Here is a 129,035-nt window from a genome sequence, read left to right on the forward strand (position 1 = left end):
TTGGGTACTAACCAATCAGAGAAGAGTTAGGGTTGAAAGTTAGGGTTGAAAGTTAGGGTTGAAAGTTAGGGTTGAAAGTTAGGATTATTTTTCTATTTTTGTTTGGCCCAGGGTTATAGGGGAATACGAAAATTTAGGTATGTGACTCATTTGGGTACTAACCAATCAGAGAAGAGTTAGGGTTGAAAGTTAGGGTTGAAAGTTAGGGTTGAAAGTTAGGGTTGACACTTAGGATTATTTTTCTATTTTTGTTTGGCCCAGGGTTATAGGGGAATACGAAAATTTAGGTATGTGACTCATTTGGGTACTAACCAATCAGAGAAGAGTTAGGGTTGAAAGTTAGGGTTGAAAGTTAGGGTTGAAAGTTAGGGTTGAAAGTTAGGGTTGACACTTAGGATTATTTTTCTATTTTTGTTTGGCCCAGGGTTATAGGGGAATACGAAAATTTAGGTATGTGACTCATTTGGGTAATAACCAATCAGAGAAGAGTTAGGGTTGAAAGTTAGGGTTGAAAGTTAGGGTTGAAAGTTAGGGTTGAAAGTTAGGGTTGAAAGTTAGGGTTGACACTTAGGATTATTTTTCTATTTTTGTTTGGCCCAGGGTTATAGGGGAATACGAAAATTTAGGTATGTGACTCATTTGGGTACTAACCAATCAGAGAAGAGTTAGGGTTGAAAGTTAGGGTTGAAAGTTAGGGTTGAAAGTTAGGGTTGAAAGTTAGGGTTGACACTTAGGATTATTTTTCGATTTTTGTTTGGCCCAGGGTTATAGGGGAATACGAAAATTTAGGTATGTGACTCATTTGGGTACTAACCAATCAGAGAAGAGTTAGGGTTGAAAGTTAGGGTTGAAAGTTAGGGTTGAAAGTTAGGGTTGAAAGTTAGGGTTGACACTTAGGATTATTTTTCTATTTTTGTTTGGCCCAGGGTTATAGGGGAATACGAAAATTTAGGTATGTGACTCATTTGGGTACTAACCAATCAGAGAAGAGTTAGGGTTGAAAGTTAGGGTTGAAAGTTAGGGTTGAAAGTTAGGGTTGAAAGTTAGGATTATTTTTCTATTTTTGTTTGGCCCAGGGTTATAGGGGAATACGAAAATTTAGGTATGTGACTCATTTGGGTACTAACCAATCAGAGAAGAGTTAGGGTTGAAAGTTAGGGTTGAAAGTTAGGGTTGAAAGTTAGGGTTGAAAGTTAGGGTTGAAAGTTAGGGTTGACACTTAGGATTATTTTTCTATTTTTGTTTGGCCCAGGGTTATAGGGGAATACGAAAATTTAGGTATGTGACTCATTTGGGTACTAACCAATCAGAGAAGAGTTAGGGTTGAAAGTTAGGGTTGAAAGTTAGGGTTAGGGTTAGGGTTAGGGTTAGGGTTAGGGTTAGGGTTAGGGTTAGGGTTATAGGGGAATACGAAAATTTAGGTATGTGACTCATTTGGGTTAGGGTTAGGGTTAGGGTTAGGGTTAGGGTTAGGGTTAGGGTTAGGGTTAGGGTTATAGGGGAATACGAAAATTTAGGTATGTGACTCATTTGGGTACTAACCAATCAGAGAAGAGTTAGGGTTGAAAGTTAGGGTTGAAAGTTAGGGTTGAAAGTTAGGGTTGAATGTTAGGGTTGAATGTTAGGGTTGAAAGTTAGGGTTAGGGTTAGGGTTAGGGTTAGGGTTAGGGTTAGGGTTATAGGGGAATACGAAAATTTAGGTATGTGACTCATTTGGGTACTAACCAATCAGAGAAGAGTTAGGGTTGAAAGTTAGGGTTGAAAGTTAGGGTTGAAAGTTAGGGTTGAAAGTTAGGTTTGAAAGTTAGGGTTGACACTTAGGATTATTTTTCTATTTTTGTTTGGCCCAGGGTTAGGGTTATAGGGGAATACGAAAATTTAGGTATGTGACTCATTTGGGTACTAACCAATCAGAGAAGAGTTAGGGTTGAAAGTTAGGGTTGAAAGTTAGGGTTGAAAGTTAGGGTTGACACTTAGGATTATTTTTCTATTTTTGTTTGGCCCAGGGTTATAGGGGAATACGAAAATTTAGGTATGTGACTCATTTGGGTACTAACCAATCAGAGAAGAGTTAGGGTTGAAAGTTAGGGTTGAAAGTTAGGGTTGAAAGTTAGGGTTGACACTTAGGATTATTTTTCTATTTTTGTTTGGCCCAGGGTTATAGGGGAATACGAAAATTTAGGTATGTGACTCATTTGGGTACTAACCAATCAGAGAAGAGTTAGGGTTGAAAGTTAGGGTTGAAAGTTAGGGTTGAAAGTTAGGGTTGACACTTAGGATTATTTTTCTATTTTTGTTTGGCCCAGGGTTATAGGGGAATACGAAAATTTAGGTATGTGACTCATTTGGGTACTAACCAATCAGAGAAGAGTTAGGGTTGAAAGTTAGGGTTGAAAGTTAGGGTTGAAAGTTAGGGTTGAAAGTTAGGGTTGACACTTAGGATTATTTTTCTATTTTTGTTTGGCCCAGGGTTATAGGGGAATACGAAAATTTAGGTATGTGACTCATTTGGGTACTAACCAATCAGAGAAGAGTTAGGGTTGAAAGTTAGGGTTGAAAGTTAGGGTTGAAAGTTAGGGTTGAAAGTTAGGGTTGACACTTAGGATTATTTTTCTATTTTTGTTTGGCCCAGGGTTATAGGGGAATACGAAAATTTAGGGTTAGGGTTAGGGTTAGGGTTAGGGTTAGGGTTAGGGTTAGGGTTATAGGGGAATACGAAAATTTAGGTATGTGACTCATTTGGGTACTAACCAATCAGAGAAGAGTTAGGGTTGAAAGTTAGGGTTGAAAGTTAGGGTTGAAAGTTAGGGTTGAAAGTTAGGATTATTTTTCTATTTTTGTTTGGCCCAGGGTTATAGGGGAATACGAAAATTTAGGTATGTGACTCATTTGGGTACTAACCAATCAGAGAAGAGTTAGGGTTGAAAGTTAGGGTTGAAAGTTAGGGTTGAAAGTTAGGGTTGAAAGTTAGGATTATTTTTCTATTTTTGTTTGGCCCAGGGTTATAGGGGAATACGAAAATTTAGGTATGTGACTCATTTGGGTACTAACCAATCAGAGAAGAGTTAGGGTTGAAAGTTAGGGTTGAAAGTTAGGGTTGAAAGTTAGGGTTGAAAGTTAGGATTATTTTTCTATTTTTGTTTGGCCCAGGGTTATAGGGGAATACGAAAATTTAGGTATGTGACTCATTTGGGTACTAACCAATCAGAGAAGAGTTAGGGTTGAAAGTTAGGGTTGAAAGTTAGGGTTGAAAGTTAGGGTTGAAAGTTAGGGTTGAAAGTTAGGGTTGAAAGTTAGGGTTGAAAGTTAGGGTTGACACTTAGGATTATTTTTCTATTTTTGTTTGGCCCAGGGTTATAGGGGAATACGAAAATTTAGGTATGTGACTCATTTGGGTACTAACCAATCAGAGAAGAGTTAGGGTTGAAAGTTAGGGTTGAAAGTTAGGGTTGAAAGTTAGGGTTGACACTTAGGATTATTTTTCTATTTTTGTTTGGCCCAGGGTTATAGGGGAATATGAAAATTTAGGTATGTGACTCATTTGGGTACTAACCAATCAGAGAAGAGTTAGGGTTGAAAGTTAGGGTTGAAAGTTAGGGTTGAAAGTTAGGGTTGAAAGTTAGGATTATTAGGGTTAGGGTTAGGGTTAGGGTTAGGGTTAGGGTATTAGGGTTAGGGTTAGGGTATTAGGGTTAGGGTTAGGGTTAGGGTTAGGGTATTAGGGTTAGGGTTAGGGTATTAGGGTTAGGGTTAGGGTATTAGGGTTAGGGTTAGGGTTAGGGTTAGGGTTAGGGTTAGGGTTAGGGTTAGGGTTAGGGTTATAGGGGAATACGAAAATTTAGGTATGTGACTCATTTGGGTACTAACCAATCAGAGAAGAGTTAAGGTTGAAAGTTAGGGTTGAATGTTAGGGTTAGGGTTAGGGTTAGGGTTAGGGTTAGGGTTATAGGGGAATACGAAAATTTAGGTATGTGACTCATTTGGGTACTAACCAATCAGAGAAGAGTTAGGGTTGAAAGTTAGGGTTGAAAGTTAGGGTTGAAAGTTAGGGTTGAAAGTTAGGGTTGAAAGTTAGGGTTGACACTTAGGATTATTTTTCTATTTTTGTTTGGCCCAGGGTTATAGGGGAATACGAAAATTTAGGTATGTGACTCATTTGGGTAATAACCAATCAGAGAAGAGTTAGGGTTGAAAGTTAGGGTTGAAAGTTAGGGTTGAAAGTTAGGGTTGAAAGTTAGGGTTGAAAGTTAGGGTTGACACTTAGGATTATTTTTCTATTTTTGTTTGGCCCAGGGTTATAGGGGAATACGAAAATTTAGGTATGTGACTCATTTGGGTACTAACCAATCAGAGAAGAGTTAGGGTTGAAAGTTAGGGTTGAAAGTTAGGGTTGAAAGTTAGGGTTGAAAGTTAGGGTTGACACTTAGGATTATTTTTCTATTTTTGTTTGTCCCAGGGTTATAGGGGAATACGAAAATTTAGGTATGTGACTCATTTGGGTACTAACCAATCAGAGAAGAGTTAGGGTTGAAAGTTAGGGTTGAAAGTTAGGGTTGAAAGTTAGGGTTGAATGTTAGGGTTGAATGTTAGGGTTGAAAGTTAGGGTTAGGGTTAGGGTTAGGGTTAGGGTTATAGGGGAATACGAAAATTTAGGTATGTGACTCATTTGGGTACTAACCAATCAGAGAAGAGTTAGGGTTGAAAGTTAGGGTTGAAAGTTAGGGTTGAAAGTTAGGGTTGAAAGTTAGGGTTGACACTTAGGATTATTTTTCTATTTTTGTTTGGCCCAGGGTTAGGGTTATAGGGGAATACGAAAATTTAGGTATGTGACTCATTTGGGTACTAACCAATCAGAGAAGAGTTAGGGTTGAAAGTTAGGGTTGAAAGTTAGGGTTGAAAGTTAGGGTTGACACTTAGGATTATTTTTCTATTTTTGTTTGGCCCAGGGTTATAGGGGAATACGAAAATTTAGGTATGTGACTCATTTGGGTACTAACCAATCAGAGAAGAGTTAGGGTTGAAAGTTAGGGTTGAAAGTTAGGGTTGAAAGTTAGGGTTGAAAGTTAGGGTTGACACTTAGGATTATTTTTCTATTTTTGTTTGGCCCAGGGTTATAGGGGAATACGAAAATTTAGGTATGTGACTCATTTGGGTACTAACCAATCAGAGAAGAGTTAGGGTTGAAAGTTAGGGTTGAAAGTTAGGGTTGAAAGTTAGGGTTGAAAGTTAGGGTTGACACTTAGGATTATTTTTCTATTTTTGTTTGGCCCAGGGTTATAGGGGAATACGAAAATTTAGGTATGTGACTCATTTGGGTACTAACCAATCAGAGAAGAGTTAGGGTTGAAAGTTAGGGTTGAAAGTTAGGGTTAGGGTTAGGGTTAGGGTTAGGGTTAGGGTTAGGGTTAGGGTTAGGGTTATAGGGGAATACGAAAATTTAGGTATGTGACTCATTTGGGTTAGGGTTAGGGTTAGGGTTAGGGTTAGGGTTAGGGTTAGGGTTAGGGTTAGGGTTAGGGTTAGGGTTAGGGTTAGGGTTAGGGTTAGGGTTAGGGTTAGGGTTAGGGTTAGGGTTAGGGTTAGGGTTAGGGTTAGGGTTAGGGTTAGGGTTAGGGTTAGGGTTAGGGTTAGGGTTAGGGTTAGGGTTAGGGTTAGGGTTAGGGTTAGGGTTAGGGTTAGGGTTAGGGTTAGGGTTAGGGTTAGGGTTAGGGTTAGGGTTAGGGTTAGGGTTAGGGTTAGGGTTAGGGTTAGGGTTAGGGTTAGGGTTAGGGTTAGGGTTAGGGTTAGGGTTAGGGTTAGGGTTAGGGTTAGGGTTAGGGTTAGGGTTAGGGTTAGGGTTAGGGTTAGGGTTAGGGTTAGGGTTAGGGTTAGGGTTAGGGTTAGGGTTAGGGTTAGGGTTAGGGTTAGGGTTAGGGTTAGGGTTAGGGTTAGGGTTAGGGTTAGGGTTAGGGTTAGGGTTAGGGTTAGGGTTAGGGTTAGGGTTAGGGTTAGGGTTAGGGTTAGGGTTAGGGTTAGGGTTAGGGTTAGGGTTAGGGTTAGGGTTAGGGTTAGGGTTAGGGTTAGGGTTAGGGTTAGGGTTAGGGTTAGGGTTAGGGTTAGGGTTAGGGTTAGGGTTAGGGTTAGGGTTAGGGTTAGGGTTAGGGTTAGGGTTAGGGTTAGGGTTAGGGTTAGGGTTAGGGTTAGGGTTAGGGTTAGGGTTAGGGTTAGGGTTAGGGTTAGGGTTAGGGTTAGGGTTAGGGTTAGGGTTAGGGTTAGGGTTAGGGTTAGGGTTAGGGTTAGGGTTAGGGTTAGGGTTAGGGTTAGGGTTAGGGTTAGGGTTAGGGTTAGGGTTAGGGTTAGGGTTAGGGTTAGGGTTAGGGTTAGGGTTAGGGTTAGGGTTAGGGTTAGGGTTAGGGTTAGGGTTAGGGTTAGGGTTAGGGTTAGGGTTAGGGTTAGGGTTAGGGTTAGGGTTAGGGTTAGGGTTAGGGTTAGGGTTAGGGTTAGGGTTAGGGTTAGGGTTAGGGTTAGGGTTAGGGTTAGGGTTAGGGTTAGGGTTAGGGTTAGGGTTAGGGTTAGGGTTAGGGTTAGGGTTAGGGTTAGGGTTAGGGTTAGGGTTAGGGTTAGGGTTAGGGTTAGGGTTAGGGTTAGGGTTAGGGTTAGGGTTAGGGTTAGGGTTAGGGTTAGGGTTAGGGTTAGGGTTAGGGTTAGGGTTAGGGTTAGGGTTAGGGTTAGGGTTAGGGTTAGGGTTAGGGTTAGGGTTAGGGTTAGGGTTAGGGTTAGGGTTAGGGTTAGGGTTAGGGTTAGGGTTAGGGTTAGGGTTAGGGTTAGGGTTAGGGTTAGGGTTAGGGTTAGGGTTAGGGTTAGGGTTAGGGTTAGGGTTAGGGTTAGGGTTAGGGTTAGGGTTAGGGTTAGGGTTAGGGTTAGGGTTAGGGTTAGGGTTAGGGTTAGGGTTAGGGTTAGGGTTAGGGTTAGGGTTAGGGTTAGGGTTAGGGTTAGGGTTAGGGTTAGGGTTAGGGTTAGGGTTAGGGTTAGGGTTAGGGTTAGGGTTAGGGTTAGGGTTAGGGTTAGGGTTAGGGTTAGGGTTAGGGTTAGGGTTAGGGTTAGGGTTAGGGTTAGGGTTAGGGTTAGGGTTAGGGTTAGGGTTAGGGTTAGGGTTAGGGTTAGGGTTAGGGTTAGGGTTAGGGTTAGGGTTAGGGTTAGGGTTAGGGTTAGGGTTAGGGTTAGGGTTAGGGTTAGGGTTAGGGTTAGGGTTAGGGTTAGGGTTAGGGTTAGGGTTAGGGTTAGGGTTAGGGTTAGGGTTAGGGTTAGGGTTAGGGTTAGGGTTAGGGTTAGGGTTAGGGTTAGGGTTAGGGTTAGGGTTAGGGTTAGGGTTAGGGTTAGGGTTAGGGTTAGGGTTAGGGTTAGGGTTAGGGTTAGGGTTAGGGTTAGGGTTAGGGTTAGGGTTAGGGTTAGGGTTAGGGTTAGGGTTAGGGTTAGGGTTAGGGTTAGGGTTAGGGTTAGGGTTAGGGTTAGGGTTAGGGTTAGGGTTAGGGTTAGGGTTAGGGTTAGGGTTAGGGTTAGGGTTAGGGTTAGGGTTAGGGTTAGGGTTAGGGTTAGGGTTAGGGTTAGGGTTAGGGTTAGGGTTAGGGTTAGGGTTAGGGTTAGGGTTAGGGTTAGGGTTAGGGTTAGGGTTAGGGTTAGGGTTAGGGTTAGGGTTAGGGTTAGGGTTAGGGTTAGGGTTAGGGTTAGGGTTAGGGTTAGGGTTAGGGTTAGGGTTATAGGGGAATACGAAAATTTAGGTATGTGACTCATTTGGGTACTAACCAATCAGAGAAGAGTTAGGGTTGAAAGTTAGGGTTGAAAGTTAGGGTTGAAAGTTAGGGTTGAAAGTTAGGGTTGAAGGTTAGGGTTAGGGTTAGGGTTAGGGTTAGGGTTAGGGTTAGGGTTAGGGTTAGGGTTATAGGGGAATACGAAAATTTAGGTATGTGACTCATTTGGGTACTAACCAATCAGAGAAGAGTTAGGGTTGAAAGTTAGGGTTGAAAGTTAGGGTTGAAAGTTAGGGTTGAAAGTTAGGGTTGACACTTAGGATTATTTTTCTATTTTTGTTTGGCCCAGGGTTATAGGGGAATACGAAAATTTAGGTATGTGACTCATTTGGGTACTAACCAATCAGAGAAGAGTTAGGGTTGAAAGTTAGGGTTGAAAGTTAGGGTTGAAAGTTAGGGTTGAAAGTTAGGGTTGAAAGTTAGGGTTGAAAGTTAGGGTTGACACTTAGGATTATTTGTCTATTTTTGTTTGGCACAGGGTTATAGGGGAATACGAAAATTTAGGTATGTGACTCATTTGGGTACTAACCAATCAGAGAAGAGTTAGGGTTGAAAGTTAGGGTTGAAAGTTAGGGTTGAAAGTTAGGGTTGAAAGTTAGGGTTGAAAGTTAGGATTATTTTTAGGGTTAGGGTTAGGGTTAGGGTTATAGGGGAATACGAAAATTTAGGGTTAGGGTTAGGGTTAGGGTTAGGGTTAGGGTTAGGGTTAGGGTTAGGGTTAGGGTTAGGGTTATAGGGGAATACGAAAATTTAGGTATGTGACTCATTTGGGTACTAACCAATCAGAGAAGAGTTAGGGTTGAAAGTTAGGGTTGAAAGTTAGGGTTGAAAGTTAGGGTTGAAAGTTAGGGTTGAAAGTTAGGGTTGACACTTAGGGTTAGGGTTAGGGTTAGGGTTAGGGTTAGGGTTAGGGTTAGGGTTAGGGTTAGGGTTAGGGTTAGGGTTAGGGTTAGGGTTAGGGTTAGGGTTAGGGTTAGGGTTAGGGTTAGGGTTAGGGTTAGGGTTAGGGTTAGGGTTAGGGTTAGGGTTAGGGTTAGGGTTAGGGTTAGGGTTAGGGTTAGGGTTAGGGTTAGGGTTAGGGTTAGGGTTAGGGTTAGGGTTAGGGTTAGGGTTAGGGTTAGGGTTAGGGTTAGGGTTAGGGTTAGGGTTAGGGTTAGGGTTAGGGTTAGGGTTAGGGTTAGGGTTAGGGTTAGGGTTAGGGTTAGGGTTAGGGTTAGGGTTAGGGTTAGGGTTAGGGTTAGGGTTAGGGTTAGGGTTAGGGTTAGGGTTAGGGTTAGGGTTAGGGTTAGGGTTAGGGTTAGGGTTAGGGTTAGGGTTAGGGTTAGGGTTAGGGTTAGGGTTAGGGTTAGGGTTAGGGTTAGGGTTAGGGTTAGGGTTAGGGTTAGGGTTAGGGTTAGGGTTAGGGTTAGGGTTAGGGTTAGGGTTAGGGTTAGGGTTAGGGTTAGGGTTAGGGTTAGGGTTAGGGTTAGGGTTAGGGTTAGGGTTAGGGTTAGGGTTAGGGTTAGGGTTAGGGTTAGGGTTAGGGTTAGGGTTAGGGTTAGGGTTAGGGTTAGGGTTAGGGTTAGGGTTAGGGTTAGGGTTAGGGTTAGGGTTAGGGTTAGGGTTAGGGTTAGGGTTAGGGTTAGGGTTAGGGTTAGGGTTAGGGTTAGGGTTAGGGTTAGGGTTAGGGTTAGGGTTAGGGTTAGGGTTAGGGTTAGGGTTAGGGTTAGGGTTAGGGTTAGGGTTAGGGTTAGGGTTAGGGTTAGGGTTAGGGTTAGGGTTAGGGTTAGGGTTAGGGTTAGGGTTAGGGTTAGGGTTAGGGTTAGGGTTAGGGTTAGGGTTAGGGTTAGGGTTAGGGTTAGGGTTAGGGTTAGGGTTAGGGTTAGGGTTAGGGTTAGGGTTAGGGTTAGGGTTAGGGTTAGGGTTAGGGTTAGGGTTAGGGTTAGGGTTAGGGTTAGGGTTAGGGTTAGGGTTAGGGTTAGGGTTAGGGTTAGGGTTAGGGTTAGGGTTAGGGTTAGGGTTAGGGTTAGGGTTAGGGTTAGGGTTAGGGTTAGGGTTAGGGTTAGGGTTAGGGTTAGGGTTAGGGTTAGGGTTAGGGTTAGGGTTAGGGTTAGGGTTAGGGTTAGGGTTAGGGTTAGGGTTAGGGTTAGGGTTAGGGTTAGGGTTAGGGTTAGGGTTAGGGTTAGGGTTAGGGTTAGGGTTAGGGTTAGGGTTAGGGTTAGGGTTAGGGTTAGGGTTAGGGTTAGGGTTAGGGTTAGGGTTAGGGTTAGGGTTAGGGTTAGGGTTAGGGTTAGGGTTAGGGTTATAGGGGAATACGAAAATTTAGGTATGTGACTCATTTGGGTACTAACCAATCAGAGAAGAGTTAGGGTTGAAAGTTAGGGTTGAAAGTTAGGGTTGAAAGTTAGGGTTGAAAGTTAGGGTTGAAAGTTAGGGTTGAAAGTTAGGGTTGAAAGCTAGGGTTGACACTTAGGATTATTTTTCTATTTTTGTTTGGCCCAGGGTTATAGGGGAATACGAAAATTTAGGTATGTGACTCATTTGGGTACTAACCAATCAGAGAAGAGTTAGGGTTGAAAGTTAGGGTTGAAAGTTAGGGTTGAAAGTTAGGGTTGACACTTAGGATTATTTTTCTATTTTTGTTTGGCCCAGGGTAATAGGGGAATACGAAAATTTAGGTATGTGACTCATTTGGGTACTAACCAATCAGAGAAGAGTTAGGGTTGAAAGTTAGGGTTGAAAGTTAGGGTTAGGGTTAGGGTTAGGGTTAGGGTTAGGGTTAGGGTTAGGGTTAGGGTTAGGGTTAGGGTTAGGGTTAGGGTTAGGGTTAGGGTTAGGGTTAGGGTTAGGGTTAGGGTTAGGGTTAGGGTTAGGGTTAGGGTTAGGGTTAGGGTTAGGGTTAGGGTTAGGGTTAGGGTTAGGGTTAGGGTTAGGGTTAGGGTTAGGGTTAGGGTTAGGGTTATAGGGGAATACGAAAATTTAGGTATGTGACTCATTTGGGTACTAACCAATCAGAGAAGAGTTAGGGTTGAAAGTTAGGGTTGAAAGTTAGGGTTGAAAGTTAGGGTTGACACTTAGGATTATTTTTCTATTTTTGTTTGGCCCAGGGTAATAGGGGAATACGAAAATTTAGGTATGTGACTCATTTGGGTACTAACCAATCAGAGAAGAGTTAGGGTTGAAAGTTAGGGTTGAAAGTTAGGGTTGAAAGTTAGGGTTGAAAGTTAGGGTTGAAAGTTAGGGTTGAAAGTTAGGGTTGACACTTAGGATTATTTTTCTATTTTTGTTTGGCCCAGGGTTATAGGGGAATACGAAAATTTAGGTATGTGACTCATTTGGGTACTAACCAATCAGAGAAGAGTTAGGGTTGAAAGTTAGGGTTGAAAGTTAGGGTTGAAAGTTAGGGTTGAAAGTTAGGGTTGACACTTAGGATTATTTTTCTATTTTTGTTTGGCCCAGGGTTATAGGGGAATACGAAAATTTAGGTATGTGACTCGTTAGGGTTAGGGTTAGGGTTAGGGTTAGGGTTAGGGTTAGGGTTAGGGTTAGGGTTAGGGTTAGGGTTAGGGTTAGGGTTAGGGTTAGGGTTAGGGTTAGGGTTAGGGTTAGGGTTAGGGTTAGGGTTAGGGTTAGGGTTAGGGTTAGGGTTAGGGTTAGGGTTAGGGTTAGGGTTAGGGTTAGGGTTAGGGTTAGGGTTAGGGTTAGGGTTAGGGTTAGGGTTAGGGTTAGGGTTAGGGTTAGGGTTAGGGTTAGGGTTAGGGTTAGGGTTAGGGTTAGGGTTAGGGTTAGGGTTAGGGTTAGGGTTAGGGTTAGGGTTAGGGTTAGGGTTAGGGTTAGGGTTAGGGTTAGGGTTAGGGTTAGGGTTAGGGTTAGGGTTAGGGTTAGGGTTAGGGTTAGGGTTAGGGTTAGGGTTAGGGTTAGGGTTAGGGTTAGGGTTAGGGTTAGGGTTAGGGTTATAGGGGAATACGAAAATTTAGGTATGTGACTCATTTGGGTACTAACCAATCAGAGAAGAGTTAGGGTTGAAAGTTAGGGTTGAAAGTTAGGGTTGAAAGTTAGGGTTGACACTTAGGATTATTTTTCTATTTTTGTTTGGCCCAGGGTTATAGGGGAATACGAAAATTTAGGTATGTGACTCATTTGGGTACTAACCAATCAGAGAAGAGTTAGGGTTGAAAGTTAGGGTTGAAAGTTAGGGTTGAAAGTTAGGGTTGAAAGTTAGGGTTGACACTTAGGATTATTTTTCTATTTTTGTTTGGCCCAGGGTTATAGGGGAATACGAAAATTTAGGTATGTGACTCATTTGGGTACTAACCAATCAGAGAAGAGTTAGGGTTGAAAGTTAGGGTTGAAAGTTAGGGTTGAAAGTTAGGGTTGAAAGTTAGGGTTGAAAGTTAGGGTTGAAAGTTAGGGTTGAAAGTTAGGGTTGACACTTAGGATTATTTTTCTATTTTTGTTTGGCCCAGGGTTATAGGGGAATACGAAAATTTAGGTATGTGACTCATTTGGGTACTAACCAATCAGAGAAGAGTTAGGGTTGAAAGTTAGGGTTGAAAGTTAGGGTTGAAAGTTAGGGTTGAAAGTTAGGGTTGAAAGTTAGGGTTGACACTTAGGATTATTTGTCTATTTTTGTTTGGCCCAGGGTTATAGGGGAATACGAAAATTTAGGTATGTGACTCATTTGGGTACTAACCAATCAGAGAAGAGTTAGGGTTGAAAGTTAGGGTTGAAAGTTAGGGTTGAAAGTTAGGGTTGACACTTAGGATTATTTTTCTATTTTTGTTTGGCCCAGGGTTATAGGGGAATACGAAAATTTAGGTATGTGACTCATTTGGGTACTAACCAATCAGAGAAGAGTTAGGGTTGAAAGTTAGGGTTGAAAGTTAGGGTTGAAAGTTAGGGTTGAAAGTTAGGGTTGACACTTAGGATTATTTTTCTATTTTTGTTTGGCCCAGGGTTATAGGGGAATACGAAAATTTAGGTATGTGACTCATTTGGGTACTAACCAATCAGAGAAGAGTTAGGGTTGAAAGTTAGGGTTGAAAGTTAGGGTTGAAAGTTAGGGTTGAAAGTTAGGGTTGAAAGTTAGGGTTAGGGTTAGGGTTAGGGTTAGGGTTATAGGGGAATACGAAAATTTAGGTATGTGACTCATTTGGGTACTAACCAATCAGAGAAGAGTTAGGGTTGAAAGTTAGGGTTGAAAGTTAGGGTTGAAAGTTAGGGTTGGGGTTAGGGTTAGGGTTAGGGTTATAGGGGAATACGAAAATGTAGGTATGTGACTCATTTGGGTACTAACCAATCAGAGAAGAGTTAGGGTTGAAAGTTAGGGTTGAAAGTTAGGGTTGAAAGTTAGGGTTGAAAGTTAGGGTTGAAAGTTAGGGTTGAAAGTTAGGGTTGACACTTAGGATTATTTTTCTATTTTTGTTTGGCCCAGGGTTATAGGGGAATACGAAAATTTAGGTATGTGACTCATTTGGGTACTAACCAATCAGAGAAGAGTTAGGGTTGAAAGTTAGGGTTGAAAGTTAGGGTTGAAAGTTAGAGTTGACACTTAGGATTATTTTTCTATTTTTGTTTGGCCCAGGGTTATAGGGGAATACGAAAATTTAGGTATGTGACTCATTTGGGTACTAACCAATCAGAGAAGAGTTAGGGTTGAAAGTTAGGGTTGAAAGTTAGGGTTGAAAGTTAGGGTTGACACTTTGGATTATTTTTCTATTTTTATTTGGCCCAGGGTTATAGGGGAATACGAAAATTTAGGTATGTGACTCATTTGGGTACTAACCAATCAGAGAAGAGTTAGGGTTGAAAGTTAGGGTTGAAAGTTAGGGTTGAAAGTTAGGGTTGACACTTAGGATTCTTTTTCTATTTTTGTTTGGCCCAGGGTTATAGGGGAATACGAAAATTTAGGTATGTGACTAATTTGGGTACTAACCAATCAGAGAAGAGTTAGGGTTGAAAGTTAGGGTTGAAAGTTAGGGTTGAAAGTTAGGGTTGACACTTAGGATTATTTTTCTATTTTTGTTTGGCCCAGGGTTATAGGGGAATACGAAAATTTAGGTATGTGACTCATTTGGGTACTAACCAATCAGAGAAGAGTTAGGGTTGAAAGTTAGGGTTGAAAGTTAGGGTTGAAAGTTAGGGTTGAAAGTTAGGGTTGACACTTAGGATTATATTTCGATTTTTGTTTGGCCCAGGGTTATAGGGGAATACGAAAATTTAGGTATGTGACTCATTTGGGTACTAACCAATCAGAGAAGAGTTAGGGTTGAAAGTTAGGGTTGAAAGTTAGGGTTGAAAGTTAGGGTTGAAAGTTAGGGTTGAAAGTTAGGATTATTTTTCTATTTTTGTTTGGCCCAGGGTTATAGGGGAATACGAAAATTTAGGTATGTGACTCATTTGGGTACTAACCAATCAGAGAAGAGTTAGGGTTGAAAGTTAGGGTTGAAAGTTAGGGTTGAAAGTTAGGGTTGACACTTAGGATTATTTTTCTATTTTTGTTTGGCCCAGGGTTATAGGGGAATACGAAAATTTAGGTATGTGACTCATTTGGGTACTAACCAATCAGAGAAGAGTTAGGGTTGAAAGTTAGGGTTGAAAGTTAGGGTTGAAAGTTAGGGTTGAAAGTTAGGGTTGACACTTAGGATTATTTTTCTGTTTTTGTTTGGCCCAGGGTTATAGGGGAATACGAAAATTTAGGTATGTGACTCATTTGGGTACTAACCAATCAGAGAAGAGTTAGGGTTGAAAGTTTGGGTTGAAAGTTAGGGTTGAAAGTTAGGGTTGACACTTAGGATTATTTTTCTATTTTTGTTTGGCCCAGGGTTATAGGGGAATACGAAAATTTAGGTATGTGACTCATTTGGGTACTAACCAATCAGAGAAGAGTTAGGGTTGAAAGTTAGGGTTGAAAGTTAGGGTTGAAAGTTAGGGTTGAAAGTTAGGGTTGAAAGTTAGGATTATTTTTCTATTTTTGTTTGGCCCAGGGTTATAGGGGAATACGAAAATTTAGGTATGTGACTCATTTGGGTACTAACCAATCAGAGAAGAGTTAGGGTTGAAAGTTAGGGTTGAAAGTTAGGGTTGAAAGTTAGGGTTGAAAGTTAGGGTTGAAAGTTAGGATTATTTTTCTATTTTTGTTTGGCCCAGGGTTATAGGGGAATACGAAAATTTAGGTATGTGACTCATTTGGGTACTAACCAATCAGAGAAGAGTTAGGGTTGAAAGTTAGGGTTGAAAGTTAGGGTTGAAAGTTAGGGTTGAAAGTTAGGGTTGAAAGTTAGGGTTGACACAGGATTATTTTTCTATTTTTGTTTGGCCCAGGGTTATAGGGGAATACGAACATTTAGGTATGTGACTCATTTGGGTACTAACCAATCAGAGAAGAGTTAGGGTTGAAAGTTAGGGTTGAAAGTTAGGGTTGAAAGTTAGGGTTGAAAGTTAGGGTTGAAAGTTAGGGTTGAAAGTTAGGGTTGACACTTAGGATTATTTTTCTATTTTTGTTTGGCCCAGGGTTATAGGGGAATACGAAAATTTAGGTATGGGTTAGGGTTAGGGTTAGGGTTAGGGTTAGGGTTAGGGTTATAGGGGAATACGAAAATTTAGGTATGTGACTCACTTGGGTACTAACCAATCAGAGAAGAGTTAGGGTTGAAAGTTAGGGTTGAAAGTTAGGGTTGAAAGTTAGGGTTGAAAGTTAGGGTTGAAAGTTAGGGTTGAAAGTTAGGGTTGACACTTAGGATTATTTTTCTATTTTTGTTTGGGTTAGGGTTAGGGTTAGGGTTAGGGTTAGGGTTAGGGTTATAGGGGAATACGAAAATTTAGGTATGTGACTCATTTGGGTACTAACCAATCAGAGAAGAGTTAGGGTTGAAAGTTAGGGTTAGGGTTAGGGTTAGGGTTAGGGTTAGGGTTATAGGGGAATACGAAAATTTAGGTATGTGACTCATTTGGGTACTAACCAATCAGAGAAGAGTTAGGGTTGAAAGTTAGGGTTGAAAGTTAGGGTTGAAAGTTAGGGTTGAAAGTTAGGGTTGACAGTTAGGATTATTTTTCTATTTTTGTTTGGCCCAGGGTTATAGGGGAATACGAAAATTTAGGTATGTGACTCATTTGGGTACTAACCAATCAGAGAAGAGTTAGGGTTGAAAGTTAGGGTTGAAAGTTAGGGTTGAAAGTTAGGGTTGAAAGTTAGGGTTGAAAGTTAGGATTATTTTTCTATTTTTGTTTGGCCCAGGGTTAGGGTTAGGGTTAGGGTTAGGGTTAGGGTTAGGGTTATAGGGGAATACGAAAATTTAGGTATGTGACTCATTTGGGTACTAACCAATCAGAGAAGAGTTAGGGTTGAAAGTTAGGGTTGAAAGTTAGGGTTGAAAGTTAGGGTTGAAAGTTAGGGTTGACACTTAGGATTATTTTTCTATTTTTGTTTGGCCCAGGGTTATAGGGGAATACGAAAATTTAGGTATGTGACTCATTTGGGTACTAACCAATCAGAGAAGAGTTAGGGTTGAAAGTTAGGGTTGAAAGTTAGGGTTGAAAGTTAGGGTTGACACTTAGGATTATTTTTCTATTTTTGTTTGGCCCAGGGTTATAGGGGAATACGAAAATTTAGGTATGTGACTCATTTGGGTACTAACCAATCAGAGAAGAGTTAGGGTTGAAAGTTAGGGTTGAAAGTTAGGGTTGAAAGTTAGGGTTGAAAGTTAGGGTTGACACTTAGGATTATTTTTCTATTTTTGTTTGGCCCAGGGTTATAGGGGAATACGAAAATTTAGGTATGTGACTCATTTGGGTACTAACCAATCAGAGAAGAGTTAGGGTTGAAAGTTAGGGTTGAAAGTTAGGGTTGAAAGTTAGGGTTGAAAGTTAGGGTTGAAAGTTAGGGTTGAAAGTTACGGTTGAAAGTTAGGGTTGACACTTAGGATTCTTTTTCTATTTTTGTTTGGCCCAGGGTTATAGGGGAATACGAAAATTTAGGTATGTGACTCATTTGGGTACTAACCAATCAGAGAAGAGTTAGGGTTGAAAGTTAGGGTTGAAAGTTAGGGTTGAAAGTTAGGGTTGAAAGTTAGGGTTGAAAGTTAGGGTTGACACTTAGGATTATTTGTCTATTTTTGTTTGGCCCAGGGTTATAGGGGAATACGAAAATTTAGGTATGTGACTCATTTGGGTACTAACCAATCAGAGAAGAGTTAGGGTTGAAAGTTAGGGTTGAAAGTTAGGGTTGAAAGTTAGGGTTGACACTTAGGATTATTTTTCTATTTTTGTTTGGCCCAGGGTTATAGGGGAATACGAAAATTTAGGTATGTGACTCATTTGGGTACTAACCAATCAGAGAAGAGTTAGGGTTGAAAGTTAGGGTTGAAAGTTAGGGTTGAAAGTTAGGGTTGAAAGTTAGGGTTGACACTTAGGATTATTTTTCTATTTTTGTTTGGCCCAGGGTTATAGGGGAATACGAAAATTTAGGTATGTGACTCATTTGGGTACTAACCAATCAGAGAAGAGTTAGGGTTGAAAGTTAGGGTTGAAAGTTAGGGTTGAAAGTTAGGGTTGAAAGTTAGGGTTGAAAGTTAGGGTTAGGGTTAGGGTTAGGGTTAGGGTTATAGGGGAATACGAAAATTTAGGTATGTGACTCATTTGGGTACTAACCAATCAGAGAAGAGTTAGGGTTGAAAGTTAGGGTTGAAAGTTAGGGTTGAAAGTTAGGGTTGGGGTTAGGGTTAGGGTTAGGGTTATAGGGGAATACGAAAATGTAGGTATGTGACTCATTTGGGTACTAACCAATCAGAGAAGAGTTAGGGTTGAAAGTTAGGGTTGAAAGTTAGGGTTGAAAGTTAGGGTTGAAAGTTAGGGTTGAAAGTTAGGGTTGAAAGTTAGGGTTGACACTTAGGATTATTTTTCTATTTTTGTTTGGCCCAGGGTTATAGGGGAATACGAAAATTTAGGTATGTGACTCATTTGGGTACTAACCAATCAGAGAAGAGTTAGGGTTGAAAGTTAGGGTTGAAAGTTAGGGTTGAAAGTTAGAGTTGACACTTAGGATTATTTTTCTATTTTTGTTTGGCCCAGGGTTATAGGGGAATACGAAAATTTAGGTATGTGACTCATTTGGGTACTAACCAATCAGAGAAGAGTTAGGGTTGAAAGTTAGGGTTGAAAGTTAGGGTTGAAAGTTAGGGTTGACACTTTGGATTATTTTTCTATTTTTATTTGGCCCAGGGTTATAGGGGAATACGAAAATTTAGGTATGTGACTCATTTGGGTACTAACCAATCAGAGAAGAGTTAGGGTTGAAAGTTAGGGTTGAAAGTTAGGGTTGAAAGTTAGGGTTGACACTTAGGATTCTTTTTCTATTTTTGTTTGGCCCAGGGTTATAGGGGAATACGAAAATTTAGGTATGTGACTAATTTGGGTACTAACCAATCAGAGAAGAGTTAGGGTTGAAAGTTAGGGTTGAAAGTTAGGGTTGAAAGTTAGGGTTGACACTTAGGATTATTTTTCTATTTTTGTTTGGCCCAGGGTTATAGGGGAATACGAAAATTTAGGTATGTGACTCATTTGGGTACTAACCAATCAGAGAAGAGTTAGGGTTGAAAGTTAGGGTTGAAAGTTAGGGTTGAAAGTTAGGGTTGAAAGTTAGGGTTGACACTTAGGATTATATTTCGATTTTTGTTTGGCCCAGGGTTATAGGGGAATACGAAAATTTAGGTATGTGACTCATTTGGGTACTAACCAATCAGAGAAGAGTTAGGGTTGAAAGTTAGGGTTGAAAGTTAGGGTTGAAAGTTAGGGTTGAAAGTTAGGGTTGAAAGTTAGGATTATTTTTCTATTTTTGTTTGGCCCAGGGTTATAGGGGAATACGAAAATTTAGGTATGTGACTCATTTGGGTACTAACCAATCAGAGAAGAGTTAGGGTTGAAAGTTAGGGTTGAAAGTTAGGGTTGAAAGTTAGGGTTGACACTTAGGATTATTTTTCTATTTTTGTTTGGCCCAGGGTTATAGGGGAATACGAAAATTTAGGTATGTGACTCATTTGGGTACTAACCAATCAGAGAAGAGTTAGGGTTGAAAGTTAGGGTTGAAAGTTAGGGTTGAAAGTTAGGGTTGAAAGTTAGGGTTGACACTTAGGATTATTTTTCTATTTTTGTTTGGCCCAGGGTTATAGGGGAATACGAAAATTTAGGTATGTGACTCATTTGGGTACTAACCAATCAGAGAAGAGTTAGGGTTGAAAGTTAGGGTTGAAAGTTAGGGTTGAAAGTTAGGGTTGACACTTAGGATTATTTTTCGATTTTTGTTTGGCCCAGGGTTATAGGGGAATACGAAAATTTAGGTATGTGACTCATTTGGGTACTAACCAATCAGAGAAGAGTTAGGGTTGAAAGTTAGGGTTGAAAGTTAGGGTTGAAAGTTAGGGTTGAAAGTTAGGGTTGAAAGTTAGGATTATTTTTCTATTTTTGTTTGGCCCAGGGTTATAGGGGAATACGAAAATTTAGGTATGTGACTCATTTGGGTACTAACCAATCAGAGAAGAGTTAGGGTTGAAAGTTAGGGTGGAAAGTTAGGGTTGAAAGTTAGGGTTGAAAGTTAGGGTTGAAAGTTAGGGTTAGGGTTAGGGTTAGGGTTAGGGTTATAGGGGAATACGAAAATTTAGGTATGTGACTCATTTGGGTACTAACCAATCAGAGAAGAGTTAGGGTTGAAAGTTAGGGTTGAAAGTTAGGGTTGAAAGTTAGGGTTGAAAGTTAGGGTTGAAAGTTAGGGTTGACACTTAGGATTATTTTTCTATTTTTGTTTGGCCCAGGGTTATAGGGGAATACGAAAATTTAGGTATGTGACTCATTTGGGTACTAACCAATCAGAGAAGGGTTAGGGTTAGGGTTAGGGTTAGGGTTAGGGTTAGGGTTAGGGTTAGGGTTAGGGTTAGGGTTATAGGGGAATACGAAAATTTAGGTATGTGACTCATTTGGGTACTAACCAATCAGAGAAGAGTTAGGGTTGAAAGTTAGGGTTGAAAGTTAGGGTTGAAAGTTAGGGTTGAAAGTTAGGGTTGACACTTAGGATTATTTTTCTATTTTTGTTTGGCCCAGGGTTATAGGGGAATACGAAAATTTAGGTATGTGACTCATTTGGGTACTAACCAATCAGAGAAGAGTTAGGGTTGAAAGTTAGGGTTTAAAGTTAGGTTTGAAAGTTAGGGTTGAAAGTTAGGGTTGAAAGTTAGGATTATTTTTCTATTTTTGTTTGGCCCAGGGTTATAGGGGAATACGAAAATTTAGGTATGTGACTCATTTGGGTACTAACCAATCAGAGAAGAGTTAGGGTTGAAAGTTAGGGTTGAAAGTTAGGGTTGAAAGTTAGGGTTGAAAGTTAGGGTTGACACTTAGGATTATTTTTCTATTTTTGTTTGGCCCAGGGTTATAGGGGAATACGAAAATTTAGGTATGTGACTCATTTGGGTACTAACCAATCAGAGAAGAGTTAGGGTTGAAAGTTAGGGTTGAAAGTTAGGGTTGAAAGTTAGGGTTGAAAGTTAGGGTTGAAAGTTAGGGTTGACACTTAGGATTATTTTTCTATTTTTGTTTGGCCCAGGGTTATAGGGGAATACGAAAATTTAGGTATGTGACTCATTTGGGTACTAACCAATCAGAGAAGAGTTAGGGTTGAAAGTTAGGGTTGAAAGTTAGGGTTGAAAGTTAGGGTTGAAAGTTAGGGTTGACACTTAGGATTATTTTTCTATTTTTGTTTGGCCCAGGGTTATAGGGGAATACGAAAATTTAGGTATGTGACTCATTTGGGTACTAACCAATCAGAGAAGAGTTAGGGTTGAAAGTTAGGGTTGAAAGTTAGGGTTGAAAGTTAGGGTTGACACTTAGGATTATTTTTCTATTTTTGTTTGGCCCAGGGTTATAGGGGAATACGAAAATTTAGGTATGTGACTCATTTGGGTACTAACCAATCAGAGAAGAGTTAGGGTTGAAAGTTAGGGTTGAAAGTTAGGGTTGAAAGTTAGGGTTGAAAGTTAGGGTTGACACTTAGGATTATTTTTCTATTTTTGTTTGGCCCAGGGTTATAGGGGAATACGAAAATTTAGGTATGTGACTCATTTGGGTACTAACCAATCAGAGAAAAGTTAGGGTTGAAAGTTAGGGTTGAAAGTTAGGGTTAGGGTTAGGGTTAGGGTTAGGGTTAGGGTTATAGGGGAATACGAAAATTTAGGTATGTGACTCATTTGGGTACTAACCAATCAGAGAAGAGTTAGGGTTGAAAGTTAGGGTTGAAAGTTAGGGTTGAAAGTTAGGAATGACAATTAGGATTATTTTTCTATTTTTGTTTGGCCCAGGGTTAAAGGGGAATACGAAAATTTAGGTATGTGACTCATTTGGGTACTAACCAATCAGAGAAGAGTTAGGGTTGAAAGTTAGGGTTGAAAGTTAGGGTTGAAAGTTAGGGTTGAAAGTTAGGGTTGAAAGTTAGGGTTGAAAGTTAGGGTTGAAAGTTAGGGTTGACACTTAGGATTATTTTTCTATTTTTGTTTGGCCCAGGGTTATAGGGGAATACGAAAATTTAGGTATGTGACTCATTTGGGTACTAACCAATCAGAGAAGAGTTAGGGTTGAAAGTTAGGGTTGAAAGTTAGGGTTGAAAGTTAGGGTTGAAAGTTAGGGTTGAAAGTTAGGGTTGACACTTAGGATTATTTTTCTATTTTTGTTTGGCCCAGGGTTATAGGGGAATACGAAAATTTAGGTATGTGACTCATTTGGGTACTAACCAATCAGAGAAGAGTTAGGGTTGAAAGTTAGGGTTGAAAGTTAGGGTTGAAAGTTAGGGTTGAAAGTTAGGGTTGACACTTAGGATTATTTTTCTATTTTTGTTTGGCCCAGGGTTATAGGGGAATACGAAAATTTAGGTATGTGACTCATTTGGGTACTAACCAATCAGAGAAGAGTTAGGGTTGAAAGTTAGGGTTGAAAGTTAGGGTTGAAAGTTAGGGTTGAAAGTTAGGATTATTTTTCTATTTTTGTTTGGCCCAGGGTTATAGGGGAATACGAAAATTTAGGTATGTGACTCATTTGGGTACTAACCAATCAGAGAAGAGTTAGGGTTGAAAGTTAGGGTTGAAAGTTAGGGTTGAAAGTTAGGGTTGAAAGTTAGGGTTGACACTTAGGATTATTTTTCTATTTTTGTTTGGCCCAGGGTTATAGGGGAATACGAAAATTTAGGTATGTGACTCATTTGGGTACTAACCAATCAGAGAAGAGTTAGGGTTGAAAGTTAGGGTTGAAAGTTAGGGTTGAATGTTAGGGTTGAAAGTTAGGGTTGAAAGTTAGGGTTGACACTTAGGATTATTTTTCTATTTTTGTTTGGCCCAGGGTTATAGGGGAATACGAAAATTTAGGTATGTGACTCATTTGGGTACTAACCAATCAGAGAAGAGTTAGGGTTGAAAGTTAGGGTTGAAAGTTAGGGTTGAAAGTTAGGGTTGAAAGTTAGGGTTGAAAGTTAGGGTTAGGGTTAGGGTTAGGGTTAGGGTTATAGGGGAATACGAAAATTTAGGTATGTGACTCATTTGGGTACTAACCAATCAGAGAAGAGTTATGGTTGAAAGTTAGGGTTGAAAGTTAGGGTTGAAAGTTAGGGTTGGGGTTAGGGTTAGGGTTAGGGTTATAGGGGAATACGAAAATGTAGGTATGTGACTCATTTGGGTACTAACCAATCAGAGAAGAGTTAGGGTTGAAAGTTAGGGTTGAAAGTTAGGGTTGAAAGTTAGGGTTGAAAGTTAGGGTTGAAAGTTAGGGTTGAAAGTTAGGGTTGACACTTAGGATTATTTTTCTATTTTTGTTTGGCCCAGGGTTATAGGGGAATACGAAAATTTAGGTATGTGACTCATTTGGGTACTAACCAATCAGAGAAGAGTTAGGGTTGAAAGTTAGGGTTGAAAGTTAGGGTTGAAAGTTAGAGTTGACACTTAGGATTATTTTTCTATTTTTGTTTGGCCCAGGGTTATAGGGGAATACGAAAATTTAGGTATGTGACTCATTTGGGTACTAACCAATCAGAGAAGAGTTAGGGTTGAAAGTTAGGGTTGAAAGTTAGGGTTGAAAGTTAGGGTTGACACTTTGGATTATTTTTCTATTTTTATTTGGCCCAGGGTTATAGGGGAATACGAAAATTTAGGTATGTGACTCATTTGGGTACTAACCAATCAGAGAAGAGTTAGGGTTGAAAGTTAGGGTTGAAAGTTAGGGTTGAAAGTTAGGGTTGACACTTAGGATTCTTTTTCTATTTTTGTTTGGCCCAGGGTTATAGGGGAATACGAAAATTTAGGTATGTGACTAATTTGGGTACTAACCAATCAGAGAAGAGTTAGGGTTGAAAGTTAGGGTTGAAAGTTAGGGTTGAAAGTTAGGGTTGACACTTAGGATTATTTTTCTATTTTTGTTTGGCCCAGGGTTATAGGGGAATACGAAAATTTAGGTATGTGACTCATTTGGGTACTAACCAATCAGAGAAGAGTTAGGGTTGAAAGTTAGGGTTGAAAGTTAGGGTTGAAAGTTAGGGTTGAAAGTTAGGGTTGACACTTAGGATTATATTTCGATTTTTGTTTGGCCCAGGGTTATAGGGGAATACGAAAATTTAGGTATGTGACTCATTTGGGTACTAACCAATCAGAGAAGAGTTAGGGTTGAAAGTTAGGGTTGAAAGTTAGGGTTGAAAGTTAGGGTTGAAAGTTAGGGTTGAAAGTTAGGATTATTTTTCTATTTTTGTTTGGCCCAGGGTTATAGGGGAATACGAAAATTTAGGTATGTGACTCATTTGGGTACTAACCAATCAGAGAAGAGTTAGGGTTGAAAGTTAGGGTTGAAAGTTAGGGTTGAAAGTTAGGGTTGACACTTAGGATTATTTTTCTATTTTTGTTTGGCCCAGGGTTATAGGGGAATACGAAAATTTAGGTATGTGACTCATTTGGGTACTAACCAATCAGAGAAGAGTTAGGGTTGAAAGTTAGGGTTGAAAGTTAGGGTTGAAAGTTAGGGTTGAAAGTTAGGGTTGACACTTAGGATTATTTTTCTATTTTTGTTTGGCCCAGGGTTATAGGGGAATACGAAAATTTAGGTATGTGACTCATTTGGGTACTAACCAATCAGAGAAAAGTTAGGGTTGAAAGTTAGGGTTGAAAGTTAGGGTTGAAAGTTAGGGTTGACACTTAGGATTATTTTTCTATTTTTGTTTGGCCCAGGGTTATAGGGGAATACGAAAATTTAGGTATGTGACTCATTTGGGTACTAACCAATCAGAGAAGAGTTAGGGTTCAAAGTTAGGGTGGAAAGTTAGGGTTGAAAGTTAGGGTTGAAAGTTAGGGTTAGGGTTAGGGTTAGGGTTAGGGTTATAGGGGAATACGAAAATTTAGGTATGTGACTCATTTGGGTACTAACCAATCAGAGAAGAGTTAGGGTTGAAAGTTAGGGTTAGGGTTAGGGTTAGGGTTAGGGTTAGGGTTAGGGTTAGGGTTAGGGTTAGGGTTAGGGTTAGGGTTAGGGTTAGGGTTAGGGTTAGGGTTAGGGTTAGGGTTAGGGTTAGGGTTAGGGTTAGGGTTAGGGTTAGGGTTAGGGTTAGGGTTAGGGTTAGGGTTATAGGGGAATACGAAAATTTAGGTATGTGACTCATTTGGGTACTAACCAATCAGAGAAGAGTTAGGGTTGAAAGTTAGGGTTGAAAGTTAGGGTTGAAAGTTAGGGTTGAAAGTTAGGGTTGAAAGTTAGGGTTGACACTTAGGATTATTTTTCTATTTTTGTTTGGCCCAGGGTTATAGGGGAATACGAAAATTTAGGTATGTGACTCATTTGGGTACTAACCAATCAGAGAAGAGTTAGGGTTGAAAGTTAGGGTTGAAAGTTAGGGTTGAAAGTTAGGGTTGAAAGTTAGGATTATTTTTCTATTTTTGTTTGGCCCAGGGTTATAGGGGAATACGAAAATTTAGGGTTAGGGTTAGGGTTAGGGTTAGGGTTATAGGGGAATACGAAAATTTAGGTATGTGACTCATTTGGGTACTAACCAATCAGAGAAGAGTTAGGGTTGAAAGTTAGGGTTGAAAGTTAGGGTTGAAAGTTAGGGTTGAAAGTTAGGGTTGACACTTAGGATTATTTTTCTATTTTTGTTTGGCCCAGGGTTATAGGGGAATACGAAAATTTAGGTATGTGACTCATTTGGGTACTAACCAATCAGAGAAGAGTTAGGGTTGAAAGTTAGGGTTGAAAGTTAGGGTTGAAAGTTAGGGTTGAAAGTTAGGGTTGAAAGTTAGGGTTGACACTTAGGATTATTTTTCTATTTTTGTTTGGCCCAGGGTTATAGGGGAATACGAAAATTTAGGTATGTGACTCATTTGGGTACTAACCAATCAGAGAAGAGTTAGGGTTGAAAGTTAGGGTTGAAAGTTAGGGTTGAAAGTTAGGGTTGACACTTAGGATTATTTTTCTATTTTTGTTTGGCCCAGGGTTATAGGGGAATACGAAAATTTAGGTATGTGACTCATTTGGGTACTAACCAATCAGAGAAGAGTTAGGGTTGAAAGTTAGGGTTAGGGTTAGGGTTAGGGTTAGGGTTAGGGTTAGGGTTAGGGTTAGGGTTAGGGTTAGGGTTAGGGTTATAGGGGAATACGAAAATTTAGGTATGTGACTCATTTGGGTACTAACCAATCAGAGAAGAGTTAGGGTTGAAAGTTAGGGTTGAAAGTTAGGGTTGAAAGTTAGGGTTGAAAGTTAGGGTTGAAAGTTAGGGTTGACACTTAGGATTATTTTTCTATTTTTGTTTGGCCCAGGGTTATAGGGGAATACGAAAATTTAGGTATGTGACTCATTTGGGTACTAACCAATCAGAGAAGAGTTAGGGTTGAAAGTTAGGGTTGAAAGTTAGGGTTGAAAGTTAGGGTTGAAAGTTAGGGTTGAAAGTTAGGGTTGACACTTAGGATTATTTTTCTATTTTTGTTTGGCCCAGGGTTATAGGGGAATATGAAAATTTAGGTATGTGACTCATTTGGGTACTAACCAATCAGAGAAGAGTTAGGGTTGAAAGTTAGGGTTGAAAGTTAGGGTTGAAAGTTAGGGTTGAAAGTTAGGGTTGACACTTAGGATTATTTTTCTATTTTTGTTTGGCCCAGGTTTATAGGGGAATATGAAAATTTAGGTATGTGACTCATTTGGGTACTAACCAATCAGAGAAGAGTTAGGGTTGAAAGTTAGGGTTGAAAGTTAGGGTTGAAAGTTAGGGTTGAAAGTTAGGGTTGAAAGTTAGGATTATTTTTCTATTTTTGTTTGGCCCAGGGTGATAGGGGAATACGAAAATTTAGGTATGTGACTCATTTGGGTACTAACCAATCAGAGAAGAGTTAGGGTTGAAAGTTAGAGTTGAAAGTTAGGGTTGAAAGTTAGGGTTGAAAGTTAGGGTTGACACTTAGGATTATTTTTCTATTTTTGTTTGGCCCAGGGTTATAGGGGAATACGAAAATTTAGGTATGTGACTCATTTGGGTACTAACCAATCAGAGAAGAGTTAGGGTTGAAAGTTAGGGTTGAAAGTTAGGGTTGAAAGTTAGGGTTGAAAGTTAGGGTTGACACTTAGGATTATTTTTCTATTTTTGTTTGGCCCAGGGTTATAGGGGAATACGAAAATTTAGGTATGTGACTCATTTGGGTACTAACCAATCAGAGAAGAGTTAGGGTTGAAAGTTAGGGTTGAAAGTTAGGGTTGAAAGTTAGGGTTGAAAGTTAGGGTTGACACTTAGGATTATTTTTCTATTTTTGTTTGGCCCAGGGTTATAGGGGAATACGAAAATTTAGGTATGTGACTCATTTGGGTACTAACCAATCAGAGAAGAGTTAGGGTTGAAAGTTAGGGTTGAAAGTTAGGGTTGAAAGTTAGGGTTGAAAGTTAGGGTTGAAAGTTAGGGTTGAAAGTTAGGGTTGAAAGTTAGGGTTGACACTTAGGATTATTTTTCTATTTTTGTTTGGCCCAGGGTTATAGGGGAATACGAAAATTTAGGTATGTGACTCATTTGGGTACTAACCAATCAGAGAAGAGTTAGGGTTGAAAGTTAGGGTTGAAAGTTAGGGTTGAAAGTTAGGGTTGAAAGTTAGGGTTGACACTTAGGATTATTTTTCTATTTTTGTTTGGCCCAGGGTTATAGGGGAATACGAAAATTTAGGTATGTGACTCATTTGGGTACTAACCAATCAGAGAAGAGTTAGGGTTGAAAGTTAGGGTTGAAAGTTAGGGTTGAAAGTTAGGGTTGAAAGTTAGGGTTGAAAGTTAGGGTTGACACTTAGGATTATTTTTCTATTTTTGTTTGGCCCAGGGTTATAGGGGAATACGAAAATTTAGGTATGTGACTCATTTGGGTACTAACCAATCAGAGAAGAGTTAGGGTTGAAAGTTAGGGTTGAAAGTTAGGGTTGAAAGTTAGGGTTAGGGGTTAGGGGTAGGGTTATAGGGGAATACGATAATTTAGGTATGTGACTCATTTGGGTACTAACCAATCAGAGAAGAGTTAGGGTTGAAAGTTAGGGTTGAAAGTTAGGGTTGAAAGTTAGGGTTGAAAGTTAGGGTTGACACTTAGGATTATTTTTCTATTTTTGTTTGGCCCAGGGTTATAGGGGAATACGAAAATTTAGGTATGTGACTCATTTGGGTACTAACCAATCAGAGAAGAGTTAGGGTTGAAAGTTAGGGTTGAAAGTTAGGGTTGAAAGTTAGGGTTGAAAGTTAGGGTTGACACTTAGGATTATTTTTCTATTTTTGTTTGGCCCAGGGTTATAGGGGAATACGAAAATTTAGGTATGTGACTCATTTGGGTACTAACCAATCAGAGAAGAGTTAGGGTTGAAAGTTAGGGTTGAAAGTTAGGGTTGAAAGTTAGGGTTGAAAGTTAGGATTATTTTTCTATTTTTGTTTGGCCCAGGGTTATAGGGGAATACGAAAATTTAGGTATGTGACTCATTTGGGTACTAACCAATCAGAGAAGAGTTAGGGTTAGGGTTAGGGTTAGGGTTATAGGGGAATACGAAAATTTAGGTATGTGACTCATTTGGGTACTAACCAATCAGAGAAGAGTTAGGGTTGAAAGTTAGGGTTGAAAGTTAGGGTTGAAAGTTAGGGTTGAAAGTTAGGGTTGAAAGTTAGGGTTGACACTTAGGATTATTTTTCTATTTTTGTTTGGCCCAGGGTTATAGGGGAATACGAAAATTTAGGTATGTGACTCATTTGGGTACTAACCAATCAGAGAAGAGTTAGGGTTGAAAGTTAGGGTTGAAAGTTAGGGTTGAAAGTTAGGGTTGACACTTAGGATTATTTTTCTATTTTTGTTTGGCCCAGGGTTATAGGGGAATACGAAAATTTAGGTATGTGACTCATTTGGGTACTAACCAATCAGAGAAGAGTTAGGGTTGAAAGTTAGGGTTGAAAGTTAGGGTTAGGGTTAGGGTTAGGGTTAGGGTTAGGGTTAGGGTTAGGGTTAGGGTTAGGGTTAGGGTTAGGGTTAGGGTTAGGGTTAGGGTTAGGGTTAGGGTTAGGGTTAGGGTTAGGGTTAGGGTTATAGGGGAATACGAAAATTTAGGTATGTGACTCATTTGGGTACTAACCAATCAGAGAAGAGTTAGGGTTGAAAGTTAGGGTTGAAAGTTAGGGTTGAAAGTTAGGGTTGAAAGTTAGGGTTGACACTTAGGATTATTTTTCTATTTTTGTTTGGCCCAGGGTTATAGGGGAATACGAAAATTTAGGTATGTGACTCATTTGGGTACTAACCAATCAGAGAAGAGTTAGGGTTGAAAGTTAGGGTTGAAAGTTAGGGTTGAAAGTTAGGGTTGAAAGTTAGGGTTGAAAGTTAGGGTTGACACTTAGGATTATTTTTCTATTTTTGTTTGGCCCAGGGTTATAGGGGAATACGAAAATTTAGGTATGTGACTCATTTGGGTACTAACCAATCAGAGAAGGGTTAGGGTTAGGGTTAGGGTTAGGGTTAGGGTTATAGGGGAATACGAAAATTTAGGTATGTGACTCATTTGGGTACTAACCAATCAGAGAAGAGTTAGGGTTAGCGTTGAAAGTTAGGGTTAGGGTTGACCCTTACGATTATTAGGGTTAGGGTTAGGGTTAGGGTTAGGGTTAGGGTTAGGGTTATTAGGGTTAGGGTTAGGGTTAGGGTTAGGGTTAGGGTTAGGGTTATAGGGGAATACGAAAATTTAGGTATGTGACTCATTTGGGTACTAACCAATCAGAGAAGAGTTAGGGTTGAAAGTTAGGGTTGAAAGTTAGGGTTGAAAGTTAGGGTTGAAAGTTAGGGTTGAAAGTTAGGGTTGACACTTAGGATTATTTTTCTATTTTTGTTTGGCCCAGGGTTATAGGGGAATACGAAAATTTAGGTATGTGACTCATTTGGGTACTAACCAATCAGAGAAGAGTTAGGGTTAGCGTTGAAAGTTAGGGTTAGGGTTGACCCTTACGATTATTTTTGTATTTGTGTTTGGTGAAAAAAGAATAGAACATTTTTAGTTATGTGACTCATTTAGGTACTTGGCCAATGAGAGTTAAGTTCTGAACAATTTAGGGAGGGTGTGGTTTGGGGTTGAAAGTGTGGTAAGAAAAAGTGTAAGTGGGTAAGAACGTGAGGGAGGTTGTGGGTAGGTGGGTGAGGGAGGTTTAGGGATGTATGGTGGGTGTGGGTAAGGAGGTTGAAGGTTTTTGAGGGAAGGTGGATGATGAAGAGAGTGGGTAGGTGGTGTTGAAGGTGGATTAGGGAGGGTGAGTAAATGTGTCTGGGAGGGTGAGGATGAAGGTGGGTGAAAAAAGTGTGGGTCAGTTCAGGTATGGGTGAGTGGGCAAGGGTGAGGCTGGGTATTGGTGTGCAGGTAAGGGTGGTGAAGGTGAATTTTAATATGGATGATGAGGGTAGAAGGTGGGTGAGGGAGGTTGGGTGAAGGAGGGTGTGGGAAGGTGATGTTGAAGGTGGGTGAGGGATGGTTAATATGGGTATAGGAGGCTTTGTAGGTAAGGTTGAGGCCAGTAAGGTAGAGTGAACATGGGTGAGGGAGGGTGAAGATTAAGGTGGAAGAGGGAGGGTGTGTTTAAGTGGGGTTAAAGGTTGGTGAATGTAGGTGAGGTAGGGGGATGAGTGAAGGTGTGGGTGAGTGAAGGTGTTGGTGAGGGGGCAATGGTGGGTGGGTGAAGGTGGATGAGTGTGAGGGTGAAGGTGGATGAGGTGGTGGGTGATAGTGAACATGGGTCAAGAGCGGGTGAGGGAGGGCATGGAATCAGTCTGTGAGCCTGCCCTTTCTATTTTGTTGTATATATTCTATTCCCTATCCAATTGACATGTTGCATTTATATGCAGTTAGTCATTCAAAAATTTGAAAACTCTTGCATTCGTTGCATGTTAGCGAGAGGCACCCTTAGAGGTAAAGAGCTAGCTTTTACCTCACTACTAAGTACTTGGACATTGAGGACTAGATCCGTTTTGTACAGAGCGGAGCTTCTCCTCTGCCGTATGCTAGGAGTGAAGAAGCACTACTGTCTATCGTCCGTAAAGGGGTATGCTTTCTTCCCCCAATTTACAGTCGAGCTAGCGCTGCAGATGGGACAGTAGCGAAGAGTTCACTGCCTGACTCTAAAAGGGCACACTCGTGTAAAGGGAGAGAAATCAACTCAAAGCTTTATATCCTGAGAGATAAAAGCAATGCATTGTGTAGGTGTACTCACTTACCTCAACTACTTACCTCCTTGTTAGTATGTCCTTTGTGAACATCATCTTGATAGACGAACTTACCTATTTTCATACTGCAAATAAATTTTACCCAAGATAAGTGAAAAAATATAATGCAATCCCCTTTAGAGCAATGCAGTTGAGGACCCTCTTTCACTGATGGACTAAATAAACAATGCTTAGACTGAGTGAGAGAGGGGTTTGTGAGAGAGAGGGGAGAGTGGTAGTCCTTGAAAGAGAGAGAGAAAGAAAGGACATTTGTGAGAGTAAAATACAGGTGATTTAGAAGGAGCAGGGATGCTAGTCAGGGAGAGTAATAGAGAGCAGGGAGAGAAAGAGAGGGTGTGAGAAAGAAAAAGAGAGAGAGAGAAGTGGAAGAAAGAAATGTGTGTGAGAGCAAGAGACGGGTTGAAGTGAAAGAGATAGAGTGGGAGTAAGAGAGAAAAAAATTGAGAGAAGGGAGAGGGAGAGAGAAGGGAGAGGGAGAGAGAAGAGAGGGAGAGAGAAGGGAGAGAGAGAAAGCAGGGAGAGACAAGTGTGAGAGGAGGGACAGAGAAGGGAGAGGGAGAGAGAAGGGAGAGGGAGAGAAAAGGAAAAGGGAGAGAAAATGAAAAGGGAGAGAGAAGGAAATGGAGATAGAAGGAAAAGGGAGAGAGAAGGAAGAGGGAGAGAGAATGGAGAGACAAGGGAGAGGGAGAGACAAGGAAAGGGAGAGAGAAGGGATAGTGAGAGAAAAGGGAGAGGGAGAGAGATGGAAGTGACAAGGGAGAGAGGAGGGAGAGAGAAGGGAGAGGGAGAGCGAAGGAAAGGAGAGGGGAAAGGAAAAGGGAGAGAATGGAGAGACAAGGAAAAGGGAGAGAGCATGGAAAGTGAGAGAGAAGGAAGAAGGAGAGAGAAGGAAGAGGGAGAGAGATGGGATAGGGAGAGAGAAGGGAGAGAGAAGGCAGAGGGATAGAGAAGGGAGTGAGAAAAGGGAGAGAGAAGGGAGAGAGAAAGAAAAGGGAGAGAGAAGGGAGAGGGAGAGACAAGGAAAGGGAGAGATAAGGGATAGGGAGAGAGAAGGGATAGGGAGAGAGAGAAGGGATAGGGAGAGGAAGAAGGGATACGGAGAGAGAGAAGGTAGATGTAGAGAGAAGGGAGATGGAGAGAGAAGGGAGAGGGAGAGAGAAGGGTGAGGGAGAGAAAAGGAAAAGGGAAAGAAAAGGAAAAGGGAGAGAAAAGGAAAAGGGAGAGAAAAGGAAAAGGGAGAGAAAAGGAAAAGGGAGAGAAAAGGAAAAGAAAAGGGAGAGAAAAGGGAGAGAAAAGGGAGAGAAAAGGGAGAGAAAAGGGAGAGAAAAGGGAGAGAGAAGGCAAAATGAGAGAGAAGGTAAAGGGAGAGAGAAGGAAAAGGGAGAGAGAAGGAAAGGGAGATAGAAGGAAAAGGGAGAGAGAAGGAAGAGGGAGAGAGAAGGAAGAGGGAGAGAGAATGGAGAGACAAGGGAGAGGGAGAGACAAGGAAAGGGAGAGAGAAGGGATAGGGAGAGAGAAGGGATAGGGAGAGAGAAGGGAGAGGGAGAGAGAAGGGAGAGGGAGAGAGTGATGAGGGAGTGACAAGGAAAAGGGAGAGAGAAGGGAGAGGGAGAGAGAAGGGAGAGGGAGAGAGGAGAGAGAGAAGGGAGAGAGAGAAGGGAGAGGGATAGACAGAGAGAAGGAAGAGGGTGCGAGAGAAGGGAAAGGGAGAGAGAGAGAAGGGAGAGGGGGAGAGAGAGGTAGAGGGAATGATCAGGGAGTTATAAGGGAGAGGGATAGAGAAGGGAGGGGGAGAGAGAGAGAGAAGGGAGTGGAGAGAGAGAGAAGGGAGAGGGAGAGCAAAGGAAAGGGGAGGGGAAAGGAAAAGGGAGAGAATGGAGAGACAAGGAAAAGGGAGAGAGATTGGAAAGGGAGAGAGAAGGAAGAGGGAGAGAGAAGGAAGAGGGAGAGAGAATGGATAGGGAGAGAGAAGGGAGAGAGAAGGCAGAGGGATAGAGAAGGGAGTGAGAAAATGGAGAGAGAAAGAAAAGGGAGAGAGAAGGAAAAGGGAGAGAGAAGGAAAAGGGAGAGAGAAGGAAAGGGAGATAGAAGGAAAAGGGAGAGAGAATGAGAAGGGAGAGAGAATGGAGAGACAAGGAAGAGGGAGAGACAAGGAAAGGGAGAGAGAAGGGATAGGGAGAGCGAAGGAAGAGGGAGAGAGAAAAGGGAGAGAGAGAGAGAAGGGAGAGAAAGAGAGTGATGAGGGAGTGACAAGGAAAAGGGAGAGAGAAGGGAGAGGGAGAGAGAAGGGAGAGGGAGAGAGGAGAGAGAAAAGGGAGAGAGAGAGAAGGGAGAGGGAGAGAGAGAGGTAGAGGGAATGACGAGGGAGTTATAAGGGAGAGGGAGAGAGAAGGGAGGGGGAGAGAGAGAGAAGGGAGTGGAGAGAGAGAGAAGGGAGTGGAGAGAGAGAGAAGGGAGAGGGAGAGCGAAGGAAAGGGGAGGCAAGGAAAAGGGAGAGAATGGAGAGATAAGGAAAAGGGAGAGAGCATGGAAAGGGAGAGATGGAAAGGGAGTGAGAAGTAAGAGGGAGAGAGAAGGAAGAGGGAGAGAGAAGGGATAGGGAGAGAGAATGGAGAGACAAGGGAGAGGGAGAGACAAGGAAAGGGAGAGAGAAGGGATAGGGAGAGAGAAGGGAGAGGGAGAGAGAAGGGGGTGACAAGGGAGAGAGGAGGGAGAGAGAAGGGAGAGGGAGAGAGAAGGAAAAGGGAGGGGAAAGGAAAAGGGAGAGAGAAGGAAGATGGAGAGAGAAGGAAGATGGAGAGAGAAGGAAGATGGAGAGAGAAGGAGATGGAGAGAGAAGGAAGAGGGAGAGAGAAGGAGAGGGAGAGAGAGGAAGAGGGAGAGAGAAGGAAGAGGGAGAGAGAAGGAAGAGGGAGAGAGAAGGAAGAGGGAGAGGAGAATGGAGAGACAAGGGAGAGGTAGAAACAAGGGAGAGGGAGCGACAAGGATAGGGAGAGAGAAGGAAGAGGAGAGAGAGAAGGAAGAGGAGAGAGAGAAGGAAGAGGGAGAGAGAGAAGGAAGAGGGAGAGAGAGAAGGGATACGGAGAGAGAGAAGGTAGATGTAGAGAGAAGGGAGATGGAGAAGAAGGAAGATGGAGAAGGGAGAGAGAGAGAGAGAGAGAGAGAGAGAGAGATGAGGGAGTGACAAGGAAAATGGAGAGAGAAGGGAGAGTGAGAGAGAAGGGAGAGGGAGAGAGGAGAGAGAAGGGAGAGAGAGAAGAGAGAGGGAGAGACAGAGAGAAGGAAGAGGGTGAGAGAGAAAGGAATGGTTGAGAGAGAGGAGGAGAGGGAATGACGAGGGAGTTATAAGGGAGAGGGAGAGAGAAGGGAGGGGGGAGAGAGAGAAGGGAGTGGAGAGAGAGTGAAGGGAGAGGGAGAGCGAAGGAAAGGGTAGGGGAAAGGAAAAGGGAGAGATGGAGAGATAAGGAAAAGGGAGATAGCATGGAAAGGGAGAGTGGACGGAAGAGGGAGAGAGAAGGAAGAGGGAGAGAGAAGGGATAGGAGAGAGAAGGGAGAGAAAGGCGAGGGATAGAGAAGGGAGTGAGAAAAGGGAGAGAGAAAGAAAAGGGAGAGAGAAGGGAAAAGGAGAGAGAAGGAAAAGGGAGAGAGAAGGAAAAGGGAGAGAGAAGGAAAGGGAGAGGGAAGGAAAAGGGAGAGAGAATGGAGAGACAAGGGAGAGGGAGAGACAAGGAAAGGGAGAGAGAAGGGATAGGGAGAGAGAAGGGAGAGGGAGAGAGGAGGGGGTGACAAGGGAGAGAGGAGGGAGAGAGAAGGGAGAGGGAGAGAGAAGGAAAAGGGAGCGGAAAGGAAAAGGGAGAGAGAAGGAAGATGGAGAGAGAAGGAAGATGGAGAGAGAAGGAAGATGGAGAGAGAAGGAGATGGAGAGAGAAGGAAGAGGGAGAGGGAAGGAAGAGGGAGAGGGAAGGAAGAGGGAGAGAGAATGGAGAGACAAGGGAGAGGTAGAAACAAGGCAGAGGGAGCGACAAGGGATAGGGAGAGAGAAGGAAGAGGAGAGAGAAAAGGGATAGGGAGAGAGAGAAGGATACGGAGAGAGAGAAGGGATACGGAGAGAGAGAAGGGATACGGAGAGAGAGAAGGTAGATGTAGAGAGAAGGGAGATGGAGAAAGAAGGAAGATGGAGAAGGGAGAGAGAGAGAAGGAGAGAGAGAGAGAGAGGGAGAGAGAGAGAGTGATGAGGGAGTGACAAGGAAAAGGGAGAGAGAAGGGAGAGAGAAGGGAGAGGGAGAGAGGAGAGAGAGAAGGGAGAGAGAGAGAAGGGAGAGGGAGAGACAGAGAGAAGGAAGAGGGTGAGAGAGAAGGAAAGGGAGAGAGAGAGAAGGGAGAGAGAGAAGGGAGAGGGAGAGAGAGAGGTAGAGGGAATGAACGAGGGAGTTATAAGGGAGAGGGAGAGAGAAGGGAGGGGGAGAGAGAGGAGAAGGGAGTGGAGAGAGAGAGAAGGGAGAGGGAGAGCGAAGGAAAGGGGAGGGGAAAGGAAAAGTGAGAGATTGGAGAGATAAGAAAGGGGAGAGAGCATGGAGAGGGAGAGAGAAGGGAGAGGGAGAGAGGAGAGAGAGAAGGGAGAGTGAGAGAAGGGAGAGGGAGAGACAGAGAGAAGGAAGAGGGTGAGTGAGAAGGGAAAGGGAGAGAGAGAGAGAAGGGAGAGGGAGAGAGGAGAGGTAGAGGGAATGACGAGGGAGTTATAAAGGGAGAGGGAGAGAGAAGGGAGGGGGAGAGAGAGAGAGAAGGGAGTGGAGAGAGAGAGAGAAGGGAGAGGGGAGAGCGAAGGAAAGGGGAGGGGGAAAGGAAAGGGAGAGAATGGGAAAGATAAGGAAAGGGAGAGAGCATGGGAAAGGGAGAGAGAAGTAAGAGGGAGAGAGAAGGAAGAGGGAGAGAGAAGGTATAGGGAGAGAGAAGGAGAGGGAGATAGAAGGGGGTGACAAGGAGAGAGGAGGGAGAGAGAAGGGAGAGGGAGAGAGAAGAAAAGGGAGGGAAAAGAAACTGGAAAGATAGAATGGGAAAGGGAGAGAGAAGGAAGATGGAGAGAGAAGGAAGATGGAGAGAGAAGGAAGATGGAGAGAGAAGGTAAGTGGGGAGAGAAGGAAGAGGGAGAGGAAGGAAGAGGGAGAGAGAATGGAGAGACAAGGGAGAGGTAGAAACAAGGGAGAGGGAGCGAAAGGGATAGGGAGAGAGAAGGAAGAGGGAGAGAGAGAAGGGATAGGGAGAGAGAGAAGGGATAGGGAGAGAGAGAAGGGATAGGGAGAGAGAGAAGGGATAGGGAGAGAGAGAAGGTAGATGTAGAGAGAAGGGAGATGGAGAAAGAAGGAAGATGGAGAAGGGAGAGAGAGAGAAGGGAGAGAGAGAGAGTGTGTGGGTGTGACAGGGAAAAGGATTGTGAAGGGAGAGGGAGAGAGAAGGAGAGGGAGTGAGGAGAGAGAGAAGGGAGAGAGAGAAGGGAGAGGAGAGGAGGAAGAGGGAGAGAGAAGGAAGAGGGAGAGAGAAGGAAGAGGAGGAGAGAGAAGAAGAGGGAGAGAGAATGGAGAGACAAGGGAGAGGTAGAACAAGGGAGAGGGAGCGACAAGGGATAGGGAGAGAGAAGGGAAGAGGGAGAGAGAGAAGGAAGAGGGAGAGAGAGAAGGAAGAGGGAGTGAGAGAAGGAAGAGGGAGAGAGAGTAGGGATACGGAGAGAGAGAAGGTAGATGTAGAGAGAAGGGAGATGGAGGTAGATGTAGAGAGAAGGGAGATGGAGAAGAAGGAAGATGGAGAAGGGAGAGAGAGAGAGAGAGAGAGAGAGAGAGAGAGAGAGATGAGGGAGTGACAAGGAAAATGGAGAGAGAAGGGAGAGTGAGAGAGAAGGGAGAGGGAGAGAGGAGAGAGAAGGGAGAGAGAGAAGAGAGAGGGAGAGACAGAGAGAAGGAAGAGGGTGAGAGAGAAAGGAATGGTTGAGAGAGAGGAGGGAGAGGGAATGACGAGGGAGTTATAAGGGAGAGGGAGAGAGAAGGGAGGGGGAGAGAGAGAAGGGAGTGGAGAGAGAGAGAAGGGAGAGGGAGAGCGAAGGAAAGGGTAGGGGAAAGGAAAAGGGAGAGAATGGAGAGATAAGGAAAAGGGAGATAGCATGGAAAGGGAGAGAGACGGAAGAGGGAGAGAGAAGGAAGAGGGAGAGAGAAGGGATAGGGAGAGAGAAGGGAGAGAAAGGCAGAGGGATAGAGAAGGGAGTGAGAAAAGGGAGAGAGAAAGAAAAGGGAGAGAGAAGGGAAAAGGAGAGAGAAGGAAAAGGGAGAGAGAAGGAAAAGGGAGAGAGAAGGAAAGGGAGAGCGAAAGAAGAGGGAGAGAGAAAAGGGAGAGAGAGAGAGAAGGGAGAGAGAGAGTGATGAGGGAGTGACAAGGAAAAGGGAGAGAGAAGGGAGAGGGATAGAGAAGGTAGAGGGGAGAGGGAGAGAGAAGGAAGAGGGTGAGAGAGAAGGGAAAGGGAATGACGAGGGAGTTATAAGGGAGAGGGAGAGAGAAGGGAGGGGGAGAGAGAGAGAGAAGGGAGTGGAGAGAGAGAGAAGGGAGAGGGAGAGCAAAGGAAAGGGGAGGGGAAAGGAAAAGGGAGAGAATTGAGAGACAAGGAAAAGGGAGAGAGATTGGAAAGGGAGAGAGAAGGAAGAGGGAGAGAGAAGGAAGAGGGAGAGAGAAGGAAGAGGGAGAGAGAATGGATAGGGAGAGAGAAGGGAGAGAGAAGGCAGAGGGATAGAGAAGGGAGTGAGAAAAGGGAGAGAGAAGGGAGAGAGAAAGAAAAGGGAGAGAGAAGGAAAAGGGAGAGAGAAGGAAAAGGGAGAGAGAAGGAAAAGGGAGAGAGAAGGAAAAGGGAGATAGAAGGAAAAGGGAGAGAGAAGGAGAAGGGATAGAGATGGAGAGACAAGGGAGAGGGAGAGACAAGGAAAGGGAGAGAGAAGGGATAGGGAGAGAGAAGGGAGAGGGAGAGAGAAGAGGGTGACAAGGGAGAGAGGAGGGAGAGAGAATGGAGAGGGAGAGAGAAGGAAAAGGGAGAGAGAAGGGAGAGGGATAGAGAAGGTAGAGGGAGAGGGAGAGAGAAGGAAGAGGGTGAGAGAGAAGGGAAAGGGAGAGAGAGAAGGGAGAGGGAATGACGAGGGAGTTATAAGGGAGAGGGAGAGAGAAGGGAGGGGGAGAGAGAGAGAGAAGGGAGTGGAGAGGAGAGAGAAGGGAGAGGGAGAGCAAAGGAAAGGGGAGGGGAAAGGAAAAGGGAGAGAATGGAGAGACAAGGAAAAGGGAGAGAGATTGGAAAGGGAGAGAGAAGGAAGAGGGAGAGAGAAGGAAGAGGGAGAGAGAAGGAAGAGGGAGAGAGGAATGGATAGGGAGAGAGAAGGGAGAGAGAAGGCAGAGGGATAGAGAAGGGAGTGAGAAAAGGGAGAGAGAAGGGAGAGAGAAAGAAAAGGGAGAGAGAAGGAAAAGGGAGAGAGAAGGAAAAGGGAGAGAGAAGGAAAAGGGAGAGAGAAGGAAAGGGAGATAGAAGGAAAAGGGAGAGAGAAGGAGAAGGGATAGAGAATGGAGAGACAAGGGAGAGGGAGAGACAAGGAAAGGGAGAGAGAAGGGATAGGGAGAGAGAAGGGAGAGGGAGAGAGAAGAGGGTGACAAGGGAGAGAGGAGGGAGAGAGAATGGAGAGGGAGAGAGAAGGAAAAGGGAGAGAGAAGGGAGAGGGATAGAGAAGGTAGAGGGAGAGGGAGAGAGAAGGAAGAGGGTGAGAGAGAAGGGAAAGGGAGAGAGAGAAGGGAGAGGGAATGACGAGGGTGTTATAAGGGAGAGGGAGAGAGAAGGGAGGGGGAGAGAGAGAGAGAAGGGAGTGGAGAGAGAGAGAAGGGAGAGGGAGAGCAAAGGAAAGGGGAGGGGAAAGGAAAGGGAGAGAATGGAGAGACAAGGAAAAGGGAGAGAGATTGGAAAGGGAGAGAGATTGGAAAGGGAGAGAGAAGGAAGAGGGAGAGAGAAGGGATAGGGAGAGAGAAGGGAGAGAGAAGACAGAGGGATAGAGAAGGGGAGTGAGAAAAGGGAGAGAGAAGGGAGAGAGAAAGAAAAGGGAGAGAGAAGGGAAAGGGAGAGAGAAGGAAAAGGAGAGAGAAGGAAAGGGAGAGAGAATGGAGAGACAAGGGAGAGGGAGAGACAAGGAAAGGGAGAGAGAAGGGATAGGGAGAGAGAAGGGAGAGGGAGAGAGAAGGGGGGTGACAAGGAGAGAGGAGGGAGAGAGAAGGGAGAGGGAGAGAGAAGGAAAAGGAGGGGAAAGGAAAAGGGAGAGAGAAGGAAGAGGGAGAGAGAAGGAAGAAGGAGAGAGAAGGAAGAGGGAGAGATAAGGTAGAGGGAGAGATAAGGAAGAGGGAGAGAGAAGGAAGAGGGAGAGAGAAGGAAGAGGGAGAGAGAAGGAAGAGGGAGAGAGAAGGAAGAGGGAGAGAGAAGGAAGAGGGAGAGAGAAGGAAGAGGGAGAGAGAAGGAAGAGGGAGAAGAGAAGGAAGAGGGAGAGAGAATGGAGAGACAAGGGAGAGGTAGAAACAAGGGAGAGGGAGCGACAAGGGATACGGAGAGAGAGAAGGTAGATGTAGAGAGAAGGGAGATGGATAAGAAGGAGGAGGAGAGAGAGAGAGAGAGAGAGAGAGAGAGAGAGAGAGAGAGAGAGAGAGAGAGAGAGGGAGAGAGGGGGAGAGGGGGGAGAGGGGGAGAGGGGGAGAGGGGGAGAGGGGAAGAGGGGGAGAGGGGAGAGGGGGAGAGGGAGAGAGAGAGGGAGAGAGGGGAGAGAGGGGAGAGAGGGGGAGAGAGGGGAGAGAGAAGGGAGAGAGAAGGGAGAGAGAAGGGAGAGAGAAGGGAGAGAGAAGGGCGAGAGAAGGGCGAGAGAAGGGCGAGAGAAGGGCGAGAGAAGGGCGAGAGAAGGGCGAGAGAGAGAGAAGGGCGAGAGAGAGAGAAGGGCGAGAGAGAGAGAAGGGCGAGAGAGAGAGAAGGGCGAGAGAGAGAGAAGGGCGAGAGAGAGAGAAGGGCGAGAGAGAGAGAAGGCGAGAGAAGGGCGAGAGAGAGAGAAGGGCGAGAGAAGGGCGAGAGAGAGAGGGGAGAGAGAAGGGCGAGAGAGAGGAGAGAGAGAAGGGCGAGAGAGAGAGAGGAGAGAGAGATGGGCGAGAGAGAGAGAGGAGAGAGAGAAGGGCGAGAAAGAGAGGAGAGAGAGAAGGGCGAGAGAGAGAGGAGAGAGAGAAGGGCGAGAGAGAGAGAGGAGAGAGAAGGGCGAGAGAGAGAGAGGAGAGAGAAGGGCGAGAGAGAGAGAGGAGAGAGAAGGGCGAGAGAGAGAGAGGAGAGAGAAGGGCGAGAGAGAGGAGAGGGAGAGAGAAGGGCGAGAGAGAGAGAGGAGAGAGAAGGGCGAGAGAGAGAGAGGAGAGAGAAGGGCGAGAGAGAGAGAGGAGAGAGAAGGGCGAGAGAGAGAGAGGAGAGAGAAGGGCGAGAGAGAGAGAGGAGAGAGAAGGGCGAGAGAGAGAGAGGAGAGAGAAGGGCGAGAGAGAGAGAGGAGAGAGAAGGGCGAGAGAGAGAGAGGAGAGAGAAGGGCGACAGAGAGAGAGGAGAGAGAAGGGCGAGAGAGAGAGAGGAGAGAGAAGGGCGAGAGAGAGAGAGGAGAGAGAAGGGCGAGAGAGAGAGAGAGGAGAGAGAAGGGCGAGAGAGAGAGAGAGAGAGAGAGAGAGGAGAGAGAAGGGCGAGAGAGAGAGAGAGAGAGAAGGGAGAGAGAAGGAGAGAGAGAGAGGAGAGAGAAGGGCGAGAGAGAGAGAGGAGAGAGAAGGGCGAGAGAGAGAGAGGAGAGAGAAGGGCGAGAGAGAGAGAGGAGAGAGAAGGGCGAGAGAGAGAGAGGAGAGAGAAGGGCGAGAGAGAGAGAGGAGAGAGAAGGAGCGAGAGAGAGAGAGGAAGAGAGAAGGGCGAGAGAGAGGAGAGGAGAGAGAGAAGGGCGAGAGAGAGAGAGGAGAGAGAAGGGCGAGAGAGAGAGAGGAGAGAGAAGGGCGAGAGAGAGAGAGAGAGGAGAGAGAAGGGCGAGAGAGAGAGAGAGAGAGAGAGAGAGAGGAGAGAGAAGGAGAGAGAGAGAGAGAGAGAGAGAGAGAGAAGGGCGAGAGAGAGAGGAGAGAGAAGGGAGAGAGCGATGAGAGAGAGGAGAGAGAAGGGCGAGAGAGAGAGAGGAGAGAGAAGGGCGACAGAGAGAGAGAGGAGAGAGAAGGGCGAGAGGAGAGAGAAGGGAGAGGGAGAGAGGAGAGAGAAGGGAGAGGGAGAGAGGAGAGAGAAGGGAGAGGTTGAGAATGGAAAGAGAGAGAAGGGAAAGGGAGAGAGAGAAGGGAGGTCAGGTGTTCAGGATATCCAAGCTTCAACACAGAGTGCTTTAATCAGTCCCTGCTTCAGCACAGGTGGCTCAATCAGGGTCTCTGTCTTCAAACAAGCCTCTGTTTGAGCCACTTGTGCTGAAGCTGGAAAATCCTGAAATTCAGACATGTTTCGTGGCTTAAGGACTTGAGTTGAGCAGTCCATGTGTTCAAATTCTATTATACTTTTTATTTACATTGCATCTAGAGTACTCTTTAGAAGCGGTTTGTCTCACTTCAGAGTGGCTAGGATAGGCCGCAAAAGCCATTGAGATTTACAGGGAAAAAAAGAGGCATAACAAACTAAGGCTGCCATCTCTTTATATCACAAGGTTACTCAGCAAACTTAACAGAAAAAACACAGAGAATACACAGAACTATGCAAAGAGCCACCCACAAACAGGGCTGGTTGATGATAAACCAATGAATACCATATTTCAAACCAAAGAAAAATTAACATGTACAGTATTTAAAGTACGTGAATGTGACCGCAATCACCGTTATGAATAGGTATATAGGATCAAACGACAGGTGCTCAAGGGGTATAGATATAATGTTTATCAGAGTTGATCAAAAAAGATTTGATCAGAAGAGTTCCCCTTATATACAGCACTCTATTGTCATTCGTAATGGTAAAGGTAGACAACAATTGGTCTTGCAGTATATTACTGCAGATCTGTCAGGTTGGCCAGAATCACTGCGGATATCAGAAAATAATAAAATTTTATTAATTCTACATAGATAATTAAAAACACATATACATGATTAAAAATCCCTTTTTGTGGCTGATATGTAAATAGGATGAGGATTATTTGGATCTATTGCCAATATATCATCATATCATGACTCTCAGAGTAATAACAGCAGGTCTGTAATTGATTTGTACAGCACCGACATTGTTTATTGCACTAAATCACGACGGCACGCCGAGATCTACCCCAGCTGCCGCCAGTAACAACCGCGCGCCGCCGCGTTTCCCCCACGCACCCCCCCTCCACTTCGCGCGCAATTTACCTCCCTTCCCGACACCGTACCCGGCTCCTGCTCTGCCTCTCTGCTTCCCCGCACCCCCGCTTACCTTCATTTGATCTCCAGGGGTGTCGGGGAAGCCTGGGGAAGACGGGAAGACGGGGAAGACGGGCGCGCATGTTACTGTGACGTCACAGTGCGCCGCCACGCGCCGCGGCTACCCGCTTCCCAGCCGCATGGAGCCGGCGGCTTTTGCTTCAATAAGCAATGTCGCTACTGTATGTGGCTAGCTAGCAAACAAATTGGTCTTGCAGTATATTACTGCAGATCTGTCAGGTTGGCCAGAATCACTGCGGATATCAGAAAATAATAAAATTTTATTAATTCTACATAGATAATTAAAAACACATATACATGATTAAAATCCCTTTTTGTGGCTGATATGTAAATAGGATGAGGATTATTTGGATCTATTGCCATATATCATCATATCATGACTCTCAGAGTAATAACAGCAGGTCTGTAATTGATTTGTATGTGGCTAGCTAGCAAACAAATTGGTCTTGCAGTATATTACTGCAGATCTGTCAGGTTGGCCAGAATCACTGCGGATATCAGAAAATAATAAAATTTTATTAATTCTACATAGATAATTAAAAACACACTATACATGATTAAAAATCCCTTTTTGTGGTTGATATGTAAATAGGATGAGGATTATTTGGATCTATTGCCATATATCATCATATCATGACTCTCAGAGTAATAACAGCAGGTCTGTAATTGATTTGTATGTGGCTAGCTAGCAAACAAATTGGTCTTGCAGTATATTACTGCAGATCTGTCAGGTTGGCCAGAATCACTGCGGATATCAGAAAATAATAAAATGTTATTAATTCTACATAGATAATTAAAAACACATATACATGATTAAAAATCCCTTTTTGTGGCTGATATGTAAATAGGATGAGGATTATTTGGATCTATTGCCATATATCATCATATCATGACTCTCAGAGTAATAACAGCAGGTCTGTAATTGATTTGTATGTGGCTAGCTAGCAAACAAATTGGTCTTGCAGTATATTACTGCAGATCTGTCAGGTTGGCCAGAATCACTGCGGATATCAGAAAATAATAAAATTTTATTAATTCTACATAGATAATTAAAAACACATATACATTATTAAAAATCCCTTTTTGTGGCTGATATGTAAATAGGATGAGGATTATTTGAATCTATTGCCATATATCATCATATCATGACTCTCAGAGTAATAACAGCAGGTCTGTAATTGATTTGCATGTGGCTAGCTAGCAAACAAATTGGTCTTGCAGTATATTACTGCAGATCTGTCAGGTTGGCCAGAATCACTGCGGATATCAGAAAATAATAACATTTTATTAATTCTACATAGATAATTAAAAACACATATACATTATTAAAAATCCCTTTTTGTGGCTGATATGTAAATAGGATGAGGATTATTTGGATCTCTTGCCATATATCATCATATCATGACTCTCAGAGTAATAACAGCAGGTCTGTAATTGATTTGTATGTGGCTAGCTAGCAAACAAATGTTGGCAAAAATCACAGTTTGAGATCATATCATAACTCACAGAGTAATAACAGCAGGTCTGTAAATGTTTTGTATGTTATTAACTCGCAGATAGATACTTGCAAAATTCACCATTCAAACCACAATCACTGTCTAACATATATACTGGTATTGCTGCTCTGAATAGATAATTTACAGGGCAACTCTTCTGATCAAATCTTTTTTGATCAACTGATAAACATTTACAGTATTTACAATCTTTATCAGAACTCTTATAGAGACAATAAAAAGTGGATATATATACACACACACACACACACACACACACACACACACACACACACACACACACACACACACACACACATTACAGTATGTGGGTGTGTATGTGTGTATATTATCTCTAGGGGTAGTTGCTCTGGGCTATTTCATACACAAGAGCCCCACAAACAGGGGTGGTTGAGCCTTTCAGGTACAGACACATCTCAAATAAACACTGATACCTTATGAATATTTCTCTATTAAACAGAAAGTAATCAGCAGCTTTGTGCTTTTTCAGTAACAGACCCTCTTTAATCACAGAAGATTCCCAGAGATAAAAAAATAAAGCAACTTACTGTATTTGAGACACACACCACTCGGTTAAACACTTTGAATTAAAGCCCAGGCCCATCTGACATCACATGATCAGTGACCAATTAGAGAATTTGTAGCAGACAAAAAAACTACAGTGCCATGAAGCTTTGCTGCAAACTCATCCTGGAGTTCAAGAGTTTACAATGATTGATGTCTTACAACTGGGAGTGAGACAAATTGTAACAAAAACTAAATGTATCTATTCTGCTTATTGTAATGTCAGTGTGTGTGTCTGAGGTCCAGGGATATGTCATTTAATTGTGTGTGTGTGTGTGTGTGTGTGTATGTGTGTGTGTCATCTTAAATCAATCTATTCTTAACAAATAAAAATATTTTACATGTACTAATTCTCTAATTTCTTTTAATTCACTATGAATTGACTGAATTATTTTAGTATTTTTCTCTCCGCTCTTAATTATTGCTTAATTATATATTTTTTCATGTTTGTGGTTCTGAATCCACACATTAGGAAGTATAGACAGTTGCTTTCTTTCTTTCTTGCTTTCTTGCTCTCTTGCACTCTTGCACTCTTGCACTCTTGCACTCTTGCACTCTTGCACTCTTGTGGAGAGGGAGTGGCTCAGTGAGTAAAAGACACTGAGTGGCACTGAGAGTTTGAAGCCTGGGGCCTGGTTCAATTCCTGGTGTCAGATCCTTGTGACCTTGGGCAAGTCACTTTATCTCCCTGTGCCTCAGGCACCAAAAACATAGATTGTAAGCTCCATGGGGCAGGGACCTATATTATATTATTATAAATTATATTATTATATTATTGAGCATTTCCCATTTTAAATGCAAAATTACTAACTAATATGTTTTTCTCCTTGTGCTATGAAATGCCTTATTTGAATCCAAAACTCATTGTATGAGGATAGACGCCATTGATTTTTCTTTCATTATTGCACATATGAATGTACAGCTGCAGCAGCAGCGGCCTTTATTCGAACACTTCACGCTGTGTATACTTCAGAATACCCATGTAGTGGCACGTGATCTCTTCCAACCTTCCCGCCTTATCACCCACTATCACTGCTTACTGAATAGCAGTAGGCATTAAGTGCTTGATAAGTGGCTTATGAACGCTTACTGCATAGGCGTGTGTGTGTGTCTGTGTCTATCTGAGGTACTGAGATACAGTAGGTCATTTAATTGTGTGTGTGTGCATGTACAAACTAAAAAAAAGTAACAGTGTTATTATAGCAATTACCAGTGTTACAAATATAGAAGTGCAAATAGCTAAAATGTAAGGAATCTACCGTTTTTTTTAAAAAAGGGGGGGACTATTCCATTGTGCATTTCACTTAATGTGACTTATTACCTTGCAATTAGATTTCTAGATATCTCTTGTATTTTCTAGGGTTACTCTTTGGGAGTATGTGTGAGAGCAAGAGACGGGTTGAGTGAAAGAAATAGAGTGGGAGTCAGGGTGAAAAAATGGAGAGAAGGGAAAGTGAGAGAGAAGGGAATGTGAGATAGAAGGGAAAATGAGAGAGAAGGGAGAGGGAGAGAGAAGGGAGAGGGAGAGAGAGCAGAGGTAAAGAGTGGTGTTTAAAGCGGGGGCAGTTTTAGTCGGGGAAGTAAGGCAAGGGTCATATCGAGAGAGATAAAGGGGGAGTGAGTGATAAAGGGAGAGAGAAAGGGGGAGAGAATGAGCTCTTAAAACAGGACTGCTTTAATGTTTTTAAAGCCTAAGAAATCAGATCAACATACACTGAAAATGAAGGATTTTTTAAAACCGATCGAATTGGCAGAACCAGACTGAAACAGCTTCGTACAAAGCCTTTTTAGATACAGATTGGACATGCGAGAAGGGCTTGCAGCATAGCAAACCATGCCAATTCGCATCTACTGTAGAGTGCTCTTTCGAAGTGATTTGTCTCACTTCAGAGTTTCTAGACTAGGCCGCAAAATCCTTTACGGTGTACAGGAAAAAAGAGACATAAAATACCAAGTCTATTTCAAACAATGAATGCAACTTAAAGACTCAACATATCTGGCTGATGAATGCAAGGGTTAAACCTGGGAATACTATATTTTCAGTGTGACATGACCCTATTAAGATGCATTTCTCAAGGTTTACAAGTTACTGTATGGTTATTTTGCTGTTTAAAGTTTTTCTACCTTTTTTTGTTTAATTTCTTGAAATTACCTATGTACTGGTAGGAAGATAAATGTTTGAACAGGGGTTCTCAACTCCAGTACTCAAGCCTGTCCAACAGGTCAGGTTTTCAGGATATCCCACCTTAAGCACATGTGGTTCCATCAGGGGCTCAGTTTTCAACCAAGCCTCTGATTGAGCCAAGATATATGACACATATTACTAATGCAGGAATAAGTCATCAGAAATAGGCCCCTTGTTCAAAACAATATAACCATTTTCTCCTGGGATGTTGGAAGCATTAATATGCCTGATGACGCCATATGCTGGGCACAATGACCGAGATAGCAGCTGAGAGAAAGAGCAGAGAATGTAATAGTGTTTAAAATTGTTTCCCAATAGCTCAGATATAGCGATCAGTGAAAGAACAGTGTCCCATCAGCCGTGGCTGGACTGGATGTCTTGCTCACAAGTGCTATGTAATGTGGAAAAATGTTGCACACCAAAAATCAAAATAAATCTGAGATACTAATACCAGTGGGAGTCCGAGTGAAAAAATGGAGAGAAGGGAGAGTGAGAGAGAAGGGAGCGAGAAGGGAGTGGGAGAGGGAGAAGAGGTAGAGAGAGGTGATTAAAGATTGATTAGTTTGAGTCAGGGGAAGTGAGGCAAGGGTCATATAGAAGGAGATAAAGGGGGAGTGAGTGATAAAGGGAGAGAGAAAAGTTGAGAGATAAAGGGGGAGAGAATGAGCACTAAAAACAGGACTGCTATAACGTCTTGAAAGCCTAAGAAATCAGATCAACATACATAGACCTGAAAATGGAGGATTTTTTAAACCGATCGAATTGGCAGAACCAGACTGAAACAGCTTCTTATCAGCCGTCTACCACTGAGATGTATATTCTTTCAGTGGTAGAGAATGTATCATACCCTCCATTAGCAGTGTCTGATTACAATGGCTGCAGTGAAAGAAGTTAGGGTTAGGGTATCCTGAAAACCTGGCCTGTTTGCGGCTCTCGAGGACTGGAACTGTGCAGGCCTGGCTTACAGCATAGCAAAGTAGGCCAATTCACATAAAGAGAGCTATTTAGAAGTGGTTTGCCTCACTTCAGAGTTACTAGAATAGGCCACAAAATCCTTTGCGGTGTACAGGAAAAAAGAGGCATAACATACCAAGGCTGCCATCTTTTAATATTACAAGGTTACTAGATGCTCTGCAGAATTTTATAAATGCAGTAATTAATTGAAGCCAACTAAAGTGTCACTAATTTTAAATATCTTGGCATTTGGTTTCACTCCCATTTAAAATTTGAGTTGCATATTGATAATCTGACATCCAAAATCATTGCCAAACTGGGTGTACTTTATAGGAACAAATCCTCCCTAGGCCAAGGTGCATGATGGGTTAACTTTTGTATCTTACAGACATGCTTAAATGTAGTTAGTACTGCATTGCTGTGAACAGGACACATAGTGGAAAGTTACCTTAATTAAGAGAAACTCTCCAGAGTTGTATGGGAGTCTCCTGGGCCCTCCCCTAGGTCATGCTTATAGTGCCAGCAACGCGACTGGCGAAGTGACGGGTGACGTCACCTGCGAAAGTTATAATTTAACTTTCGGGGATGTCGCTGGCGACATGGGCATTGATTGGTTCAGAGGCTGTCACATGTGGCGACAGCCTCTGAAAAATCTGATTTCCCCAGCTCCAAATTTTGAGTCGCCAGCGTTACTCCCGTCGCGTCGCACTTACTATAAGCGCTGCCTAACTGGGATGTATACTGAATGCCTGGATGTGTTCTCTGACACATTTGTACAGCAGAGAAATGTGCCAGACTCTCAACTGTGGCAAAGCTGATAGTATACTCAGGACTGCGTGCAGTAAAAATTGATCACATAATAGCAACTATTGGGAGTCCCCTGGTTGTTGATGACATCATGAGCGCTATCCTGAGTGTCATAGAATGCTGAAATATATCCAAAGCTATGTATCCAATAAATTGAGCAGAAAGAGATAGGGGAAACTGTCCAAGCATTGCTGGAGTCAGAGGTAATATGGACCGCAGCCAGTTTGTTCAACTATCTGGGCTGTGGAAATACCAGATGGGTAGTGTAGGGTGGCTGTGCACTGTAGAACCCTAAACACAGTAGTGCCACTGTTGGTCGCTGTCATCGCTGACGTAGTTACTTTGGTGGAACATATGCTGTGAAGTATGTATATACAATTATACCAAGGTACAAAAATAGGAGAATGAGAAAAGGAACATAGAGTAGTACGTCTTTGGCTAAGAGAAGAAGAAACCACTTGATTGTCTCTCTCTCTCTCTCTCTCTTTTTATATATATATAAAAATATAAAAAAGTGTAAAATGGGGGGGTTTGCGAGGTGTGAAATAGGCCTTGCAACACTACCATTTGAGTAAAAGTTGTGCCCTAAAAAAAATGTCATGGTAGGTGTGCTATGGGGTAGGGAGGGGGGCCTGATCCTTGCATTTGTCCTGGGCCCCAAGATTTCTGCTGGCGGCCCTACTGACAAGGGATTCCTCAAATTGGGCCCAGCAGAAGCTACTTCCCAAGCAAGCAATTGCCTTTTTATATTATTTGTTCTGCTTTTTACTATTATCAGTATATATATGTAACATCGCCAAAAGAAGGGTCGTGCGGTCACTGCTGTATTTCATCTCCTGTCTGCACCGCTGATAAGAGGCATAGAGGAATTTGTGAGGGCGGACCCTCGCTCTCGCAGAGGGGAGGGGTTTGATGTCTGTCTGTCTGTGTGTGTGTGTGTGTGAGAGGGAGAGAGAGAGTGTGTGTGTAAGAGGGAGAGTGTGTGTGTGTGTGTGTGTGTGTGTGTGTGTGTGTGTGTGTGTGTGTGTGTGTGTGTGTGTGTGTGTGTGTGTGTGTCACCCACCCTGTTTCCCTCTGTCTCACTTTCTGTCGCCCTCTGTCTCACTTTCTGTCACCCTCTGTCTCACTTTCTGTCACCCTCTGTTTCCCCCTGTCACCCTCTGTCTCACCCTGTCACCCTCTGTCTCACCCTGTCACCCTGTGTCACACCATGTCACCCATTTTCTCCCTGTCAACCTCTGTATCTCTCGGTATCACCCTGTCATTCTCTGTCTCACCCTGTCACCCTCTGCCTCACCCTGTCACCCTCTGCCTCACCCTATCTCACACACTCTCTGTGTCTCACACACTCTCTGTGTCTCACACACTCTCTGTGTCTCACACACTCTCTGTGTCACACACACACGCACACTCTCTCTGTGTCACACACACACTCTTAACAAGGACTAATTGTAGTATAATGTAATACAATAAATAAACATGTCAAAAACGAATGTTGTTCTTACTAGGAATTTATTCAATTTTTTTTAAAGCGGGCCTGGGGCGGGGCTAGGTGATGAGTAGATTTTTTTGTTCAGCGAGTAGATTTTTGGGTGATTTGTCAACCACAATATATATATATATATATGTAAGGGGGCCACTCCCGGCTTCCCTGATGTTCCTTTGCCCCTTGCCTTACCCCTGTGGCAGTGGGGGAAGGGGATGGCGACTTTTCCCAGTTGGCGCTGCTATCTGTGCCGGCGCCGTCGGGGGCCCTGATGCTCGAGCATGCGCAGATAGCCACAGCGGCCATGTTGTGTTTGGTGCGAGGTTCGCGCAATACGCAGAGGTTGGCAAGGGTAGTGGTGGCCATTACAAGTGTACAGGAGATCTGGTAGGTTGCGCAGGTGCAGTTATGTGTAGCGGTGGCCACTACAGCTTTGCACAGGTGCAGTAGAGACCGCGCACACAGTCCCCATAGGAAAGAGGTTCTGAGTGGACTACATCCCCCAGCAGCCTCTGGTGAATGCCCTATGTTCCCTGTCACCTGCAACCAACCAGCCACTGAGACTTGCAGATTCTCTGCAGCAGGGAATTTGATACATTGTTTTGTGCAGTCAGGAAGCAGACTGGGAAGCACGTGAGTGAGTGAGACTTAGGGGACAAAGAGGGAAAGAAGGTGGGCAGAGAGCTGCGAGATTCTGCCCTAGGCCAGAAATCCCCAGGCTAGAGTTGAGGCCCTGACTTCCCACTAGTGAGGGTGGGTGGTCACAGGGACAGGCCCTAGTACAGGAACCTGTCACTTTAGAGAGAGAGAGAAGTGAAGGAAGCAGAGACTGTCGCAGCACCATTACAGAGGTTTAGGATCAGACCTCTTCAAGCACAGCAGCAACCAACCGGGTGGGATCGCCCTGGAAGGTAACCCTGACGTATCTTCACCGTCGGATCCTTTGCGAAGTCTGTTTGCAGGTCCTAGCGCTGGAGCGCTCGGCAGGTAACATCCATAAGTGCACCAACTATAAATCAGTACATAGTGGCTGTGCAGTCACACACACACATACCTTATTTTGGGGGTGGGGTTGTGGTGTGGGGAGTTGGACATGGTGTGGGTACACGGTGAGGGGTTGCATCCTGCGAGACACGTGAGTTACTGTGTCTCCTAGAAGAGAGACACTTAATGTATGACATGCATAGTTATGTTACTGTTAGAAAAGTCACTGTTCTTTTATATGCTGTGTGCGTGATATTATATTATTGTCCTGTGAGGAACAACTCCCGCTCTGCTTGGAGCCATCACAGGTGGAGGCGCTGCACCATATAGTATTGTTCAGGAGGATACACCCCAGGCTCTCATTGGCGGAGGCTCAGGCCTCCTGTGAGCCTCACAGGTAAAGCACCACACTGGTAATACATATAGCTCCCCTCACATGCACCCTATCTGCGATTGGGTGGGGGAATATGGGTTACATATATATATTATATATATATAGTACCGACACACTTTATTCGAGTGTGGCCGGTACCGCAAGCCGGGAGATTTCCCGGCTTGCTAGTGGCCGCCCCTCGGCGTGCCGCGCGTCATAGACGCGCGGTCACGCGTCTTCGGGAGCGTGCGCCCCCTGCACGCGCGTCCAGGGGCTCCCCGAGGGAGCCCTGGTGTCCCGCGATCGCGGGACAGCGGCAGGGGGTTCCGGGGGACCCGGCGGACCCGGCAGCGGTAGGGAGAGCGCCCCGATCGGAGGGCGCTCTTCCGCTGCTTCGGCGCGCGCCCGTCACTCTCGGGCGCGCGCCAGGCTACTGCTGCGGCCAAGAACGGGCAAATGCTCGAATAAACTTGGCCGCAGCAGTATATATATATATATATATATATATATATATATACTTATTATTAGGCTATAACTGCAGCACTGATTATTGTGCTACCTAGTTCTTGTTGGTTCTTAATAGATTGCTATGAGGGATATTGTTATATGCACTTATGATATAATACACCTCATTTAGCAATCAGGACGCCACACTCCATATATTTTAGCACCCTCCCCATCAGTTACATATGTTGCTGGTACCATGGTTTTTTACCTCACTACTTCTTATTGGGACTCACACTGGTACTGTCATTTAGCGCATGAATATTTATTTTGTTCTAACAAAATTAACACAGTATAGGAAAATATGCATTTGTCAGAGGGAAAGGCCAATAATCTGGAGTCAGGTCACCCTAATGTATATTAAAAATAAACACAGGCCTGTCTGATACTCCCTGATATTATAAAGTAAAGAGGCCACTCTATAATAAATATTTACACAGGCCTTTTTAAGTCTGTCCCTAATAATCTGTAATCAGGAGGTCATTATAAGTGTTAAAACAGTAGTGGTACTGTGATATTAAAGTGACAATCCCATACAAGTTTAATTCAGCCTAAATCCACACAATAATGTTAATAAATGCATTATAAATATCACATGACCATATGTATACTGACTTAGTTCATGGCTGTGTTATTACATCATTACATGTGTAATTAAATCCGTGACATTCTCAGGCTCCCCCCTTCTGTGACAATCATACAGCCGGGCCGTTACATTGCAACACACTAATCCCGCCCCTAGTGACATCACCTGATCAGTAACCAGTCAGAGAAGCTAGCAGGCAAAGAACTACATTTCCCACAATGCACCTCGTGGAGTGTGGCTAGCAGCTACACCTTCTCTCACTAGTTTGTCTCCTGCGAGTTTCCGTACACAGCGTCTTGTTAGAGTGGGGCGTGGACATGTGTAAACTTCAATGGTGGGAAAATGAGACAGTTTTAGCTGCTAGCTGAGCAGTGGTACAGCGCTCTGTAGAAGGCGCTCTCAGTCGGGTGAGTGATTTTTCAATGTGTGTGTTTATTTCATTTCTCATTTTACTTTCACTTTAAGTACTGCATGCTTATTTTTTTCTTTGGGCATTTAGAGATTTAAGTGCTCCGTGAGCCGAGTCCTCCATTGAAGGAGGAGCTATGAGGCCAACCTATCACAGCTACTGTACCATCTTCAGTTGCTTTCAGTATACTGATTAATCCACGGCACAGAATATGCAACTTCAAATACATCTATCAACTGTCTATATGTTAAGCCCCCGGACAAGCATTTGCTTGTTAGTTATACACTAGTTTCATACAAGCACTTCACACAGGGGGCTTCAACTTAGGTAGTACTTGACCGGCCGGTCTGAGTGTTCTCATTTCCATATATTTCTTGCCTCTACACTTTATTTACATACTTTGTACTTATTACTGCAGTGTAGCATTTTTCCCCACACCTTAAGGTTCAGTTTATAACAGCTTTGTAGGTCACCACTGCTCCTCATTTTAACCATTTATGTGTATGTGATTAATAAACCTTTATTGATACAATTTGTGTATGTTAGAGTGCTATTCAGGGGATTCTTTTTTTCTGTGTTAGTTTTCATATGTGTGTGTGTGTGTGTGTGTGTGTGTGTGTGTGTGTGTGTGTGTGTGTGTGTGTGTGTATATATATATGTATATATTTATGTATATATATTTGTGTGTGTGTGACCTTGGGCAAGTCACTTCATATCCTCTGTGCCTCAGGCACCAATGTCATAGATTATAGCTCTATGGGGCAGGGACTTGTGTCTGCAAAATGTCTCTGTATAGCGCTACGTAAAACTAGCAGCGCTTTAAAAGAACATGCTGTTATTATTATTATATATAAATGTGTATGTATTTATTTATATAGCACTATTAATGTATATAGCGTTTCACAGTAGTAATACATGTGAAAATCCTATAAATAACAAATACAAATATCAGGTCATGGGAATAAGTGATTTGGACATAAAAGTAACATTTCGGAAGTGTGGACAACTAATACATCTTGTAGATTGCCTTTACAGTGTGATGTCATTGATTCAGTAGATTGTGTGCAGACCAGGACTGCAGTACAGTGTCACTCACATGGATGACTTGCGTGGTAGAAGCTCAAGAACAAGGATGTCAAACTCCAGTCCTCGAGGGCAGCAAACAGGCCAGGTTTTCAGGATATCCCTACTGAAAACCTGGCCTGTTTGGGACCCTCGAGGACTGGAGTTTGACATGCATGCTCTAGACGGAGCACAGCTGTGGGTGGGAGGTGGATTTGCTTTGCATCAAATGGTTTGGAGCAAGGTTTATTGTATGTATTATCATAATAACAATGCAATGCTTAACTTTTATTTCAGGAGGGATGACTGCAGAACAGAAGTGAATATTGAAGCCATGTGTTCCTTTTCTTGCAAAAGAGAAAATTTGAAGGACAGTTGAAGAGAAGGAAAATTACTACACAGAGACAGATAAGCAATGTGTATATTTCTCATTTACCATTTAGTATTTGTCGTTTTATTGACTCCACACAATCCGGCTGCTACGGGTTTCACATTGAATATTTTCATCTCTACTCTACCCCTTCCTGTGATCTGAACCATGCAAGTTTTCGTTGATTCAATACATCATGAGTAGAGGGTGGCTACAGTATGAAGTAAAGACCCAAGGACCACATCTACTACCATTCATAACAAGAACATGTGCAGTAGCGCACAGCTGCAGTTCTATGTGATTGTTATGAAAGGTTGAGGTGGTTCAATTCTATGAATCTGGAGTGGGATGGATCCTGTTTGCATCATATGGTTTCATCTAGGCCAGTAGATTATATAACTCTCAGTACAGGTTACACATGGCATCAGTATTAGTGATTTAAAGAGGAGGAAAGCTTCAATGTGGAGAACAAAGCCAAGTAATGTTGAAGTTACTCCTTTTACCATTTACTTGGTCAGTCTGTACTGTCTACTCTCCACACAGCTGCTAAGGATCTTCCATTTTAAATACTTTCACCTCCTATTCTGCACTGCTTTGCTGCCCATTATTCAGAGATGCGTTCCAGTCATGTTTAGCACTCTGAATCTCTCTGCAGTCATTGGTTCAGCACATCATGGGTAGAGCATGGCTACAGATACAGCAAGCTATTATTATTTTACCGGCTGATCACCCATAATATTGCATTAAAACATAGAATATCACTTAATTTCATTCAGTGATGCTGATAATGCAGAATCTCACAACATTTCCCATCATAATGCCATAATGCACAAGTGGGAGAAATAATCCTTGCTATATCTGTACATTGTGTGACATATTACCTCAATGACCAATGAGAGCAAGTACATCTTCTGTATAGAGCGGCTGTGTTATGATGCAGTTATTGATCATCATTGACATAATCACAAGAATCTTATGCAAAGGGAAATTGTCCGCAGCGAAGTGAGATTTCAGCCCCCAAACGTCTGTAATATTAATGCAATGTCTTACTTTTGTTGCAGTGAACACTGAAGAGACGGATCTACTACAACACTGTACAGGATGAGCATACGCTACAAGCAGCAAAATGATCTTGCAGTTGACAGTATGTTGTTCTGGTAATGTGCACAATTATTATTTATGGGCTACACACCACAGTGCTGGACATATTCTGTTAACTTCAACTCTACTCCTAACATGGAGATGTCTTCCTGGTGTTACTGATTCAGTACATCATATGCACAGTGTGGTTATGATATGATGGATTGATTTAATGAACCCACCAACCAATGATGACATCTGCATCATCTTCTGTAAAGTGCAGCTACAGCATGATATTATCAGCATTTGGTGCGGTATAATCAGAGGTATCTATGTGCTTTTGTGCCTGTTTTAAGTCCTCCAGCTTAACGCCCCTACACCTCCCACTACACAGGCATACTTACTTATGCATACACTGACATCTGGCATACCTACACACACCCCAGGGCCACTTCCTTCCCCTGATGTCAGGGAGAGGATGGGCATGCAGAGTGCAGTAAGTCTCCACGTTACTCTGGCCAACAGTCTTGGCCTACCTCCAGCATCTGTCACCCACAACATCTGTTCCCTCCTTGTAAAGTGCTGAACTATCTCACCTGGGTCAGTGCTATAGCTGATCACAGTGCCCGATCAGGATGTCACTGTGACAGGCAGCAGTGCAGATTGACCGGTCAATCAATGCAGTGCCGCAACATATGCACTAAATGAGATTTCCGTGCCCCCAGTCAGGTTACTCCCTGGGCAGTGACCCTGCTCACACCCTCCCCTAGTTCCACCTCTGATCACAATTATCTCTCTTGGAGAGTGTAGCAAATTGGAGTTGGGGGAATCTCACCTCTGCCATGCATGGTCACAATCTGGGCACAGGACCCAAATAGTGGGCAATGTGGCACTTCTTACAGTAGAGAATAAGTAACTTTATTCTTTACTTGTGGATTAAGGACCTTATTTGCATTAAATTCAGTCCACATGGGACCAAGACTTTCTGGCTTACTGAACAAAGTGGAATTGTTTCGTAGAGGGTGGAGAATTGTATTTTATCTGAAATTACCCCCTCTGCACAAAATACAAACAATTATACCCATACAAGTACCTTGTGGAAGTTGTTGCCCTCTATCTTCCTGTGGTCTCTCCCTGTTTCTCACCGTGCCTCCTCCCATTTCCTTGCACCTGTGCGTCTCCGCATATATCCCTATACTCAGAGCCGGCTCCGGTCAGTGACATGGGATGCCCAAATATGAGCATACCCATATATGGGCATCCATGCCACTGACCGGAGCCCGCTCTGTTGCGGATATGGAGAGAGACTGGGAGATTTACATCCCCTTATAATTCATATGGTGCATAGTACCGGCACGTATTGTTTTACCGGTACTGTGTACCTTCCTACTTTCACACTGGTACAGTATATGCTGCAGTGGGACTGAGAGGGATATATTGGTAACACATAGTCATTGTTGGGGGAATTCAATCCATTTTGAAAATAGTAATGAAATGTTTTTTACTTTTCTTTTTTTTCAGTAATGAAGAATGAAACATTTCTGTTAAAATTGAATTGGAGGTGAACTGGATTCATCATCAACTCTGCACCAGTGTGAATTGATGTTCTTTAATGTTCTGATAAGGTACATGCAACATCTCTTCCTCAACCCCTGCACCACTCTCTGCCTCTTGCCTCTCTCTCTCCACCTCCCTGCTAAGCGTATTAACCCATCTAATGTAATCCACATTCCATGTCTCACTTTACTCTTCACTTCTCACGTGCCCTCTGGAATGACTGCTCTCTGACTAACAAGGTCTATTTGTACATGACCTCTTCTGCTCTCATCATCCACCACCTCTCATTCCCCTCACCCCTGTCCTACTCGATACCTCAGCTTAATTGAACTCTCTCCTCTGACATCTACCCTTATCTCTAACCTCTCCTCACTTTCTGCTTAAACTAACTATCTTGTTAACTTTTACAATGCTATCATCTCCTCCTCCTCCCTCCTCCTCCTCCCTCCTCCTCCTCCCTCCTCCATCATATATATGCCCCTTCTAGGCTCTGACACACTCATCCCTCTAAGGCCATGATTATCATGGGCACATGCTTGGTCATCCACAGTGTGTGCGAGCGATGCAGAGCCGCCTCGGACCTCAGTGCAGGGATTGCTGCATACCCCCAGCATCTGTCACCCACAAACAATACACACACTAATACTCCCCACAATACACACTATAATACCTCCTCAATACTAATCTCCCCAATAATATTATAGCTCCAAACACAATATACACAACACCCTTACACAAGATACACAATCTAGTACTCTCCTCTGCACCTCTACACACAATATAATACTCCCACACACACAATATACACACTACCCTCCTACCCCCATAAAATACAACCAATAATACACACACACTTTGTGGATGTTGGGACCAGCTCCCGGCATGCACCAGTGAAAGAGAGAGGCCCGCAGAAGCTCGGAAGAACTCCCTCCATCCGTGCCTTCCTCCGTTTCACATCTTCTCCCTGTCTCTCTCCCTCCCTTTCCTTGCATCTCCCTGCGTCTTTACGTATACCCAGTCAGTGACGGCTCTGGTCACGTGATGCCTTAATATGGGCTTATCCATATATGTTCATCCACGTCACTAATGTGATGCCTGCACTGTTGCGGAGCTGGTACTTACGACGGGCACTTATTGTTTTATCAGTACTGCGTACCTGACTCTACCGGCCTACTTTCAACACTAGTACAATATGTGCTTCACTACGAGTGAGTGGGGAATATTGGCATCACACAGTCACTGTTGAATATGCCATTCAATCCATTTTGAAAATAGTAATGCAATGTGGTTTGGTTTTGTTTGCTTTTTGCAGTAATGAAGAATGGAAAAGTTATATTAAAATTAAATTGGAGGGGGACTAGATTCAGCATTTCATCATGAACTCTGCACTTGTGAGAATTTAACTTCTTGAATACCCTGACAGGTACACGCAACATTAAGACTATAATCTGCTGTGCAAGCTTTCGTGCTATACCTCCCCCTCAGGTTTTGATTTATACATTTGCTCCCTCAATTCATGTCCTCTAATATTTGAAAGCTCTCTCCTAGCATTTTCTCTTTACCACAGAACGTCATCCCAATGTAACCTCTCTCTTGTTCTTTCTGCTTGCTGTTTCCTCACTCCTCTGTTAAACTTTTCTAATTTCTCTAACTTCCACACTCCTGCTTTTATCCACATGTTCTCCTCTTTCCTTCCCCTACCTTTGCATGTGTCTACACACTGCACCATTTGTACAGACCTCTATTGCAGCTATTTCTGCACTGCTCAATGAAAAGCACTCTTTAATATCCTATTCTCTGGGCCCCCTCTCTCTGCGCCCCCTCTTTTGGCGCCTCCTCTCTCTGCGCCCCCTCTCTCTGCGCCTATCTGTCTCATTCTCTCTACGTCCCTCTCTCTCTACATAGAGCTATCTCTGTCTCTCTCTACACCTATCTCTGTGTCTCCTTCTATGTTTGCTGATGTGTGGGATATCTCTTATAATCTTGAACCTGCTCATATACACATCGGGCCTCCCTGCTAAGAGTGTTAACCTATCTAATGTAATCCACATTCCTTTCCTTACTTTTCTCTTCCCTTCTCCTATGCCATCTGGAATGTCCGTTCTCTGACTAACAAGGCTCTAGTTGTACATGACCTCTTCTGCTCTCATCATTCACAATCAGTCATTCCCCTCACCCCATCTTACCTGTCCCACTGATTTGCCTCTGCTTAATTAAACTCTCCTCTGACATCTACTCTAACCTCTCTGCTCTCTCTCTCTTTCCGCTTAAACTAACAATCTTATTAACTCTTACAATGCTATCCTCCTATCTATATGCCCCCTCTAGGCTCTGACACACTTGTCCCTCTAGCCCACACCCTTGGCTAAATTCCCAAACATGTTCATCACACTTCCACTCGCTGTTCTTAATGCCTATGAAGGAAATCACACAATTGATATTTGATTTTTCTACAGTAAAAATGTCTCCAGTCCTGTATAAAGCTGCTCTCTGGGGCCAAACCACACTACTTTTTTTTCACATTCATCAACACTCAAATTTAATTTACGCTGTCTTTTTTTCCCTGTATTTGACTCCCTCCACTAACCTTCTCCTCACACTTGCCATCCTTCCTTCACTTCTCCTCAAGCATTTGACTACTTCAGAGGCAAGGTGGATGCCACCCACAAGGAGATTCCTTCTGTCCCTTCCCCCTTCTCTCCTTCTACCTAATTCTCCTTCTGCATTTGACTCCTTTTCTTCTCTTACAGAGCTGGAAGCTAATCATCTTCTCTTCTCCCTCTACCACATGCCCTCTAGATCGTATCCCCTCACACCTTACTGCATCTCTTAGTCCCCACTCTCACCCACATCTTCAATTCCTCCCTATTCTCTGGCTCTTTACCCTCTTACTTTAAGCCTGTAGTGGTCACCCTTTTCTCAGAAACAACCTACACCCTATGTGCCTTACTAACTACCGCCCTGTATCCCTCCTGCTGTTTGTCTCCTAATTGCTAGAATGTCAACATTCTTAAATCACATTCCCTCCTGGATCCTTTACAACCTGCCTTTCGTACAGCTCGTTCTACAGACTGTGCTTAAAGCAAATTCCCAAGGTCACTTTTCCCTACTAATCCTACTTGATCTATCTGCTGCGTTTGATGCTCTCAATCACTCTCCTCCTTCATATTCTAAACTCTCTCTTGGTATCCGTAACACAGTTCTATCCTGGTTTTCATCATAACTTTCCTGTCACACATTCTCCATCTCTGTTGCTAACATGTCTTCGTCTTCTATTGATCTGTCTGTGGGTATACATCAGGGCTCTGTTCTGAGATCTCTCTTTCTCTCTACATACTATCATTTGGTGACCTCATCAACTCTTTGTGACAATCCTATAAATAACAAATACAAATATCAGGTCATGGGAATAAGTGATTTGGACATAAAAGTAACATTTCGGAAGTGTGGACAACTAATACATCTTGTAGATTGCCTTTACAGTGTGATGTCATTGATTCAGTAGATTGTGTGCAGACCAGGACTGCAGTACAGTGTCACTCACATGGATGACTTGCGTGGTAGAAGCTCAAGAACAAGGATGTCAAACTCCAGTCCTCGAGGGCAGCAAACAGGCCAGGTTTTCAGGATATCCCTACTGAAAACCTGGCCTGTTTGGGACCCTCGAGGACTGGAGTTTGACATGCATGCTCTAGAAGGAGCACAGCTGTGGGTGGGAGGTGGATTTGCTTTGCATCAAATGGTTTGGAGCAAGGTTTATTGTATGTATTATCATAATAACAATGCAATGCTTAACTTTTATTTCAGGAGGGATGACTGCAGAACAGAAGTGAATATTGAAGCCATGTGTTCCTTTTCTTGCAAAAGAGAAAATTTGAAGGACAGTTGAAGAGAAGGAAAATTACTACACAGAGACAGATAAGCAATGTGTATATTTCTCATTTACCATTTAGTATTTGTCGTTTTATTGACTCCACACAATCCGGCTGCTACGGGTTTCACATTGAATATTTTCATCTCTACTCTACCCCTTCCTGTGATCTGAACCATGCAAGTTTTCGTTGATTCAATACATCATGAGTAGAGTGTGGCTACAGTATGAAGTAAAGACCCAAGGACCACATCTACTACCATTCATAACAAGAACATGTGCAGTAGCGCACAGCTGCAGTTCTATGTGATTGTTATGAAAGGTTGAGGTGGTTCAATTCTATGAATCTGGAGTGGGATGGATCCTGTTTGCATCATATGGTTTCATCTAGGCCAGTAGATTATATAACTCTCAGTACAGGTTACACATGGCATCAGTATTAGTGATTTAAAGAGGAGGAAAGCTTCAATGTGGAGAACAAAGCCAAGTAATGTTGAAGTTACTCCTTTTACCATTTACTTGGTCAGTCTGTACTGTCTACTCTCCACACAGCTGCTAAGGATCTTCCATTTTAAATACTTTCACCTCCTATTCTGCACTGCTTTGCTGCCCATTATTCAGAGATGCGTTCCAGTCATGTTTAGCACTCTGAATCTCTCTGCAGTCATTGGTTCAGCACATCATGGGTAGAGCATGGCTACAGATACAGCAAGCTATTATTATTTTACCGGCTGATCACCCATAATATTGCATTAAAACATAGAATATCACTTAATTTCCAAAAGATTCAGTGATGCTGATAATGCAGAATCTCACAACATTTCCCATCATAATGCCATAATGCACAAGTGGGAGAAATAATCCTTGCTATATCTGTACATTGTGTGACGTATTACCTCAATGACCAATGAGAGCAAGTACATCTTCTGTATAGAGCGGCTGTGTTATGATGCAGTTATTGATCATCATTGACATAATCACAAGAATCTTATGCAAAGGGAAATTGTCCGCAGCGAAGTGAGATTTCAGCCCCCAAACGTCTGTAATATTAATGCAATGTCTTACTTTTGTTGCAGTGAACACTGAAGAGACGGATCTACTACAACACTGTACAGGATGAGCATACGCTACAAGCAGCAAAATGATCTTGCAGTTGACAGTATGTTGTTCTGGTAATGTGCACAATTATTATTTATGGGCTACACACCACAGTGCTGGACATATTCTGTTAACTTCAACTCTACTCCTAACATGGAGATGTCTTCCTGGTGTTACTGATTCAGTACATCATATGCACAGTGTGGTTATGATATGATGGATTGATTTAATGAACCCACCAACCAATGATGACATCTGCATCATCTTCTGTAAAGTGCAGCTACAGCATGATATTATCAGCATTTGGTGCGGTATAATCAGAGGTATCTATGTGCTTTTGTGCCTGTTTTAAGTCCTCCAGCTTAACGCCCCTACACCTCCCACTACACAGGCATACTTACTTATGCATACACTGACATCTGGCATACCTACACACACCCCAGGGCCACTTCCTTCCCCTGATGTCAGGGAGAGGATGGGCATGCAGAGTGCAGTAAGTCTCCACGTTACTCTGGCCAACAGTCTTGGCCTACCTCCAGCATCTGTCACCCACAACATCTGTTCCCTCCTTGTAAAGTGCTGAACTATCTCACCTGGGTCAGTGCTATAGCTGATCACAGTGCCCGATCAGGATGTCACTGTGACAGGCAGCAGTGCAGATTGACCGGTCAATCAATGCAGTGCCGCAACATATGCACTAAATGAGATTTCCGTGCCCCCAGTCAGGTTACTCCCTGGGCAGTGACCCTGCTCACACCCTCCCCTAGTTCCACCTCTGATCACAATTATCTCTCTTGGAGAGTGTAGCAAATTGGAGTTGGGGGAATCTCACCTCTGCCATGCATGGTCACAATCTGGGCACAGGACCCAAATAGTGGGCAATGTGGCACTTCTTACAGTAGAGAATAAGTAACTTTATTCTTTACTTGTGTATTAAGGACCTTATTTGCATTAAATTCAGTCCACATGGGACCAAGACTTTCTGGCTTACTGAACAAAGTGGAATTGTTTCGTAGAGGGTGGAGAATTGTATGTTATCTGAAATTACCCCCTCTGCACAAAATACAAACAATTATACCCATACAAGTACCTTGTGGAAGTTGTTGCCCTCTATCTTCCTGTGGTCTCTCCCTGTTTCTCACCGTGCCTCCTCCCATTTCCTTGCACCTCTGCGTCTCCGCATATATCCCTATACTCAGAGCCGGCTCCGGTCAGTGACATGGGATGCCCAAATATGAGCATACCCATATATGGGCATCCATGCCACTGACCGGAGCCCGCTCTGTTGCGGATATGGAGAGAGACTGGGAGATTTACATCCCCTTATAATTCATATGGTGCATAGTACCGGCACGTATTGTTTTACCGGTACTGTGTACCTTCCTACTTTCACACTGGTACAGTATATGCTGCAGTGGGACTGAGAGGGATATATTGGTAACACATAGTCATTGTTGGGGGAATTCAATCCATTTTGAAAATAGTAATGAAATGTTTTTTACTTTTCTTTTTTTTCAGTAATGAAGAATGAAACATTTCTGTTAAAATTGAATTGGAGGTGAACTGGATTCATCATCAACTCTGCACCAGTGTGAATTGATGTTCTTTAATGTTCTGATAAGGTACATGCAACATCTCTTCCTCAACCCCTGCACCACTCTCTGCCTCTTGCCTCTCTCTCTCCACCTCCCTGCTAAGCGTATTAACCCATCTAATGTAATCCACATTCCATGTCTCACTTTACTCTTCACTTCTCACGTGCCCTCTGGAATGACTGCTCTCTGACTAACAAGGTCTATTTGTACATGACCTCTTCTGCTCTCATCATCCACCACCTCTCATTCCCCTCACCCCTGTCCTACTCGATACCTCAGCTTAATTGAACTCTCTCCTCTGACATCTACCCTTATCTCTAACCTCTCCTCACTTTCTGCTTAAACTAACTATCTTGTTAACTTTTACAATGCTATCATCTCCTCCTCCTCCCTCCTCCTCCTCCCTCCTCCATCATATATATGCCCCTTCTAGGCTCTGACACACTCATCCCTCTAAGGCCATGATTATCATGGGCACATGCTTGGTCATCCACAGTGCGTGCGAGCGATGCAGAGCCGCCTCGGACCTCAGTGCAGGGATTGCTGCATACCCCCAGCATCTGTCACCCACAAACAATACACACACTAATACTCCCCACAATACACACTATAATACCTCCTCAATACTAATCTCCCCAATAATATTATAGCTCCAAACACAATATACACAACACCCTTACACAAGATACACAATCTAGTACTCTCCTCTGCACCTCTACACACAATATAATACTCCCACACACACAATATACACACTACCCTCCTACCCCCATAAAATACAACCAATAATACACACACACTTTGTGGATGTTGGGACCAGCTCCCGGCATGCACCAGTGAAAGAGAGAGGCCCGCAGAAGCTCGGAAGAACTCCCTCCATCCGTGCCTTCCTCCGTTTCACATCTTCTCCCTGTCTCTCTCCCTCCCTTTCCTTGCATCTCCCTGCGTCTTTACGTATACCCAGTCAGTGACGGCTCTGGTCACGTGATGCCTTAATATGGGCTTATCCATATATGTTCATCCACGTCACTAATGTGATGCCCGCACTGTTGCGGAGCTGGTACTTACGACGGGCACTTATTGTTTTATCAGTACTGCGTACCTGACTCTACCGGCCTACTTTCAACACTAGTACAATATGTGCTTCACTACGAGTGAGTGGGGAATATTGGCATCACACAGTCACTGTTGAATATGCCATTCAATCCATTTTGAAAATAGTAATGCAATGTGGTTTGGTTTTGTTTGCTTTTTGCAGTAATGAAGAATGGAAAAGTTATATTAAAATTAAATTGGAGGGGGACTAGATTCAGCATTTCATCATGAACTCTGCACTTGTGAGAATTTAACTTCTTGAATACCCTGACAGGTACACGCAACATTAAGACTATAATCTGCTGTGCAAGCTTTCGTGCTATACCTCCCCCTCAGGTTTTGATTTATACATTTGCTCCCTCAATTCATGTCCTCTAATATTTGAAAGCTCTCTCCTAGCATTTTCTCTTTACCACAGAACGTCATCCCAATGTAACCTCTCTCTTGTTCTTTCTGCTGGCTGTTTCCTCACTCCTCTGTTAAACTTTTCTAATTTCTCTAACTTCCACACTCCTGCTTTTATCCACATGTTCTCCTCTTTCCTTCCCCTACCTTTGCATGTGTCTACACACTGCACCATTTGTACAGACCTCTATTGCAGCTATTTCTGCACTGCTCAATGAAAAGCACTCTTTAATATCCTATTCTCTGGGCCCCCTCTCTCTGCGCCCCCTCTTTTGGCGCCTCCTCTCTCTGCGCCCCCTCTCTCTGCGCCTATCTGTCTCATTCTCTCTACGTCCCTCTCTCTCTACATAGAGCTATCTCTGTCTCTCTCTACACCTATCTCTGTGTCTCCTTCTATGTTTGCTGATGTGTGGGATATCTCTTATAATCTTGAACCTGCTCATATACACATCGGGCCTCCCTGCCTCTGCCTCCCTGCTAAGAGTGTTAACCTATCTAATGTAATCCACATTCCTTTCCTTACTTTTCTCTTCCCTTCTCCTATGCCATCTGGAATGTCCGTTCTCTGACTAACAAGGCTCTAGTTGTACATGACCTCTTCTGCTCTCATCATTCACAATCAGTCATTCCCCTCACCCCATCTTACCTGTCCCACTGATTTGCCTCTGCTTAATTAAACTCTCCTCTGACATCTACTCTAACCTCTCTGCTCTCTCTCTCTTTCCGCTTAAACTAACAATCTTATTAACTCTTACAATGCTATCCTCCTATCTATATGCCCCCTCTAGGCTCTGACACACTTGTCCCTCTAGCCCACACCCTTGGCTAAATTCCCAAACATGTTCATCACACTTCCACTCGCTGTTCTTAATGCCTATGAAGGAAATCACACAATTGATATTTGATTTTTCTACAGTAAAAATGTCTCCAGTCCTGTATAAAGCTGCTCTCTGGGGCCAAACCACACTACTTTTTTTTCACATTCATCAACACTCAAATTTAATTTACGCTGTCTTTTTTTCCCTGTATTTGACTCCCTCCACTAACCTTCTCCTCACACTTGCCATCCTTCCTTCACTTCTCCTCAAGCATTTGACTACTTCAGAGGCAAGGTGGATGCCACCCACAAGGAGATTCCTTCTGTCCCTTCCCCCTTCTCTCCTTCTACCTAATTCTCCTTCTGCATTTGACTCTTTTTCTTCTCTTACAGAGCTGGAAGCAAATCATCTTCTCTTCTCCCTCTACCACATGCCCTCTAGATCGTATCCCCTCACACCTTACTGCATCTCTTAGTCCCCACTCTCACCCACATCTTCAATTCCTCCCTATTCTCTGGCTCTTTACCCTCTTACTTTAAGCCTGTAGTGGTCACCCTTTTCTCAGAAACAACCTACACCCTATGTGCCTTACTAACTACCGCCCTGTATCCCTCCTGCTGTTTGTCTCCTAATTGCTAGAATGTCAACATTCTTAAATCACATTCCCTCCTGGATCCTTTACAACCTGCCTTTCGTACAGCTCGTTCTACAGACTGTGCTTAAAGCAAATTCCCAAGGTCACTTTTCCCTACTAATCCTACTTGATCTATCTGCTGCGTTTGATGCTCTCAATCACTCTCCTCCTTCATATTCTAAACTCTCTCTTGGTATCCGTAACACAGTTCTATCCTGGTTTTCATCATAACTTTCCTGTCACACATTCTCCATCTCTGTTGCTAACATGTCTTCGTCTTCTATTGATCTGTCTGTGGGTATACATCAGGGCTCTGTTCTGAGATCTCTCTTTCTCTCTACATACTATCATTTGGTGACCTCATCAACTCTTTGTGACAATCCTATAAATAACAAATACAAATATCAGGTCATGGGAATAAGTGATTTGGACATAAAAGTAACATTTCGGAAGTGTGGACAACTAATACATCTTGTAGATTGCCTTTACAGTGTGATGTCATTGATTCAGTAGATTGTGTGCAGACCAGGACTGCAGTACAGTGTCACTCACATGGATGACTTGCGTGGTAGAAGCTCAAGAACAAGGATGTCAAACTCCAGTCCTCGAGGGCCGCAAACAGGCCAGGTTTTCAGGATATCCCTACTGAAAACCTGGCCTGTTTGGGACCCTCGAGGACTGGAGTTTGACATGCATGCTCTAGAAGGAGCACAGCTGTGGGTGGGAGGTGGATTTGCTTTGCATCAAATGGTTTGGAGCAAGGTTTATTGTATGTATTATCATAATAACAATGCAATGCTTAACTTTTATTTCAGGAGGGATGACTGCAGAACAGAAGTGAATATTGAAGCCATGTGTTCCTTTTCTTGCAAAAGAGAAAATTTGAAGGACAGTTGAAGAGAAGGAAAATTACTACACAGAGACAGATAAGCAATGTGTATATTTCTCATTTACCATTTAGTATTTGTCGTTTTATTGACTCCACACAATCCGGCTGCTACGGGTTTCACATTGAATATTTTCATCTCTACTCTACCCCTTCCTGTGATCTGAACCATGCAAGTTTTCGTTGATTCAATACATCATGAGTAGAGTGTGGCTACAGTATGAAGTAAAGACCCAAGGACCACATCTACTACCATTCATAACAAGAACATGTGCAGTAGCGCACAGCTGCAGTTCTATGTGATTGTTATGAAAGGTTGAGGTGGTTCAATTCTATGAATCTGGAGTGGGATGGATCCTGTTTGCATCATATGGTTTCATCTAGGCCAGTAGATTATATAACTCTCAGTACAGGTTACACATGGCATCAGTATTAGTGATTTAAAGAGGAGGAAAGCTTCAATGTGGAGAACAAAGCCAAGTAATGTTGAAGTTACTCCTTTTACCATTTACTTGGTCAGTCTGTACTGTCTACTCTCCACACAGCTGCTAAGGATCTTCCATTTTAAATACTTTCACCTCCTATTCTGCACTGCTTTGCTGCCCATTATTCAGAGATGCGTTCCAGTCATGTTTAGCACTCTGAATCTCTCTGCAGTCATTGGTTCAGCACATCATGGGTAGAGCATGGCTACAGATACAGCAAGCTATTATTATTTTACCGGCTGATCACCCATAATATTGCATTAAAACATAGAATATCACTTAATTTCCAAAAGATTCAGTGATGCTGATAATGCAGAATCTCACAACATTTCCCATCATAATGCCATAATGCACAAGTGGGAGAAATAATCCTTGCTATATCTGTACATTGTGTGACGTATTACCTCAATGACCAATGAGAGCAAGTACATCTTCTGTATAGAGCGGCTGTGTTATGATGCAGTTATTGATCATCATTGACATAATCACAAGAATCTTATGCAAAGGGAAATTGTCCGCAGCGAAGTGAGATTTCAGCCCCCAAACGTCTGTAATATTAATGCAATGTCTTACTTTTGTTGCAGTGAACACTGAAGAGACGGATCTACTACAACACTGTACAGGATGAGCATACGCTACAAGCAGCAAAATGATCTTGCAGTTGACAGTATGTTGTTCTGGTAATGTGCACAATTATTATTTATGGGCTACACACCACAGTGCTGGACATATTCTGTTAACTTCAACTCTACTCCTAACATGGAGATGTCTTCCTGGTGTTACTGATTCAGTACATCATATGCACAGTGTGGTTATGATATGATGGATTGATTTAATGAACCCACCAACCAATGATGACATCTGCATCATCTTCTGTAAAGTGCAGCTACAGCATGATATTATCAGCATTTGGTGCGGTATAATCAGAGGTATCTATGTGCTTTTGTGCCTGTTTTAAGTCCTCCAGCTTAACGCCCCTACACCTCCCACTACACAGGCATACTTACTTATGCATACACTGACATCTGGCATACCTACACACACCCCAGGGCCACTTCCTTCCCCTGATGTCAGGGAGAGGATGGGCATGCAGAGTGCAGTAAATCTCCACGTTACTCTGGCCAACAGTCTTGGCCTACCTCCAGCATCTGTCACCCACAACATCTGTTCCCTCCTTGTAAAGTGCTGAACTATCTCACCTGGGTCAGTGCTATAGCTGATCACAGTGCCCGATCAGGATGTCACTGTGACAGGCAGCAGTGCAGATTGACCGGTCAATCAATGCAGTGCCGCAACATATGCACTAAATGAGATTTCCGTGCCCCCAGTCAGGTTACTCCCTGGGCAGTGACCCTGCTCACACCCTCCCCTAGTTCCACCTCTGATCACAATTATCTCTCTTGGAGAGTGTAGCAAATTGGAGTTGGGGGAATCTCACCTCTGCCATGCATGGTCACAATCTGGGCACAGGACCCAAATAGTGGGCAATGTGGCACTTCTTACAGTAGAGAATAAGTAACTTTATTCTTTACTTGTGGATTAAGGACCTTATTTGCATTAAATTCAGTCCACATGGGACCAAGACTTTCTGGCTTACTGAACAAAGTGGAATTGTTTCGTAGAGGGTGGAGAATTGTATTTTATCTGAAATTACCCCCTCTGCACAAAATACAAACAATTATACCCATACAAGTACCTTGTGGAAGTTGTTGCCCTCTATCTTCCTGTGGTCTCTCCCTGTTTCTCACCGTGCCTCCTCCCATTTCCTTGCACCTCTGCGTCTCCGCATATATCCCTATACTCAGAGCCGGCTCCGGTCAGTGACATGGGATGCCCAAATATGAGCATACCCATATATGGGCATCCATGCCACTGACCGGAGCCCGCTCTGTTGCGGATATGGAGAGAGACTGGGAGATTTACATCCCCTTATAATTCATATGGTGCATAGTACCGGCACGTATTGTTTTACCGGTACTGTGTACCTTCCTACTTTCACACTGGTACAGTATATGCTGCAGTGGGACTGAGAGGGATATATTGGTAACACATAGTCATTGTTGGGGGAATTCAATCCATTTTGAAAATAGTAATAAAATGTTTTTTACTTTTCTTTTTTTTCAGTAATGAAGAATGAAACATTTCTGTTAAAATTGAATTGGAGGTGAACTGGATTCATCATCAACTCTGCACCAGTGTGAATTGATGTTCTTTAATGTTCTGATAAGGTACATGCAACATCTCTTCCTCAACCCCTGCACCACTCTCTGCCTCTTGCCTCTCTCTCTCCACCTCCCTGCTAAGCGTATTAACCCATCTAATGTAATCCACATTCCATGTCTCACTTTACTCTTCACTTCTCACGTGCCCTCTGGAATGACTGCTCTCTGACTAACAAGGTCTATTTGTACATGACCTCTTCTGCTCTCATCATCCACCACCTCTCATTCCCCTCACCCCTGTCCTACTCGATACCTCAGCTTAATTGAACTCTCTCCTCTGACATCTACCCTTATCTCTAACCTCTCCTCACTTTCTGCTTAAACTAACTATCTTGTTAACTTTTACAATGCTATCATCTCCTCCTCCTCCTCCCTCCTCCATCATATATATGCCCCTTCTAGGCTCTGACACACTCATCCCTCTAAGGCCATGATTATCATGGGCACATGCTTGGTCGTCCACAGTGCGTGCGAGCGATGCAGAGCCGCCTCGGACCTCAGTGCAGGGATTGCTGCATACCCCCAGCATCTGTCACCCACAAACAATACACACACTAATACTCCCCACAATACACACTATAATACCTCCTCAATACTAATCTCCCCAATAATATTATAGCTCCAAACACAATATACACAACACCCTTACACAAGATACACAATCTAGTACTCTCCTCTGCACCTCTACACACAATATAATACTCCCACACACACAATATACACACTACCCTCCTACCCCCATAAAATACAACCAATAATACACACACACTTTGTGGATGTTGGGACCAGCTCCCGGCATGCACCAGTGAAAGAGAGAGGCCCGCAGAAGCTCGGAAGAACTCCCTCCATCCGTGCCTTCCTCCGTTTCACATCTTCTCCCTGTCTCTCTCCCTCCCTTTCCTTGCATCTCCCTGCGTCTTTACGTATACCCAGTCAGTGACGGCTCTGGTCACGTGATGCCTTAATATGGGCTTATCCATATATGTTCATCCACGTCACTAATGTGATGCCCGCACTGTTGCGGAGCTGGTACTTACGACGGGCACTTATTGTTTTATCAGTACTGCGTACCTGACTCTACCGGCCTACTTTCAACACTAGTACAATATGTGCTTCACTACGAGTGAGTGGGGAATATTGGCATCACACAGTCACTGTTGAATATGCCATTCAATCCATTTTGAAAATAGTAATGCAATGTGGTTTTGTTTTGTTTGCTTTTTGCAGTAATGAAGAATGGAAAAGTTATATTAAAATTAAATTGGAGGGGGACTAGATTCAGCATTTCATCATGAACTCTGCACTTGTGAGAATTTAACTTCTTGAATACCCTGACAGGTACACGCAACATTAAGACTATAATCTGCTGTGCAAGCTTTCGTGCTATACCTCCCCCTCAGGTTTTGATTTATACATTTGCTCCCTCAATTCATGTCCTCTAATATTTGAAAGCTCTCTCCTAGCATTTTCTCTTTACCACAGAACGTCATCCCAATGTAACCTCTCTCTTGTTCTTTCTGCTGGCTGTTTCCTCACTCCTCTGTTAAACTTTTCTAATTTCTCTAACTTCCACACTCCTGCTTTTATCCACATGTTCTCCTCTTTCCTTCCCCTACCTTTGCATGTGTCTACACACTGCACCATTTGTACAGACCTCTATTGCAGCTATTTCTGCACTGCTCAATGAAAAGCACTCTTTAATATCCTATTCTCTGTGCCCCCTCTCTCTGCGCCCCCTCTTTTGGCGCCTCCTCTCTCTGCGCCCCCTCTCTCTGCGCCTATCTGTCTCATTCTCTCTACGTCCCTCTCTCTCTCTACATAGAGCTATCTCTGTCTCTCTCTACACCTATCTCTGTGTCTCCTTCTATGTTTGCTGATGTGTGGGATATCTCTTATAATCTTGAACCTGCTCATATACACATCGGGCCTCCCTGCCTCTGCCTCCCTGCTAAGAGTGTTAACCTATCTAATGTAATCCACATTCCTTTCCTTACTTTTCTCTTCCCTTCTCCTATGCCATCTGGAATGTCCGTTCTCTGACTAACAAGGCTCTAGTTGTACATGACCTCTTCTGCTCTCATCATTCACAATCAGTCATTCCCCTCACCCCATCTTACCTGTCCCACTGATTTGCCTCTGCTTAATTAAACTCTCCTCTGACATCTACTCTAACCTCTCTGCTCTCTCTCTCTTTCCGCTTAAACTAACAATCTTATTAACTCTTACAATGCTATCCTCCTATCTATATGCCCCCTCTAGGCTCTGACACACTTGTCCCTCTAGCCCACACCCTTGGCTAAATTCCCAAACATGTTCATCACACTTCCACTCGCTGTTCTTAATGCCTATGAAGGAAATCACACAATTGATATTTGATTTTTCTACAGTAAAAATGTCTCCAGTCCTGTATAAAGCTGCTCTCTGGGGCCAAACCACACTACTTTTTTTTCACATTCATCAACACTCAAATTTAATTTACGCTGTCTTTTTTTCCCTGTATTTGACTCCCTCCACTAACCTTCTCCTCACACTTGCCATCCTTCCTTCACTTCTCCTCAAGCATTTGACTACTTCAGAGGCAAGGTGGATGCCACCCACAAGGAGATTCCTTCTGTCCCTTCCCCCTTCTCTCCTTCTACCTAATTCTCCTTCTGCATTTGACTCTTTTTCTTCTCTTACAGAGCTGGAAGCAAATCATCTTCTCTTCTCCCTCTACCACATGCCCTCTAGATCGTATCCCCTCACACCTTACTGCATCTCTTAGTCCCCACTCTCACCCACATCTTCAATTCCTCCCTATTCTCTGGCTCTTTACCCTCTTACTTTAAGCCTGTAGTGGTCACCCTTTTCTCAGAAACAACCTACACCCTATGTGCCTTACTAACTACCGCCCTGTATCCCTCCTGCTGTTTGTCTCCTAATTGCTAGAATGTCAACATTCTTAAATCACATTCCCTCCTGGATCCTTTACAACCTGCCTTTCGTACAGCTCGTTCTACAGACTGTGCTTAAAGCAAATTCCCAAGGTCACTTTTCCCTACTAATCCTACTTGATCTATCTGCTGCGTTTGATGCTCTCAATCACTCTCCTCCTTCATATTCTAAACTCTCTCTTGGTATCCGTAACACAGTTCTATCCTGGTTTTCATCATAACTTTCCTGTCACACATTCTCCATCTCTGTTGCTAACATGTCTTCGTCTTCTATTGATCTGTCTGTGGGTATACATCAGGGCTCTGTTCTGAGATCTCTCTTTCTCTCTACATACTATCATTTGGTGACCTCATCAACTCTTTGTGACAATCCTATAAATAACAAATACAAATATCAGGTCATGGGAATAAGTGATTTGGACATAAAAGTAACATTTCGGAAGTGTGGACAACTAATACATCTTGTAGATTGCCTTTACAGTGTGATGTCATTGATTCAGTAGATTGTGTGCAGACCAGGACTGCAGTACAGTGTCACTCACATGGATGACTTGCGTGGTAGAAGCTCAAGAACAAGGATGTCAAACTCCAGTCCTCGAGGGCAGCAAACAGGCCAGGTTTTCAGGATATCCCTACTGAAAACCTGGCCTGTTTGGGACCCTCGAGGACTGGAGTTTGACATGCATGCTCTAGAAGGAGCACAGCTGTGGGTGGGAGGTGGATTTGCTTTGCATCAAATGGTTTGGAGCAAGGTTTATTGTATGTATTATCATAATAACAATGCAATGCTTAACTTTTATTTCAGGAGGGATGACTGCAGAACAGAAGTGAATATTGAAGCCATGTGTTCCTTTTCTTGCAAAAGAGAAAATTTGAAGGACAGTTGAAGAGAAGGAAAATTACTACACAGAGACAGATAAGCAATGTGTATATTTCTCATTTACCATTTAGTATTTGTCGTTTTATTGACTCCACACAATCCGGCTGCTACGGGTTTCACATTGAATATTTTCATCTCTACTCTACCCCTTCCTGTGATCTGAACCATGCAAGTTTTCGTTGATTCAATACATCATGAGTAGAGTGTGGCTACAGTATGAAGTAAAGACCCAAGGACCACATCTACTACCATTCATAACAAGAACATGTGCAGTAGCGCACAGCTGCAGTTCTATGTGATTGTTATGAAAGGTTGAGGTGGTTCAATTCTATGAATCTGGAGTGGGATGGATCCTGTTTGCATCATATGGTTTCATCTAGGCCAGTAGATTATATAACTCTCAGTACAGGTTACACATGGCATCAGTATTAGTGATTTAAAGAGGAGGAAAGCTTCAATGTGGAGAACAAAGCCAAGTAATGTTGAAGTTACTCCTTTTACCATTTACTTGGTCAGTCTGTACTGTCTACTCTCCACACAGCTGCTAAGGATCTTCCATTTTAAATACTTTCACCTCCTATTCTGCACTGCTTTGCTGCCCATTATTCAGAGATGCGTTCCAGTCATGTTTAGCACTCTGAATCTCTCTGCAGTCATTGGTTCAGCACATCATGGGTAGAGCATGGCTACAGATACAGCAAGCTATTATTATTTTACCGGCTGATCACCCATAATATTGCATTAAAACATAGAATATCACTTAATTTCCAAAAGATTCAGTGATGCTGATAATGCAGAATCTCACAACATTTCCCATCATAATGCCATAATGCACAAGTGGGAGAAATAATCCTTGCTATATCTGTACATTGTGTGACGTATTACCTCAATGACCAATGAGAGCAAGTACATCTTCTGTATAGAGCGGCTGTGTTATGATGCAGTTATTGATCATCATTGACATAATCACAAGAATCTTATGCAAAGGGAAATTGTCCGCAGCGAAGTGAGATTTCAGCCCCCAAACGTCTGTAATATTAATGCAATGTCTTACTTTTGTTGCAGTGAACACTGAAGAGACGGATCTACTACAACACTGTACAGGATGAGCATACGCTACAAGCAGCAAAATGATCTTGCAGTTGACAGTATGTTGTTCTGGTAATGTGCACAATTATTATTTATGGGCTACACACCACAGTGCTGGACATATTCTGTTAACTTCAACTCTACTCCTAACATGGAGATGTCTTCCTGGTGTTACTGATTCAGTACATCATATGCACAGTGTGGTTATGATATGATGGATTGATTTAATGAACCCACCAACCAATGATGACATCTGCATCATCTTCTGTAAAGTGCAGCTACAGCATGATATTATCAGCATTTGGTGCGGTATAATCAGAGGTATCTATGTGCTTTTGTGCCTGTTTTAAGTCCTCCAGCTTAACGCCCCTACACCTCCCACTACACAGGCATACTTACTTATGCATACACTGACATCTGGCATACCTACACACACCCCAGGGCCACTTCCTTCCCCTGATGTCAGGGAGAGGATGGGCATGCAGAGTGCAGTAAGTCTCCACGTTACTCTGGCCAACAGTCTTGGCCTACCTCCAGCATCTGTCACCCACAACATCTGTTCCCTCCTTGTAAAGTGCTGAACTATCTCACCTGGGTCAGTGCTATAGCTGATCACAGTGCCCGATCAGGATGTCACTGTGACAGGCAGCAGTGCAGATTGACCGGTCAATCAATGCAGTGCCGCAACATATGCACTAAATGAGATTTCCGTGCCCCCAGTCAGGTTACTCCCTGGGCAGTGACCCTGCTCACACCCTCCCCTAGTTCCACCTCTGATCACAATTATCTCTCTTGGAGAGTGTAGCAAATTGGAGTTGGGGGAATCTCACCTCTGCCATGCATGGTCACAATCTGGGCACAGGACCCAAATAGTGGGCAATGTGGCACTTCTTACAGTAGAGAATAAGTAACTTTATTCTTTACTTGTGTATTAAGGACCTTATTTGCATTAAATTCAGTCCACATGGGACCAAGACTTTCTGGCTTACTGAACAAAGTGGAATTGTTTCGTAGAGGGTGGAGAATTGTATTTTATCTGAAATTACCCCCTCTGCACAAAATACAAACAATTATACCCATACAAGTACCTTGTGGAAGTTGTTGCCCTCTATCTTCCTGTGGTCTCTCCCTGTTTCTCACCGTGCCTCCTCCCATTTCCTTGCACCTGTGCGTCTCCACATATATCCCTATACTCAGAGCCGGCTCCGGTCAGTGACATGGGATGCCCAAATATGAGCATACCCATACACTGGCGACACACTTTATTCGAGCTCGGCTAGTCCCACGAATTCGGGTATACCCGGGTGTATTGAGGTTTATGACTGTTTTCTGCCCGAGTGAATTGAGGTATTTTCCGGCAGGGATTGAAGCATTTTATTCTCGCTGGCTGCAATACTGCACAGTACATATATATATACTGCATTACAATTCATGAATTTATGCCATCTGGTAGACACGCGAAGCATTGCAGCCTATTAAATCCTAATCATTAACATTTAACAGATCAGCCGCCCGTCAGCCAGGCATGAACCCAGGCTGGGAAGGCAAATGCAACGGGGCTTGTCAGAGGTGAGGAGCGGCGCATTCCAGGTATCTGCCAGGTACATACCGGGTATTTGCTCGAATAAAGTGTGTCGGTGCAGTATATGGGCATCCATGCCACTGACCGGAGCCCGCTCTGTTGCGGATATGGAGAGAGACTGGGAGATTTACATCCCCTTATAATTCATATGGTGCATAGTACCGGCACGTATTGTTTTACCGGTACTGTGTACCTTCCTACTTTCACACTGGTACAGTATATGCTGCAGTGGGACTGAGAGGGATATATTGGTAACACATAGTCATTGTTGGGGGAATTCAATCCATTTTGAAAATAGTAATGAAATGTTTTTTACTTTTCTTTTTTTTCAGTAATGAAGAATGAAACATTTCTGTTAAAATTGAATTGGAGGTGAACTGGATTCATCATCAACTCTGCACCAGTGTGAATTGATGTTCTTTAATGTTCTGATAAGGTACATGCAACATCTCTTCCTCAACCCCTGCACCACTCTCTGCCTCTTGCCTCTCTCTCTCCACCTCCCTGCTAAGCGTATTAACCCATCTAATGTAATCCACATTCCATGTCTCACTTTACTCTTCACTTCTCACGTGCCCTCTGGAATGACTGCTCTCTGACTAACAAGGTCTATTTGTACATGACCTCTTCTGCTCTCATCATCCACCACCTCTCATTCCCCTCACCCCTGTCCTACTCGATACCTCAGCTTAATTGAACTCTCTCCTCTGACATCTACCCTTATCTCTAACCTCTCCTCACTTTCTGCTTAAACTAACTATCTTGTTAACTTTTACAATGCTATCATCTCCTCCTCCTCCCTCCTCCTCCTCCCTCCTCCTCCTCCCTCCTCCATCATATATATGCCCCTTCTAGGCTCTGACACACTCATCCCTCTAAGGCCATGATTATCATGGGCACATGCTTGGTCATCCACAGTGTGTGCGAGCGATGCAGAGCCGCCTCGGACCTCAGTGCAGGGATTGCTGCATACCCCCAGCATCTGTCACCCACAAACAATACACACACTAATACTCCCCACAATACACACTATAATACCTCCTCAATACTAATCTCCCCAATAATATTATAGCTCCAAACACAATATACACAACACCCTTACACAAGATACACAATCTAGTACTCTCCTCTGCACCTCTACACACAATATAATACTCCCACACACACAATATACACACTACCCTCCTACCCCCATAAAATACAACCAATAATACACACACACTTTGTGGATGTTGGGACCAGCTCCCGGCATGCACCAGTGAAAGAGAGAGGCCCGCAGAAGCTCGGAAGAACTCCCTCCATCCGTGCCTTCCTCCGTTTCACATCTTCTCCCTGTCTCTCTCCCTCCCTTTCCTTGCATCTCCCTGCGTCTTTACGTATACCCAGTCAGTGACGGCTCTGGTCACGTGATGCCTTAATATGGGCTTATCCATATATGTTCATCCACGTCACTAATGTGATGCCTGCACTGTTGCGGAGCTGGTACTTACGACGGGCACTTATTGTTTTATCAGTACTGCGTACCTGACTCTACCGGCCTACTTTCAACACTAGTACAATATGTGCTTCACTACGAGTGAGTGGGGAATATTGGCATCACACAGTCACTGTTGAATATGCCATTCAATCCATTTTGAAAATAGTAATGCAATGTGGTTTGGTTTTGTTTGCTTTTTGCAGTAATGAAGAATGGAAAAGTTATATTAAAATTAAATTGGAGGGGGACTAGATTCAGCATTTCATCATGAACTCTGCACTTGTGAGAATTTAACTTCTTGAATACCCTGACAGGTACACGCAACATTAAGACTATAATCTGCTGTGCAAGCTTTCGTGCTATACCTCCCCCTCAGGTTTTGATTTATACATTTGCTCCCTCAATTCATGTCCTCTAATATTTGAAAGCTCTCTCCTAGCATTTTCTCTTTACCACAGAACGTCATCCCAATGTAACCTCTCTCTTGTTCTTTCTGCTTGCTGTTTCCTCACTCCTCTGTTAAACTTTTCTAATTTCTCTAACTTCCACACTCCTGCTTTTATCCACATGTTCTCCTCTTTCCTTCCCCTACCTTTGCATGTGTCTACACACTGCACCATTTGTACAGACCTCTATTGCAGCTATTTCTGCACTGCTCAATGAAAAGCACTCTTTAATATCCTATTCTCTGGGCCCCCTCTCTCTGCGCCCCCTCTTTTGGCGCCTCCTCTCTCTGCGCCCCCTCTCTCTGCGCCTATCTGTCTCATTCTCTCTACGTCCCTCTCTCTCTACATAGAGCTATCTCTGTCTCTCTCTACACCTATCTCTGTGTCTCCTTCTATGTTTGCTGATGTGTGGGATATCTCTTATAATCTTGAACCTGCTCATATACACATCGGGCCTCCCTGCTAAGAGTGTTAACCTATCTAATGTAATCCACATTCCTTTCCTTACTTTTCTCTTCCCTTCTCCTATGCCATCTGGAATGTCCGTTCTCTGACTAACAAGGCTCTAGTTGTACATGACCTCTTCTGCTCTCATCATTCACAATCAGTCATTCCCCTCACCCCATCTTACCTGTCCCACTGATTTGCCTCTGCTTAATTAAACTCTCCTCTGACATCTACTCTAACCTCTCTGCTCTCTCTCTCTTTCCGCTTAAACTAACAATCTTATTAACTCTTACAATGCTATCCTCCTATCTATATGCCCCCTCTAGGCTCTGACACACTTGTCCCTCTAGCCCACACCCTTGGCTAAATTCCCAAACATGTTCATCACACTTCCACTCGCTGTTCTTAATGCCTATGAAGGAAATCACACAATTGATATTTGATTTTTCTACAGTAAAAATGTCTCCAGTCCTGTATAAAGCTGCTCTCTGGGGCCAAACCACACTACTTTTTTTTCACATTCATCAACACTCAAATTTAATTTACGCTGTCTTTTTTTCCCTGTATTTGACTCCCTCCACTAACCTTCTCCTCACACTTGCCATCCTTCCTTCACTTCTCCTCAAGCATTTGACTACTTCAGAGGCAAGGTGGATGCCACCCACAAGGAGATTCCTTCTGTCCCTTCCCCCTTCTCTCCTTCTACCTAATTCTCCTTCTGCATTTGACTCCTTTTCTTCTCTTACAGAGCTGGAAGCTAATCATCTTCTCTTCTCCCTCTACCACATGCCCTCTAGATCGTATCCCCTCACACCTTACTGCATCTCTTAGTCCCCACTCTCACCCACATCTTCAATTCCTCCCTATTCTCTGGCTCTTTACCCTCTTACTTTAAGCCTGTAGTGGTCACCCTTTTCTCAGAAACAACCTACACCCTATGTGCCTTACTAACTACCGCCCTGTATCCCTCCTGCTGTTTGTCTCCTAATTGCTAGAATGTCAACATTCTTAAATCACATTCCCTCCTGGATCCTTTACAACCTGCCTTTCGTACAGCTCGTTCTACAGACTGTGCTTAAAGCAAATTCCCAAGGTCACTTTTCCCTACTAATCCTACTTGATCTATCTGCTGCGTTTGATGCTCTCAATCACTCTCCTCCTTCATATTCTAAACTCTCTCTTGGTATCCGTAACACAGTTCTATCCTGGTTTTCATCATAACTTTCCTGTCACACATTCTCCATCTCTGTTGCTAACATGTCTTCGTCTTCTATTGATCTGTCTGTGGGTATACATCAGGGCTCTGTTCTGAGATCTCTCTTTCTCTCTACATACTATCATTTGGTGACCTCATCAACTCTTTGTGACAATCCTATAAATAACAAATACAAATATCAGGTCATGGGAATAAGTGATTTGGACATAAAAGTAACATTTCGGAAGTGTGGACAACTAATACATCTTGTAGATTGCCTTTACAGTGTGATGTCATTGATTCAGTAGATTGTGTGCAGACCAGGACTGCAGTACAGTGTCACTCACATGGATGACTTGCGTGGTAGAAGCTCAAGAACAAGGATGTCAAACTCCAGTCCTCGAGGGCAGCAAACAGGCCAGGTTTTCAGGATATCCCTACTGAAAACCTGGCCTGTTTGGGACCCTCGAGGACTGGAGTTTGACATGCATGCTCTAGAAGGAGCACAGCTGTGGGTGGGAGGTGGATTTGCTTTGCATCAAATGGTTTGGAGCAAGGTTTATTGTATGTATTATCATAATAACAATGCAATGCTTAACTTTTATTTCAGGAGGGATGACTGCAGAACAGAAGTGAATATTGAAGCCATGTGTTCCTTTTCTTGCAAAAGAGAAAATTTGAAGGACAGTTGAAGAGAAGGAAAATTACTACACAGAGACAGATAAGCAATGTGTATATTTCTCATTTACCATTTAGTATTTGTCGTTTTATTGACTCCACACAATCCGGCTGCTACGGGTTTCACATTGAATATTTTCATCTCTACTCTACCCCTTCCTGTGATCTGAACCATGCAAGTTTTCGTTGATTCAATACATCATGAGTAGAGTGTGGCTACAGTATGAAGTAAAGACCCAAGGACCACATCTACTACCATTCATAACAAGAACATGTGCAGTAGCGCACAGCTGCAGTTCTATGTGATTGTTATGAAAGGTTGAGGTGGTTCAATTCTATGAATCTGGAGTGGGATGGATCCTGTTTGCATCATATGGTTTCATCTAGGCCAGTAGATTATATAACTCTCAGTACAGGTTACACATGGCATCAGTATTAGTGATTTAAAGAGGAGGAAAGCTTCAATGTGGAGAACAAAGCCAAGTAATGTTGAAGTTACTCCTTTTACCATTTACTTGGTCAGTCTGTACTGTCTACTCTCCACACAGCTGCTAAGGATCTTCCATTTTAAATACTTTCACCTCCTATTCTGCACTGCTTTGCTGCCCATTATTCAGAGATGCGTTCCAGTCATGTTTAGCACTCTGAATCTCTCTGCAGTCATTGGTTCAGCACATCATGGGTAGAGCATGGCTACAGATACAGCAAGCTATTATTATTTTACCGGCTGATCACCCATAATATTGCATTAAAACATAGAATATCACTTAATTTCCAAAAGATTCAGTGATGCTGATAATGCAGAATCTCACAACATTTCCCATCATAATGCCATAATGCACAAGTGGGAGAAATAATCCTTGCTATATCTGTACATTGTGTGACGTATTACCTCAATGACCAATGAGAGCAAGTACATCTTCTGTATAGAGCGGCTGTGTTATGATGCAGTTATTGATCATCATTGACATAATCACAAGAATCTTATGCAAAGGGAAATTGTCCGCAGCGAAGTGAGATTTCAGCCCCCAAACGTCTGTAATATTAATGCAATGTCTTACTTTTGTTGCAGTGAACACTGAAGAGACGGATCTACTACAACACTGTACAGGATGAGCATACGCTACAAGCAGCAAAATGATCTTGCAGTTGACAGTATGTTGTTCTGGTAATGTGCACAATTATTATTTATGGGCTACACACCACAGTGCTGGACATATTCTGTTAACTTCAACTCTACTCCTAACATGGAGATGTCTTCCTGGTGTTACTGATTCAGTACATCATATGCACAGTGTGGTTATGATATGATGGATTGATTTAATGAACCCACCAACCAATGATGACATCTGCATCATCTTCTGTAAAGTGCAGCTACAGCATGATATTATCAGCATTTGGTGCGGTATAATCAGAGGTATCTATGTGCTTTTGTGCCTGTTTTAAGTCCTCCAGCTTAACGCCCCTACACCTCCCACTACACAGGCATACTTACTTATGCATACACTGACATCTGGCATACCTACACACACCCCAGGGCCACTTCCTTCCCCTGATGTCAGGGAGAGGATGGGCATGCAGAGTGCAGTAAGTCTCCACGTTACTCTGGCCAACAGTCTTGGCCTACCTCCAGCATCTGTCACCCACAACATCTGTTCCCTCCTTGTAAAGTGCTGAACTATCTCACCTGGGTCAGTGCTATAGCTGATCACAGTGCCCGATCAGGATGTCACTGTGACAGGCAGCAGTGCAGATTGACCGGTCAATCAATGCAGTGCCGCAACATATGCACTAAATGAGATTTCCGTGCCCCCAGTCAGGTTACTCCCTGGGCAGTGACCCTGCTCACACCCTCCCCTAGTTCCACCTCTGATCACAATTATCTCTCTTGGAGAGTGTAGCAAATTGGAGTTGGGGGAATCTCACCTCTGCCATGCATGGTCACAATCTGGGCACAGGACCCAAATAGTGGGCAATGTGGCACTTCTTACAGTAGAGAATAAGTAACTTTATTCTTTACTTGTGGATTAAGGACCTTATTTGCATTAAATTCAGTCCACATGGGACCAAGACTTTCTGGCTTACTGAACAAAGTGGAATTGTTTCGTAGAGGGTGGAGAATTGTATTTTATCTGAAATTACCCCCTCTGCACAAAATACAAACAATTATACCCATACAAGTACCTTGTGGAAGTTGTTGCCCTCTATCTTCCTGTGGTCTCTCCCTGTTTCTCACCGTGCCTCCTCCCATTTCCTTGCACCTCTGCGTCTCCGCATATATCCCTATACTCAGAGCCGGCTCCGGTCAGTGACATGGGATGCCCAAATATGAGCATACCCATATATGGGCATCCATGCCACTGACCGGAGCCCGCTCTGTTGCGGATATGGAGAGAGACTGGGAGATTTACATCCCCTTATAATTCATATGGTGCATAGTACCGGCACGTATTGTTTTACCGGTACTGTGTACCTTCCTACTTTCACACTGGTACAGTATATGCTGCAGTGGGACTGAGAGGGATATATTGGTAACACATAGTCATTGTTGGGGGAATTCAATCCATTTTGAAAATAGTAATAAAATGTTTTTTACTTTTCTTTTTTTTCAGTAATGAAGAATGAAACATTTCTGTTAAAATTGAATTGGAGGTGAACTGGATTCATCATCAACTCTGCACCAGTGTGAATTGATGTTCTTTAATGTTCTGATAAGGTACATGCAACATCTCTTCCTCAACCCCTGCACCACTCTCTGCCTCTTGCCTCTCTCTCTCCACCTCCCTGCTAAGCGTATTAACCCATCTAATGTAATCCACATTCCATGTCTCACTTTACTCTTCACTTCTCACGTGCCCTCTGGAATGACTGCTCTCTGACTAACAAGGTCTATTTGTACATGACCTCTTCTGCTCTCATCATCCACCACCTCTCATTCCCCTCACCCCTGTCCTACTCGATACCTCAGCTTAATTGAACTCTCTCCTCTGACATCTACCCTTATCTCTAACCTCTCCTCACTTTCTGCTTAAACTAACTATCTTGTTAACTTTTACAATGCTATCATCTCCTCCTCCTCCTCCCTCCTCCATCATATATATGCCCCTTCTAGGCTCTGACACACTCATCCCTCTAAGGCCATGATTATCATGGGCACATGCTTGGTCGTCCACAGTGCGTGCGAGCGATGCAGAGCCGCCTCGGACCTCAGTGCAGGGATTGCTGCATACCCCCAGCATCTGTCACCCACAAACAATACACACACTAATACTCCCCACAATACACACTATAATACCTCCTCAATACTAATCTCCCCAATAATATTATAGCTCCAAACACAATATACACAACACCCTTACACAAGATACACAATCTAGTACTCTCCTCTGCACCTCTACACACAATATAATACTCCCACACACACAATATACACACTACCCTCCTACCCCCATAAAATACAACCAATAATACACACACACTTTGTGGATGTTGGGACCAGCTCCCGGCATGCACCAGTGAAAGAGAGAGGCCCGCAGAAGCTCGGAAGAACTCCCTCCATCCGTGCCTTCCTCCGTTTCACATCTTCTCCCTGTCTCTCTCCCTCCCTTTCCTTGCATCTCCCTGCGTCTTTACGTATACCCAGTCAGTGACGGCTCTGGTCACGTGATGCCTTAATATGGGCTTATCCATATATGTTCATCCACGTCACTAATGTGATGCCCGCACTGTTGCGGAGCTGGTACTTACGACGGGCACTTATTGTTTTATCAGTACTGCGTACCTGACTCTACCGGCCTACTTTCAACACTAGTACAATATGTGCTTCACTACGAGTGAGTGGGGAATATTGGCATCACACAGTCACTGTTGAATATGCCATTCAATCCATTTTGAAAATAGTAATGCAATGTGGTTTTGTTTTGTTTGCTTTTTGCAGTAATGAAGAATGGAAAAGTTATATTAAAATTAAATTGGAGGGGGACTAGATTCAGCATTTCATCATGAACTCTGCACTTGTGAGAATTTAACTTCTTGAATACCCTGACAGGTACACGCAACATTAAGACTATAATCTGCTGTGCAAGCTTTCGTGCTATACCTCCCCCTCAGGTTTTGATTTATACATTTGCTCCCTCAATTCATGTCCTCTAATATTTGAAAGCTCTCTCCTAGCATTTTCTCTTTACCACAGAACGTCATCCCAATGTAACCTCTCTCTTGTTCTTTCTGCTGGCTGTTTCCTCACTCCTCTGTTAAACTTTTCTAATTTCTCTAACTTCCACACTCCTGCTTTTATCCACATGTTCTCCTCTTTCCTTCCCCTACCTTTGCATGTGTCTACACACTGCACCATTTGTACAGACCTCTATTGCAGCTATTTCTGCACTGCTCAATGAAAAGCACTCTTTAATATCCTATTCTCTGTGCCCCCTCTCTCTGCGCCCCCTCTTTTGGCGCCTCCTCTCTCTGCGCCCCCTCTCTCTGCGCCTATCTGTCTCATTCTCTCTACGTCCCTCTCTCTCTCTACATAGAGCTATCTCTGTCTCTCTCTACACCTATCTCTGTGTCTCCTTCTATGTTTGCTGATGTGTGGGATATCTCTTATAATCTTGAACCTGCTCATATACACATCGGGCCTCCCTGCCTCTGCCTCCCTGCTAAGAGTGTTAACCTATCTAATGTAATCCACATTCCTTTCCTTACTTTTCTCTTCCCTTCTCCTATGCCATCTGGAATGTCCGTTCTCTGACTAACAAGGCTCTAGTTGTACATGACCTCTTCTGCTCTCATCATTCACAATCAGTCATTCCCCTCACCCCATCTTACCTGTCCCACTGATTTGCCTCTGCTTAATTAAACTCTCCTCTGACATCTACTCTAACCTCTCTGCTCTCTCTCTCTTTCCGCTTAAACTAACAATCTTATTAACTCTTACAATGCTATCCTCCTATCTATATGCCCCCTCTAGGCTCTGACACACTTGTCCCTCTAGCCCACACCCTTGGCTAAATTCCCAAACATGTTCATCACACTTCCACTCGCTGTTCTTAATGCCTATGAAGGAAATCACACAATTGATATTTGATTTTTCTACAGTAAAAATGTCTCCAGTCCTGTATAAAGCTGCTCTCTGGGGCCAAACCACACTACTTTTTTTTCACATTCATCAACACTCAAATTTAATTTACGCTGTCTTTTTTTCCCTGTATTTGACTCCCTCCACTAACCTTCTCCTCACACTTGCCATCCTTCCTTCACTTCTCCTCAAGCATTTGACTACTTCAGAGGCAAGGTGGATGCCACCCACAAGGAGATTCCTTCTGTCCCTTCCCCCTTCTCTCCTTCTACCTAATTCTCCTTCTGCATTTGACTCTTTTTCTTCTCTTACAGAGCTGGAAGCAAATCATCTTCTCTTCTCCCTCTACCACATGCCCTCTAGATCGTATCCCCTCACACCTTACTGCATCTCTTAGTCCCCACTCTCACCCACATCTTCAATTCCTCCCTATTCTCTGGCTCTTTACCCTCTTACTTTAAGCCTGTAGTGGTCACCCTTTTCTCAGAAACAACCTACACCCTATGTGCCTTACTAACTACCGCCCTGTATCCCTCCTGCTGTTTGTCTCCTAATTGCTAGAATGTCAACATTCTTAAATCACATTCCCTCCTGGATCCTTTACAACCTGCGGGGCTGCTACGGGTTTCACATTGAATATTTTCATCTCTACTCTACCCCTTCCTGTGATCTGAACCATGCAAGTTTTCGTTGATTCAATACATCATGAGTAGAGTGTGGCTACAGTATGAAGTAAAGACCCAAGGACCACATCTACTACCATTCATAACAAGAACATGTGCAGTAGCGCACAGCTGCAGTTCTATGTGATTGTTATGAAAGGTTGAGGTGGTTCAATTCTATGAATCTGGAGTGGGATGGATCCTGTTTGCATCATATGGTTTCATCTAGGCCAGTAGATTATATAACTCTCAGTACAGGTTACACATGGCATCAGTATTAGTGATTTAAAGAGGAGGAAAGCTTCAATGTGGAGAACAAAGCCAAGTAATGTTGAAGTTACTCCTTTTACCATTTACTTGGTCAGTCTGTACTGTCTACTCTCCACACAGCTGCTAAGGATCTTCCATTTTAAATACTTTCACCTCCTATTCTGCACTGCTTTGCTGCCCATTATTCAGAGATGCGTTCCAGTCATGTTTAGCACTCTGAATCTCTCTGCAGTCATTGGTTCAGCACATCATGGGTAGAGCATGGCTACAGATACAGCAAGCTATTATTATTTTACCGGCTGATCACCCATAATATTGCATTAAAACATAGAATATCACTTAATTTCCAAAAGATTCAGTGATGCTGATAATGCAGAATCTCACAACATTTCCCATCATAATGCCATAATGCACAAGTGGGAGAAATAATCCTTGCTATATCTGTACATTGTGTGACGTATTACCTCAATGACCAATGAGAGCAAGTACATCTTCTGTATAGAGCGGCTGTGTTATGATGCAGTTATTGATCATCATTGACATAATCACAAGAATCTTATGCAAAGGGAAATTGTCCGCAGCGAAGTGAGATTTCAGCCCCCAAACGTCTGTAATATTAATGCAATGTCTTACTTTTGTTGCAGTGAACACTGAAGAGACGGATCTACTACAACACTGTACAGGATGAGCATACGCTACAAGCAGCAAAATGATCTTGCAGTTGACAGTATGTTGTTCTGGTAATGTGCACAATTATTATTTATGGGCTACACACCACAGTGCTGGACATATTCTGTTAACTTCAACTCTACTCCTAACATGGAGATGTCTTCCTGGTGTTACTGATTCAGTACATCATATGCACAGTGTGGTTATGATATGATGGATTGATTTAATGAACCCACCAACCAATGATGACATCTGCATCATCTTCTGTAAAGTGCAGCTACAGCATGATATTATCAGCATTTGGTGCGGTATAATCAGAGGTATCTATGTGCTTTTGTGCCTGTTTTAAGTCCTCCAGCTTAACGCCCCTACACCTCCCACTACACAGGCATACTTACTTATGCATACACTGACATCTGGCATACCTACACACACCCCAGGGCCACTTCCTTCCCCTGATGTCAGGGAGAGGATGGGCATGCAGAGTGCAGTAAGTCTCCACGTTACTCTGGCCAACAGTCTTGGCCTACCTCCAGCATCTGTCACCCACAACATCTGTTCCCTCCTTGTAAAGTGCTGAACTATCTCACCTGGGTCAGTGCTATAGCTGATCACAGTGCCCGATCAGGATGTCACTGTGACAGGCAGCAGTGCAGATTGACCGGTCAATCAATGCAGTGCCGCAACATATGCACTAAATGAGATTTCCGTGCCCCCAGTCAGGTTACTCCCTGGGCAGTGACCCTGCTCACACCCTCCCCTAGTTCCACCTCTGATCACAATTATCTCTCTTGGAGAGTGTAGCAAATTGGAGTTGGGGGAATCTCACCTCTGCCATGCATGGTCACAATCTGGGCACAGGACCCAAATAGTGGGCAATGTGGCACTTCTTACAGTAGAGAATAAGTAACTTTATTCTTTACTTGTGTATTAAGGACCTTATTTGCATTAAATTCAGTCCACATGGGACCAAGACTTTCTGGCTTACTGAACAAAGTGGAATTGTTTCGTAGAGGGTGGAGAATTGTATTTTATCTGAAATTACCCCCTCTGCACAAAATACAAACAATTATACCCATACAAGTACCTTGTGGAAGTTGTTGCCCTCTATCTTCCTGTGGTCTCTCCCTGTTTCTCACCGTGCCTCCTCCCATTTCCTTGCACCTGTGCGTCTCCGCATATATCCCTATACTCAGAGCCGGCTCCGGTCAGTGACATGGGATGCCCAAATATGAGCATACCCATACACTGGCGACACACTTTATTCGAGCTCGGCTAGTCCCACGAATTCGGGTATACCCGGGTGTATTGAGGTTTATGACTGTTTTCTGCCCGAGTGAATTGAGGTATTTTCCGGCAGGGATTGAAGCATTTTATTCTCGCTGGCTGCAATACTGCACAGTACATATATATATACTGCATTACAATTCATGAATTTATGCCATCTGGTAGACACGCGAAGCATTGCAGCCTATTAAATCCTAATCATTAACATTTAACAGATCAGCCGCCCGTCAGCCAGGCATGAACCCAGGCTGGGAAGGCAAATGCAACGGGGCTTGTCAGAGGTGAGGAGCGGCGCATTCCAGGTATCTGCCAGGTACATACCGGGTATTTGCTCGAATAAAGTGTGTCGGTGCAGTATATGGGCATCCATGCCACTGACCGGAGCCCGCTCTGTTGCGGATATGGAGAGAGACTGGGAGATTTACATCCCCTTATAATTCATATGGTGCATAGTACCGGCACGTATTGTTTTACCGGTACTGTGTACCTTCCTACTTTCACACTGGTACAGTATATGCTGCAGTGGGACTGAGAGGGATATATTGGTAACACATAGTCATTGTTGGGGGAATTCAATCCATTTTGAAAATAGTAATGAAATGTTTTTTACTTTTCTTTTTTTTCAGTAATGAAGAATGAAACATTTCTGTTAAAATTGAATTGGAGGTGAACTGGATTCATCATCAACTCTGCACCAGTGTGAATTGATGTTCTTTAATGTTCTGATAAGGTACATGCAACATCTCTTCCTCAACCCCTGCACCACTCTCTGCCTCTTGCCTCTCTCTCTCCACCTCCCTGCTAAGCGTATTAACCCATCTAATGTAATCCACATTCCATGTCTCACTTTACTCTTCACTTCTCACGTGCCCTCTGGAATGACTGCTCTCTGACTAACAAGGTCTATTTGTACATGACCTCTTCTGCTCTCATCATCCACCACCTCTCATTCCCCTCACCCCTGTCCTACTCGATACCTCAGCTTAATTGAACTCTCTCCTCTGACATCTACCCTTATCTCTAACCTCTCCTCACTTTCTGCTTAAACTAACTATCTTGTTAACTTTTACAATGCTATCATCTCCTCCTCCTCCCTCCTCCTCCTCCCTCCTCCTCCTCCCTCCTCCATCATATATATGCCCCTTCTAGGCTCTGACACACTCATCCCTCTAAGGCCATGATTATCATGGGCACATGCTTGGTCATCCACAGTGTGTGCGAGCGATGCAGAGCCGCCTCGGACCTCAGTGCAGGGATTGCTGCATACCCCCAGCATCTGTCACCCACAAACAATACACACACTAATACTCCCCACAATACACACTATAATACCTCCTCAATACTAATCTCCCCAATAATATTATAGCTCCAAACACAATATACACAACACCCTTACACAAGATACACAATCTAGTACTCTCCTCTGCACCTCTACACACAATATAATACTCCCACACACACAATATACACACTACCCTCCTACCCCCATAAAATACAACCAATAATACACACACACTTTGTGGATGTTGGGACCAGCTCCCGGCATGCACCAGTGAAAGAGAGAGGCCCGCAGAAGCTCGGAAGAACTCCCTCCATCCGTGCCTTCCTCCGTTTCACATCTTCTCCCTGTCTCTCTCCCTCCCTTTCCTTGCATCTCCCTGCGTCTTTACGTATACCCAGTCAGTGACGGCTCTGGTCACGTGATGCCTTAATATGGGCTTATCCATATATGTTCATCCACGTCACTAATGTGATGCCTGCACTGTTGCGGAGCTGGTACTTACGACGGGCACTTATTGTTTTATCAGTACTGCGTACCTGACTCTACCGGCCTACTTTCAACACTAGTACAATATGTGCTTCACTACGAGTGAGTGGGGAATATTGGCATCACACAGTCACTGTTGAATATGCCATTCAATCCATTTTGAAAATAGTAATGCAATGTGGTTTGGTTTTGTTTGCTTTTTGCAGTAATGAAGAATGGAAAAGTTATATTAAAATTAAATTGGAGGGGGACTAGATTCAGCATTTCATCATGAACTCTGCACTTGTGAGAATTTAACTTCTTGAATACCCTGACAGGTACACGCAACATTAAGACTATAATCTGCTGTGCAAGCTTTCGTGCTATACCTCCCCCTCAGGTTTTGATTTATACATTTGCTCCCTCAATTCATGTCCTCTAATATTTGAAAGCTCTCTCCTAGCATTTTCTCTTTACCACAGAACGTCATCCCAATGTAACCTCTCTCTTGTTCTTTCTGCTTGCTGTTTCCTCACTCCTCTGTTAAACTTTTCTAATTTCTCTAACTTCCACACTCCTGCTTTTATCCACATGTTCTCCTCTTTCCTTCCCCTACCTTTGCATGTGTCTACACACTGCACCATTTGTACAGACCTCTATTGCAGCTATTTCTGCACTGCTCAATGAAAAGCACTCTTTAATATCCTATTCTCTGGGCCCCCTCTCTCTGCGCCCCCTCTTTTGGCGCCTCCTCTCTCTGCGCCCCCTCTCTCTGCGCCTATCTGTCTCATTCTCTCTACGTCCCTCTCTCTCTACATAGAGCTATCTCTGTCTCTCTCTACACCTATCTCTGTGTCTCCTTCTATGTTTGCTGATGTGTGGGATATCTCTTATAATCTTGAACCTGCTCATATACACATCGGGCCTCCCTGCTAAGAGTGTTAACCTATCTAATGTAATCCACATTCCTTTCCTTACTTTTCTCTTCCCTTCTCCTATGCCATCTGGAATGTCCGTTCTCTGACTAACAAGGCTCTAGTTGTACATGACCTCTTCTGCTCTCATCATTCACAATCAGTCATTCCCCTCACCCCATCTTACCTGTCCCACTGATTTGCCTCTGCTTAATTAAACTCTCCTCTGACATCTACTCTAACCTCTCTGCTCTCTCTCTCTTTCCGCTTAAACTAACAATCTTATTAACTCTTACAATGCTATCCTCCTATCTATATGCCCCCTCTAGGCTCTGACACACTTGTCCCTCTAGCCCACACCCTTGGCTAAATTCCCAAACATGTTCATCACACTTCCACTCGCTGTTCTTAATGCCTATGAAGGAAATCACACAATTGATATTTGATTTTTCTACAGTAAAAATGTCTCCAGTCCTGTATAAAGCTGCTCTCTGGGGCCAAACCACACTACTTTTTTTTCACATTCATCAACACTCAAATTTAATTTACGCTGTCTTTTTTTCCCTGTATTTGACTCCCTCCACTAACCTTCTCCTCACACTTGCCATCCTTCCTTCACTTCTCCTCAAGCATTTGACTACTTCAGAGGCAAGGTGGATGCCACCCACAAGGAGATTCCTTCTGTCCCTTCCCCCTTCTCTCCTTCTACCTAATTCTCCTTCTGCATTTGACTCCTTTTCTTCTCTTACAGAGCTGGAAGCTAATCATCTTCTCTTCTCCCTCTACCACATGCCCTCTAGATCGTATCCCCTCACACCTTACTGCATCTCTTAGTCCCCACTCTCACCCACATCTTCAATTCCTCCCTATTCTCTGGCTCTTTACCCTCTTACTTTAAGCCTGTAGTGGTCACCCTTTTCTCAGAAACAACCTACACCCTATGTGCCTTACTAACTACCGCCCTGTATCCCTCCTGCTGTTTGTCTCCTAATTGCTAGAATGTCAACATTCTTAAATCACATTCCCTCCTGGATCCTTTACAACCTGCCTTTCGTACAGCTCGTTCTACAGACTGTGCTTAAAGCAAATTCCCAAGGTCACTTTTCCCTACTAATCCTACTTGATCTATCTGCTGCGTTTGATGCTCTCAATCACTCTCCTCCTTCATATTCTAAACTCTCTCTTGGTATCCGTAACACAGTTCTATCCTGGTTTTCATCATAACTTTCCTGTCACACATTCTCCATCTCTGTTGCTAACATGTCTTCGTCTTCTATTGATCTGTCTGTGGGTATACATCAGGGCTCTGTTCTGAGATCTCTCTTTCTCTCTACATACTATCATTTGGTGACCTCATCAACTCTTTGTGACAATCCTATAAATAACAAATACAAATATCAGGTCATGGGAATAAGTGATTTGGACATAAAAGTAACATTTCGGAAGTGTGGACAACTAATACATCTTGTAGATTGCCTTTACAGTGTGATGTCATTGATTCAGTAGATTGTGTGCAGACCAGGACTGCAGTACAGTGTCACTCACATGGATGACTTGCGTGGTAGAAGCTCAAGAACAAGGATGTCAAACTCCAGTCCTCGAGGGCCGCAAACAGGCCAGGTTTTCAGGATATCCCTACTGAAAACCTGGCCTGTTTGGGACCCTCGAGGACTGGAGTTTGACATGCATGCTCTAGAAGGAGCACAGCTGTGGGTGGGAGGTGGATTTGCTTTGCATCAAATGGTTTGGAGCAAGGTTTATTGTATGTATTATCATAATAACAATGCAATGCTTAACTTTTATTTCAGGAGGGATGACTGCAGAACAGAAGTGAATATTGAAGCCATGTGTTCCTTTTCTTGCAAAAGAGAAAATTTGAAGGACAGTTGAAGAGAAGGAAAATTACTACACAGAGACAGATAAGCAATGTGTATATTTCTCATTTACCATTTAGTATTTGTCGTTTTATTGACTCCACACAATCCGGCTGCTACGGGTTTCACATTGAATATTTTCATCTCTACTCTACCCCTTCCTGTGATCTGAACCATGCAAGTTTTCGTTGATTCAATACATCATGAGTAGAGTGTGGCTACAGTATGAAGTAAAGACCCAAGGACCACATCTACTACCATTCATAACAAGAACATGTGCAGTAGCGCACAGCTGCAGTTCTATGTGATTGTTATGAAAGGTTGAGGTGGTTCAATTCTATGAATCTGGAGTGGGATGGATCCTGTTTGCATCATATGGTTTCATCTAGGCCAGTAGATTATATAACTCTCAGTACAGGTTACACATGGCATCAGTATTAGTGATTTAAAGAGGAGGAAAGCTTCAATGTGGAGAACAAAGCCAAGTAATGTTGAAGTTACTCCTTTTACCATTTACTTGGTCAGTCTGTACTGTCTACTCTCCACACAGCTGCTAAGGATCTTCCATTTTAAATACTTTCACCTCCTATTCTGCACTGCTTTGCTGCCCATTATTCAGAGATGCGTTCCAGTCATGTTTAGCACTCTGAATCTCTCTGCAGTCATTGGTTCAGCACATCATGGGTAGAGCATGGCTACAGATACAGCAAGCTATTATTATTTTACCGGCTGATCACCCATAATATTGCATTAAAACATAGAATATCACTTAATTTCCAAAAGATTCAGTGATGCTGATAATGCAGAATCTCACAACATTTCCCATCATAATGCCATAATGCACAAGTGGGAGAAATAATCCTTGCTATATCTGTACATTGTGTGACGTATTACCTCAATGACCAATGAGAGCAAGTACATCTTCTGTATAGAGCGGCTGTGTTATGATGCAGTTATTGATCATCATTGACATAATCACAAGAATCTTATGCAAAGGGAAATTGTCCGCAGCGAAGTGAGATTTCAGCCCCCAAACGTCTGTAATATTAATGCAATGTCTTACTTTTGTTGCAGTGAACACTGAAGAGACGGATCTACTACAACACTGTACAGGATGAGCATACGCTACAAGCAGCAAAATGATCTTGCAGTTGACAGTATGTTGTTCTGGTAATGTGCACAATTATTATTTATGGGCTACACACCACAGTGCTGGACATATTCTGTTAACTTCAACTCTACTCCTAACATGGAGATGTCTTCCTGGTGTTACTGATTCAGTACATCATATGCACAGTGTGGTTATGATATGATGGATTGATTTAATGAACCCACCAACCAATGATGACATCTGCATCATCTTCTGTAAAGTGCAGCTACAGCATGATATTATCAGCATTTGGTGCGGTATAATCAGAGGTATCTATGTGCTTTTGTGCCTGTTTTAAGTCCTCCAGCTTAACGCCCCTACACCTCCCACTACACAGGCATACTTACTTATGCATACACTGACATCTGGCATACCTACACACACCCCAGGGCCACTTCCTTCCCCTGATGTCAGGGAGAGGATGGGCATGCAGAGTGCAGTAAGTCTCCACGTTACTCTGGCCAACAGTCTTGGCCTACCTCCAGCATCTGTCACCCACAACATCTGTTCCCTCCTTGTAAAGTGCTGAACTATCTCACCTGGGTCAGTGCTATAGCTGATCACAGTGCCCGATCAGGATGTCACTGTGACAGGCAGCAGTGCAGATTGACCGGTCAATCAATGCAGTGCCGCAACATATGCACTAAATGAGATTTCCGTGCCCCCAGTCAGGTTACTCCCTGGGCAGTGACCCTGCTCACACCCTCCCCTAGTTCCACCTCTGATCACAATTATCTCTCTTGGAGAGTGTAGCAAATTGGAGTTGGGGGAATCTCACCTCTGCCATGCATGGTCACAATCTGGGCACAGGACCCAAATAGTGGGCAATGTGGCACTTCTTACAGTAGAGAATAAGTAACTTTATTCTTTACTTGTGTATTAAGGACCTTATTTGCATTAAATTCAGTCCACATGGGACCAAGACTTTCTGGCTTACTGAACAAAGTGGAATTGTTTCGTAGAGGGTGGAGAATTGTATTTTATCTGAAATTACCCCCTCTGCACAAAATACAAACAATTATACCCATACAAGTACCTTGTGGAAGTTGTTGCCCTCTATCTTCCTGTGGTCTCTCCCTGTTTCTCACCGTGCCTCCTCCCATTTCCTTGCACCTCTGCGTCTCCGCATATATCCCTATACTCAGAGCCGGCTCCGGTCAGTGACATGGGATGCCCAAATATGAGCATACCCATATATGGGCATCCATGCCACTGACCGGAGCCCGCTCTGTTGCGGATATGGAGAGAGACTGGGAGATTTACATCCCCTTATAATTCATATGGTGCATAGTACCGGCACGTATTGTTTTACCGGTACTGTGTACCTTCCTACTTTCACACTGGTACAGTATATGCTGCAGTGGGACTGAGAGGGATATATTGGTAACACATAGTCATTGTTGGGGGAATTCAATCCATTTTGAAAATAGTAATGAAATGTTTTTTACTTTTCTTTTTTTTCAGTAATGAAGAATGAAACATTTCTGTTAAAATTGAATTGGAGGTGAACTGGATTCATCATCAACTCTGCACCAGTGTGAATTGATGTTCTTTAATGTTCTGATAAGGTACATGCAACATCTCTTCCTCAACCCCTGCACCACTCTCTGCCTCTTGCCTCTCTCTCTCCACCTCCCTGCTAAGCGTATTAACCCATCTAATGTAATCCACATTCCATGTCTCACTTTACTCTTCACTTCTCACGTGCCCTCTGGAATGACTGCTCTCTGACTAACAAGGTCTATTTGTACATGACCTCTTCTGCTCTCATCATCCACCACCTCTCATTCCCCTCACCCCTGTCCTACTCGATACCTCAGCTTAATTGAACTCTCTCCTCTGACATCTACCCTTATCTCTAACCTCTCCTCACTTTCTGCTTAAACTAACTATCTTGTTAACTTTTACAATGCTATCATCTCCTCCTCCTCCCTCCTCCTCCTCCCTCCTCCATCATATATATGCCCCTTCTAGGCTCTGACACACTCATCCCTCTAAGGCCATGATTATCATGGGCACATGCTTGGTCATCCACAGTGCGTGCGAGCGATGCAGAGCCGCCTCGGACCTCAGTGCAGGGATTGCTGCATACCCCCAGCATCTGTCACCCACAAACAATACACACACTAATACTCCCCACAATACACACTATAATACCTCCTCAATACTAATCTCCCCAATAATATTATAGCTCCAAACACAATATACACAACACCCTTACACAAGATACACAATCTAGTACTCTCCTCTGCACCTCTACACACAATATAATACTCCCACACACACAATATACACACTACCCTCCTACCCCCATAAAATACAACCAATAATACACACACACTTTGTGGATGTTGGGACCAGCTCCCGGCATGCACCAGTGAAAGAGAGAGGCCCGCAGAAGCTCGGAAGAACTCCCTCCATCCGTGCCTTCCTCCGTTTCACATCTTCTCCCTGTCTCTCTCCCTCCCTTTCCTTGCATCTCCCTGCGTCTTTACGTATACCCAGTCAGTGACGGCTCTGGTCACGTGATGCCTTAATATGGGCTTATCCATATATGTTCATCCACGTCACTAATGTGATGCCCGCACTGTTGCGGAGCTGGTACTTACGACGGGCACTTATTGTTTTATCAGTACTGCGTACCTGACTCTACCGGCCTACTTTCAACACTAGTACAATATGTGCTTCACTACGAGTGAGTGGGGAATATTGGCATCACACAGTCACTGTTGAATATGCCATTCAATCCATTTTGAAAATAGTAATGCAATGTGGTTTTGTTTTGTTTGCTTTTTGCAGTAATGAAGAATGGAAAAGTTATATTAAAATTAAATTGGAGGGGGACTAGATTCAGCATTTCATCATGAACTCTGCACTTGTGAGAATTTAACTTCTTGAATACCCTGACAGGTACACGCAACATTAAGACTATAATCTGCTGTGCAAGCTTTCGTGCTATACCTCCCCCTCAGGTTTTGATTTATACATTTGCTCCCTCAATTCATGTCCTCTAATATTTGAAAGCTCTCTCCTAGCATTTTCTCTTTACCACAGAACGTCATCCCAATGTAACCTCTCTCTTGTTCTTTCTGCTGGCTGTTTCCTCACTCCTCTGTTAAACTTTTCTAATTTCTCTAACTTCCACACTCCTGCTTTTATCCACATGTTCTCCTCTTTCCTTCCCCTACCTTTGCATGTGTCTACACACTGCACCATTTGTACAGACCTCTATTGCAGCTATTTCTGCACTGCTCAATGAAAAGCACTCTTTAATATCCTATTCTCTGGGCCCCCTCTCTCTGCGCCCCCTCTTTTGGCGCCTCCTCTCTCTGCGCCCCCTCTCTCTGCGCCTATCTGTCTCATTCTCTCTACGTCCCTCTCTCTCTACATAGAGCTATCTCTGTCTCTCTCTACACCTATCTCTGTGTCTCCTTCTATGTTTGCTGATGTGTGGGATATCTCTTATAATCTTGAACCTGCTCATATACACATCGGGCCTCCCTGCCTCTGCCTCCCTGCTAAGAGTGTTAACCTATCTAATGTAATCCACATTCCTTTCCTTACTTTTCTCTTCCCTTCTCCTATGCCATCTGGAATGTCCGTTCTCTGACTAACAAGGCTCTAGTTGTACATGACCTCTTCTGCTCTCATCATTCACAATCAGTCATTCCCCTCACCCCATCTTACCTGTCCCACTGATTTGCCTCTGCTTAATTAAACTCTCCTCTGACATCTACTCTAACCTCTCTGCTCTCTCTCTCTTTCCGCTTAAACTAACAATCTTATTAACTCTTACAATGCTATCCTCCTATCTATATGCCCCCTCTAGGCTCTGACACACTTGTCCCTCTAGCCCACACCCTTGGCTAAATTCCCAAACATGTTCATCACACTTCCACTCGCTGTTCTTAATGCCTATGAAGGAAATCACACAATTGATATTTGATTTTTCTACAGTAAAAATGTCTCCAGTCCTGTATAAAGCTGCTCTCTGGGGCCAAACCACACTACTTTTTTTTCACATTCATCAACACTCAAATTTAATTTACGCTGTCTTTTTTTCCCTGTATTTGACTCCCTCCACTAACCTTCTCCTCACACTTGCCATCCTTCCTTCACTTCTCCTCAAGCATTTGACTACTTCAGAGGCAAGGTGGATGCCACCCACAAGGAGATTCCTTCTGTCCCTTCCCCCTTCTCTCCTTCTACCTAATTCTCCTTCTGCATTTGACTCTTTTTCTTCTCTTACAGAGCTGGAAGCAAATCATCTTCTCTTCTCCCTCTACCACATGCCCTCTAGATCGTATCCCCTCACACCTTACTGCATCTCTTAGTCCCCACTCTCACCCACATCTTCAATTCCTCCCTATTCTCTGGCTCTTTACCCTCTTACTTTAAGCCTGTAGTGGTCACCCTTTTCTCAGAAACAACCTACACCCTATGTGCCTTACTAACTACCGCCCTGTATCCCTCCTGCTGTTTGTCTCCTAATTGCTAGAATGTCAACATTCTTAAATCACATTCCCTCCTGGATCCTTTACAACCTGCCTTTCGTACAGCTCGTTCTACAGACTGTGCTTAAAGCAAATTCCCAAGGTCACTTTTCCCTACTAATCCTACTTGATCTATCTGCTGCGTTTGATGCTCTCAATCACTCTCCTCCTTCATATTCTAAACTCTCTCTTGGTATCCGTAACACAGTTCTATCCTGGTTTTCATCATAACTTTCCTGTCACACATTCTCCATCTCTGTTGCTAACATGTCTTCGTCTTCTATTGATCTGTCTGTGGGTATACATCAGGGCTCTGTTCTGAGATCTCTCTTTCTCTCTACATACTATCATTTGGTGACCTCATCAACTCTTTGTGACAATCCTATAAATAACAAATACAAATATCAGGTCATGGGAATAAGTGATTTGGACATAAAAGTAACATTTCGGAAGTGTGGACAACTAATACATCTTGTAGATTGCCTTTACAGTGTGATGTCATTGATTCAGTAGATTGTGTGCAGACCAGGACTGCAGTACAGTGTCACTCACATGGATGACTTGCGTGGTAGAAGCTCAAGAACAAGGATGTCAAACTCCAGTCCTCGAGGGCCGCAAACAGGCCAGGTTTTCAGGATATCCCTACTGAAAACCTGGCCTGTTTGGGACCCTCGAGGACTGGAGTTTGACATGCATGCTCTAGAAGGAGCACAGCTGTGGGTGGGAGGTGGATTTGCTTTGCATCAAATGGTTTGGAGCAAGGTTTATTGTATGTATTATCATAATAACAATGCAATGCTTAACTTTTATTTCAGGAGGGATGACTGCAGAACAGAAGTGAATATTGAAGCCATGTGTTCCTTTTCTTGCAAAAGAGAAAATTTGAAGGACAGTTGAAGAGAAGGAAAATTACTACACAGAGACAGATAAGCAATGTGTATATTTCTCATTTACCATTTAGTATTTGTCGTTTTATTGACTCCACACAATCCGGCTGCTACGGGTTTCACATTGAATATTTTCATCTCTACTCTACCCCTTCCTGTGATCTGAACCATGCAAGTTTTCGTTGATTCAATACATCATGAGTAGAGTGTGGCTACAGTATGAAGTAAAGACCCAAGGACCACATCTACTACCATTCATAACAAGAACATGTGCAGTAGCGCACAGCTGCAGTTCTATGTGATTGTTATGAAAGGTTGAGGTGGTTCAATTCTATGAATCTGGAGTGGGATGGATCCTGTTTGCATCATATGGTTTCATCTAGGCCAGTAGATTATATAACTCTCAGTACAGGTTACACATGGCATCAGTATTAGTGATTTAAAGAGGAGGAAAGCTTCAATGTGGAGAACAAAGCCAAGTAATGTTGAAGTTACTCCTTTTACCATTTACTTGGTCAGTCTGTACTGTCTACTCTCCACACAGCTGCTAAGGATCTTCCATTTTAAATACTTTCACCTCCTATTCTGCACTGCTTTGCTGCCCATTATTCAGAGATGCGTTCCAGTCATGTTTAGCACTCTGAATCTCTCTGCAGTCATTGGTTCAGCACATCATGGGTAGAGCATGGCTACAGATACAGCAAGCTATTATTATTTTACCGGCTGATCACCCATAATATTGCATTAAAACATAGAATATCACTTAATTTCCAAAAGATTCAGTGATGCTGATAATGCAGAATCTCACAACATTTCCCATCATAATGCCATAATGCACAAGTGGGAGAAATAATCCTTGCTATATCTGTACATTGTGTGACGTATTACCTCAATGACCAATGAGAGCAAGTACATCTTCTGTATAGAGCGGCTGTGTTATGATGCAGTTATTGATCATCATTGACATAATCACAAGAATCTTATGCAAAGGGAAATTGTCCGCAGCGAAGTGAGATTTCAGCCCCCAAACGTCTGTAATATTAATGCAATGTCTTACTTTTGTTGCAGTGAACACTGAAGAGACGGATCTACTACAACACTGTACAGGATGAGCATACGCTACAAGCAGCAAAATGATCTTGCAGTTGACAGTATGTTGTTCTGGTAATGTGCACAATTATTATTTATGGGCTACACACCACAGTGCTGGACATATTCTGTTAACTTCAACTCTACTCCTAACATGGAGATGTCTTCCTGGTGTTACTGATTCAGTACATCATATGCACAGTGTGGTTATGATATGATGGATTGATTTAATGAACCCACCAACCAATGATGACATCTGCATCATCTTCTGTAAAGTGCAGCTACAGCATGATATTATCAGCATTTGGTGCGGTATAATCAGAGGTATCTATGTGCTTTTGTGCCTGTTTTAAGTCCTCCAGCTTAACGCCCCTACACCTCCCACTACACAGGCATACTTACTTATGCATACACTGACATCTGGCATACCTACACACACCCCAGGGCCACTTCCTTCCCCTGATGTCAGGGAGAGGATGGGCATGCAGAGTGCAGTAAATCTCCACGTTACTCTGGCCAACAGTCTTGGCCTACCTCCAGCATCTGTCACCCACAACATCTGTTCCCTCCTTGTAAAGTGCTGAACTATCTCACCTGGGTCAGTGCTATAGCTGATCACAGTGCCCGATCAGGATGTCACTGTGACAGGCAGCAGTGCAGATTGACCGGTCAATCAATGCAGTGCCGCAACATATGCACTAAATGAGATTTCCGTGCCCCCAGTCAGGTTACTCCCTGGGCAGTGACCCTGCTCACACCCTCCCCTAGTTCCACCTCTGATCACAATTATCTCTCTTGGAGAGTGTAGCAAATTGGAGTTGGGGGAATCTCACCTCTGCCATGCATGGTCACAATCTGGGCACAGGACCCAAATAGTGGGCAATGTGGCACTTCTTACAGTAGAGAATAAGTAACTTTATTCTTTACTTGTGGATTAAGGACCTTATTTGCATTAAATTCAGTCCACATGGGACCAAGACTTTCTGGCTTACTGAACAAAGTGGAATTGTTTCGTAGAGGGTGGAGAATTGTATTTTATCTGAAATTACCCCCTCTGCACAAAATACAAACAATTATACCCATACAAGTACCTTGTGGAAGTTGTTGCCCTCTATCTTCCTGTGGTCTCTCCCTGTTTCTCACCGTGCCTCCTCCCATTTCCTTGCACCTCTGCGTCTCCGCATATATCCCTATACTCAGAGCCGGCTCCGGTCAGTGACATGGGATGCCCAAATATGAGCATACCCATATATGGGCATCCATGCCACTGACCGGAGCCCGCTCTGTTGCGGATATGGAGAGAGACTGGGAGATTTACATCCCCTTATAATTCATATGGTGCATAGTACCGGCACGTATTGTTTTACCGGTACTGTGTACCTTCCTACTTTCACACTGGTACAGTATATGCTGCAGTGGGACTGAGAGGGATATATTGGTAACACATAGTCATTGTTGGGGGAATTCAATCCATTTTGAAAATAGTAATAAAATGTTTTTTACTTTTCTTTTTTTTCAGTAATGAAGAATGAAACATTTCTGTTAAAATTGAATTGGAGGTGAACTGGATTCATCATCAACTCTGCACCAGTGTGAATTGATGTTCTTTAATGTTCTGATAAGGTACATGCAACATCTCTTCCTCAACCCCTGCACCACTCTCTGCCTCTTGCCTCTCTCTCTCCACCTCCCTGCTAAGCGTATTAACCCATCTAATGTAATCCACATTCCATGTCTCACTTTACTCTTCACTTCTCACGTGCCCTCTGGAATGACTGCTCTCTGACTAACAAGGTCTATTTGTACATGACCTCTTCTGCTCTCATCATCCACCACCTCTCATTCCCCTCACCCCTGTCCTACTCGATACCTCAGCTTAATTGAACTCTCTCCTCTGACATCTACCCTTATCTCTAACCTCTCCTCACTTTCTGCTTAAACTAACTATCTTGTTAACTTTTACAATGCTATCATCTCCTCCTCCTCCTCCCTCCTCCATCATATATATGCCCCTTCTAGGCTCTGACACACTCATCCCTCTAAGGCCATGATTATCATGGGCACATGCTTGGTCGTCCACAGTGCGTGCGAGCGATGCAGAGCCGCCTCGGACCTCAGTGCAGGGATTGCTGCATACCCCCAGCATCTGTCACCCACAAACAATACACACACTAATACTCCCCACAATACACACTATAATACCTCCTCAATACTAATCTCCCCAATAATATTATAGCTCCAAACACAATATACACAACACCCTTACACAAGATACACAATCTAGTACTCTCCTCTGCACCTCTACACACAATATAATACTCCCACACACACAATATACACACTACCCTCCTACCCCCATAAAATACAACCAATAATACACACACACTTTGTGGATGTTGGGACCAGCTCCCGGCATGCACCAGTGAAAGAGAGAGGCCCGCAGAAGCTCGGAAGAACTCCCTCCATCCGTGCCTTCCTCCGTTTCACATCTTCTCCCTGTCTCTCTCCCTCCCTTTCCTTGCATCTCCCTGCGTCTTTACGTATACCCAGTCAGTGACGGCTCTGGTCACGTGATGCCTTAATATGGGCTTATCCATATATGTTCATCCACGTCACTAATGTGATGCCCGCACTGTTGCGGAGCTGGTACTTACGACGGGCACTTATTGTTTTATCAGTACTGCGTACCTGACTCTACCGGCCTACTTTCAACACTAGTACAATATGTGCTTCACTACGAGTGAGTGGGGAATATTGGCATCACACAGTCACTGTTGAATATGCCATTCAATCCATTTTGAAAATAGTAATGCAATGTGGTTTTGTTTTGTTTGCTTTTTGCAGTAATGAAGAATGGAAAAGTTATATTAAAATTAAATTGGAGGGGGACTAGATTCAGCATTTCATCATGAACTCTGCACTTGTGAGAATTTAACTTCTTGAATACCCTGACAGGTACACGCAACATTAAGACTATAATCTGCTGTGCAAGCTTTCGTGCTATACCTCCCCCTCAGGTTTTGATTTATACATTTGCTCCCTCAATTCATGTCCTCTAATATTTGAAAGCTCTCTCCTAGCATTTTCTCTTTACCACAGAACGTCATCCCAATGTAACCTCTCTCTTGTTCTTTCTGCTGGCTGTTTCCTCACTCCTCTGTTAAACTTTTCTAATTTCTCTAACTTCCACACTCCTGCTTTTATCCACATGTTCTCCTCTTTCCTTCCCCTACCTTTGCATGTGTCTACACACTGCACCATTTGTACAGACCTCTATTGCAGCTATTTCTGCACTGCTCAATGAAAAGCACTCTTTAATATCCTATTCTCTGTGCCCCCTCTCTCTGCGCCCCCTCTTTTGGCGCCTCCTCTCTCTGCGCCCCCTCTCTCTGCGCCTATCTGTCTCATTCTCTCTACGTCCCTCTCTCTCTCTACATAGAGCTATCTCTGTCTCTCTCTACACCTATCTCTGTGTCTCCTTCTATGTTTGCTGATGTGTGGGATATCTCTTATAATCTTGAACCTGCTCATATACACATCGGGCCTCCCTGCCTCTGCCTCCCTGCTAAGAGTGTTAACCTATCTAATGTAATCCACATTCCTTTCCTTACTTTTCTCTTCCCTTCTCCTATGCCATCTGGAATGTCCGTTCTCTGACTAACAAGGCTCTAGTTGTACATGACCTCTTCTGCTCTCATCATTCACAATCAGTCATTCCCCTCACCCCATCTTACCTGTCCCACTGATTTGCCTCTGCTTAATTAAACTCTCCTCTGACATCTACTCTAACCTCTCTGCTCTCTCTCTCTTTCCGCTTAAACTAACAATCTTATTAACTCTTACAATGCTATCCTCCTATCTATATGCCCCCTCTAGGCTCTGACACACTTGTCCCTCTAGCCCACACCCTTGGCTAAATTCCCAAACATGTTCATCACACTTCCACTCGCTGTTCTTAATGCCTATGAAGGAAATCACACAATTGATATTTGATTTTTCTACAGTAAAAATGTCTCCAGTCCTGTATAAAGCTGCTCTCTGGGGCCAAACCACACTACTTTTTTTTCACATTCATCAACACTCAAATTTAATTTACGCTGTCTTTTTTTCCCTGTATTTGACTCCCTCCACTAACCTTCTCCTCACACTTGCCATCCTTCCTTCACTTCTCCTCAAGCATTTGACTACTTCAGAGGCAAGGTGGATGCCACCCACAAGGAGATTCCTTCTGTCCCTTCCCCCTTCTCTCCTTCTACCTAATTCTCCTTCTGCATTTGACTCTTTTTCTTCTCTTACAGAGCTGGAAGCAAATCATCTTCTCTTCTCCCTCTACCACATGCCCTCTAGATCGTATCCCCTCACACCTTACTGCATCTCTTAGTCCCCACTCTCACCCACATCTTCAATTCCTCCCTATTCTCTGGCTCTTTACCCTCTTACTTTAAGCCTGTAGTGGTCACCCTTTTCTCAGAAACAACCTACACCCTATGTGCCTTACTAACTACCGCCCTGTATCCCTCCTGCTGTTTGTCTCCTAATTGCTAGAATGTCAACATTCTTAAATCACATTCCCTCCTGGATCCTTTACAACCTGCGGGGCTGCTACGGGTTTCACATTGAATATTTTCATCTCTACTCTACCCCTTCCTGTGATCTGAACCATGCAAGTTTTCGTTGATTCAATACATCATGAGTAGAGTGTGGCTACAGTATGAAGTAAAGACCCAAGGACCACATCTACTACCATTCATAACAAGAACATGTGCAGTAGCGCACAGCTGCAGTTCTATGTGATTGTTATGAAAGGTTGAGGTGGTTCAATTCTATGAATCTGGAGTGGGATGGATCCTGTTTGCATCATATGGTTTCATCTAGGCCAGTAGATTATATAACTCTCAGTACAGGTTACACATGGCATCAGTATTAGTGATTTAAAGAGGAGGAAAGCTTCAATGTGGAGAACAAAGCCAAGTAATGTTGAAGTTACTCCTTTTACCATTTACTTGGTCAGTCTGTACTGTCTACTCTCCACACAGCTGCTAAGGATCTTCCATTTTAAATACTTTCACCTCCTATTCTGCACTGCTTTGCTGCCCATTATTCAGAGATGCGTTCCAGTCATGTTTAGCACTCTGAATCTCTCTGCAGTCATTGGTTCAGCACATCATGGGTAGAGCATGGCTACAGATACAGCAAGCTATTATTATTTTACCGGCTGATCACCCATAATATTGCATTAAAACATAGAATATCACTTAATTTCCAAAAGATTCAGTGATGCTGATAATGCAGAATCTCACAACATTTCCCATCATAATGCCATAATGCACAAGTGGGAGAAATAATCCTTGCTATATCTGTACATTGTGTGACGTATTACCTCAATGACCAATGAGAGCAAGTACATCTTCTGTATAGAGCGGCTGTGTTATGATGCAGTTATTGATCATCATTGACATAATCACAAGAATCTTATGCAAAGGGAAATTGTCCGCAGCGAAGTGAGATTTCAGCCCCCAAACGTCTGTAATATTAATGCAATGTCTTACTTTTGTTGCAGTGAACACTGAAGAGACGGATCTACTACAACACTGTACAGGATGAGCATACGCTACAAGCAGCAAAATGATCTTGCAGTTGACAGTATGTTGTTCTGGTAATGTGCACAATTATTATTTATGGGCTACACACCACAGTGCTGGACATATTCTGTTAACTTCAACTCTACTCCTAACATGGAGATGTCTTCCTGGTGTTACTGATTCAGTACATCATATGCACAGTGTGGTTATGATATGATGGATTGATTTAATGAACCCACCAACCAATGATGACATCTGCATCATCTTCTGTAAAGTGCAGCTACAGCATGATATTATCAGCATTTGGTGCGGTATAATCAGAGGTATCTATGTGCTTTTGTGCCTGTTTTAAGTCCTCCAGCTTAACGCCCCTACACCTCCCACTACACAGGCATACTTACTTATGCATACACTGACATCTGGCATACCTACACACACCCCAGGGCCACTTCCTTCCCCTGATGTCAGGGAGAGGATGGGCATGCAGAGTGCAGTAAGTCTCCACGTTACTCTGGCCAACAGTCTTGGCCTACCTCCAGCATCTGTCACCCACAACATCTGTTCCCTCCTTGTAAAGTGCTGAACTATCTCACCTGGGTCAGTGCTATAGCTGATCACAGTGCCCGATCAGGATGTCACTGTGACAGGCAGCAGTGCAGATTGACCGGTCAATCAATGCAGTGCCGCAACATATGCACTAAATGAGATTTCCGTGCCCCCAGTCAGGTTACTCCCTGGGCAGTGACCCTGCTCACACCCTCCCCTAGTTCCACCTCTGATCACAATTATCTCTCTTGGAGAGTGTAGCAAATTGGAGTTGGGGGAATCTCACCTCTGCCATGCATGGTCACAATCTGGGCACAGGACCCAAATAGTGGGCAATGTGGCACTTCTTACAGTAGAGAATAAGTAACTTTATTCTTTACTTGTGTATTAAGGACCTTATTTGCATTAAATTCAGTCCACATGGGACCAAGACTTTCTGGCTTACTGAACAAAGTGGAATTGTTTCGTAGAGGGTGGAGAATTGTATTTTATCTGAAATTACCCCCTCTGCACAAAATACAAACAATTATACCCATACAAGTACCTTGTGGAAGTTGTTGCCCTCTATCTTCCTGTGGTCTCTCCCTGTTTCTCACCGTGCCTCCTCCCATTTCCTTGCACCTGTGCGTCTCCGCATATATCCCTATACTCAGAGCCGGCTCCGGTCAGTGACATGGGATGCCCAAATATGAGCATACCCATACACTGGCGACACACTTTATTCGAGCTCGGCTAGTCCCACGAATTCGGGTATACCCGGGTGTATTGAGGTTTATGACTGTTTTCTGCCCGAGTGAATTGAGGTATTTTCCGGCAGGGATTGAAGCATTTTATTCTCGCTGGCTGCAATACTGCACAGTACATATATATATACTGCATTACAATTCATGAATTTATGCCATCTGGTAGACACGCGAAGCATTGCAGCCTATTAAATCCTAATCATTAACATTTAACAGATCAGCCGCCCGTCAGCCAGGCATGAACCCAGGCTGGGAAGGCAAATGCAACGGGGCTTGTCAGAGGTGAGGAGCGGCGCATTCCAGGTATCTGCCAGGTACATACCGGGTATTTGCTCGAATAAAGTGTGTCGGTGCAGTATATGGGCATCCATGCCACTGACCGGAGCCCGCTCTGTTGCGGATATGGAGAGAGACTGGGAGATTTACATCCCCTTATAATTCATATGGTGCATAGTACCGGCACGTATTGTTTTACCGGTACTGTGTACCTTCTTACTTTCACACTGGTACAGTATGTGCTGCAGTGGGACTGAGAGGGATATATTGGTAACACATAGTCATTGGTGGGGGAATTCAATCCATTTTGAAAATAGTAATGCATTGTTTTTTAATTTTTTTTTGCAGTAATGAAGAATGAAAAAGTTCTGTTAAAATTGAATTGGACGTGAACTGGATTCAGCATTTCATCATCAACTCTGCACCAGTGTGAATTGACGTTCTTTAATGTTCTGACAAGGTACATGCAACATCTCTTCCTCTACCCCTACACCACCCTCTGCCTCTTGCCTCTCTCTCCACCTCCCTGCTAAGCGTATTAACCCATCTAATGTAATCCACATTCCTTGTCTCACTTTACTCTTCCCTTCTCACGTGCCCTCTGGAATGTCTGCTCTACGACTAACATGGTCTATTTGTACATGACCTCTTCTGCTCTCATCATCCACCACTTCTCATTCCCCTCACCCCTGTCCTACTCGATACCTCAGCTTAATTGAACTCTCTCCTCTGACATCTACCCTTATCTCTAACCTCTCCTCACTTTCTTCTTAAACTAGCTATCTTGTTAACTCTTACAATGCTATCATCTCCTCCTCCCTCCTCCTCCATCATCTATATGCCCCTTCTAGGCTCTGACACACTCATCCCTCTAAGGCCGTGATTATCATGGGCACACGCTTGGTTGTCCACAGTGCGTGCGAGCGATGCAGGGCCTCCCCGTCGCCTCGGACCTCAGTGCAGGGATTGCTGGAGCGACAGGCATGCGCTAACTTTGCCATCTGTTGCGTGCTTACTATAGACGCAGCCTAACCCATGCATTGGTTTAATTCACAAGCACGCTCTCATCACACTTCATCACATCACACTGCTGCTCTTAACACCTATGGAGGAAATCTCACAGTCTGATTTTCTACACTAAACCTTTGTCCTGTTCTGTAAAACTCTGCTCCTTTTTTTAAGGTCAAACACTACTTTTTCCTCACTCATCAACACTCCAATTTCATTCACACTGTCTTCTATGTATTTGAGTCCCACCACTGACTTTCTCCTCCCACTTAACATCCATCCTTTATTTCTCCTCAAGCCTTTGCTCACTTGAGGCAAGGTGGATGCCATCCACAAGTAGATTCGTTCTCTCCCTTCCCCCTCTCTCTTTTTCTATCTAGATCTCATTGCACTCTTGACTCCTTTTCTCCTGTCACAAAGCTGGAACCTGATCTTCTCTTCTCCCTCTACCACATGCCCTCTCAATCCTATATTCTCACTCTCACCCACATCTTCAATTCCTCCATATCCTTTGGCTCTTTCAACTCTTCCTTTTAAGCATGCAGTGGTCACCCCTATTCTCAAAAATAACCTTGACCTTGTGTGAATTTCTAACTATCGCCCTGTATCCGTCCTACCATTTGCCTCCTAATTGCTAGAACGTCTTGTGATCTCCCGTTTGATCAACATTCTTAAATCACATGCTCCTCTGGGCCCTTCACAATCTGCCTTTCCCAATGTAACCAATTATGTACATAAAGAAAATTCCCAAGGTCCATTTTACTTACTAATCCTGCTTGATCTCTCTTCTGCTTTTGATACTGTCAATCACTCTTCTCATTCATATTCTAAACTCTTTCTTCGTATCCGCAGCAAACTTATATCCTGGTTTTCATCATACTTCTCCATCACACATTCTCCATCTCTGTTGCTAACGTGTCTTTGTCTCCTGTTGTTTTGTCTGTTGGTATACCTCAGGACTCTGTTCTGGGACCTCTCTCACTACATACTATCACTAGTTGACCTTATCAACTATTTTGGCCCTTGATATCATCTCTATGCAGATGATACACACACCTATCCACCCTACCGTCACTCCTGCAATTTAGTTCCTAGTTTCGGGTCGCCTCCTGGCTATATCCTCCATGGATGACACTCTTCTGCCTTAAACCTAATGTCTAAAACTGAGCTCCTCATATTTCCCCCTAAATCTGGCCTAATATCACCTTTCTCCATCGCAGTAAACAGTACTACCATCATCCTGTCATGAAAGCACATTGCCTAGGAGTAACATTTGACTCTTCCCTTTCCATCTTCATTCACGACACTGGCTAAAGTTTGTCGATTCTTTCTCTGTAATATTTCCAAGATTTGCCCTTTTCTCTGTCAATCTACTGCTAAAACGCCAATGCATGCCCTTATCGTATGGGTTAACATACTGCTAACAGGGCTCCCTGCTTCACAACTTTCTCATTTGCAATCTATCCAAAACTCTGCTGCTTGAATAATTTCCCTTTCTCCCACAACAGTATCTGCTCATCTCCTCCTCCTCCTTAAATCCCTCTCCTTGCTTCCCATCAAGTTTCAGATCACCTACAAAGTTCTCCTCCTTACCTTTTTGTTAAGGTTCTCTATTAGTGGTGTACCGAGTACCCGGCGTTACCCGACACATTTCCAGCTACCCGGACATTACTCGAAACCGGCCACTGAGAAGTGGACTTGGCCGGGTAATACCCGGCGTCGGGTAATGTCAGGGCAGCTGGAAATAATCTTTTATACTTACCTTTCCTAAGACATCTAGGATCAGCAGCAGCAGTCCTCTGATGTTGGCAGCATCAGAGGTGTCTTCACCTGGCGGGGGGAGCTGCAGGAATCACTTCCACAGCACCGAAGCAGGTAAGCTGTGTCTGTGAGCCTGCAGCTCCCCCGCCGGCTGAAGACACCACAGATGCTGCCACCGTCACAGGACTGCTGCTGATCCTAGATGTCACCGCCACCCGGAAGGTAAGTGCCAAACCGTGTACCCGACCGGGTAGAACCTTTCATTTTGGCCGGGTACCCGTTACCCATTTTTTTATAGTTGAGGACCCAGTCCAACACTATTCTCTATTCATCTGCTCCTTCCTACATATCATCTTTGGTCTCGTTATGCCCTTCCTCGTCTCCTAAGCTCTACTAATAGCTGTCTCCATTATACTTCTTACACCTCTACTGCGCACTCGCTCTCTTGCCTGAAACCCTTTCCCATCAATTTACCTGTGAAACTCACACACACTCAGTATATGCCAACATACCCTCTTCCACCCACATTTAAGATCAACCTTAAAATTCACAACTTAAATGAAGCATTTCAATAGCTTTTACTCGTTGCTACTGTCACTCATTCAGTCACTAACTATTGTTCCCAAGAAGTGCTTTATACTACAAGTACCCACCATTAAGGACAAGCATTGTCATCTACTGCACTTGTTCCCCCACCTGTTGTCTCTCTGTAAGTCTCCTTACATTTCTCTTAGATTGTAAACTACCCAGGACAGGGATTTACTTTCCTATTGTCTGTTTTTGTTTGTTGAACTTATTGTATAATAATTTCCTGTACTTTTTGGTCTCTCTTGTAAAGCGCTGAGTACACAATGGGTGGTATATAAATAGAGATATTTGCAGAGTCTAGAGACAAGGCACACGTGTATAGGTAGCTACAGTTTATCCGGGACCGTATGCATCCTTGAAGTGCCTGTCCCAGTTATTTTCTATTGATTGCAATGTAGGAGTGTCTGTCCTGTCTTATTTTTTTTATTATTATTATTATTATTATTATTATATATACAAAGATATATACAAAGATTGTTTCCTGTCGTTAGCATGACATTGTGTGACACAGTGTGATGTCATTGATTCAGTAGATTGTGTGCAGACCGGGACTGCAGTACAGTTTCACTGACATGAATAACTTGTGTGGTAGAAGCTCTAGAAGGAGCACAGCTGTGGGAGGGAGGTGGATTTGCTTTGTATCACATGGTTTGGAGCAAGGTTCATTGTATGTATCGTCAATAATAATTATAATAATAATAATGCAATGCTTAACTTTTTTATTTCAAGAGGAAAGACTGCAGAACAGAAGTGAATATTGAAGCCATGTGTTCATTTTCTTGCAAAATAGAAAATTGAAGGACAGTTGAAGAGGAGGAAAATGACTACACAGAGACAGATAAGCAATGTGTATATTTCTCATTTAGTATTTGTCGTTTTATTGACTCCAAAAAATCCGGCTGCTAAGGGTTTCGCATTGGACATATTCACCTCTACTCCACCCCTTCCTGTGATCTGTACCATGCAGATTTTTGTTGATTCAATACATCATGAATAGAGTGTGGCTACAGTATGAAGTACTGACCCAAGGACCACATCTACTACCATTCATAACAAGAACATGTGCAGTAGCGCACTGCTGCAGTTCTATGTTATTGCTATGAAAGGTTGAGGTGGTGCAATCATATGAATCTTGAGTGGGAGGGATCCTGTTTGCATCATTTAATTTGATCTAGGCCAGTAGAGTATATAACTCTCAGTACAGGTTACATATGGCATCAGTATTAGTGATTTAAAGAACAGAAAAACAGGAGTGGAGAACAAAACCAAGTAATGTTGAAGTTACTACTTTTTACTATTTACTTGGTCAGTCTGTACTGTCTACTCCCCACACAGCTGCTAAGGGTTTCCATTTGAGATACATTCACCTTCTACTCTGCACTACTGTGCTACCCTCTATTCAGAGATGAGTTCAAGTCATGTTTACCACTCTAAATCGCTCTGCAGTCATTGATTCAGCACATCATGGGTAGAGCATGGCTATAGATACAGCAAGCTTTATTTTACCCTAATATTGCATCAAAAAATAGAATATCACTCAGTTTCCTACAGATTTACTGATGCTGATAATGCAGAATCTCACCCTCCCATCATAATACACCAGAGGAAGAAATAATCCTTGCTATATATGTACATTGTGTGACATATTGCCTCCATGACCATTGATGGCAAATACATATTCTGTATAGAGCAGCTGTGTTATGATGTAGTTGTTATTGATCATCATTGAGATATAATCACAAGAATCTTATGCAAAGGGAAACTGTCATTAGCATAGTGGGATTTCAGCCCCCAAACTTCTGTAATATTAATGCAATGTCTTACTTTTATTGCAGTGAACACCGAAGAGACGGATCTACTACAACAGCAAAATGATCATGCAGTTGACAATATGTTGTTCTGGTAATGTGCACAATTATTATGTATGGGCTCCACACCACAGTGCTGGACATATTTTGTTAACTTCAACACTACCCCTACCATGGAGATGTCTTCCTGTGATTGGTGTTACTGATTCAGTACATCATATGCACAGTGTGGCTATTATATGATGGATTGATTTAATGAACCCACCAAACACTGATGACATCTGTATCATCTTCTGTAAAGTGCATCTACAGCAGGATATTATCAGCATTTGGGGTGATATAATCAGAGGCATCTATGTGCTTTTGTGCTGGGTAAAGTCCTCCAGCTGAACCGCCCCCCGCCCCCCACCCCCCTACACCTCCTGCCACACAGGCAAACTTACTTACACACACAGCACACTTACTTATGCACACTGACACTTGGCATACCTACACACACACACACCCCACAGCCACTGGCATGCATGCAGAGTCCTGGGCATGCAGGATGGGCATGCAGAGTACAGAATATCTCCACCTTGCTCTGGCCCGTACTCTTGGCCTACCCCCAGCATCTGTCACCCACAACCTCTGTTCCCTCCCTGTAAATTGCTGCACTAACACACCTTGGTCAGCGCTGCAACCGATCACAGCACCGGATCATGTCACTGTGATAGGAAGCAGTGCTAATTGACCGGTCAATCAATGCCACGTGGCAACATACGCACCAAAAGAGATTTCCATGCCCCCTGACAGGCTACTCCCTGGGCAGTGACCCTGCTCATCTTCCACCTCTGATCACAATATTCTCTCTTGGAGAGTGTAGCAAATTGGAGTTGGGGGAATTTCACCTCTGCAGTGCATGTAGAGTCCTGTATGCAGAGTACAGAAAGTCTCCACCTTAGTCTGGCCCGTACTCTTGGCCTACCCACAGCATCTGTCACCCACAAATAATACATACACTAATACTCCCCACAATACACACTTTAATACCTCCTCAATAATAATCTCCCCAATAATATTATAGTCTTAAACACAATATACACAATACCCCCTAACACAAGATACCCAATCTAACACTCTCCTCTGCACCTCAACATAATATACACACTATAATACCCTACACACAATATAATACTCCCACACACACACAATATACACACTATCCTCCTACCGCCATAAAACACAACCAATAATACACACACACTTTGTGGATGTTGGGACCAGCTCCTTGCATGCACCAGTGAAAGAGAGAGGCCTGCCATCCGTGCCTCCCTCCGTTTCCCATCTTCTCCCTGTCTCTCTCCCTCCCTTTCTTTGCATCTCCCTGCATCTTTGCGTATACCCAGTCAGTGACGGCTCCGGTCACGTGATGCCTTAATATGGGCTTATCCATATATCTGTTGCAGAGATGGAGAGAGACCTGGAGATTTTACATTTCCTTATAATTCATATTGGTACTTAGTACGGGCACTTATTGTTTTATCAGTACTGGGTACCTGACCGTACTGGCCTACGAGTGAGAAGGCAATATTGGCATCACACAGTTACTGTTGAATATGTCATTCAATCCATTTTGAAAATAGTAATGCAATGTGGTTTTGTTTTGTTTGCTTTTTGCAGTAATGAAGAATGAAAAAGTTATATTAAAATTAAATTGGAGGGGAACTGGATTCAGCATTTCTTCATGAACTCTGCACTTGTGAGCATTGACCTTCTTGAGTGCCCTGACAGGTACACGCAACTTTAAGACTATAATCTTCATCAACTGCTGTGCAAGCTTTCGTGCTATACCTCCCCCTCCGGTTTTGATTTATACATTTGCTCTCTCAATTCATGTCCTCTAATATCTGGAGGCTCTCTCCTAGCATTTCTCTCTACCACAGCACGTCATCCCAATGTAACCTCTCTCTTGTTCTTTCTGTTTACTGTTTCCTCACTGCTCTGTAAAACTTTTCTAATTTCTCTAACTTCCACACTCCTGCTTTTATCCACATGTTCTATACACTTTCCTTCCCCTACCTTTGCATGTGTCTACACAAAGCACCATTTGTACAGACCTCTATTGCAGCTATTTCTGCACTGCTCAATGAAATGCTCTCCTGCACATCCTATTCTCTTCCACCTTCCCTCATTCTCTACGCCCCCCTCTCAAAGCCCCCTCTCTCTATGTCTCCTCTCTCTACGCCTATCTGTCTCATTCTCTTGATGCCCTTCTCTCTCTACATATCCCTATCTCTGTCTCTCTCTACACCTATCTCTGTGTCTCCTTCTATGCTCGCTGATGTTGGGGGATATCTCTTATAATCTTGGACCGGCTCATATACACATCAGGCCTCCCTACTAAGAGTGTTAACCTATCTAATGTAATCCACATTCCTTTCCTTACTTTTCTCTTCCCTTCTCCTGTGCCCTCTGGAATGTCCACTCTTACTAACAAGGCTCTAGTTGTACATAACCTCTTCTGCTCTCATCAGTCACAATCAGTCATTCCCCTCACCGCATCTTACCTGTCCCACTGATTTGCCTCTGCTTAATTAAACTCTCCTCTGACATCTACTCTAACCTCTCTTCTCTCTTCTCTCTCTCTCTCTTTCTGCTTAAACTAACAATCTTATTAACTCTTACAATGCTATCCTCCTATCTATATGCCCCCTATAGGCTCTGACACACTCATCCCTCTAACCCACACCTTTGGCTAAATTCCCAAACACACTCATCACACTTCCACTTGCTGTTCTTAATACCTACGGAGGAAATCTCACACTTTGTTTGATTTTTCTACAGTAAAAATGTCTCCTGTCCTGTATAAAGCTGCTCTCTAGGGCTAAATACACTACTTTTTTCCACACTCATCAACACTCAAATTTAATTTACGCTGTTTTTTTTCTCTGTATTTGACTCCCTCCACTGACCTTCTCCTCCCACTTGCCATCCTTCCTTCACTTCTCCTCAAGCATTTGACTACTTCAGAGGCAAGGTGGATGCCACCCAAAAGGAGATTCCTTCTGTCCCTTCCCCCTTCTCTCCTTCTACCCAAATCTCCTTCTGCACTTGACTCCTTTTCTTCTCTTACAGAGCTGGAAGCTAATCATCTTCTATTCTCCCTCTACCACATGCCCTCTAGATCGTATCCCCTCACACCTTACTGCATCTCTTAGTCCCCACTCTCACCCACATCTTCAATTTCTCCCTATTCTCTGGATTTTTGCCCTCTTACTTTAAGCCTGTAGCGGTCACCCTTTTGTCAGAAACAAACTACACCCTATGTGCCTTACTAACTACCGCTCTGTATCCCTCATGCTGTTTGCCTTCTAATTGCTAGTGTCAACATTCTTAAATCACATGCCCTCCTGGATCCTTTACAACCTGCCTTTCGTACAGCACGTTCTACAGACTGTGCTTAAAGCTAATTCCCAAGGTTTTTCCCTACTAATCCGACTTGATCTATCGGCTGCGTTTGATGCTCTCAATCACTCTCCTCCTTCATATTCTAAACTCTCTCTTGGTATCAGTAACAAAGTTCTATCCTGGTTTTCATCATAACTTTCCTGTCACACATTCTCCATCTCTGTTGCTAACATGTCTTCGTCTTCTATTGATCTGTCTGTGGGTATACATCAGGGCTCTGTTCTGAGATCTCTCTTTCTCTCTACATACTATCATTTGGTGACTTCATCAATGCTTTTGGCCTTAGATATAATCTCTATGCGGATGATACACACACAAATCTATCCACCCCTGTTCTCACTCCTGCAATCCAGTCCCTACTCTTGGGTTGTCTCCTGGCTATATGCTCATGGATGGCACTCCACTGCCTTAAACTTAATGTCTAACACTGGGCTCATATTATCCCCTTTCTCCATCACAGTAAACAGTACTACCATCTATCTTGTCATCAAACATGTTGCATAGGAGTAACATTTGGCTCTTCAATTCCATCTCCATTCACATGCACGGCTATGGGTAAAATGTGTTGCCTCTTTCTCTGTAATATTGCCAAGATCTTCCCTTTCCCCTCTCAACCTACTGCTAAAACTCCAATGTATACTGTTATCCTATAGGTTATTTTAACATACTACTAACAGGCCTCCATGCTTCACAACTTTCTCCTATGCAAAACTCTGCTGCTTGAATTATCTCACTTTCTCCCACAACAGTCTCTGCTCATCTCCTTAAATCCCTGTCCTGGCATCCCATCAAGTTTTTGTATCACCTACAAAGTTCTCCTCCTTACCTTTTTGTTAAGGCTCTCCATTAATCTGCTCCTTCTTGCATATCATCTTTGATCTCTCGTTATGCCCTTGCTTGTCTCTTGCACTATAACCATAACTGTCTCCTGTAAACTTCTTTCACCTCTACTGTTCTCTCACTTGCCTGAAACCATTTTCCATCACTGCACCGTACATGTGAAACTTCCTCACACTCAGTATATGCCAACATAACCTCTTCCACCCACATGTAAGACCAATCTTAAAATTCACGACTTAAATCAAGCATTTAAAAAACTTTGACTCGTGGCTACTGTCCCACACCCACAGTCACTGCTAACAACTATTGTTCCCAAGATGTGCTTTCTACTAATTGTACCCACCATTAAGGACAAGCATTGTCATCTACTGCACTTCTTCCCCCAACTGCTGCCTCTCTTTAAGTCTTCTAACATTTCTATTAGATTGTAAAGTTCCCAGGGCAAGGATTTACTTTCCTATAATCTGTTTTTATTTGTCGCACTTATTTTTTAATTATTTTTCCCCTCTCCCCTAATGATATACATATAGGTTTTCCTGTCATTTGCATGACAGAGTTATTATGGTTAACTATTGCATCATGTAGACTGCCTTTTCAGTGTGATGTAATTGATTCAGTACTTTGTGTGCAGACTGTGACTGCAGTACAGTGTCACGAACATTAATGACTTGTGTGGTAGAAGCTCTAGAAGGAACACAGCTATGGGAGGGAGGTGGATTTACTTTGGATCACATGGTTTGGCGCAAGGTTCATTGTATGTATGATCATAACCATGCAATGCTTAACTTTTATTTCAGGAGGGAAGAACAGTGAATATTGAAGCCATGTGTTTCTTTTCTGTCAGAAGAGAAATTTTGAAAGACAGTTGAAGAGGAGGAAAATGACTACACAGAGACAGATAAGCAATGTGTATATTTCTCATTTAGTATTTGTCGTTTTGTTGACTCCACACAATCCAGCTGCTAAGGGTTTCGCATTGGACATATTCCCCTCTACTCTACCCTTCCTGTGATCTGTACCATGCAGGTTTTTGTTGATTCAATACATCATGAGTAGAGTGTGGCTGCTGTATGAAGTATTGACCCAAGGACCACATCTACTACCATTCATAACAAGAACATGTGCAGTAGCGCACTGCTGTAGTTCTATGTGTTTTATTAAAGGTTGAAGTGGTGCAATCATATGAATCTGGAGTGGGATGAATCCTGTTTGCATCATATGGTTTCATCTAGGCCAGTAGAGTATATCTCTCAGTACAGGTTACACATGGCATCAGTAGTAGTGATTTAAAGAACAGAAAAAACAAGAGAAACTTCAATGTTGATAACAAAGCCAAGTAATGTTGAAGATACTCCTTTAACTATTTATTTGATCAGTCTGTACTGTCTACTCCCCACACAGCTACTAAGTCTTCCATTTGAGATACATTCACCTCCTACTCTGCACTGCTGTTCTGTCCTCTATTCAGAGATGAGTTCCAGTCATGTTTACCACTCTGAATCACTCTGCAGTCATTGATTCAGCACATCATGGGTAGAGCATGGCTACAGATACAGTAAGCTTTATTTTACCGGCTGATCATCCATAATATTGCATTAAAACATAGAATATTACTCAGTTTCCAAAAGATTCAGTGATGCTAATAATGCAGAATCTTACAACACATCCCATCATAATGCACCAGAGGAAGAAATAATCCTTGCTACACTACCGACACGTTTTATTGAAGCACGGCTAGCACCGCAAGCCGGGCGATGCCCCGGCGTGCTAGCCGCACTCCCTCAGCGTGCCGCGCATCACCGATGCACGGTCACGCGTCATCGGGTGCCTGCGCCCCCTGCACGCGCGTCCAGGGCTCCCCGAGGGAGCACTGGTGTCCCGCGATGTGGGGGACAGCGGCAGGGGGTTCCGGGGGACCCGACGGACCCGGCAGCGGAAGGGAGAAAGCCCCGATCGGAGGGCGCTCCTCCGCTGCTTCGGCGTGCGCCCGGCACCCTCCGGCGCGCGCCAGGTTACTGCTGCGGCCAAGAACGGGCAAATGCTCGAATAAACTCGGCCGCAGCAGTATATCTGTACATTGTGTGACGTTTGGCCTCCATGACCATTGATAGCAAATACATATTTTGTATTGAGCGGCTGTGTTATGATGTAGTTGTTATTGATCATCATTGAGATATAATCACAAGAATCTTATGCAAAGGGAAAATGTCTGCAGCATAGTGGGATTTCAGCTCCCAAACTTCTGTAATATTAATGCAATGTCTTACTTTTATTGCAGTGAACACTGAAGAGACGGATCTACGACAACACTGCACAGGACAAGAGCAAACACTACAAGCAGCAAAATGATCTTGCAGTTGCAAGTATGTTCTGTAATGTGCACAATTATTATTTATGGGCTACACACCACAGTGCTGGACATATTCTGTTAACTTCTACCCCTACCATGGAGATGTCTTCCTGTGATTGATTCAGTACATCATATGCACAGTGTGGCTATGATATGATGGATGGATTTAATGAACCCACCACCCACTGACATCTGCATCATCTTCTGTAAAGTGCAGCAGGATATTATCAGCATTTGGGGTGGTATAATCTGGGGCATCTATGTGCTTTTGTGCCTGGATAAGTTCCTCCAGCTGAACCACCCCCCTATACCTGCCACACAGGCATACTTACAGAGCACACTTACTTATGCACACTGACACTTGGAATACACACACACACACACACACACACAGACACTGTCATGCATGCAGTGTCCTGTATGCAGAGTACAGAAAGTCTCCACCTTACTCTGGCCCGTACTCATGGCCTATCCCCAGCATCTGTCATCCACAACCTCTGTTCCCTCCCTGTAAAGTGCTGCACTAACACACCTGGGTCAGCGCTGCAGCTGATCACAGTGCCGGATCATGATGTCAATGGGATAGGCAGCAGAGCTGATTGACAAGTCAATCAATGCAGCTCCGCAATATATGCACCAAAAGAGATTTCTGTACCCCCTGTCAGGCTACTCCCTGGGCAGCGACCCTTCTCACCCCTCTCATTCCACCTCTGATCACAATAATCTCTCTTGGAGTGTGTAGCAAATTGGAGTTGGGGGAATCTCACCTCTGTAGTGCATGGTCACAATCTGGGCACTGTACCCAAATATTGGGCAATGTGGCACGTCTTACAGTAGAGAATAGAATAAGTAACTATATTCTTTACTTGTGTATTAAGGAACTTATTTGCAATAAAAATTCAGTCCACCTGGGACCAAGACTTTCTGGTTTTCTGAACAAAGTGGAATTGTTTTCCTATAATTTTATATTCTCTGAAATGTAACATCACAATAAAGTACTCCTATTTTTTTCCTTTGTGCTTTTTTATGGACTATTCCTTTATGTATTTCACTTAATGGGACTAATTACCTTACGATTAGATTTCACTTGTATTTTCTTGGGTTACTCTTTGGAATTTCTCTCTGTGTTCATTTATACTATCTTATTTAGAGCAGTCTTTGCCATTGGACCCCATTTCTTGCCAGAGAGATCTGTAACACAGAGTATTGAAGAGAGTACAGAACAGTGGTGAAGTAGATTTTTATGCTTCTAGGCAGCCTCCCTTCTCACCATGTATTCTGCCCCCGACGGTCTCTTGCACTGCTCCCTCCTACACCCACTCTCCTCACTCTTCCCTCCCCTCCCCGCTATCACTCAATGACCCCCTCTCATTCAATCCTGCTCCCTTACTCCCCCCTCACTCATTCTTCCTTCTGCACACACAATCCTCCCGAATATCACTCCCAAACAACACACACACTAATTCTCCCCACAATACACACTATAATACCTCCTTGTGACGATAGCTTCCACAGGCTTATTAATATTACACAAAAATAATTGGGTTTGAACTGAACGAGGCTTAAGATATAATAAATTGTATTTATTCCTTAGAATATAGGTGAACACAACAGATAATACAGTAACGAACAAGAAGTACACTTACTTAAGGGTTGGGGAATGAGAAGTATGATGTAGCATTTCTTTCAGCAGTGAGGAAATCATTCAGGTGATATCAGGTAACCATATCAGCAAACGAAGACAAAGGATATATGGGTGGACAGCAGTTTATAAACCATTCTCCTTCTATTCTTAACCTTAAGCACAGGGGATTGGTTTACAATTACCTCCAGCCACTCACTAACGTGGGAAAGCATTCTGACCCATGCCCCCCTGCTAGTTGGCACATGCGCAGTAGAACTCTGGGGGTCTCATTTCTGAAGCCCCACATTTACGTCAGGAATGCCAGACAGTCTACCATTTGGAGTTCTGGCAGGAAAACCTTTGTTGAAAGGTGTTAACTGGAACACTTAAGACCTGCCCTGGTTTGGGCTTCGGATAAACAGTGAGGGTGATAAAACTCTTTGAACAGCACTTAAATCCTAGACATAGCGGCGTCCCCAGGGCCATCTGCTACCTTATGGCCCAAAAGAATCTCTTCTGGGTCTTTGTCCATACCTTAAGATACACTATTAAGCATAAAACATAAACGTATTAAAATATCCGGTTCCGTTAGGTTTAGCAGGTCCAAACTTCCCAGTTCGCATTGCCAGAACTGGGACACCATATGGTCCAAAAAGCGACTTGCTACGACCTAAGAAACCGAAGTTACACCAATGCACATTAAATCATTTTAATACAAAAATCTCCATTGAAAAAGAAATCTCAGCTTTTCACTAAATCCCCATTGAAAACAACGGGCAGCTCCGCCATAGACTTTCAATGGTAAATCGCCGCCATTGAAGTCAATGGGGGTTTTCTGCCATTGAAGTTTATGGGAAAAGTCCCGAACTTCAAGGGGGTCCATACTCCGTCGGGTTGGTCCAAGCGGGTCAAGGATGGTTCTGCAGCGATGCCGGAGCAGTGGCTACAGATACCCCAAACCCTGATCCGCTGAACCCTCCGGAACCGGAGATATGGATTCCTAAAATTCAGCATTTCTCACTTAGTCATTTTTCTGAGCCGTTTCTGCCGCCGCCGGCAAAGCCTATGGCGCGACCCGCTCTATCTGGTTCGACCCTTATCGGGGGTCCAGGATTCGGGGACCCGGTGGTGGTCGAGTGGGGGGACGCTTAGGAACTAGGGGCAAAAAGAATTTTATCCCTAGGTGCCCTAAAACAGTTTATTTCCCCGCTAATTGACGTTGAACTTGACCCAGTGATTTTAGCTCTTTTGAAGGACATTGTATCCGCTTTGCGGTTTGCGGTCTGGACGGCAGCCAACTAGGTTACCTCGAGGCATCTCCATTGAAGTCAATGAGCCCATTGACTTTCAATGGGAAACCGCCGCTCTCCCTCTCGGACGCCACCTGCTGGTCACTACAGGAAACAGGACGAAAACAGCACAAATTCCTATTGAAATGCATTGAGCCCTAATGGCGGCCAATGGGGACCTGCAAAATGGTGCCCGAAAAGGCGGGAAACTTACACAAAGAGCTATAATCATTAAAGAATTATTAACCCTTGTGCTCCCGGATGGATTCTAGTGTGTGTGTGATGCAAACACTGAGTAACCAGACATTACAATGGAACAGGGGAAAATACATTTACATGTCATAACAAGGGTTACATCACATTTCTGGACCTCAGCCCAGTTAACCCCTTGTCTCCCTGGTGCGGTCAGGGGTGGCCAAATGGGGTGCAACCCCTTTAATACCGGGCCACCCCCTCTCTCCCTCTACACCTCCCCTTCTTAATGCGTGTCCTGTGGCCCACTGGCCCTGACGGGGAGTGGGGCACTGCTGGCACCATTAATGAATTCAGTCTCAGAGGGATAGTCCTGGCGTGAAAGTCCATCAGCATTGCTGTTTTCACTACCCTTTTTGTGCTGAATGGTGAATTCAAATTCTTGCAAAGCCAAGCTCCATCTCAGCAGTTTGGCATTTTCCCCTGATACCCTCTGTAGCCAGCTCAGGGGATTGTGGTCGGTAATGACCGTGAAAGCGCTCCCATAGACATAGGGCTGGAGCTTTTTGAGTGCCCACACAATGGCCAAGCACTCCTTTTCAATGGTGGCATATGCCACCTCCCTGGGGAGCAGTTTGTGACTGAGATACACCACAGGGTGCTCTTTGCCGTCGTCCCCCACCTGGCTCAACACAGCCCCCACACCAAAGTCTGAGGCATCAGTCTGAATAAGAAAATGCTTGGTATAATCTGGGGCAGCCAGGATGGGGGCCTCAGCAAGCGCAGCTTTCAGTGCCTGGAAAGCAGTTTCACAGCAGGAGACCAGGTAATAAGCACAGGCAGTTGCTTCTTAGTCAGATCAGTCAGGGGTTTGGCCACGGCGCTGTACTGTGGGACAAATTTCCTGTAGTACCCTGCGGTGCCCAAAAAGGCCATGACCTGTTTCTTGGTTTTTGGAACAGGCCACTGAACTATGGCTTCTACCTTGGCTGGCTCTGGCTTGAAATGCCCTCCACCCACCCTGTGCCCTAAGTACAGGACTTCTGCCATACCTACAATACACTTAGTGGGTTTTAAGGTAAGCCCAGCCTCCCTGATTCTATCCAGCACCGCAGCTACATGTCCTATGTGGGATTCCCAGGAATTACTAAAGACAGCAATGTCATCTAAGTAAGCCCTGGCATAGCTCTGCATCCCTTCCAGTAACCTATTGACCAGGCGTTGGAAGGTAGCCGGGGCATTCTTCATCCCAAATGGCATCACCAAAAACTCATAGAGGCCACTTGGAGTGAAGAATGCTGACTTCTCCCTAGCCTCCAGGGTCAGGGGAATCTGCCAGTAGCCTTTGCTCAGATCCATGGTGGTCAGATACTTTGCCCCCGCGAGTTCATCTAGTAACTCATCCATGCGGGGCATGGGGTAAGCATCTGACACCGTCCCAGCGTTGAGCAACCGGTAGTCCACACAAAACCGGGTGGTTTTGTCCTTAGGCACTAGGACTACTGGACTTGCCCAAGGGCTCTGGGACGGAGTAATTACCCCTAGGGTCAGCATCTCCTCAATCTCTCTCTCCATACTTGTCTTGACCTCTGCTGACACTCTATAAGCGTGCTTATGCAGAGGCTGCAGGTCCCCTGTGTGTACTGGGTGTTTGGTGAGATGTGTGGTCCCTGGCATGTCAGTGAAGAGGGCGCTATACTGAGCTAGCATGTCCCTGGCTTCTCCCTTCTGCCTAGCACTCAACTGTGCCCCGATCTCTACCTGCTCAACAGTGTTTCCTTGCTTTGCCTCCCCTAGGAGATCAGGCAGAGCATTGCTCGCCGGATCCTCCAGCAGTGGGCTACAAATGGCCATTACTGCTCCCATACTCGGTGCTCTGTATTCCTTTAACATATTAATGTGATATGTCTTGTGCCTCTCAGGCGCTACCTGTACAACATAGTTGCACTCATTCACCTTTCGGATAACCGGGTACGGTCCCGACCAGGCAGCCATCAGCTTGTTCTCCCGAGTGGGTTTGAGAACAAGCACCTGCTGTCCTGGGATGAATTCTCTGCTACGGCCTGCTGGTCATACCATTGCTTCTGCTTGGTCTGAGCAGCCCTGAGGTGGTCCTGGGCCACCCCCATAAGCATCTCTAACCGGTCTCTGAGATCTACTACATACTGGATCACTGAAGCATCAGTAGCAGTAGTCTCCCCCTCCCATCCCTCACGGAAGAGGTCCAGAGGTCCACGTACCCTGCGGCCATATAGTAGCTCGAAGGGGGAGAAGCCTGTAGATTCTTGCGGTACCTCTCGGTATGCAAACAGCAAGTGCTGCAGGTGAATCTCCCAGTCTTTCCCCTCCACCTCTATAAAGGTCCGAAGCATCTGCTTCAGGGTACCATTAAACCTCTCACATAATCCGTTTGTTTGGGGATGGTAAGGGGAAGTGCGCTGGTGCTGTACACCGCAGGCATCCCAGAGACAATGTAACAGTTCACTCATGAACTGCGACCCCTGATCAGTTAGGATCTCACTAGGGAAACCTACCCTAGCAAAAATGTTCAGCAAAGCTGCTGCCACTGTCTTGGCACTTATGGTGCCCAGCGCTACCGCCTCAGGGTACCGGGTGGCAAAATCCACCACCGTGAGGATGTAGCACTTCCCTGACCTGCTAGGAATCATGAGGGGTCCTATCAGGTCCATCGCTACCTTCTGGAAGGGTTCCCCTATTATCGGTAGGGGTCTCAGGGGTGCCTTCACACGGTCGCCCGCCTTACCTACTCGCTGGCAGGCATCACAGGAGCGGCAGAAATCAGCCGCATCCCTGGATGCCCCCGGCCAGAAATAACGCTGCAATAACCGGGCTCGCGTTCTGGTGACCCCCTGATGTCCCGCTAACGGAATAGAGTGAGCTACCCGTAACAATTGCTGTCGGTACCCCTGGGGTACTACTAGCTGTCGCTTACCGGTCAATCCCTTCTCTATTCTCGGGTTCCCTTCTTCTCTGTATAGGAGTCCCTTATGCCATAGGCAGCGCTCAGTGCCCTCCCCTGCCTGAGATTCGGACGCCCGAAGTCTCACGCCGGCCAGGGTAGGGTCTGCCTTCACTGCCTCCCTAAACTGGGCTCCTAAATCTACCCCCCCCCCAGTCATGTCATTGTCAGGGGAAGGGGACACGGTAAGGGGGAACAGTAAGTCAGCCTGTGGTTGCAACTGATCCTGGCTTACCTCCCTGGGCTCCTCTGTGCCCTCCGCTAACGTTGGTCCCAAAGGCTGGGGGACTGGGGTGGCCACCGCCGACATTGCTGCGGTCTGGCTCCGGGTAACCGCCGCCACTGCAGCGGGCTGGGGCACACGGTCGTAGGTGCAGGTCATCGGTCCCAGGTCATTGCCCAAAAGAATTTCAGCATCCAAACCTGGTAAAACCCCCACCTCCCGCACACCCTTGCCCACCCCCCAATCCAAAAAAATGCGGGCCACCTGCAGGAAACGTGGCTCTCCGTCAGCCACAGTGATCTGTATCCCAGGGCCTGGGATCAATTCCTCTGGCCGGATCATATCAGGTCGGACCAGGGTCACTGCAGCTCCTGAATCAAGTAAGCCAACTGCTTGCCGGTCACCGACTGTGACCGGGGTGAGATGCTTGCTCCTGCCGTCCGTCTGCTGCAGGTCTGCGCTGTGATGTCCTCCGCTCCTGGCTGTAGGCACTGAAGAAACCGGGGTAGGGGTGACATGGGACGTCTCGCTGGGAGTTGTTTCCATGACCGGTCCTGGTTCTTTGGTGGAAGCCACCCGCACGCGGGCTACCGGCTTTGCAGCTGGGGTGCGTTGCCCTCGATAGGGTCCGTTGGAACGCAGGGGTTCCGGGCAATCTGGTCTGATGTGACCAGTGCTGTTGCAATTGTAGCACCGGCGCTCATGCCGGAGCTCTCCCGCCTTCTGTGACCCGCTGCCCGCAGGCGGCTTTTGGGTCCACTGGGGGGTACTCACAGCTTTCTTGGCCGGCGCCGGTGGGGTTACCGCTTTGGCTGGTACCTTGGCGGTCATCTGGGACCGGCTGACCACATAGTCATCTGCCATCCTCGCCGCCTCGGTGTAGGTCTTGGGCTTTTTATCATACACAAAAGCCCTCACCGCCGGCGGGCACTGCTGCATGAGCTGCTCCTGAAAGATGAGGTCCAGCAGGCGTTGGTAAGTCTTGGCCTCAGAGCCCTCCACCCAGTGTAACCCATACAAAGCCATGCGGGTCACATAAGTGACATAGGGTTAGGGTTAGGGTTAGGGTTATACGAAAATTTAGGTATGTGACTCATTTGGGTACAAACCAATCAGAGAAGAGTTAGGGTTGAAAGTAAGGGTTGAAAGTTAGGGTTGAAAGTTAGGGTTGAAAGTTAGGGTTGACACTTAGGATTATTTTTCTATTTTTGTTTGGCCCAGGGTTATAGGGGAATACGAAAATTTAGGTATGTGACTCATTTGGGTACTAACCAATCAGAGAAGAGTTAGGGTTGAAAGTTAGGGTTGAAAGTTAGGGTTGAAAGTTAGGGTTGAAAGTTAGGGTTAGGGTTAGGGTTAGGGTTATAGGGGAATACGAAAATTTAGGTATGTGACTCATTTGGGTACTAACCAATCAGAGAAGAGTTAGGGTTGAAAGTTAGGGTTGAAAGTTAGGGTTGACACTTAGGATTATTTTTCTATTTTTGTTTGGCCCAGGGTTATAGGGGAATACGAAAATTTAGGTATGTGACTCATTTGGGTACTAACCAATCAGAGAAGAGTTAGGGTTGAAAGTTAGGGTTGAAAGTTAGGGTTGAAAGTTAGGGTTGAAAGTTAGGGTTGAAAGTTAGGGTTGACACTTAGGATTATTTTTCTATTTTTGTTTGGCCCAGGGTTATAGGGGAATACGAAAATTTAGGTATGTGACTCATTTGGGTTCTAACCAATCAGAGAAGAGTTAGGGTTGAAAGTTAGGGTTGAAAGTTAGGGTTGAAAGTTAGGGTTGACACTTAGGATTATTTTTCTATTTTTGTTTGGCCCAGGGTGATAGGGGAATACGAAAATTTAGGTATGTGACTCATTTGGGTACTAACCAATCAGAGAAGAGTTAGGGTTGAAAGTTAGGGTTGAAAGTTAGGGTTGAAAGTTAGGGTTGAAAGTTAGGGTTGACACTTAGGATTATTTTTCTATTTTTGTTTGGCCCAGGGTTATAGGGGAATACGAAAATTTAGGTATGTGACTCATTTGGGTACTAACCAATCAGAGAAGAGTTAGGGTTGAAAGTTAGGGTTGAAAGTTAGGGTTGAAAGTTAGGGTTGAAAGTTAGGATTATTTTTCTATTTTTGTTTGGCCCAGGGTTATAGGGGAATACGAAAATTTAGGTATGTGACTCATTTGGGTACTAACCAATCAGAGAAGAGTTAGGGTTGAAAGTTAGGGTTGAAAGTTAGGGTTGAAAGTTAGGGTTGAAAGTTAGGGTTGACACTTAGGATTATTTTTCTATTTTTGTTTGGCCCAGGGTTAAAGGGGAATACGAAAATTTAGGTATGTGACTCATTTGGGTACTAACCAATCAGAGAAGAGTTAGGGTTGAAAGTTAGGGTTGAAAGTTAGGGTTAGGGTTAGGGTTAGGGTTATAGGGGAATACGAAAATTTAGGTATGTGACTCATTTGGGTACTAACCAATCAGAGAAGAGTTAGGGTTGAAAGTTAGGGTTGAAAGTTAGGGTTGAAAGTTAGGGTTGAAAGTTAGGGTTGAAAGTTAGGGTTGACACTTAGGATTATTTTTCTATTTTTGTTTGGCCCAGGGTTATAGGGGAATACGAAAATTTAGGTATGTGACTCATTTGGGTACTAACCAATCAGAGAAGAGTTAGGGTTGAAAGTTAGGGTTGAAAGTTAGGGTTGAAAGTTAGGGTTGAAAGTTAGGATTATTTTTCTATTTTTGTTTGGCCCAGGGTGATAGGGGAATACGAAAATTTAGGTATGTGACTCATTTGGGTACTAACCAATCAGAGAAGAGTTAGGGTTGAAAGTTAGGGTTGAAAGTTAGGGTTGAAAGTTAGGGTTGAAAGTTAGGGTTGACATTTAGGATTATTTTTCTATTTTTGTTTGGCCCAGGGTTATAGGGGAATACGAAAATTTAGGTATGTGACTCATTTGGGTACTAACCAATCAGAGAAGAGTTAGGGTTGAAAGTTAGGGTTGAAAGTTAGGGTTGAAAGTTAGGGTTGAAAGTTAGGGTTGAAAGTTAGGGTTGAAAGTTAGGGTTGAAAGTTAGGGTTGACACTTAGGATTATTTTTCTATTTTTGTTTGGCCCAGGGTTATAGGGGAATACGAAAATTTAGGTATGTGACTCATTTGGGTACTAACCAATCAGAGAAGAGTTAGGGTTGAAAGTTAAGGTTGAAAGTTAGGGTTGAAAGTTAGGGTTGACACTTAGGATTATTTTTCTATTTTTGTTTGGCCCAGGGTTATAGGGGAATACGAAAATTTAGGTATGTGACTCATTTGGGTACTAACCAATCAGAGAAGAGTTAGGGTTGAAAGTTAGGGTTGAAAGTTAGGGTTGAAAGTTAGGGTTGAAAG

General features: G+C 43.6%; 8 long non-coding RNA genes across 9 annotated transcripts; all 8 read left to right on the forward strand.

Moving 5' to 3' along the window:
* Positions 1 to 52,267: 52,267 nt before the first annotated feature.
* LOC142486197 (uncharacterized) lies at positions 52,268 to 54,964 on the forward strand. The gene is made up of 3 exons (XR_012798856.1): positions 52,268 to 52,379; positions 53,741 to 53,860; positions 54,875 to 54,964. It is a non-coding gene; the product is annotated as an uncharacterized LOC142486197 (long non-coding RNA).
* Positions 54,965 to 56,422: 1,458 nt separating this feature from the next.
* LOC142486195 (uncharacterized) lies at positions 56,423 to 61,487 on the forward strand. The gene is made up of 4 exons (XR_012798854.1): positions 56,423 to 56,518; positions 57,763 to 57,873; positions 60,258 to 60,377; positions 61,398 to 61,487. It is a non-coding gene; the product is annotated as an uncharacterized LOC142486195 (long non-coding RNA).
* A 1,458-nt stretch (positions 61,488 to 62,945) lies between these two features.
* LOC142486192 (uncharacterized) lies at positions 62,946 to 68,011 on the forward strand. Its single transcript, XR_012798851.1, has 4 exons — positions 62,946 to 63,041; positions 64,273 to 64,383; positions 66,782 to 66,901; positions 67,922 to 68,011. It is a non-coding gene; the product is annotated as an uncharacterized LOC142486192 (long non-coding RNA).
* Positions 68,012 to 69,469: 1,458 nt separating this feature from the next.
* Positions 69,470 to 74,527, forward strand: LOC142486190 (uncharacterized). Its single transcript, XR_012798850.1, has 4 exons — positions 69,470 to 69,565; positions 70,787 to 70,897; positions 73,298 to 73,417; positions 74,438 to 74,527. It is a non-coding gene; the product is annotated as an uncharacterized LOC142486190 (long non-coding RNA).
* Positions 74,528 to 76,383: 1,856 nt separating this feature from the next.
* Positions 76,384 to 81,448, forward strand: LOC142486193 (uncharacterized). The gene is made up of 4 exons (XR_012798852.1): positions 76,384 to 76,479; positions 77,724 to 77,834; positions 80,219 to 80,338; positions 81,359 to 81,448. It is a non-coding gene; the product is annotated as an uncharacterized LOC142486193 (long non-coding RNA).
* Positions 81,449 to 88,886: 7,438 nt separating this feature from the next.
* LOC142486196 (uncharacterized) lies at positions 88,887 to 93,950 on the forward strand. Its single transcript, XR_012798855.1, has 4 exons — positions 88,887 to 88,981; positions 90,226 to 90,336; positions 92,721 to 92,840; positions 93,861 to 93,950. It is a non-coding gene; the product is annotated as an uncharacterized LOC142486196 (long non-coding RNA).
* Positions 93,951 to 95,408: 1,458 nt separating this feature from the next.
* Positions 95,409 to 100,474, forward strand: LOC142486194 (uncharacterized). Its single transcript, XR_012798853.1, has 4 exons — positions 95,409 to 95,504; positions 96,736 to 96,846; positions 99,245 to 99,364; positions 100,385 to 100,474. It is a non-coding gene; the product is annotated as an uncharacterized LOC142486194 (long non-coding RNA).
* Positions 100,475 to 101,948: 1,474 nt separating this feature from the next.
* LOC142486198 (uncharacterized) lies at positions 101,949 to 120,240 on the forward strand. Of its 2 annotated transcripts, none has more exons than XR_012798858.1 (6): positions 101,949 to 102,028; positions 111,639 to 111,756; positions 112,745 to 112,811; positions 114,380 to 114,490; positions 117,805 to 117,914; positions 119,286 to 120,240. It is a non-coding gene; the product is annotated as an uncharacterized LOC142486198 (long non-coding RNA). The 2 variants fall into 2 exon arrangements; XR_012798857.1 differs by lacking the exon at positions 101,949 to 102,028 and adding an exon at positions 107,906 to 108,012.
* The last annotated feature ends 8,795 nt before the right edge of the window (positions 120,241 to 129,035 follow it).

This window comes from Ascaphus truei, unplaced genomic scaffold, assembly GCF_040206685.1.
Source record: "Ascaphus truei isolate aAscTru1 unplaced genomic scaffold, aAscTru1.hap1 HAP1_SCAFFOLD_773, whole genome shotgun sequence".
In the NCBI taxonomy this organism is placed as follows: domain Eukaryota; kingdom Metazoa; phylum Chordata; class Amphibia; order Anura; family Ascaphidae; genus Ascaphus; species Ascaphus truei.